Genomic DNA, 144,179 nt, shown 5'->3' on the forward strand with positions numbered 1-144,179 from the left:
CCTCGGAAACTGAAAAACTTGCCGGCTGCCCGAGGAGCGCTAGGGCAGTGTCTTCAACAAGAGGCAAAACCATGGTGAAACCACGTCAAGACTTCGTCGTCGGTTTGGGCAGCCACGCCCCATTACAGATGTCGGTCGTCGGAAGCTGGGCAGACTTGTGAAACATGACTAGTGGCGAACCGTGTCAGAACTAAATTAGACTTTAATACGGGGCAGTATACAATAGTGCCTGAAGCCACAGTGCCACGAACTCTCCTAACGATGGACCTCCGCAACCGACGACGCATGCATGTGCCAATGGTAACACCACGACATCGGTAACTGGACGTTGGTGCAGTAGCAGAGCGTTGCATGATCTGATAAATCCCGATACCTTCTTCATCGTGCCGATGGGGAGGGGCTAATCCATCGTCTTCCCGGGAACAACTGTTTGACACCTGCACTGCGGAACGGAGACACGCTGGCGGAGGCACTATTATGCTCTAGGGGGTAGTGACGTGGACATCCATTGGTCCAGAGCTCGTGCAAGGCTCCTTGATCGCCAAGGATCATCGTACACTGGTTGCAGAGCAAGTAAACTCCTTCATGACGATCATGTTTCCTGACGATAGTGGCATTTTTCAGCAAGATAGTGCGCCATGTCACAAGGCCAGGAGTGTAATGGAGTTCTTCGAGGAACACAGTGGCGAGTTCCCATTGATGTGCTGGCTCCTCAGCTCACCAGATCTGAACCCGATCACGCACATCTGGGATGTGATAGACCGTAGCGAGCTTATCGCCTTACTCCCCGTACTTTACAGGAATCAGGTGACTTGTGTGTGCAGACGTTGTGCAAACTCTGACGACCTTCCAAGTGCTCACTGCTTCCATGCCACTACGAGTCGCCGCTGTTATCTGTGTCAAAGGTGGACATACTGGCTATTAGATAGGTGGTTATAATGTTCTGGCTGATCTGTGTATGTCTGCGAAGAAGTTTATTATCAAACGTACTTCATGTGAAAACTTTAATCAATGGATTACGTATATTGGAGAAGATCTACAAATTGTGATAACTGCTTAAAATATGAACCAATATTCCAGTTTTCAATATATTTCGCCTACATATACTTCGACAAACAGAATCAACAACTGTATTAGGACAGAATCAGATAAATATTATCAAGAAAGAATTTTTCCTCTCCCACCGAATTCTTCCTCAGATGAGGCGAAGCTGCAATAGAATAAACGATGTAGAGTCAAAAGGAATTACTTACCAGGAGTTGTGGACAAGTCTGGACAGCACACGATCAATTCATAATCTAAATACGTTTCACATGAACCCGTTTCACCACAATGTGGTGGGGCAATGACGAAAGTAAAAGAACGATTCACCAGTCGGGTTAAAGTTCAATGTGAAAAGCTATCCCTGTTTATATTCGCTTATAACATTATCATACTTAGTGGAAATGGGGAAGTTATTGTTGTACCTTTTAAATGGAATGAACAGTTTAATGAGAATATAATATGGACTGATAGTAAACCGATGAAAGACGAAACTAATGAGGAGTAGTAAGAGTGACATTAGCGATTTACTTAACATCATAACTGAGGACCATGAAGTAGTCGATGAGCGGCTTATGTGAAAGACACTAACCAGGAGACAACTTATGTTTTAAGGCATCAAGGAATCACTTGTGTGGTACTAGAAGGAACTGTAGAAGCTAATGACTGCAGGTGAATCAGGACTGGAACATATGCAACAAATGAGGACGCAGTGTGTAGCTCTTACTGTGAGTTAAAACGGTTTACGCAGAAGAGGAAGTCGTGGAGCGCTACATTAAATCGTCCAAAAGACTAATTAGCTACACAACACATGTAACAAGACTAATAATTCATTATTTTATTTCATCTGTCACCCATCTATTTTGATCAGTTTTTATCTTTCCTCGGATTTCACTGGGTCAGTGCATTTCTGAACGACTGGACCATTGTTCCAATATTAGTAGTACATGAAATAAACTTGTGTTGTAGGTGCGTAGGCTGCCGCATCCAGAATTAGTAAAAGGTTTTCTGGGTATGGTGTCGCGTCATGCGGTAAAACAAGTACTTCTCTGTGACACTTACGTTTCGGTCAAGGTTTCAGTGCCCTTCCACTGTGTTTGCTGGTATACTGTGTTGTCCCGGCTGCATTATATTTCCTCATGCTCCTGTACTAAGTATGACATCACATCATAATTATAGTTACCCGTCAATTTTATTCTCTTCTGAGAGGTAAGAAATGAAAACTTATCCTTATTCGCAGTTCAAATTGTTTATGCCCATTGTGTACGCCGCGTCTACCTTACCTTGGGGAAGCCTAACATGGATCTTCCGATCTCTCTAGAAGACGCACTGAACAACGAGGGCAGATCTCCTCTCTCAGCCAATGGAAACCAATCTAATCAAATTTTGCCAACCATTCCACTACTGGAGATCAGTGAAATCAACGGTTATGCATCACTGCGAAGAATGTAGAGAACTGCTACGAAATATCCTGGACACTGGACAAAAACGTGTACCAGTGGAACCAGAGAACACTGCGACTATTGCCGAAATGTCGGTTTCATTAACTCACAGCTGACAAGTGTTTAGCATTATGGAAATGACAGCTGCCTTACGGGAAGCCATCGATTTAAAGAAAAGGTTGAATTCCATTAAATTGTAACTGCTACTACGAGCCAAACATACTACGCACATTTCACAAGATATACATGATTGGTTCCGCTACTGCAAATTAATACAAATTTTGCATTAGTTCAACCAATACACGTATAAGATTCCTCTTGTCACACAAAATCAAATATGCAAATTAATTAACAAGGACTTTCTGATTTTATGTTGCAATCACATCCCTAACTGAGTTCTAAGTAGCTTCAACAGGCTTCTAAGCTTCAGGTTCGTTTTGTAAAGTTGAATGAAATTACGTTAATTTAATCTTCCATTTGTATAATTAGTTTAAACATTCTGAGGTCAAAATTAGAATCTGTTCAGAAGGATTTACACCCTAGATTTCGAGGTTTGGTGCCTTCAAAATGGTTCAAATGGCTCTGAGCACTATGGGACTCAACTGCTGAGGTCATTAGTCCCCTAGAACTTAGAACTAGTTAAACCTAACTAACCTAAAGACATCACAAACATCCATGCCCGAGGCAGGATTCGAACCTGCGACCGTAGCGGTCTTGCGGTTCCAACTGCAGCGCCTTTAACCGCACGGCCACTTCGGCCGGCTTTTGGTGCCTTCCCACGTATTGGTCACTTACTTCAGTAAGTTCCACAAAGTCACTGCTTGTTGTAGAGCGACACACGATGCACTTCGGTCAAGAAAATTCCGCTAAAGTTGACCGTGTGATGTGCACTTGGACTGCATTGTATTTACTACACTACTGGCCATTAAAATTGCTACACCAAGAAGAAATGCAGATGATAAACGGGTATTCATTGGACAAGTATATTATACTAGAACTGACATGTGGTTACATTTTCATACAATTTGGCTGCATAGATCTTGAGAAATCAGTACCCAGAACAACGGCCTTGATACGCCTGGGCATTGAATCAAATAGAGCTTGGATGGCGTGTACAGGTACAGCTGCCCATGCAATTTCAACACGATACAACAGTTCATCAAGAGTAGTGACTGGCGTATTGTGACGAGACAGTTGCTCGGCCACCATTGACCAGACGTTTTCAATGTGTTGGCCAGGGCAGCAGCCGAAAATTTTCTGTATCCAGAAAGGCCCGTACAGGAATTGCAACATGCGGTTGTGCATTACCCTGCTGAAATGTAGGGTTTCGCAGGGATCGAATGAAGGTTAGAGCCACGGGTCGTAACACATCTGAAATGTAACGTCCACTGTTCAAAGTGCCGTCAATGAGAACAAGAGGTGACTGAGACGTGTAACCAATGGCACCCCATACCATCACGCCGGGTGATACACCAGTGTGGCGATGACGAATACACGCTTCCAATGTGCGTTCACTGCGATATCACCAAACACCGATGCGACCATCATGATGCTGTAAACAGAACCTGGATTCATCCTAAAAAAATTACGTTTTACCTTTCGTGCACCCAGGTTCGTCGTTGAGTACACCATCGCAGGCGCTCCTGTCTGTGATGCAACGTCAAGGGTAACCGCAGCCATGGTCTCTGAGCTGATAGTCCATGCTGCTGCAAACGTCGTCGAACTGTTCGTGCAGATGGTTGTTGTCTTGCAAACGTCCCCATCTGTTGACTCAGGGATCGAGACGTGGCTGCACGATGCGTCACAGCCATGCTAATTAGATGTCTGTCCTCTCGACTGCTAGTGATACGAGGCCGTTGGGATCCAGCATGGCATTCCGTATTATCCTCCTGAATCCACCGATTCCATATTCTGATAACAGCCATTGGATCTCGACCAACGCGAACACCAATGTCGCGATACGATAAACCGCAATCGCTATAGGCTACAATCTGACCTTCATCAAAGTCAGAAACGTGATGGTAGGCATTTCTCCTCCTTACACGAGACAGCCCAACAACGTTTCACCAGGCAACGCCTGTCAACTGCTGTTTGTGTGTGAGAAATCGGTTGGAAACTTTCGTCATGTCAGCAGGTTGTAGGTGTTGCCACTGGTCCAAACTTGCGTGAATGCTCTGAAAAGCTTATCATTTGCATATCACAGTATCTTCTTCCTGTCGGTTAAGTTTCGCGTCTATAGCACGCCATCATCGCGGTGTAGCAATTTCAATGGCCAGTAGTGTATTAATCCGCTAAAAGTCCATTCCATACATCACGGTCTAATGGGTCAAATTACATTAATGTGACCATCTGTCAACAGCCCGAATAACCACCATTTGCAGCACTGACATGCAGGGACATGGTCAGGAAGGTTTTGTAAGGTGCTCAAAGGAATGTGGGCTCATACTGACTCCTGTGCCGTGGCCAGCTGCACAGGTTTCGTGGTTGAGGATCCATGGCGCAAACAGCCCCTTCGAGGTCGTCCTCATTTTTTCTATTTGGCTTGAATCCGTTGATCTTGGTGGCCAAGGCGGCACGTTAAACACACATGGTATTTTGAATAACACACTCTGTGACACTTGGCGTTCTCATACTCACAGATGCCGTCGCGCCGTGGAAAGAACGAACTTAATGTAGGGGTGGACATGGTCATCAAGGACAGATGCATGCATACATAAATCCATTGTTGTTTCCAGAATGAGGAGATCAACACGGAATGCCACGATAACGTTCCACAGACTATAACGCTCCCTCCTCCGGCCTGAACCCCTTTGACGATTGTTGCTCGGCTGTACACACTAACAGCCATCTGTCCTATGGTGATTCATCTGAAAAGGTCACCTTTCGCCACACAGTGGACGTCCAGTTGCGGTATTTGCCTGCAAATTCAAGCCTTCTTCACTGATGAACAGCAATCAGCAATGGGTTCATCAAAAAGGCGCCTGCTGCGGAGATTCATACGCAGCAACGTTCACAGAGCGGTCGTTGAGGAGACATAGTGGTAGCCCTTTGGTTCATCTGGGCTGTCAACTGCTCAACAATTGCACTTCCGTTCACTCATACACATCTCCGCAGCCGCCGTTCACCACTGATATCTGTGGCAGGTGGTGCGCCACAGTGGCCTCAGCGAAGGTTCTGGATAGCGCCATTTTGCCATGCAATGTATACTTTAAGCACGGCGGCAGTCGAACAGTATAGAACTTTAGCCATTTCGGAATAGCTTCCACCCTTGCCCGGAACGTCAATGAGCATGCTTTCTGGACTTAAGATAAATTGCTCCGTTTTCACATTGTGATAACTACTACAGCGTTTTCCAGTTCCCCCTGACAAACATATAAATCCTCCACAGCTAGTGCTGATACCCGCCTTCTGCGAGAATTTGACATCGAACATAGGCAGTCGTCACATAAGCGTGACTGAACCGAGTAGATTCACTAGTTTAATGAGGTAACTCCTTGTGAAATAAATGTACTGTAATCTAATAGATATGTCACGAAGTCCTGCCAACACGTCCATACAAAATGACAAATGTTCCCAACGCACACTTCCTGGCGCAAAAGTTAATGTTCATTTATTACTTCACTATTCATTTCACTTGTTCTAAAAATTTTGATTAACTGTCAGTATCCATACCGAACCACAGACCGTCCAATCAGTAATCAATGCAAAGTCGGTCAAATGGTCACACAATGTTTAATGGCAAGTTTTTTCCGCCAACATATTGAACTGTTCCTTACTTTCCTTCGACACATTGTCTCTAAAATAAAGTCTGCATGATATGCCACACGGTGCTTCGACTTGTAACGAAAAAAGACATCTTTCACTTTGGCTAAAACCTCATAGAAAAATAACCCGACTGGAAAATTAAAAATATTGTTCGCTTTACACTGTCCAAGTATAAGTGCTTTATTAAACATGTCACTGAAATTTTCAGAACCACTAAAGAGACACTCGATGAGATGTCCCTGCTCCTCGATTCTTTAGGTCGAGCAGCTCGTCTCCTGACAACACAACACGGTACCACGCCTCTTCTCTGATTGCCTGAAACATACTGTGGCTACTGAGTATTGTATCTGTTCTTGTATAACTAGGTACTTCATCTATCTGGAAAATCATAAATCTTTAATGAATTCGCATGATCAGCTAAACTACATTCTCAAAAAGTGCCAGATAAATTTTAAATAACAATATCCTTACGCGTCGCAAGGACTGAAGTAAAGATACTACTTTCTCGACATAAATATCCGTAGTTCTTACATTCTACCTTTCACACCGAAAACATGATCCACTAAATGTCTACATATTAGATACACGCCCATTCATACTTAATCTCTTCGTTCACTCTATGAAATGCCTATATTATTAATCGAAATCCACTTAAAACGAACAGAATGTTCCGAGAATATGTGTAATAGCCTAAATATTACTTTTGTTGTTAATGGCTGTGATTTGACAAACCGTTATTTAACAACATATCACTGTATGATACGTATACAATGTCATACCAGTATACTAAAACTATTCCTTATGCAATGTGAAAAGTTGAAGTTTTAAGTAAATTTCAATATCTCAGGGACTATTGGTTTTAAAACGGAATGCTAAGCTAATACTGCTGATTGATGGGAGCCTGTGCAGCATTATGGCGGTCTATGCACTGAACCAGATGGAAGTTGGATTAAGGAATGGTGTAAGATTCGGCCAGTAGACAGACACATGCACTGTTTTGCGTCATCTGACGCACGTATAACGTGCGAACAGGTTCTCAGGACAACATAGGCATTCAAAAATGCCCATTAAAGAGTGATTACATTTTGCTCCGCCACAACATCAGTGTGCAATGATGCCTTCATCCTCACTATGGTATGTCAATCTAGACTGTACAGCAGGTACTGATTATGTCAAGTAGTACAGAGGTAGTTGATTGTGCGAAGTGGAACACTATTAATATAGGAGGGTTGATCAGTTTTTGTTTCAGAAAATGAAAGAGCGAAATTGGATTTTTGGTTTACCTAAGCATTTTTTTTCCTCGTTCCAGTTCACACTCCGCTTCATTCCTAATTGTTGCAACTGAGATCTCTGTACTTGTCATTACTTTTTTATGCTGTCTGCGTAAAGGCAAATGAAAATCAGCACCATTATCCTTTATTGTAGTACATTATAAAGGTGCATAAATTTTCCTCAGTATTGTAGATGAAAAGTAAGAGTTGATTGCCTACAATGGAGCAACCGTTATAAAGGTTTGAGGGGGGAATTAAAGTTATTTGTCACTATAAATTAGTTACCATTAGTTCATGATAAAGAAACTATAATATCTGTCAGTGAAACTGATCTTCATGTTCTACGGTAATGATGTCAGTCAAGTTTATACTGAAGTTAATAGTTTCAATATGTACATTCTTGTTACTCTCATGCTGCAAATGTACTGGGTACAATACCTTTCTCAAAAAATTCTGGTGAACTTCAGATACTTCCAGACATGTCCAAATACATTCTACGCCATGATTCTATGTCTCCAGTCTACATAGAAATAAATGTATTTACAATATTCAGTTCATATACTAACTGATTCAATAACTGTCTCATAATAATGTTGCTGCTGCTTATTGATTTCATCAACATTAAAAGAAATCTTAGTGATATCGAACAAATGAAACTTCTCTAAGTTCATCTCTGGTAATATCATTCAATCTTTTCTGCTGTATCTTCCCAGTCATTTAAAACACAATTGTCAATTACTAAGTAATAAATTTTTTACGTAGACTGTGTGTCACGGGCCGGCCGGTGTGGCCGAGCGGTTCTAGGTGCTACAGTCTGGAACCGAGCGACCGCTACGTTCGCAGGTTCGAATCCTGCCTCGGGCATGGATGTGTGTGGTGTCCTTGGGTTAGTAAGGTTTAAGTAGTTCTAAGTTCTGGGGGACTGATGACCTCAGATATTAAGTCCCATAGTGCTCAGAGTCATTTTTTTGTGTGTCACGGAATAGACAAAAGAGAAGAATGCGAATGTTCCTCATGAATTATCTTCTTTTGTAAGATGCGCAATCGCTAGGAATAGAAAAGCAACTGGAATCACTCAATAGAGGAAAGGCCACTGGACCTGACGGGATACCAATTCGTTTCTACACAGAGTACGCGAAAGAACTTGCCCCCCTTCTAACAGCCGTGTACCGCAAGTCTCTAGAGGAACGGAGAGTTCCAAATGATTGGAAAAGAGCACAGATAGTCCCAGTCTTCAAGAAGGGTCGTCGAGCAGATGCGCAAAACTATAGACCTATATCTCTTACGTCGATCTCTTGTAGAATTTTAGAACATGTTTTTTGCTCGCGTATCATGTCATTTCTGGAAATCCAGAATCTACTATGTAGGAATCAACATGGATTCCGGAAACAGCGATCGTGTGAGACCCAACTCGCCTTATTTGTTCATGAGACCCAGAAAATATTAGATACAGGCTCCCAGGTAGATGCTATTTTTCTTGACTTCCGGAAGGCGTTCGATACAGTTCCGCACTGTCGCCTGATAAACAAAGTAAGAGCCTACGGAATATCAGACCAGCTGTGTGGCTGGATTGAAGAGTTTTTAGCAAACAGAACACAGCATGTTGTTATCAATGGAGAGACGTCTACAGACGTTAAAGTAACCTCTGGCGTGCCACAGGGGAGTGTTATGGGACCATTGCTTTTCACAATATATATAAATGACTTAGTAGATAGTGTCGGAAGTTCCATGCGGCTTTTCGCGGATGATGCTGTAGTATACAGAGAAGTTGCAGCATTAGAAAATTGTAGCGAAATGCAGGAAGATCTGCAGCGGATAGGCACTTGGTGCAGGGAGTGGCAACTGACCCTTAACACAGACAAATGTAATGTATTGCGAATACATAGAAAGAAGGATCCTTTATTGTATGATTATATGATAGCGGAACAAACACTGGTAGCAGTTACTTCTGTAAAATATCTGGGAGTATGCGTGCGGAACGATTTGAAGTGGAATGATCATATAAAATTAATTGTTGGTAAGGCGGGTACCAGGTTGAGATTCATTGGGAGAGTCCTTAGAAAATGTAGTCCATCAACAAAGGAGGTGGCTTACAAAACACTCGTTCGACCTATACTTGAGTATTGCTCATCAGTGTGGGATCCGTACCAGATCGGTCTGACGGAGGAGATAGAGAAGATCCAAAGAAGAGCGGCGCGTTTCGTCACAGGGTTATTTGGTAACCGTGAAAGCGTTACGGAGATGTTTAATAAACTCAAGTGGCAGACTCTGCAAGAGAGGCGCTCTGCATCGCGGTGTAGATTGCTCGCCAGGTTTCGAGAGGGTGCGTTTCTGGATGAGGTATCGAATATATTGCTTCCCCCTACTTATACCTCCCGAGGAGATCACGAATGTAAAATTAGAGAGATTAGAGCGCGCACGGAGGCTTTCAGACAGTCGTTCTTCCCGCGAACCATACGCGACTGGAACAGGAAAGGGAGGTAATGACAGTGGCACGTAAAGTGCCCTCCGCCACACACCGTTGGGTGGCTTGCGGAGTATCAATGTAGATGTAGATGTAGATGTAGAAACCTTTGGAGAAACCTTACTTGTTCAATGACAATAACAGTACAGTTCCAGGTTTATTATACTTGGATAAAATTAAATATATTGCAAAGCTCAGGGGCGTCAAAGTATGAAGCGGTGTAACGATACTGAATGTAAGGAAAATGGCAGTTAACCATTATAGGAAATGGTAATGATATTTTTGATGTCGACCAGTTCTTAATTGATTTGTTGGTTCTATTAAATGATTTAATTTGAAGAATCCTGTAGTAATAAATTAGCTGAGCATCATTTAATGTAGGTGTAATTTTAGCTAGACCCACATTGTGAAGTTATTTGACGTTAATATACTTAAGTTCAAAAATTTTTCTGTAAATATAAAAATTTACGTGTAGTAAATTTACAAAAATAAAGGGAAAACGCGTGTCATCTGCGGGAATGTGAGCACAGTAAACTTTATTTTCGCAAAGCATTTGATATGGGCAATGGAAAGACTGGTTTTAATAATTTTTTACTTAACTTGTTCTGACAAAGTCCATATTTTACCATGACATACATACCTGAAAGTTGTTACATTAGTATTTTCATTGTGTTAATAATTATGTCAGTGTCTGTTTCCTAGATCATTATTTATTACCTTGAGCAGAACAGAACACTGCCTGCTGAACATCAACTGGATTGGTTTAATGCATGTCATTACCAGGCAGTAACCAGTCTGACTTGAAGGTCAAGCAAATCATGCTGCTCGCATGAGTTGGCTGGCTGCACGGCCGGGCATGATACATTGCATGAAGATGCTGGTTGGACAAGGCACTGAGTTTATTGTTTTCCCACTCTGATGGTCAGCACTTACGTGAACTCTCACAAGACATTCATGTGCTACACATCAGGATCGGAAACTGTGTTGGCATCAGAGATCCCTCCATCTTCTTTCTAGCCTGTTTCTCTGTTCAAATGTCTTATGAACATGTCCTTACATTTGACTGGCGAACACTGGTGACTCGCAAATGGAATTATTTGACAGCAACTTTCACAGATGTTGTGTAAAGCTCTCTTACACTAAAGGAAACACACTCACTAACTAAAATCTGTACCCCAATAGTTTGCAAAAATTGTCAGGTCCCTTCAGAAATCTCCGTTGTGCCAATATCTCGGCACACAAATGCAGACCAAAGTTTAGTGTCCATCTGGCCTTTCCCGGAGAATGGGGAGGGGGAGTGGCTTCTCGGAACTCCACTGGGCAATGATTTTCCCAGTCTCTGTAGATAGATAGTTAGTAACAGGCTCTGCAGGTAATTAACGACCTTTCCTAAGTAATGTGATAAAGTAGGTTTACCGACTACATACACATAATTTTTATTAGTGTGGCTACATTATACCCATTTGCCGATTACTAAATAGCACGCTGGCTTAAATGTAATAAGAATGAACACATTTGTCTGTAATACCACTCATGTAAACCGTGATCGAAGTAATTTTTTCTTCTTCTTTCTTAGCTGTACTTGGTATCAGTTAGTAATGGAATGTCGTCCACACTGCAGAAGAAACTGTGCAGCGGAAATTATTTTAGGCTGACTGTATATTTTGCCTAGTTAACTTATCACACAAATTATGGAGCTGGAGTCCAAAGATTTTCTGAGTCAGCAACAACCTTACTTATGATCGCAAATGTTATTTATAATGAAATTCACTGTCGAATGCATATATGGTGAAAGAATACAAGACGTTTACCAGTGAACACCAGATATTATACTCACCGCTCTCCTTCGGTCAACGGTTCCTTTGTTTGTTAGTGATGAGCTACACAAGAAAATCATGACACGTAACATTGACTATTAATATGATAAATTCGTTATGGTGTTGGTTTCTTTGTTTACAAAACTAGCAATATGACGAATAGTGTAAGGGGACTGCACGCTGCTTGACGTCCTCTTCGTCCGATGTAGTACAGATTGCGAAGAGTTAAACTTTTTAAGTAGACAGTTTTTCCAGCTCGCATTTATACGTAGATCTTAGAGTATGTAATTGCGTTTCAATCAGACACAGATACAGATAAAAGTTAGCAACTAGTTCATAGATCACATACAGTTTCTTTACAGAAGGGCGTACTGTTGTATTTACAAATACTTCCCCGATTGTTTGTGGTATCTACAGCAAAGGTGAATTTTGGAATTATTTATTAGCAAAAATGACTCATAATGCGCACTATGGTAGTTATACTACATTAGTAGTAGTCTAAGTAACTGTTTTATTCACCATTGGATTACCTTCACAAGGATACTACGCATTCAGTGTATTACGGCTTTAAGGTTTTAAGGAAAAAACATGATTCATATATACGAGCACTTACATACTCTAGGTCAAGTTTTGCCTTATAGTGGTAGCCATCCCACCATTCACCCGACGTAATTCAATCAATCGCGGAAAAGCGAAATCAGCATGGCTGGTTGAAGACTGAAGCCTCCACCCTCCCGAATATAAGCCGAATATAAGGCCAGTTAGATTAAAACAGTGCAACCACTGTCGGTTTATCGATACTGTACAATAAAATTTTATAAAGAAGTTATTTCATAAAGTAAAAAAACTAGCGCTAAACAGTTCCTTCATTTCTCAGTACCGATTACTGTTGTTTTTGTTGTGGTCTTCAGTCCAAAGATTGGTGTGATGCAGCTCTCCATGCTACTCTATCCTATGAAAGCTTCTTCATCTACGAGTAACTACTGCAAAATACATACTTCTGAATCTGTTTAGTGTATTCATGCCTTGGTCTCCCTCTACAATTTTTACCCTCCGCGCTTCCCTCCGATATTAAACAAACGTTCCATTGATGCCTCAGAACGTGTCCTACCAACTGGTCGCTTCTTCTAGTCAAGTTGTGCCACAAATTCCTCTTCTCCCCAATTCTATTCAGTACCTCCTCATTACTTACATGATCTACCCATCTAATCTTCGGCATTCTTCTGTAGCACCACATTTCGAAAGCTTCTATTCTCTTCTTGTCTAAACTATTTATCCTCCACGTTTCACTTCCATACGTGGCTACACTCCATACAAATACTCTTCCTGACACTTAAATCTATACTCGATGTTAACAAATTTCTCTCCTTCAGAATCGCTTTCCTTGCCAAGCCAGTATACATTTTATATCCTCGCTACTTAGGCCATCATCAGTTATTTTGCTCCTCAAAGAGCAAAACACATATACTACTTTGTCTCATTTACTAATCTAATTCCCTCAGCATCACCTGATTTCATTGTCCTCGTTTTGCATTTGTTGGTGTTCATCTTATATCCTCCTTTTAAGACTATACCCTTTCACTTCCACCGCTCTTCCAGGTCCTCTGCCGTCTCTGACAGAATTACAGTGTCGCCAGCAAACCTCAAAGTTTTTATTACTTCTCCATGGAATACCGCGCACACTAAAAGCGGGACCAGAACCATGGCGACGTTGTTTGGTTTCCATATTTGTATTTCAGTTTTCTGTTTCCCTGTTTCTATAACTGCGTCAGCATACCTTCACTATGGATGAGATGTGCTCACATGTGACGAGCCAGTTGCTCGGCCACCATTGCTAATTATCTATTGAAGAGTTTCAGAGCACAGTTTTCAGGAATGACATGCAAAAACATTTAAGTGCGGAAATGTGACGTGAGATGAGAATTTTATTGTTATTAATATTATTGTTATTATGTAGCTGTATTATGTTTCTTACCGATGGTCTAATCTATTTCCCCTAAGCAATCTGTTGCTAAGTGGGTATTTTTTAGTTTCATTTTTAAAGAACTTAGTGGTACTAATCTCTCTCCCTGGGCAGTTCCTTCCTCAATTTTAATACTTTTTAAATATGAGATCAGTCAGAACATCTTGTTCTGTGGTCACAGGCAGAGGTTTGTACGGGTGCTGAAAGTTTATTTACTGATGTGCGCTACTTCTCGGTAAATGAACTTACTCGGTGAAATTGAAGTAGCTACACTACTGGCCATTAAAATTGCTACACCAAGAAGAAATGTAAATGATAAACGGGTATTCATTGGACAAATATATTATACTAGAACTGACATGTGATTACATTTTCACGCAATTTGGGTGCATAGATCCTAAGAACTCAGTACCCAGAACAACCACAAAAAATGGTTCAAATGGCTCTGAGCACTATGGGACTCAACTGCTGAGGTCATTAGTCCCCTAGAACTTAGAACTAGTTAAACCTAACTAACCTAAGGACATCACAAACATCCATGCCCGAGGCAGGATTCGAACCTGCGACCGTAGCGGTCTTGCGGTTCCAGACTGCAGCGCCTTTAACCGCACGGCCACTTCGGCCGGCCAGAACAACCACCTCTGGCCGTAATAACAGCCTTAATACGCCTGCTCATTGAGTCAAACAGAGCTTGGATGGCGTGTACAGGTACAGATGCCCATGTACCTTCAACACAGTACCACAGTTCATCAAGAGTAGTGACTGCCGTATTGTGACGAGCCAGTTGCTCGGCCACCATTGACCAGACGTTTTCAATTGGTGAAACATCTGGAGAATGTGCTGGCCAGGGCAACAGTCGATCATCTTCTGTATCCAGAAAGGCCCGTACAGGACCTGCAACTTGTGGTCGTGCATTATCCTGCTGAAATGTAGAGCTTCGCACGGATCGAATGAAGGGTAGAGCCACGGGTCATAACACAAATGTAACGTCCACTGTTCAAAGTGCCGTCAATGCGAACAAGAAGTGACTGAGACGTGTAACCAGTGGCACCCCATACCATCACGCCGGGTGATACGCCAGTATGGCGATGACGAATACACGCTTCCAATGTGCGTTCACCGCGATGTCGCCAGACGCGGATGCGACCATCACGATGCTGTAAACACAACCTGGATTCATCCGAAAATATGCCATTCGTGCACCCAGGTTCGTCTTTGAGTACACCATCTCCGGCGCTCCTGTCTGTGATGCAGCGTCAGGGGTAACCGTAGCCATGGTCTCCGAGCTGATAGTTCATGCTGCTGCAAACGTCGTAGAACTGTTTGTGCAGATGGTTGTTGTATTGCAAACGTCCCCATATGTTGACTCAGGGATCGAGACGTGGCTGCACGATCCATTACAGCCATGCGGATAACATGCCTGTCATCCAGACTGCTAGTGATTCGAGGCCGTTGGGATCCAGTACGGCGTTCCATATTACCCTCCTGTACCCAACGACTCCCCGTTGGGATCCAGTACGGCGTTCCATATTACCCTCCTGTACCCAACGACTCCATCCATATTCTGGTAACAGTCATTGGATCTCGACCAACGCGAGCAGAAATGTCGCGATACGATAAACCTCAATCGCGATAGGCTACAATCCGGCCTTTATCAAAGTCGGGACGTGATGGTACGAATTTCTCCTCCTTACACGAGGCATCACTACAACGTTTCAGCAGGCAACGCTGGTCAACTGCTGTTTGTGATGAGAAATGGGTTGGAAACTTTCCTCATGTCAGCACGTTGTAGGTGTTGCCACCAGCGCCAACCTTGTGTGAACGCTTTGAAAAGTTAATCATTTGCATATCACCTGTCGGTTAAATTTCGCGTCTGTAGCGCGCCATCTTCGTGGTGTAGCAATTTTAATGGCCAGTGGTGTAAAATACCCAAGTTTTCATCGATGTGTTCAGTCAGTCTGATTGCTAATTTTGCTACCTTTCGTCACCCCTTTCATGTAGTTTGAAAACTGTGTTCATATATTATAGAACTTTTCCTCAGAAATGATTTCCAGAGCTTACAGTTGCATGTAACCATTAATAATGTGTAACTAAAAGACACCGTCTATTACACACTCATGACAAGACTCTAAGAGCTCAACACGGAGATGATGTTCGGTTTGCCAGTGTCTCTGAGTGATGGCGCAACTTAATCCTAGAATCAACATTCATTCTTCATGTTAAGCAACTTTCAGAAGTAATAAGTATTTTTAATTTAACACGACCATTTTTTCCTTTTCAAACTGAAATATTTGGCATCTATTTTCTTTATGTTCAATGTAGGTTGACTGCCTAACGACCATTTCTAAATTTCCTCGATGGTTTCATTTACTTTCACTTCTAGAAATTCTCTTGTTCTCCCAGTGACAGTAATACCGCTACCATCAGTAAGTAAAATCTTTTTCTATGACTGAAACTACTGACAATATCAGTGATGTGTATCAGAAACCGTACTGGTCCTAACATAGCACACTGACGAGTTCCTGAACAAAGCTACTTTGTTTGTTAAAGTGTTTCACTAAATGTTTTCGTTATTTGAAATTTGTGTTGTGTCTACTCTTTGCATGTACGCTAGATATGCTAGGACCCAGTTATTAGCTGCACCTCTTATTCCTCATGATGCTACCAAATCTAGTGGAATTTCGTCAGCTTTCGATATCAGAGTAGAACTTGCAAACTTCGTCTTCAGTAGTTTGCGGGATTTATTGTAATCTCTGACTTTCTCTACAGTTTTTGCCTTCTACAGCTCCCTCTAATAGCATCGAGGTTACTCTTTGATGTCTTAACATATACTCTATGATCCTGTCTCTTCTTCTTGGAAGTCTTTTCCATATACTGCTTTACTCGCCAAAGAACCTTCTCATTCCTTATCGGTCTATCTAATATTCAACATTCTTTTGTAGTAGCACATCTCAGATACTTATGTTATCTTCTGTCCCGGTTTTCACACAGTCCATGTCTTACTACCATATAGTCCTGTGCTCAAAACGCACATTTTCAGGAATTTTCTCCTCAGAGCTTAGGTTTTATACCAGTAGATTCCTCCTGGTTATGAATCCAGTGTTTGCCAGTGTTTTTTGCTTGTTATATCCTCCTCGCTCCATCCGTCATGGGTCGTTTTGCTGCATAGGTAGCAAAATTTCTTAACTTCATCTACTTCTTGGTGACCAATTCAGATGTTATGTTTCTCCCCGCCCTCAGTTCTGCTACTTCTCATTACTTTCGTCTTTTTTTATTTATTCTCAGTCCATATTCTGTACTCATTAGACTGTTCATTCCATTCAAGTTTTACTGAGGATGGGAACGTCATCAGAGAATCTTATCACTGATATACTTTCACCTTCACGTTTAATTCCACTCCTGAAACTTTCTTTGGTTCCGCCAATGCTTCATCGATCTATAGACTGAACAGTCTATCTTACATCCTTTCCCTATAGCTCACCTTTATTTTTCTCGGAATTTCGAACATATTGTAGAATGATTTTTTCAGAGTCGACAAATAGTATGAATGTGTCTTAATTTTTCGTCGGCGTTCCATCCATTATCAACCGCTACATCAAAACTGCCTCTGTTGCGTTTACTTTCCCTAAAGCCAAACTGGTCGTCATGTAGCAGATCCTCAATTTTATTTTCCATTCTTCTTAAGATTCTTGTCAGCAACTTGTGTGCACGAACTGTTAAGCTGAATATTCGGTAATTCTCGCACTTGTTGCCTCTTGCAGTCTTCGGAATAGTGTGTACGATGTTTTCCCGAAGTTCTAACGATATATCCCCAGGCTCATTCATTCTACACACTAATGTGAATAAGTCGTTTTATTGTCAGTTCTCCCAATGCTTTTAGAAAATACGATGGATTGTTTCTATCCCTTCTGCCTTATTTGATCTTAGATCTTCCAAAACCTTTTTAAATTCTGGTTCTAATACTGGATTCCCTTTCTCTTCCCTATCGACTCCTGTTTCTACTTCCATCAAATCATCAGACAAGTTCTCCGCCTCATAGGCACTTTCAGTGTACTCTTTCCACCTACGCGCTCTCTCCTCTGCATTTAACAATGGAATTCCCATTGCTCTTTAAACGTTACCGCCGTTGCTTTTATTTTCATGGAAGTTTGTTTGGGACTTTTCTGTATGCTGAGTCAATCCTTCAATCTCTTCTTTTTCGATTTCTTCGCATCTTGCATGCAGTCACTTCGCTTTAGCTTCATCGTACATGTACTTCTTTCCAATGTGACTTGTTTTCTGTGTTCTTTAATTTCCCTCAACAATATTGTATATCCTTCTTTCTTTGATTAGCTGAAGTATTTCATATATATCCAATGGCTTCTTTGCAGTTACCTCCCCTGTACCTACGTTTTGCTTTCCGTTTTCTTTTTTTGTCTTTTGATTACCCTTTTCAGTAATGTCCATTTCTCTTCAACTGAACTGCCTTCTGAGCTATTCCTTACAGCAGCGTCCATAGCCTAAATGAACTTCAAGCATAACTCTTCATTCCTTAACATTTCCGTATCCAACTTCTTTCGGCATAAATTCTTCTTGTCTAGTCTCTTAAGCTATGGCCTACACTTCATCATTACTCTGTTGTGGTTTGAGTCTATACATGCTCCCAGTTACGCCGTACAATAAACTATCTGATTTCGGAATCTTCCCGACATCTTCGCGCGCTTTCCCAAGTACGCCCCTTTCCCTCTTGTAACTCTTGAAAGAATATTCTCTATTACTAACTGAACTTTATTCCAGAACACAAATAGCCTTTCTTCTCTCTCATTTCTTCAACCGGGTCCATATTCTCCGGAACTATTTCTGTGCAGTCTTAAAGGATCGACTGCTCGCCGACCAGAGTACCGCAAGGAAACGGCATCAACAAGGCCCTTATCCGCTGGCCAACGGGAAGAGCAGACATCGCCACACCTCCAGGAAGACATTGTCTTGCCCCCTACAACGCTGATTTAACCAGCCGCTCATCACCGCTCGGGGCCAGTTCGGTCACAGACTTCAAGAGCATCAGTACTAAGTAATAGGAAGAGTAGTAATAGAACGTAAAAGTAATTGCGTGTGGAAGGCATAGGAAGTACATCAAGCCACCTCATAATAAGACGTCATGTTTCTTTCCTTTTTAGAAATAAAAAGGTTCTCTTAATCAGAAAGTGCTACGTACAGATCATACCTGCCACCGGCCATCGTAACTTCTTCCTTGTTTGTGTCGGTACTGACTCCCACAGTAGCTAACACAACACTTCGTTTATCGCTTCCCCTACAACAGTATTACAATCCCCCATGACTATTAGAACTCCATCTCCCTTTACATACCGAACTACCCGTTCAATATCCTCACGTATTTTCCCTACCTCTTCATCTTCTGCATGCAATGTCGGCATGTATACCTGAATTATTGTTGTGTGTGTTTCTTTGCTGTCGATCCTGATGAGAACATTGTATTTTTGTAAGTAATCCTTTATCGGGTTCGATTTTCTATAAAGTTAATAAACGCAACATATAAACATAACAGAGACCTTAGTCATCAATAAAATATTCTCCTTCACTGTTTACAACAGTCTGCCAACGCTGGGGTAACTTTTCGATTCCGCGACTGTAGAAATAGTGTTTTTGAGGCGAAGAACTCGTCGAACCATGTTGGGAGCGCATTTTCATCCGGAATTGAAGTTCCCTGAAGATTGTTCGACAGAAGGCGGAAGAGGGGAAAATCAAAGGGTGCAAGGTTAGATGAGTAAGGTGGAAGCGTAATGACTTTCCAAGCGAACTCCTGTACAATCTGCCAAAATGTGTGCCGGCGTTATCTTGGGATAGTATCACTTAACGCAGTCTTACTGGTCGTCGTTTTGCAATTGTGTCTGCAAGACCGCTCAGTTCTTGGCAGTAAATGTTACAAGTGATGGCTGCACCTTGGGGAAACAATTCATAGTAGACCTGGCCTTTCCCGTTCCACCAGATGCGTAACATGTCTTTTGTGGATGAGCGCAGGTCTTTGTACAGCAAGTTGACGCTTTGTTTGGGCTCAACCACTCCTTTCTTTTCCCTGTTATCATAAAGACACTATTTCTACTCACCAGTAACGGTACAGGCAGGGAATGCTCGGTGTCGTTGCGAGCGAATTGATAAGGAGTAAGCAGAAATGCATATATGGCCACCTGCAGATTTTTTTGATTTTGGCTTAGAAAATGCGATACCCACACACCCAGTTTCTTAATCTCCCCCATTGCATGTAAATGTCGCATGACGGTGGAATGATCACAGTTCATCACATTTGTCAGTTCTCTAGTACACTGATGTGGATCATTGTAGATTAATGTGTTTAAACGATCTTCATCAAGCCCTGAAGGTCTTCCTAAACGCATAGTCACAAATGTCCTTAAAACGCGAGAATCATTTTCTTGTCGTGCTGTGTCCAATGGAATTATCCTCATACACTGCACAAATGTGTTTGTTTGTCTCCCTATCTCCGCTGCTGTCACCCCTCTATTAAATCAAACAGAAGAATATTTTGGAAATGTTCCAATTTCTCCACCTGACACTCCATTTTGTAGCGTCCACAGCTTCATTCAGTATCTCAAAATGAAAAAATTGACAATATATAAACTCAGCAACAGCGAATTTCTAGTTAAAAAATTACAACGATAAAGAAACCAATAGCAACCGGAATACCGAAATAGAAAACAAAAACGCTATGTACGTATGCAACAATCCAATAATTTTTCGTTCGTAACTGGTTTCAAAACAGAGGATGGAATTGGGGCCTGTGCTTTTCTATGTATCCTACCTTTGTTTATCTAGCAAAGGTACGTATAGATTATAATAAATACGCTGAGAAGCTTCTATTGTTACGAAAAGATGTCATATTCCAGCGGCCAGCGAATTTCTAGTTAAAAAATTACAACGATAAAGAAACCAATAGCAACCGGAATACCGAAATAGAAAACAAAAACGCTATGTACGTATGCAACAATCCAATAATTTTTCGTTCGTAACTGGTTTCAAAACAGAGGATGGAATTGGGGCCTGTGCTTTTCAATGTATCCTACCTTTGTTTATCTAGCAAAGGTACGTATAGATTATAATAAATACGCTGAGAAGCCTCTATTGTTACGAAAAGATGTCACATTCCAGCGGCCAAATTTCTTGACATCAACATGTAAGCAAAACACTTAACTTAGTTTCCACTTCTTTTAATAGAATAAGCCAAATATAGAAACTGGAAATTTCATACTGAGCCTGAAGTGAGGTAATACAAACTGAGCTATAATTATTAGATAAACCACTGTATTTGAGATGATTTCCGTATCCAGATTTCCAGTACCTACAACACCAAAGTGAAATGCCATCTCCATGTGATGTAGAGTATCTCGTCTTTTCCCACTCCAAGCACTCAAATGGGAACTAAGAAACATTCTGCATATACAATGTGCTAGACAGTATCGTTAGAAGCCTAACAATACGACGAGAACCTTAAATAAGTCAATGTATTACACACGAATTTTATGCTTTCGAGAGGTGAGCTTTATAGAGCTTCCTATCGCACGTTCATCATTCAGTAATACTTCCCTTAAACATTCCGTGAAGTATCAAAGATGAAAAACTGTTTTCTGACTTTTCACTGTGTCGTCAGAATACACGATAATTTGATAAGAATCAATTTCATTTTGGAACCGATGGCACGTTTTGTGCAGCAGTAATTTCGTCACCTTAGAAAACGGTAATACACAGTTAATAACTTCGTAGCGACCAGAACGAGATCACGGGTTAATACAACATACCAGGTGATCAAAAAGTCAGTATAAATTTGGAAACTTAATAAACCACGGAATAATGTAGATAGAGAGGTAAAAATTGACACACATGCTTGGAACGACATGGGGTTTTATTAGAACCAAAAAAAAGTTCACAAAAGATCCGATAGATGGCGCTGAACAGCAAAACCTCAGTGACTGTGCATGACAATAGTGTATAATAGGAGCTGTAATGAGAGAGAGAATCAGATGCGCCAGCAGTCGCAGCATGTTGACATTATCTGAAAGGCGCTTTTAGTGAAGCTGTATTATCAGAATGGGGAATGTGCTAGTTCAGCGTTACGATCCTATCGCCATAGGAAGGGTATTCGAACGGGTAAAGATCCGTTGACATATGCATCTGTGGCGAGAATGATTTCGAAGTTCGAAGCCACGGGTTGTTTAAACGATAGACCCCGTAGTGGCCGACCGAGCCCAAGGCGTAATACTGCTGAGACAGTTCAGGAAGAAATGGAAACTGTAGCGGGTTCGTCTATGCACGGGGAACTCAGCGCTCGTGCAGTCGCACGTCGCACCGGCATTCCATACACTACTGTTTGGTTGGCACATAGGCGTACCCTCCTATGCTATCCGTGCAAAATCCATCGGCATCACGAACTGTTACCTGGCGATTTAGTGAAGCGGAGGGCAATTGCGATGTGGGCGTTTCAAAAGATGGCGAAAGATGACGATTGGTTGAGTAACGTGTTGTGGACCGACGAAGCTCATTTCACGCTCCGAGGATCTGTCAACGCCAACACTGCTGAATTTGGGCTACCGAAAATCCTACAACTGTCGTGGAAACTCCATTGCACGACGAGAAAGTTCCGGTATGAGTTGGATTTACCACATCTACCGTTATCGGGCGTTTTTTCTTCGAGGAAATGCATGATTCTGGTTTTGTATCTGCTGCCGTGACGGGTGAGAGGTACGCCGATATGTTACAGAATCGCATCATCCCCAGCCTGGCTGACAAACACCTGCTGGAACGTACGATGTTTATGCAGGATGGCGCTCCACCCCATTTTGCTAGACGCGTGAAAGATCTCTTGCGCGTGTCGTTTGGTGATGATCGTGTGCTCAGCCGCCACTTTCGTCATGCTTGGCCTCCCAGGTCCCCAGACCTCAGTCCGTGCGATTATTGGCTTTGGGGTTGCCTGAAGTCGCAAGTGTATCGTGATCGACTGACATCTCTAGGGATGCTGAAAGACAACATCCGACGCCAATACCTCACCATAACTCCGAACATGCATTACAGTGCTGTTCACAACATTATTTCTCGGCTACAGGTATTGTTGAGGAATGATGGTGGACATATTGAGCATTTCCTCTAAAGAACATATTCTTTGCTTTGTCTTACGTTGTTATGCTAATTATTTCTATTCTGATCAGATGAAGCGCCATCTATCGGACATTTTTTTAACTTTTGTATTTCATTGGTTCTAATAAAACCCCATGTTATTCCAAGCATGTGTGTCAATTTGTACCCCTCTACCTACATTATTCCCTGATTTACTCAGTTTTCAAATTTATACTGACTTTTTGACCACCCGGCATATTAACCTTCGTAGTTGAATAATATTTCACCCATACAAGCAAGTTAAGCTTTTCTTATGAGACATCTAACTGACAAAGTGAAATACATGCGCTGCTGTCTGGGGGAGACACAGAACAAGTGCATCGTGTCTCGCCAGTGCCTGTTGCTGCTCGTGTAGGATGAACAGCGCGGCTGCCGCCGGCCGCAACGGCTCGGAACGCGCAATCCGGGGAGACAGACGCGCCTCCCGCAGGCGCCTGCGGGCTGTACCACATTTCGCTGCCAGCCGCCAGGAACGTAAAACTTCGCAGCACAGGGTACCGCAGCAGTCGCACGAGCCGCACTCGCCGTGCCTGCGGCTTTACGACGCCCAGAGGCGCCACCGCACTCCACTGTGCCTCCCTGCCGCGATGCGCACACCTGGTGTGGTGTCGCAGCAGTTAACTGAGCAAAAGCCATTCATCTAAAAACAAGATGTACAAAATCTAAATGAAATGCTAAAGAAAATATTATAAAAGCCGTTAATCAGTGACCATAACACCACAGAGTATGAAAATATGAAATTTCTGTACGAATGGGAAAAATTTCACATATCAAACCAGTCCACATTATATTAAAAGTAAAACACAAACGCACCAGCAAGAATGGCGGAACACCTGTTACTCTACTGTCAAAATTTTAGCTAAAAAATTTCAAAACTCAAAACGAAAACTCACAACATGGAAAACTTCCAAAAACGTAATGAAAGAATTTCAAATAGATCACGTAGCCGTCAGAAGCAAAAATAAAAGAGAAAGTCTGAGTGTGAGAATACGCAAAGGATTCTTCGAGTCCGACCATCACTTGCTACAAGTAAAAATTACGCTGTTGTTGTTGTTGTGGTCTTCAGTCCTGAGACTGGTTTGATGCAGCTCTCCATGCATACAGTAAAGCCGCATGCCCTCGGGAAAAATTACGGCTGTAGTTTCCCCTTGCTTTCAGCCGTTCGCAGTACCAGCACAGCAAGGCCATTTTGGTTAGTGTTACAAGGCCAGATCAGTCAATCATCCAGACTGTTGCCCCTGCAACTACTGAAAAGGCTGCTGCCCCTCTTCAGGAACCACACGTTTGTCTGGCCTCTCTACAGATACCCCTCCGTTGTGGTTGCACCTACGGTACGGCCATCTGTATCGCTGAGGCATGCAAGCCTCCCCACCAACGGCAAGGTCCACGGTTCATGGGGGGGGGCGGATTACGCTAGTGTCATGAAAAAGAAAGATAACACAGAAAAAATTACAAGAACAGACCCAGAATGCTTGAAGATAAACAATTACAAAATTATTGAATAAGTTAATTAATGTTCAACAAGAAACTAGACAGATATCGCAAAGATAATTCAGAGCGCAATGCGTTGGTGTCAGCCTCCCAGGGGACGAAAAGGTACACTGACGAACGCAACGGGTGATGAGGCCACTGAAGGTGGAATACAGTTTTGGAAGAGGTTTAGCAGCAACAGAACAAAAGAGACATGGCAAGATACCCACAAAGTCGAGAACCGATCGTCGAAAGATGTCAGAAGAGTAAAAAGGACGTATGACAAAATATGGTTCAAATGGCTCTGAGCACTATGGGACTTAACATCTGAGGTCATCAGTCCCCTAGAACGTAGAACTACGTAAACATAACTAACCTAAGGACATCACACATATCCATGCTCGTGGCAGGATTCGAACCTGCGACCGCAGCGGTCACGCGGTTCCAGACTGAAGCGCCTAGAACCACTCGGCCTCGCCAGCCGGTTACGTACGACAAAAATAAACTAAATGAAATCCAGGAGACTGGAAGAGAAGTAACACGAGAAATTTTTATAGAATATTCAGGTAGCAAATAAATAGTTACCAGCGTCCAAATATTTGCTTCAAACAACCAGATGGATCTATGGAAACGATTACTAAAGGTAACTGCAAAATTTTTAAAAATTATTTTGATAAATACCACAATTGCCAGAAGCCTAAAGAAAAATTACTCTTCTCGAAAACAGTACCAAACACAGATTCAAAGCCGCCTTCAGTAACAGATGTAGAAGAAATTACAAAACAATTAAAAAACAACAGGGCCGCAGGAGAAGACGGCATTATTTGTGAGACCTCTGAAGTCAAAGACCAAACCATCACAAAGAAAATCCATGAAATTCTTAAAGAAATGTGAAATACAGAGAAAATTGCACAGGAAGGGAAATGGGCGTTGATTCACCCACTCCAAAGAAAGGGCGACAAGAAAGACCCTAATAACTACAAAGATATCTTATTATTAACGGTCACCCACAAAATTCTCTCCTAGGTATTACTCCAGAGACTTGAACCACAAGCCGATACAATGAAGGTGAATGCCAAGCAGGTTTCAGAAAAAGAAGGTCCTTCGTTGAAAAAATTTGGAACCTGTGAACGCTCCTGAAAGACAAACGAACAACACTGTAGTCGCATGCGAGAACATTATGAAGGCCTACAGTCCCATAGATGAGCAGATTCTCTTTGACACATTAGAAGAATACGGAAAACTAGAGCCCTCAAACAACAGACACTTACAGGCACCACTTACAAAATAAAATTTATCGGATAAATATCACATCCATTACAGACACTTACAGGAAGCATACAAACCGACATGGAAGCGCTACAATAGAAGAAATACTTCAAGACATGATAACTCCGGCAGTACAGTACAGTTGTACTACCAGAAGCACACTACGCATCAGAATCGACAAAAAAAATTGTGTGTAAAATCCTCAGACAAAATTTTTGGAGCAGTACACAGCGGAAGAGACCAACCATAGAATTATAAGAACCTACAGACAGGCTCATTGACATGATCACGAAACGCCGACTCACATTCCATGGACACATACATAGAATGACCAACAACAGACTCACAAAGAGGATTTTCGATCTTGTAAAAAATTCAACGAAGAAACGAAGGCCTAGAAATGTAGGCATCAGTTTTGAAATGAGAAACGAAAGAGACAAATTCAGAAACAAAATTATAAACACAAAATTTGAACTGAAAGAAAGGAGAAAACAGACAAAACACAGAGCAATGGAAAGAGGAACACAGCCAAGGAATAAAGAGGTTTTGGGAAGAGAGAAAGAAAAAGGAATCAAGAAAAATATAATAACCATGTAACGTTTAAGATAATCACTGTCCTGCAGGCATAAAAAAATGTTTCAAATGGCTCTGAGCACTATGGGACTTAACATCTGAGGTCATCAGTCCCCTAGAACTTAGAACTACTTAAACCTAAACAAGCTAAGAACATCACACACATCCATGACTGAGGCAGGAATCGAACCTGCAGGCAAAAATTTGAAATAGTAAATAACAGTAAAAGTAAAACTTACAACAAAATAGGAGGCTGAACAGCCACTATTCTCCCTTGATGACCATGATTGTGATAGTTACCGCCTTGCATGCCTCGTTTATTTCTTTTCACACTGAGGTGACAAGTATGGTCGAATAGCTACCAATGTCGTGTCGGACATCCTGCTGCCCGGGGTAGTGCCCAAAGACGAAGTAGCATTGACTCAACGAGTCACTGGACGTCCCTTGCAAAAATGTTGAGTCATGCTGCCTCTGTAGCCGTCCATAATTGCGAAAGCGTTGTCGGTGCATGATTTTGTACACGTTTTGACCTCTCGATTATGTCCCATAAATGTTCTATGGGATTCATGTCGGGCGATCTGAGTGGCCAATCATCTCTCGAATTGCCCAGAATATTCTTCAGACCAATCGCAAACAGTTGTGGCCCGGTGATATGGCGCATTGTCATTCATAAAAATGAAGTCCATGAAAGGCTGTAACTGGTCTCCAAGTAGCCCAACATAACTACTTCAGGTCAATGATCGGTTCAGTTGGACCAGAGGATCCAGTCCATTGCATGTAAACACTTCCCGCACCGTTCTGGAGCCACCACCACTTGCGTTCTTGGGTTTGTGGAGGGTCTACTCGGACCCTACCATCAGCTCCTACCAACTGAAATCGAGATGCATCTAACAAGGACACAGTTTTCCAGTCATATAGGATCCGACCGATAACGTCAAGAAGCCAGGAGAGGCGCTGCAGGCCATGCTGTGCTATTTGCAAAGGCGTCGGTTGTCTACTGCCATAGACAAATAACACCAAATTTCGCCTCACTGTCCTACCAGTTACGTTCATCGTAAGGCCCACTTTGTTTTTTGCATTTATGTCGCACAGTGTTGCTTTTCTGTTAGCAGCGACAACTCTGCGCAAACGCCGCTGGTTTCTGTCGTTAAATGAAGACTGTCAGCCACTGCATTGTCCGTGGTGAGAGATAACGCCTGAAATTTAGTATTCTCAGCGCAGTCGCTTGCAAGTGCTACTCTGAGATGAAGAGGTTGCCACAGGAGAGGAATTCATGGCGCATTGCATGAAACCACTCACAAGACTGAAAACCCCCAAGAGGTTGATCTGCGGCTGATTCATTGTGTATTGATAAAAGTAGTGCGTGCTGGTTTACAGGAAACAAATACCATAGATTTGCAAAAGACAGCAAGGTATCCAGATTTTTCTTTCAGTCATTCTCAAGTGCTTCCCTGGTACATTTTACCTTCCTGAATGAAATCTGTTTTCCTTCCATACTATGTCCTCTTCTTTTTTCTTCTCTTTTTGTATTATTATGGCGAAATGTGACTTATCAAAATAACCATCTCATAGTTTTCATCCGTATCTTCAAGTGCTTAGTTAGGTGATGATAATGCTTTTCTAGAGAGCTGATGGCAAGCTTACACATTACGTAATTTTGACACCAACTCAAGTATCCTTTTAGTTCCCACATCTCCCATAGACTTAACTCCGAAGGTTTGAGATCTGATCATTTAGTGATCTGTCAAACTCTAATATGCTGTCCACAGTGCCGAATCGAGTAGTCAACCAGAATTAAATCATAGAGGTGATTGAGATAAGGAATTTTTGTCTGTGATTTACAAGATAATGAGTGAAAGGAATATTTACTTCGATAGGTAAACGTAAGAAATGTTCCGTTTCTGTGGCGTTATGACCATAGTTTACGTACTCAGAATGAATTTGTCACTATGCAGCAGAGTGTGCGCTGGAATAAACTTTCGTGGCATATTAAAACTCTACCGGACCGAGACTCTAACTCGGGACCTTTGCGTTTAGCGGGAAAGTATTCTACCAATGGGGCAATACGGGCATGACTCGAAACTCGTCTTCATAGCTTTACTTCCGGTAGAACCTCACCTGCTACCTTTCAAACTTCATGGCATAACCTCAGCTTGGAGGATTGTTTCCAGAATGAGTTTTTCACTATGCAATGGAGTATGCGCTAATGTGAAACATTCTGACAGACTAAAACCATGTGCTGGAAACATCCCGCAGACTTTGGCTACGCCACATCTCCGCAATATCCTTTCTTCCACTACTGCGTGTCCCTCAAGTTCCGTGGGACAGCTTCTGTGAGCTTTGGAAGGTAAGAAACGAGGTGGTGGGGAGGTAAATCTGTGAGGACTGTTCGTTAGTCGTGCTTGGGTATCTCATATGATCACTTGCCTGCGAAAGGTTCCTTGTTCGAGTCCCAAGCTGCCACATTTTAACCTGTCAGGAAATTTCATAGTTTATGGAGTTATTTAGCAGAGAGTTAGAGCAGCGAGCTAAAACTGTTGACTAGAAGACTTCTTTTTTATATAATGTAGCGGATATATTTAAACCAACTGTGTATATATAAATTTATATCAAATTTTTATCAATTTGAGCTAGCGAGCTAGAAAAGTAGAAAGTTCTAGGGCAAGATGCAACATGCTGTACATAAGTGGTTGTGTTCATGGATGTAATTGGGGCGAATTGTTAATCTAAGTGAGATGTTCAACGAGTACCCTTTTTCCTGAACGCACAACTCGGTGCCCTCCTAAATGACCTACGGATGATGTGTACAGCTGTTGCTGTCATGTAACGAGAAGCTTCCTCCATGGGGCTTTATAAGTTGGTTTCTGTTATATTACAGACTGTATCCTTATATTACCGTCTACAAAACAAGTCGGAATGAATGAACAATCTTAGAGATACCGAAGGTATTTCACTGAGGCAGCAAAAGTCATGAGATAGCGATGTACAGATATACAGATGGGGGTAGCATCGCGAACGCATCGTCAAAAGCGGCAACGAATTGGTGGAACTGTCTTTTGCCCTAAGGTGATTCATCTCGAAAGATTTCCGACGTGATTATCTGGCCACGACGGGAATTATCAGACTCTGAACGCGGAATACTACACTACTGGCCATTAAAATTGCTACACCAAGAACAAAATGTACTACTCTAGAACTGACATGTGATTACATTTTCACGCAGTTCGGATGCATATATACTGAGAAATCAGTACCCAGAATAACCACCTCTGGCCGTAATAACGGCCTTGATACGCCTGGGCATTGAGTCAAACAGAGCTTCGATGGCGTGTACAGCTGCCCATGCACATTCAACACGATACCACAGTTCATCAAGAGTAGTGACTGGCTTTTTGTGACGAGACAGTTGCTCGGCCACCATTGACCAGACGTTTTCAATTGGTGAGACATCTGGAGAATGTGCTGGTCAGTGCAGCACTCGAACATTTTCTGTATCCAGAAAGGCCCGTACAGGACCTGCAACATGCGCTCGTGCATTATCCTGCTGATATGTAGGGATCGAATGAAGGGTAGAGCCACGGGTCGTAACACATCTGAAATGTAACGTCCACTGTTCAAAGTGCCGTCAATGCGAACAAGAGGTTACCGAGGCGTGTAACCAATGGCACCCCATATCATCACGCCGCTTGATACGCCAGTATGGCGATGACGAATACACGCTTCCAATGTGCGTTCATCGTGATGTCGCCAAACACGGATGCGACCATCCTGATGCTGTAAACAGAACCTGAATTCATCCGAAACAGTGACGTTTTGCCATTCGTACACCCAGGTTCGTCGTTGAGCACACCGACGCAGGCGCCCCTGTCTGTGATGCAGCATCAATGCTAACCCCAGACTTGCTCTCCGAGCTCATAGTCCGTGCTGCTGCAAACGTCGTCGAACTGTTCATGCAGATGGTTGTTGTCTTGCAATCGTTCCCATCTGTTGACTGAGGGATCGAGACGTGGATGCACGATCCATCAATGTCGCGATACTTTAAACCGCAATCGCGATAGGCTACAATCCGACCTTCATCAAAGTCGTAAACGTGATGGTACGCGTTTCTCCTCCTTACACGAGGCATCACAATAACGTTGCACTGGGCAACGCCGGTCAACTGCTGTTTGTGTATGAGAAATCGGTTGGAAACTTTCCTCATGTCAGCGCGTTGTAGGTGTCTCCACCGGCGCCAACCTTGTGTGAATGCTCTGAAAAGCTAATAATTTGCGTATCACAGCATATTTTTCCTGTCGGTTAAATTTCGCGTCTGTAGCACGTCATCTTCGTGGTGTAGCAATTACAATGGCCAGTAGTGTAGTTGGAGCTAGGCGCATAGGATATTCCATTTCGGAAACCATTTGGGTATTGAGTATTCCGAGACCCAGCACGTGGAAGCGAAAGACTACATCCCTGTCTTACAAACTTATTAAGGAGGGAGTTAATGGAAAATGAAAACATTTATTTAAACGATCATTACAGCCATATTTATTAATGTACAAATCTAAAATTTTGCATGTGTAAAGCAAAAGAGCTGCGATTTAACGGAAAAATATAATAAAAGTGCAGGATTAATATTTTGTAATAATTTTAATTTTTAATTTTTTATTGTCTTTTTTATAAAAAGCCATAGCTCAAATTCTAATCTAGTAATTCATCTGAAAATATTATTGTGGTGTCCTAAGGGGGTTATAAGACTACTGAACTACAGTTATTAATTAATGGTAGAAACTGTATCATTAACAGAGTTTTCAATTTTGCACATGCAAAATTAACTTTTTTCTACATACAGTCATCTAAAAATCAGAATGTAATTGCAGGGTCAGGTGTTTTTCAGTTTCAGGGAGACAGAAGCACATTGCAAACAGTACCTGAAAATTTCATAGCATTAGAGCATATACATTTTGAGAAAAGGTTTCTAATAACGAAAAAAATGTAAAACAGAGAAAATGAGGTTCAAAGATTTTTTCTCATACTTCTTGATTAATAAGCTTACCTCAATTTTTTAAATCCTCCATACTGGTACCACTCATCTTCTAGGTTTCTCTTCTCTCCTCTTCGAATCTGCCTGGACTGCCTGGACTGTATCTGTTAGCTTTCTTGACAATGCTCTCGTCGATGGAGTAAAATGCTTCTGTTGTAAACACATCGGAATCTATACCAACTCTATTCCGCACTTCAATTCTGCGATTATTTCCGTTATTGTAACATGAAACTCCACCATAGACACCTATTTTGAGTACATCAATTCCACAGAATGTCCTTTTTGAGCATCTGATCCAAATTAAGTCTTGAGACTTTCACTTGCATTTTGTGTCTTTCCGTGAAGACACTTCCTCAATAAATCAGGGTTTGCAAGAAACTTGAATGAGCTTAATTGCATTCATAGCAGGTTCTGGTAATGAGTGTTGATGTGAATACGTCTCATTTCTGTTGGTGAACTTACACCAATCGCCTTTCTGACACAGATTGTGCATTGGTGTTTGGTCAGTGGATAGTTTGTGGGAAAAAATTGTCCACACAACATGCCTCATTGCCCCTAAACCTTGCATGTTTTTCTTGATAGCTCTCCCATAAAATAACTGAAGAGAATCAATTTCTTTCAGAGTAAGTCTGCCTTTTCCTCCTAGTGGTTTTGCATCCTCAAGTACTTTACCTTTTTTCTCTTTCAGCAAGTGACGAAGCCTACCACCAAGCCTCTTTTGGATGAAATCAACACATTCTAGCTTTTCTGTTGTTGTATTGAACGGATTTTTATCTGTTACAGTTTTGAACGAAGGGGATTCCCTGCCGCCAAGGTATTTATTATGTCTAACACCATACTGGTCCTCAGATCTGGAGAGCAGCCCCACAGTTGCAGCAGCCTCCATGCCCCTACTTGAGCCACTATAATTTTTACAGCATGCTAATGCATGCTTTTCTTCCCACAGTTTGTCCCTGTCTCATTGTCTTCATTGTCAGATATTTTCCTTGTAGCACACTGGTGGCAGAATGTAGACATAATTTCTACATCTAAAACGTTACCTGAGTCAATACCAATAACTCCATACAGAGATGTGTGAACTCTTCTCATCCAGGTCCCTTCTACAGACACACAAAGGTCAGTAAAATTTGTAGGAGATTCACTGTCATGAACATCTACCCCACGATCTATTTCTTTTTGGTTTATTTCTACCAATTCCTCCACTGATTTCTTCATAGAAACTTTAGCAGTATCGCATACAGCATCAGATATTTGTTTATTTACTTTTTCAACTTTGCACAAGGTGGAGGCATGTTCAGAAAACCACACAACAAATAACCTCCTTCCCTGCCCTATCCAAGGCATCTCAGAGCTCTTGCTAACCTAAAATTGCATTCATAGGTACGATTGTCAGTTTTTTTGGAGGAGGAGAATGAAAATTCAAAGCCACACAAAATAATTTAAAATCACATGCTATTCCACTCTCCTTTCTTCAACAACAATCATGCAGTCCGTATTTTTACAGCTAACACATAAACATGAAAACAGAGAAACTCTAAATCAATAACACTGAATCCATTGGATTCCATATCATCATCATTCGCGCACCTGTAAAATTCTCCTGTCACAAGTTTTGATGCTGAAGCAGAGAGACTATATTCTTCGAATTGCTTCATCTTTTTTGTTAGTAAACCGATTTCCATGAAACGTTCGTTTGCTAAACACAGTTTTTCCACCAACCATTATTCATAAATCTTGACTTCCAAGTAAGGAATTGCGAATTCAGCCTTACACCTACTAATATGTGTTAGTATTGTCAAAACGTAAATAAATCATATGCAAAAAAGTTTTCAGGCAAAGATATAGATGTCAGCCAGACATATAGATATCAACCAAAGATATTGAAAGAAAATATCCTTCACACTGACAAAAATTCAACTGAAGCAAGCAGTTTCCCAAATGTCGGAAAAGGTTGAGTGGCCGCCAGTGCAGAGTTAATCAGTTTTACAAATTAAAGGCGTTTTTAAAGCTGCTGTCACGATAAAATTCACACCCAACATGGATTAAACTGTGTAGATCAAGAAAGTAATATTTCTGGAAACTCCATTTTTTGGACCAAAATCCGTTACATCCCCCCTTACTCCGAGCACTTCTTTCTTGGTCGTCAACTCTTATTGTTCCCTCTTTGTTCTTGTACATGATGTTTAGTACCCGTCTCTCCCTATAGTTTACCCCTGTTTTTCTCAGAATTTCCAATATCTTGCATCATTTTAGATTATCGAACACTTTTTCCAGGTCGACAAATCCCATGAACGTGCCTTCATTTTTCCTTAGTCTTGCTTGCATTGTCAACCGCAACGTCAGAATTGCCTCTCTGGCACTTTTACCTCTCCTTAAACCAAACTGATCATTATCTACAACATCACCAATTTTCTTTCCCATTCTTCTGCATATTATTCTTGTCAGCAACTTGGATGCATGAGCTGTTGAGCTGACTGTGCGATAATTCTCGCATTTGTCAGCTCGTGCAGAATTCGGAATTACATACGTGGATGATATTTTTCCAAAAGTCAGATGGTATGTCGCCGGACTCATACATTCTACATAGCAAGGTGAATAGTAGATTTGTTGCCACTTCTTCCAATGGTTTTAGATATTCTGATGGAATGTTATCTATCACTCCTGCCTTATTTGATCTTAAGTCCTCCAAAGCTTTCTTAAATGCTGATTCTAGTACTGCATCCTCTACCTCATAAAATCAAATCTTGTTTCTTCTTCTACCACATCAGACAACTCTTCCTCCTCATGTAGACTTTCAATGTACTCTTTCCACCTATCCACTCTCTCCTCTGCTTTAACAGTGGAATTACCTTTCCCCTTTTAATATTACCACCCCTGCTGTTAATGTCACCGAAGGTTGTTTTGATTTTCCTGATGCATGAGTCAGTCGATGCGACAATCATTTCTTTTCCGATTTCTTCACATTTTTCGTGCAGCCATTTCGTCTTAGTTTTCTACACTTCATATTTGTTTCATTCCTAGCGATTTGTATTTCTGTATTCCTAAATTTCCCTGAACGCTTATGTACTTCCTTGTTTCATCGATCAACTGCAGTATTTCTTCTGTTACACCTGCGTTTTTCTTGCCAACTTCTGTGATTTTCATCTTCACCTGTACCGCCTACTGAGCTATTCCTTATAGGCGTATTTAGAGCCTTAGCGTATCTCGTCGTCCTCTAGTACTTCCATATCCCACTACTACATTGTGATCTGAGTTTGTATCTGCTCATGGGTATACCTTGCAATCCAGTATCTGATTTACTTATCTCTGTCTGACCATAATGTAATGTAACTGAAATCTTCCTGTATCCCATGGCCTCCTCATCTTGCGATTCTTGAACGGAGTATTCGCTATTACTCGTACTAGCTGCAATTTACTGCAGAACTCAATTCGTCTTTCTCCTCTCTCATTCCTTGTCCCAAGCCCATATTCTCTTGTAACCTTTCTTCTATTCCTTCCCCTACAATTTTATTCCAGTTCCCCATGACTATTAGATTTTCATCTCCCTTTATATACTGTACTGCCCTTCCAATATCCTCAAATGCCTTCTCTCTCTCTTCATCTTCAGCTTGCGACGCCGGCACGCATACCCGAACTATCGTTGTCGGTGTTGTTTTGCTATCGATTCTCATAAGAAAAACGCTATCACTAAACTGTTCACAATAACATCCTCTTTGCCCTACCTTCCTATTCACAACGAACCCTACTCCCGTTATACCATTTTCTCCTGCTGTTAACATTACCCTATACTCTTTTGACCAGAAATCCTTGTCTTCTTTCCATTTCACTTCCATGACCCTTACTATACCTAGATTGGCCCTATGCATTTCACTTTTCAGGTTTTCCAGCTTCCCTACCACTTTCAAGCTTCTAACATTCCACGCCCCTACTTCTAGAACGGTCCCCTTTCGTTGATTATTCAGTCTTTTTCTCGTGGTCACCTGCCGCTGGGCAGTCCTCTCCCGGAGGTAATCAATCTACAGATCAGAAAAATCTGTACTACTTGGGTCTGTATGAACGAGCAAACTTGGTCGTGGAAGAGTGATTGCAGAGAATCCGTAAATCCTCGCCAAGTCCGTATCAGCCCAGCAATAATCCTTATTGCAGTCTGTTGTCTATTCCAGGAGTAGTCAGCTTCCAACAGCGCATCACGAGGATGATGTGTACAGTTTTCACTCGGCAGGTTATCAAAACGCGATGTTTTCGGTTGATGGTTGTAAAGGCGAATGCCTTAAGGTGGTGGGACCAAGAGCGCCACACATCCAGAGATGCCACTGCCTTGAATATATTTGATTTTATAACTTCGATGTTGTGGATGCCTGAAATGATGTCGTTAATTAGCCATGATAATCTCTCCTCTCTCCCTCCGCCACAAAGTCACCAGGTATGACCGAAAATGTCTCTAGGACTGTGAAGAAGAACACTAGTCAGACACGAGGTAATAGGTCGGTATCCCGGCGGTTTTGATTAAGAAGGCCGTTTCTCCATGTCCAGATGGGATGGCGCATCGTCCATCGTCATGTCCAATCGTGGTAGAATGTCCATGGCGCTGAAGGACGGTGTGTTGTAAGCAGTGAGCGATCAAGAGAATGCTGTGCCGTCTGTACCTTTAGGTGATGCCAAGGGAACGCGCCAGATGTGGGACCACGCTGGGTCCAAAGTTGGAAGAGCTGATGCTCCTCCCTACTCAGTGTACGGCACGCAGGACTGAGGTGATTTGCCACACAATGCACGACCCATTCCCTTCTGTCGCACATAATGCAGCCCAACTGACTGAGAATGTGAGAACATCCCGGACACATACTAAGACATGGCTTTATGTGCTGTTGCAGGCAGTGGTGCTCATTGCGTATATTACTGTATGTAGTGAGGGCGGTTGTTGGACGTCGGATGTTGCGATGACGGATTCTGACCTGTGGTGTGCCTATAGGCTGATCAAAAAGAATGATGCTCATCTTCCTCGTTGGCAGTAAAGATGGTCATCTGTTGTTTAAGGAAGCGCACTATTGTCTCCAAAGTGGCGTGTGTGAGAAGCTGTGAGACGGGATCCTCACTACCATAGCGAGTGCAGAGTCAAAAGGTGTTACTCAAGAAAAACGTTATTATTATAATTATACGAATACCGTCAGCTGCGGACGGGCGTTGATATAGATCAACGGGGACAGGTGAAAATGTGTGCCCCGACCGGGACTCGAACCCGGGGTGGCCGAGCGGTTCTAGGCGCTTCAGTCTGGAACCGCGCGTCCGCTACGGTCGCAGGTTCGATGTCCTTAGGTTAGTTAGGTTTAATTAGTTCTAAGTTCTAGGCGACTGATGACCTCAGATGTTAAGTCCCATAGTGCTCAGAGCCATTTGAACCATTTTGAACCGGGATCTCCTGCTTACATGGCAGACGCTCTATCCATCTGAGCCACCGAGGGCACAGATGATAGTGCGACTGCAGGGACTATCTCGCGCACGCCTCGCGCGAAGCTCACATTCTCACCTTGTATGTCCTCACACTACATTCGTAGTGTCCCACCTCACTACATTCGTAGTGTCCCACCTCAACAAACTCATTACTCGTGGAAGACATTCTTCCAAGTCCCGTAAGAATTTGGGTAATATGTGTGCATCCGCACAGAAGAAAGTCATGGCCGGTATCGTCAGAACTATGTAATTATATGGATATGGTGTCTGTTCTTTCGGACGTTATTATTCGACACTTGCATAAAGGAGGTAGAAGGCTGCAGCCCAGGTTCTGACCGTAGTGGCTTGTCGTAATGGATGACGTCACCCCTCGCTTCGACCCGTAGCGCGTTATTGCAAGAAAATGAACACCTGCAGCCGTCCTTATGATGTCATTTATTGTGTAGCTACCAGTATCGGCCCTTCAGTGCACCATCTACAGGCTTTAGTTGATGCGGAAGGGGTTAACGCCATCCGTATACTCGGTGCATCAGTGGCGATCATAAATGGTTTACGCAGACTACCTATAATTGTGCAACTATCCGTGGTTTATAGAAGAGATTCTTTACAGAGGGCGCTCCTCACAACTTGGTCGCGGACAACAGGCGATAACTTCTCAGAGTGAGTGACTAATTAAATCGATGTAATACCCACAAGTATACCACTAAGGGTTCGCATAGATAGGTGACCTTTGGAGAAACAACAGCATACAACGCATTTTTATATTATTCTTGATGAATCAAGTTCGTCCAGATCATTAGTAACTCTTTTTATTACTATTAACGATTTGGATAGATCTACCCAGTCATTATCGGATCTTGTAACATTATTAGTTGTATATGCATTAAAAAAACCTGTAAGTCGCTTTGTAACGTTGCTTCAAATTGTAATATTGTGTGATATTTTATTTGTGAGATGCTGGTGTTACCTGACAGTTTTGTTACAATTTGACACAACATCACTATGTATCTTCCAATATTGTAAAAAGCATGTACAACTAATAATGTTAAAGGATCCGATGATGTGTCGAAACCGGCAGTAGTGATAAAAAGAATAACTAGTTATCTTGGTAAATTTGATACTTAGAGAATAATGTACCTTCAGATCAATGTCAAACACATTCACCAAATATTTTGAGCCACTTTTCATCCCAGGTGTAACAGCGAAGCATACCAGTTCATGAGCACTGTTGCTGCATAAGATTCGTGTAGGTTACTGGACTCAGGTAACGGGACTGAAGACCAGCTACCGACGTACTTCTGCATCTGGGAGGTGTAGTAATATTAGTGTAGCATTGTGAAATGCGGCTTACTAATGATAGCGGTGGATGGCACTGCTACGTGCTGTTGTACCAAGCAGCAGTTTATGTGACAGGGGTATAGTTTCTGTAATAACACTTCTGCCGCAGCCACCTTAGATGCTCCAAGCTCTGCGTAGGGGTATTCCATTGGCGTTGTGCATTCGGCCAGGCCAGTCTCCGCGCCAGGCATCTGTTGAATGTTCAGCTAAGCTAATACAGGGTTATCATCTGAGCAATTCACTGATCTATGAACCGTAATCTGGTCCCAGTGGTTCCAGGCTTCGAGCTGGATCTCTCACCACGAGCCGCCTAGAGTGTGCCATCAGTATCCAAAGGACCTGGATTCAACTCGGGGAATCTGTACATTCCTGTCAGTGGCCTTGGGCTGCGTGCAGAATATTCCAGCGCAGTGGCAAAACCCACTGTGTTGCAGAGCTGACGCCAGACTCCACCAGCAAGGGCATCATCGCCACCACCCGCTGCCATATGGTTCTACAGCAGTCCACTGCCTCAGCAGATGTCACAAACTTGAATGTGACTTGCAAACTGCAACTTCCAGAAAGAAAAAATGTAATAGTTCATTCTAAATACTGTAAGAGTAAATGAAGTGAAGTGCAAATAAAGTAAGAATTTCCGTTCAGACGAATTTATGAAAGTAGGGTAGAGAGTGAACTACTGCGAACAGTTCAGTGACAGGATTGTCTTTATCAGATTCGGCAGCGAATTGATGCTATCAGTTCTTCGGGGATGGAGAAAGTATATGACGACACAGAATGCATATTTCAGTGCGTAAAATGTTTTGACCATGAGGGATTGAAACGCAACAGAAGGGGGTGGGGGTGCGTGTAGGGGGACGAGAAAATAGAAGCTTGACAGTAGGAACGAAAGAGAAGAAAATTAATTGAGTCCTGAAATTTAAGCCATTAACAGCGAATATACTGTTCAAAAATTGCAAGAGGAGGAGGAATGCTTGGAACTAGCCCAGAGATACGGCTAAATTCCAGCTGGGTAACATCACGATGAGACAGAGATTCCTAAATCAGATATTGAATTGTACCCAGGAACAGATATAGACTCGGAAGGGAAGTTAAAGAGCACGTTCAAATTTAAGAGAATCACCAAGAGCAATCAATGTCGAAAGCAATGGAATACTGAAGAACTGACGAATGAACAAATGTGTCTCAATTTCTCTATGATTGTAAATACTCTGATAATGAATAGCACTGTAAGTATTTCAGTTGAAGAGGAAAGACCATCTGTAAATAGAGTAATCACAGATGTTGGAGAGACACTCATAGGTACAATGAAGTTATCACCGAAGACACTTTGGGTAACAAAAGAAATCAGTTGTTCGACAAGAGAAGAAAATTCAAAAATATACAGGGAGACACAGGAATAAAGCAATATAAGTCACTTACGAATAGAACAATGAGGAAATGCAGCAGAAAGTGAAGAAATCGAAAACACAGAATCGTTGGACGGAATGACTTACCATTCATTGAAATTAAATGCAAGGGCGTCATCTTGAATGCACGGGGAATTACTCTGTTAAGCGCAGAGGAGGGATTGGGTAGGTGAAAGGGTACACTTAGGCCTCCACAAGAGTGAGTAGCTGTCTGATGATGTGGTAGAAGAAGAAATGGAAGTTGATATGAAAGTATTAGAATTTCACATAGGTTTGAAAGACTTATGATGAAAGGAAGCAGAAGTGGTAGATAACATTCTTTTGAAATCTCTAAAATCACTGGAGGAAGTGGTAACCACACGGCTACTCAAGTTAGTTTCTAGAATCTGTGAGACTGGAGACAAACCATCATACTTTAGGAAAAATATCACCCACACAATTCCGAAGACAGCAAGGGTAGATAACAGAGAGAACTATCGCTCAATTACCTCATTAGCTCACGCATCGAAGCTGCTGACGAAAATAGTCCACAAAAATGGAAGACAGAACTGGAGGTCCGTCAGATGACGATCACTTTAATTCAGGAGCGGTCAAGGCACCAGAGAGGTAGTTCTGAGGTTTCAGTTAATAATGGAAACAAGAGATAAGAAAAATGAAGACAAGGTCTGGTCGTCCTATAAAAACAGTCTGACAATATAAAATGGTACAAAATATTCGAAATTCTGAGGAAAATACGGGTGACCTATAAAGGGGATAAGAACAAAGAAAAAATTATAATGAAAGATATATAAAACTGTGCTGCAGTTAAAAACGAAGAAGATAACAATGCAGCCTTTCACCCCTATTTTTCAGTCTGCTTTCCTTAATGAAAACGAAGAATAATTACGGGACCTGTTGAATGGAATGAACAAGTTCAATGGGTATAGAATACGGATTGAGAGTAAGCCGAAGAAGAAAATAATGAAGAGAATCAGAAATGAGATGACCAATACACTAGAACACCATAACTGGTGACTGTAAAGTAGATGAACTGAAGGAATTCTGCTAGTTTGGAAACAAGATTACATATGACGGATAGAAAAAGATTAGCTCATGCAATGAGGGTATTTACGCCAAAAACAAGTCCAGCAGTATCACACATCGGCCTTAATTTAAGGGTGAAATTATTGAGAACTATTGCGTATGTTCTCTCTTTTGCTAACAATCTGTAGTGCGGCGCTGTAGCAAACGCTTTCCGGAAATCTACGAATGTGGAATCTACTTCTTTGCGTTTATCTTTGGTTTCCCGGATACTGTGAGAGGAGAAAAGAACAAGCAAAGTTTCTCACGACGGACGATATCAAAATACGTGCTAATTTGTGAATAGAAGCTCATGTATCTGAAGAACATACACTGAACTTAAAATATGCTTGGGAACGACGCATCAAACCATGATAGATATCTGTCTGTAATTTCGTGAGTGCCTTCTTTTAACCTTTTTATAACCGGGTGTCAGCTGGGCTTTTCTCCAGTTGCTTAGTACTTTACCCTAGGTGAAAGATCCGCGATAAATGCAAGTTAAGTAATGAGCCAGTACCAAAGACTACTGTAAAACTAAATTGTTATTCCATCGAAAGCTGACTAATTATTGGTGACAAACTCAGTTGCTTTTCAGTGTCAGTGATGCCTATTTCTGTGTCACCCGTAGTAGCATTTATGCGGTCAAATGGTGTTATGTGTTTTCGATCCTCCTGCTGCAATGGCTTTTAAAGCTAAATTTGAAACTTCATCTTTCCATTTGCTGTCTTCTATTGCCACACACAAGTTGCTGAATAGAAACCGCTGGTCCAATTAGAAATTTTAAGTAAGACCAGAATTTTCTAGGACTCTCGTCACTTTGTTGTACTTACTGGTGGGCGCTACAATCCTTGTAGAACTTTAGCAACCTTCCTCACCTGCATCTATTTGTACCTGTTGCTTTCCTTCTCCAGTTCCTGATTCCCATTGCTTTGAGAACCTCTTCAGCATCTTCAAGGAACATTCTCCCCCGTCTTCCTCTGCCCCTTCATCCCTATGGCTTTCCCACAAACACTTTATAAACAATCCGAGTATCCGACATTCTCTGTACATTCCCAATAACCAGCCTTCTTACTCATCACACAGCCTTACTTTACTATGTGACTTAAATTAGTCCAATACATATATATATATATATATATATATATATATATATATATATATATATATATATAAAACATTTCTGAATCTGAATATGTTCTGCAAAAAATAATAGCGTCTGTTTTCAGTTGCTGTCCTTTCTTGAATTTCTTCTGCTGTCCTATTATCTTCTCTTATTATCGAACACAGGTATTTAAACGCTTGCACTCTTTTGTATTCACCATTTATTTTTCTTGCAGTTCTCCATTCGTACCCGGATTCTTGTCGTGATCTTTCAACGATATATGACGCACGAATTTATGTTAAACAATCCCCTTCCAATTTCTGTCTTCTTGTGAATCGAGGTTGCAGTAGTCTCTATTTCCTCAACATTTTTCTAATTTTGTTGTTAAATTACTGTGAGTCTTGCCATCCTAAATACATTTACTCGGTATATTCTTCTACACGACACGATTTAAAATCAGTACATGCATTCTTTCAGACCATCGTCAGGCACCTGATCATTAATGCATACGAAATTCACTTAGCAGTTGATGGAGTATCTATTCATTATGAATTTCGCATAATACTCTATTCACATTCTTGCAGCTGGGAAACCAATATCTTTTAACTGTAAATGTCACAGTTCAAATTGTTTTATAACTAATAAATATAATCAATATTAATTAAGTTACAAGTTGGGACCCAACTACCTGTATCCTACAAATCGTATGATTAGTTATTACTTATGCAATGAGATGTTACTGCCAATGCACTACTTGGTATTAACACTTTTCAGTATTACGCAAATAATCAATTAAAAACTGGAGTTACCATTTGGAAACCATTCATAAAATTTCAGAAATGTGAACTGCGGTTGTGGTGCATCATTTTAGTTTCGTAAATTGGTTCTTAAATTTAACACTAACGATATGTAACTGACCTTTATTATATCTGTAACAACTAAACGGCTTTTGACATCAAATGTATAAGTTGTGTTACTAAATGTGACACTTCTGTCACTCAATGTAACTGGGTTTCTCTTTGGATGCTGTCAATTGTCAGGATGAGCATTCTAAAGCATTCTGTCAGGGTGAAAATATTAAATAAACTAACTTTTCTCTCTTACAGCATGTGGGCAGGGTGGGTTCTCCCTTGGCTCGGGTATGAGGTCGAATGAAACATCATTTTTACATAAGATAACTTTTATTGAAAGTTTCGTACAACTGTATCTTACTGGATGTTCTGGTTCGGAGAGCGGCAGCCGTGTCGTTTGCGTAGCCTTGTGCTGCGACAGCGGCGGCGGCGGCGGCGGCGGCGGCGTCTGATTACGCGTAGCGGTGTGTATCTCGTGTGCCGTCTCGCCCAGCTGACCGGAGACGCGCAGCGCGAGGTGGCCCGTTTAATTATTGCGAGCGACGTCGTGCATCGGATGGTGATACCTTGAATGTGACGTCCCAGTGTTTCTCTTCTCTAAGCGGCCACGTGTGTTGTGCGTCGACCAGCGGAGCGGCGCGGCGGGGGAAGGCCAGTGTCCCGAACTCGAACCACGGACTCCCGCTTGCCAGTCTTCGGCTGTCAGGTCTTCATCCCAGCTCACAGGTAACTACTGATGTGAGGCCGTCTCCTTCCCGTCCTCACGAGTCACCCGGGTATGTAAAAACCAGACTTCCAATACCTTTTAACTTCTGTCTTCTGGCGCCGCGGCTGCTGCTTGCTATTCCATTACAGCGGCGGACTTGGTGCGTCTGTGCATGATGCAGTCTCTTCTTGCATGACGGTCTTCAGCACCGAAACTGACTGAAAACTACTGCTACTCTTCTTTTCTTCCTTCGTCTCTCGTCTTCGTCTCCGTCTGTCTTCATCTGTCTTCATCTGTCGGGCCCACCGCGTCTCGCGTATTTATTCACTTCAGTTCACTGGGGGTGAACGACTTCACGGCCATTGCCTCTTCTGTCACGTTGAAAAGCTTCTCGAAGAATCTTCTTGACCTCGGTCATTGGCTCTTGGAATGTAGGCGAGGGCCTCTGATCGCATGTGACGTCTGAGAAACACGTGAGCCGGTCATTGCCTCTTCCGTCAAGTTGAAAAGCTTCTCGAAGAATCTTCTTAACGTCGGTCATTGGCTCTTGGAATGTAGGCGAGGGCCTTTGCTCACATGCGACAACTGAGAAACACGTGAGCCGGTCGGGCGATGCCCTGACGGCTGAATCGACAGCGCCCGCTTATGTGGAACTCGCTGACTCCACGGTCATTGTTTCTTCTGTTCTGCCCGCTGAATGCCAGTATGTAACTCTCTAAACTAAACCAAGTTTTCCATTTATATTCTAATTTCTAGTTCACTTTGATTTCACTAATTTATTTACTTAAGTAACACTCAACATTCCTCCACCCTTCGGAGAAATTCGCCCTCGAATTTACCACTCAACATTCCTCCACTCTTCACACGGAAAAAGCACAAACACTGAAAACTCTCGAGTTAGAAGATTACACACGCTTCACATTAAGTATGTGGAAAATACTTTATCACTTTACAAAAACACTGTACGGTCATGAATCACATAGTTCTTACATAAATGGTTGTAATAAGTGTAACAAATCTTGATGACAATGAATAAACAAAAAATAGGTTTTGCACTTAGAAAATTACAGGGCAACAGCTGTTTAATGTACCCTATACTAATGCAAGAATATATATTCTACAGTATTGTTTATGTTAACAAGAGACCGTTTAATAAAGAATGAAGTACAATAAACAAAATTAATACACTAATGCTCAAAAGTAACTACTGAAGTACATCAGTTAAGAATGTGGTATCCAGTTAACAGGGATTTGATGAAGTGGTATATTATTATTTGGCTTATTTTTTCGTCTTAAATAAAAGAAAACGGTACAAAGCAGAAACACCAACACAAAGGTTCCAGATATACCCGTTCCCAGCATTATAATTTTAATTTTGTGTTCACCTTTTAATTTTAAGACATGTTGCATCATAACATTGGCATCAATTTTGCCTTGCTGTGAGTTTATGAACATATCTAATGACTTCAGAAGGGAACTGTCAAGGGAGTCATTGAGGTAGGACAGGTTTTGTGTAGGAAATGCTTGCATGGCGTTTTCTGGCCAATAAATTAGAGGGAAGGATGAATTAACATTAGTTGTACCAGTGAATGTTGCGGGTAAATGAAAATTCGCTCCTGAGATGGAACATAACGTGCCGTTAATTATTAGCCCGCTTCCATGAAGTTCAAAATGTTGTAATGGTGTAGCTACACCGTTCCCGTAACATTGTGCAAAAATATCAGTTGGATTACTGACCGCATGTAACCAGTGATTGTCTACTTGCTCGAAAAAACCTGATGTGGAAGTTAATATATCGCGTGGGCAATTGATGGCGTCAGATTGTTCGAAAAATAATTGAGATTCACAACTAGTGGCATGTAATTGGATTGCGCGAGATGGACATATAATAACTTGTTCGGATGTGCAACTATTTAATTCAGAAGTTGTCATTACCGTGCTCGTATTTTATCTGTAACCGGGAAAGATATACGAACTCGTATTCTTGCATTATCTGTGTCAACTAGTACTGTAGCTAAGTGGTAATACTGTGGTAAATGTTTCTTATCTGCAGGAAATATTAACTTAAGTGAATCTGGCAATTGTTTTTCAATTTTAACTAATAATGAGATGAATTTAACCGGCGATGGTAACGTGGGTGACAAATGTCCCTGTACTGCATAGTGGATGGCTTCCTTTAATTCCTCCGCTGCTAGCCGTGCATCTATCACTTGATCAGTGAGTAGCCTAAGCGATCTTCCTACTGCAAGTTTCTTATCCACCATATCGAGCCTTGTTTGTATGACCTTTAGGTCTTTATTCAGCGTAGCAGTAGTAGCTAGGAGATAATCGTTTAATTCTTGGGTAAGGTTCCTGATGACCTTGGTATTAGTAAAAACCGTTTGCTCCAATCCGTTTAATCTTGTCGTGTGCCATTCTATAGTGTCTTTATTTAATTCCGCGGTTCTGTAATGAATTATTTAACTGATTAATATCTTCGTTATCCGCTGTACCGAAATGGTCTTTAGTAGTTTACCTCCTGCGTCCACCCATCCACGTTTAGCTCGTTTAACGGTCTGCGGAAGTATATCTTGTAACTGACGCAACTGTCTTCTCAACTGTTCGTATGAGTAGTGTAATGTTTTAAACTCACTGGATATTTCTTCAAAAATCTCTGGTGAACTTGCCCTTTCATGTAGTGTATCAAATTCTAATTCAAGGTTCTTAAGTTCATTACGTAAGGCCCATAAATTATACTCTAATGAAATAGTCCACTTGTGATTGGTCAGAATGACAGTATCCTGTTTTACAAAAATTACACCACTCATCAACTGATTGATCTGTAGTCCGTTATTCGTATTAGTCAATAATGCAATTATGATGAGCGGTACAGTCACAATGTAGTTGTCCATTATGCTAGAGGCGTTACCTGAAAAAGCAAGCAACATGGTTATGAACCTACAAACCTAGTAAAAACAAAAACAAAGAACAGAAGTAATACATTGTTAACTACAAGATCTACATGTTTCTACGTTCAACTTTTCTTTCTTAAAAAATAAACCATTATAATTTATTATTTACATTTGTATACTGTCCACAGTCTACTAAGATTCAACTAGGACATTCGCACCCTTGAACGAAGATTGTATGGTGCCATGTCTGTATGTTGTGCTGGCGTGGCCACTCTTTTTCCTTTACGGGAACTTCCTCCACCCTTCGGAAAAGCAGATACTATTGTTGAAGGAATTACATCTGGAGCGCCCTTAAAAGGTTTTAAACGATTTGCATGAACAATGGTAGTTCGGGTGGGCAGTTGCAATTTAACGTTGACTGGTGACGTGATCTCAATAATTTGATAAGGACCTCTGTAGTTTGTTACCAATTTCTTCGTTTTTCCTTTAGCTATGTAAGGAGTTGAAAGCATAACCCACTGACCGATTTTGTAATTTGGATATTTAGCTTGGGTATTACCTAATCTTTCCTGTCGTTCCAAAGCCTTTGTATTAGATTTTTGAACCTTTTTCCATACATCATTCGACTGAAATCTCTTACTGTTTCTCCGACTTTTCCGTTTTTCTGCCTGATTACATCAAAAGAGGACGGCATTTTTTTCCCATAGACCACTTCATAAGGTGACATGCCAGTTGCTTCACGCGTTTTGGCGTTGTATACCGACACGATTATTGGTAAATACATATCCCAATTAGAATGTTGTTCGTTAATATAATAACTAAGCATCTTGCCAATTGTCCGATGAACTCTTTCTGTGCGCCCGTTGCACTGAGGGTGTAACGGAGTTGTGCGTAATTTGCGTATTTTTAATAAGTGGCATAGCTGTTTCATTAATTCAGACATAAAATTAGATCCCTGATCTGTGATAATAGCTTCAGGTACTCCAAATTTAAGTATCCAGTTGTTAACTAAAGCTTGGGCAACTGTATTTGCTTGCTGATCTGGGAGACTCACCATAGCTAGATAGCGTGAAAAGTGATCGATAATTGTAAGAACATACTTATTACCAGCAGGTGTTTTATGATATGGCCCGTAGAGATCCAGTCCGCAGATTTGAAATGGACATGAAGCCTCGGGGAGCCTCTGTAAGGGTATTTTTGAACGAGAAAGTTCAGCTCGTTGTGCGCACGCAATGCAATTACGAACGTACTGCGCAACATCCTGCTTTCTGGTTTGCCACCAAAATCGCTCTGCTACTCGTCTTTCGGTTGTCCGCTGTCCACCGTGTCCTGCAAGGATATGATCATGGGCCTCTGCCATTATTTCTTGTCTAAGGTGTTGGGGGACAACAATTCGCGGTCCAAGTTTTGTTTTATGGCATAATACACCATCTTCAAAGCAAAATTGTTTTTGAGTTGCGTATTTTTTACATTCTGTATCCTCATCTTGTGCCTTTCTCCAGTCCTCAGTATCTCGGCCTGTTGCTTCCAAAAGTGCTATTTTCCGACTTAGGCAATCTGCATTCGTGTGTTTTTTGCCTGGTTTATGGATAACTTCGAAATCCATTTCGGAAAGACATAGGGCCCAACGCGTGAGACGACTAGATGGATCCTTTAATCCAAGCAACCATTTTAAAGCTGCGTGGTCTGTAATAACCTTGAATTTCCTACCATACAAGTAGCATTTAAAGTATTTGATACCATAAATAACACTTAACAATTCTTTCTCCGTTGTGGAATAATTTCTTTCTGCCGTTGTTAGTTGTCTCGAAGCATAGGCTATGGGGTGTTCCGCGCCATTAATATTCTGACTCAAAACAACTCCTACTGAATGACCACTTGCGTCACAGGATAAAATAAATTCTTTGTTATAATCTGGGTAGGCTAATATTGGACTGTGTGTTAACTTATCTTTAAGGGTTTGAAATGCTGATTCACAATCTTCAGACCAATGAAATTTTGCACCCTTTTTCAATAATTGGGTTAAGGGTCGGGCAATTTCAGCAAAATTTTAAACATATTTTCGGTAATACGATGCGAGACCAATGAAACTTTGTACCTCCTTAACGCGTTGTGGTGTTGGGAAGTCCTTAACTGCCGAAATTAATCGAGGATCTGTTTTAATTCCTTTTTCACTAATGACATGCCCTAGGTATGTAACCTCTGTCAATGCAAAACTACATTTTTCCATGTTTAATGTTAATTTAGCTTTTCTAAGTCTCTGAAAAACATTACGCAGACGCACAGCATGTTCATTAATGTCTCTGGAGAATACAATAATATCGTCTAGATATACACAACATTGCTGAGTTTTGAGTCCTCGCAATACTCCATCGAGTAGTCTTTGAAAAGTTGCTGGTGCATTTTTCAAACCGAAAGGCATTCTTTTAAATTGCCAGTGGCCTCCAGGGGTAGAAAATGCTGTTTTATGCCTGTCTTCAGGTGCAACTTCCAACTGATGATATCCGCTACGTAGATCAATTGTTGAAAAGTATTTACTGTCACCCAAACTATCAATGATATCTGTAATGTTTGGAAGAGGATAAACATCTGAGATTGTTTGTTAAGGTGTCTGTAGTCACAACAAAATCTATATCGTTTCGTACCGTCGGGAGACTTCTTTGGAATAATTACAATATTTGAATTATAAGGAGAATCAGAATATTCTATAATTCCATCTTTTAGATGCTGTTCCAAAAATTCATCCAGTACTGGCTGTAAGTGATGCGGAACTCTATAAGGCTTCCTATAAACTGGGGGGCTATTTCCTGTTGGGATCCTATGCTGTGTGATATCTGTTGCCGGCAATGGACCTTCTGCATTAAATAAATCTTGGAACTCAACTAAAACTGCTTCTATCGTGTCTCTATCCTTTCCTTTCAAATGCTCAATCTTCTGGCGCAATGCGGTTTTATAGGCGTCTGGTTTCTGACCATCATTAATATCTGACCAAATGAAATCTTCTTCTTCAAAAGTACTGACTGTAGCCACTAATATTCCCTTATGCAACTCTTTGTCCTCCACTCCGAAATTGTCAATATGTACCGGTACTTTTCTTTCTCCCTCAACGTCTTGAACCCGTACAACACTCCTACGTACAAAACAATGTGATACATCTAATTCCTCATTTTCCTCTAATGGCTCTATTAGACACACTGTATCTGTAGGTACTTCGTGGTCAACGGTCATCCAGAGAAGTTTTCCTGAGCCAGATGGTATCTGATCCCGCGAATCAACCTTCAAGGACGTTGCACGCAGTATAGTTGATTTCGCCTTCCGGTTAGGGAAATCTTGCGGCAGAGGGCCCTTTGCAGCGGTGTCACCTAGCTGAAACACTATTCCGCTAAGTTCTACAGTTTGCTGTCTGAGGTCGATTTTAGCGTGATGTTTATTCAGGAAATCCAACCCTAGGATCGCGTCGTACCCGTCAGTTACCTTTGTTACCACTTCTACATCTTCCTGAAATTGTACACCGTGAATATAGAAAATCAATGATGTACATCCTAATGACTTAACTCTACCTCCTCCTACTCCACTCAATCTATACCTTGGAGGGTCATATTTCTTTTCTCCAATACATTCATTACTTACTATTGATACGTTTGCGCCTGTATCCACCAGTATCCTTGCCTCTTTATCCTGTATGGTAGCAGATAACCAGCATTCCGCCTTCACATTCGCCTTAATGGCATGACATTTTATTGGGAACGCCTGGCGGCGGTTCCGACATTCCCGTTTGAGTTTAACTGATTTCTATTTCCAAAAACTTTCTTAGACCTGCATTCCTTGAATGTGTGACCTATTCTTTGACAATTAGTGCATTGAGGTTGTCTGCAGTTTTTTGCTATATGTCCGTGTCGATCGCACCTAAAACATCGTACTCCTGCTGAAAATATATTTCGCTTCTCCTTGTATCTGGTGGCAATGTCTTCAAAAGCTGTCGCCACAGATACAGCTTCTGCTAAATTTTTAGGAAACTCTGCCCTGACACGACGGGACGTTTCAGGAGGTAACCCACGTAAAAATGTATCCAGAGCTCTATCTTCTGCCTCTTGTAAAATAACTTTATTTGCTTCATCACTAGTTGTCAACTGATAGGTGTTAATATTAACTTTTCTAATCCTGTCTTCAAAGCTTTCTAACGACTCGTTTTGCCTCTGAGTGATAGTGTTTAACTGTTCCCTATAAAATCTACAGCTGTTCTGCTTTTGAAAACGTTTAAGTAATCCTTTCTTCAATTCCTCAAATGTTGGAGCATTCCGTAATTCTTCATGGTATAAAACGTGTGCTTTAGCCTCTCCTGTCAATCTTAACTTTGTCATTTGTAAGAGCTGTTCATCTGACCATGATCCTAACTTTGCAGCTGCTACTAAATCATCAAAAAAGGCTGTTATGTCCTCGCCAGGTTTACCTGAAAAAGGAGTTACTAAGGCTGCTGCTGAGGAATCTAGGGTGGGAGGGATTGAACTGGTTTGCCTAACCTCACTCAACTGTTTAAATAATGCATTATTATCACTTTTAAGCTGTGCTATTTGATTAACTAAGCTCTGAATAGCTTCATCAGTAGAAACCGCTTGTGGTGCTGACTCTGACTTTGTACGATTTCGTGTCATCATTTTACAAACTATTAGTTACACAATCTTACTACACTGAATTTAAAAGATGTTTAAATATTTCCGACACACTCTTAAAATCATGAGAGAAAATACACTTCTAAATAAAGAAAATATTACGACTGCTATGCAAACCTCTATCCCTTCACACATTAAAAAATACTAACTGTGGACCTTTAGTGACTGTCATTCACACCTCATATTGAGCCAAGGGTTTTTTCTCTGACACCAAATGTAACAACTGAAACGGCTTTTGACATCAAATGTATAAGTTGTGTTACTAAATGTGACACTTCTGTCACTCAATGTAACTGGGTTTCTCTTTGGATGCTGTCAATTGTCAGGATGAGCATTCTAAAGCATTCTGTCAGGGTGAAAATATTAAATAAACTAACTTTTCTCTCTTACAGCATGTGGGCAGGGTGGGTTCTCCCTTGGCTCGGGTATGAGGTCGAATGAAACATCATTTTTACATAAGATAACTTTTATTGAAAGTTTCGTACAACTGTATCTTACTGGATGTTCTGGTTCGGAGAGCGGCAGCCGTGTCGTTTGCGTAGCCTTGTGCTGCGACAGCGGCGGCGGCGGCGGCGGCGGCGGCGTCTGATTACGCGTAGCGGTGTGTATCTCGTGTCGCCGTCTCGCCCAGCTGACCGGAGACGCGCAGCGCGAGGTGGCCCGTTTAATTATTGCGAGCGACGTCGTGCATCGGATGGTGACACCTTGAATGTGACGTCCCAGTGTTTCTCTTCTCTAAGCGGCCGCGTGTGTTGTGCGTCGACCAGCGGAGCGGCGCGGCGGGGGAAGGCTGACCTCGGTCATTGGCTCTTGGAATGTAGGCGAGGGCCTCTGATCGCATGTGACGACTGAGAAACACGTAAGCCGGTCATTGCCTCTTCCGTCACGTTGAAAAGCTTCTCGAAGAATCTTCTTAACGTCGGTCATTGGCTCTTGGAATGTAGGCGAGGGCCTTTGCTCACATGCGACAACTGAGAAACACGTGAGCCGGTCGGGCGATGCCCTGACGGCTGAATCGACAGCGCCCGCTTATGTGGAACTCGCTGGCTCCACGGTCATTGTTTCTTCTGTTCTGCCCGCTGAATGCCAGTATGTAACTCTCTAAACTAAACCAAGTTTTCCATTTATATTCTAATTTCTAGTTCACTTTGATTTCACTAATTTATTTACTTAAGTAACACTCAACATATCAAAAATTTATGCGTCATCAACATCTGTAAAGTCATGCGAAACCTTAATTTACTTAGCAATGAACAGTAGTATCAATGTGCAATAGTCAAGACTGCATTAGTCAACTTTCTCATTTTGTAGCGTTTGTGGAGATGCTGCGAGCCACATAATGGAAAAGTGTGACGATACAGTAGACAGAGGTGGACGCACATCACAGAGGAAAGCAACGCGGAACTTGTGGCGGGGACGGACGTAAGGTACACAGAGAGAAGGAGCGCACTGAATGTGTCACTGTTATACAATGGTGAAGACGAGATTACAGAGTATCAGAGGCTGCATCCAGCTGAACGTGGTGCACATAATGCCACAATGCTGTGCATGATTAACTTGTAGAGAAAAATAATTACCTAATCTATAATCATGTTTGTTTCTGAGGCTATTTGTTTTGGCCCCAAAGTGTTGTCATAATCGTGATATTTCAAACAAAGCCCAAGTATGATGGAAGAGAAATTAACCCTCAATGAGGAAATGTTTAACGTGAACAGTGAAGCTCTCTAAATCTCAAAATATCGGACGACGATAACTTCACACCAAACCAACACTACCTCCCTTGTACAGTTTCGTTGATAGCACACTAAACGTGTATTAGTTTTTGTTCAGTGATGTAATAGTAACAGTTACACGGAGACTTCCAGTTAACGAAACATTCTATTTTAAAAGGTACACGTAAAGGTTTTTCACTCGCCGCTACCATTCAGAGGCTGGTTAACTAAAGCCGTTCGTTGAACGTGATTTTACATAACTCAAAAGTTAATTCATACAGTGAAATAAATCTTGTAACCACTCATAATCAGTTTAAATGAATTTCTGTGCTATTAACACCGCTATTACATGTTTTGCAGCTGAATATAACGTCTCTGTGATACAAGGTTGGATGAGGCGTTGTTTCCACAAAATTTACTAAAGTAAAAGTATTCGTTCAGAAGGAATTATGTGAATTCTGAACAGTCGGAGCTAAAGGTCAATATTTAAGAGTATGTCGAGAAGCAGTTTTTCTGAGGTCATCAGTTCCCTAGAACTTAGAACTACTTAAACCTAACTAACCTAAGGACATCACACACATCCATGCCCGAGGCAGGATTCGAACCTGCGACTGTCGGAGTCGCGTGGTTCCAGACTGAAGCGCCTAGAACCCCTCGGCCGCTCCGGCCGGCTAGCAGTTTCCAAATTAGCGGCCGTTTGAACCGAAAGTTACGGTGCTGTGCTCACAGTGGAAATCTTTATCACCGAGCCAGGTTCTGAAGCCTTAGACCATTCAGAGACGGATACGTCCATCCTGAAACTGTGCGCTTAACCAGAACTCATCTGAAGAGCTGATTCCACTGTTGTAGCCAGTCTTGCTGCTGATGGACTAACCGTGACGCGCGGCTCCCTGCTGCCGCTTCTGGGGAGTCCCGGCCAATGCTCATAGTGCTAAACCGCCTCCATGCTCCTGGCGTCGACGCAGTGTGGATACTTGTCTTGCTGCAAGCCTCCAAATTTCCTGACTCGAACTATGTGCTGTGGCTGGACGATCCTGCCCGGCCGAGTGACCAATATGACAGTCTTCTCAAGTTCTAGGCGTGAGAAGCCGCTGGGAACCTGTAATGTGTTGCATATAGCTCTGTTGACCCCTTAGGTTCTATATTAGTATAACAGTCTTTGCAGACCGAACGACAGAAGAACTATTAACACGGAACTACAAACCTGAACCCAGGCAGACCAGGATCTTCGGCTGTTGAATTCCGACGCGTGATGATTGTCGTTTTGACACGACAATGAGTACGATCAGCTCACAAAGAAACAACATCCAAATTCTATCTGCGTATGAAAAGCTTGCAGCGAAAGTTTTCATTATATAGAAAATGTAAATGGTGTTACTCCTTTGTGTGGGAGCGCCGAAAGACCAATCAGCATTTGGCAAACTTCATGCCCAAATTTGACGTTTAATCTATACCACACGATCTTGCACGTTTAATGACCAGTAGCTACAGTTTTCTGTATAGATATGTTCCATAGAATGGAGAGAAAAATGTTTTGCATAATGCTACATCAAAATTAATGTCAGTTACAATTTTCGGTGGGTCATTGTACAGCGGATATGATTTAGACATTTCCAAGTTAAAAATACTACGAAAACTAATTTCATAAGACAAAAATATTCGTAGCTCGTAGAATATCGTGGGTTGTTCGCTAAGAATCCTCAAATATTCCTGGAAAATTTATGGATACATTTCATTTCCAGTATTTAATATTTAACCTTAGTTAAAAACTATTTAGGACGCGATTTTGCAATTCTCTGTAAAACCTTAGGATGAGAAATATAGAATAAAATAATATGGAAGAAACTCGGTGCCAATGAATGAAAGTGCGGGAGCATTTTCCTAGACGTCTCCCTGTAGGCCAAAGATAGCTGAACGTCCCATGGCGTGATGTCAACGTGACTATAGCGCCAAATACGTGCGGCAACATAACATGAGGCAGCTGAAGGAACGGGAAAAGATAGTGCGTGTCAGTCAGCGAGCAGTTACGTTGCACACAGACGCTGAACTTTATTACAACATGGCCGGGAGATAAAATTTGGCTGATTTAACTCGGAGAAGAACCATCGGGGAAGTCAACGGAAGACGAAAAGTGACGAGTGTAGCTCATGTGCTTGGTGTTGTTCACAGTATAGTTTCACTTTCATGGGGAGCATTCCGAACCAATGGCACTGCTTCTCTCTGAAGAGATGAGAGATGGTCAATCACTGTCAACTACAGCAGCAGATCATCGCTATGTTCTGAAACAGACAAGAAGCGACCAACGTCAAAAAACGGGTGCACTTCAAACGACATTTAACAGGACTACTGGTTGCGCAATCTCACGCTCCACAGTTGCACGGGACTGCTTGGGGGTGGGGGGTCACTGTCACCCCACTGTCCGTACATAGCGATCCGTTGACACCCGCACATCGTCGGCATCGTTACCGACGGTGCCAAGACCATAGGGATGCCAAGGCTATACGACTGGATCAACGAGGGGTGGGTTCGCATGCTCTTTTCGCATGAGAACAGATTCGGGTTTAGTAGTGATTCTGGACGTATCCTCACATGCTGTGAGACGTGAATATGTAATGCACCCAGGTTACACTCGAACATGTTCGTTTTGGTGGTTCAGGTGTTAAGATATGGGGAGACATAATGTTTCATGGGCGTACTGACCTCCAAATCTTTGAGCACAGTACACTCACTGGCCAACGCACCTTCCTCATGTGCGTGTTTGCGATGGTGAATTCGACCCTAACTTCATTTTTGTGGATGACAATGCGCGACTGCACCGAACGGTGACTGTGGAGGAGCATTAGAAACGCAAGCGTATTCAATGAATGTACTGGCTTGCCCGTTGCCCAGACTTAAATTCCATCGGGCAGGTGTGGAATGCATTGGGGAGACGTATTGTTGCTACACGTCGACATGCACCAACTACTACCCAGCTGACGACGTCGCTGGTGGAGGAAAGAAACGCCGTGCCGCACGAATTCTCTGCCCACATTGTGGTCATCATGGTAGCACGCTGCTGAGCGTATATTGCCGTCTGTGGCGATTACACTATTTTATGTCCAGTACACCTTCATGAATCACTGTGGTTTGAGTATAATGATTGACTTTGAATAAAAGTGTCATTTCTGTTCGTCTTATTGGGTATTTATTTCGGTTGTCTTCTGTACTACGCTGAAGAAATTCTTCCTACGTATGGTCCAATTTTATCGAGCTACGTTTCCTCCAAGTGAAACATTATGCGAAAGTTGATTTTGTTCTTAAGTTTTGAACTACAATGAATTGCACAACTGCTATTCCATAGCCATGCTACGCAACTGGTATAAATATGTAACTACCTTCAACGCCAGGCGTGGATTTAAGAGAAAATTCTCTCTTATACACTTCAAAACTTGCCCGGTGTGCATTGCCCATCTCAGAGTACCGGTTTCACTTCCCAATGAAATTTTTAGTCCATAATTCCGCGTTACGCATCGCTGCTGCAGAGCGACGAATGGGAATTAATCCCGCTCCATCAGCCCCCGTAATAATACATGTCTTCATATCCAGTTTCCAACGAGCTTCGAGGTAAATAAGTAATTTTAATTTTCGAAGAGCCAAATCCTCGTTCAGACGTGTCTATACGTAGCTAATTGAATTCGTATTATCGTCCCATGAAGCTACAAAAAGGCAGTGAAATTTTCGATGTATATTGGACACCTAGCCGCACTGAAGAACTGCAGTGTACCCTACACATCGGTTATCGTCATTGGCGGCACACCAGACGTCCGTCCATCGCTGTTTTTATTATTTGAAACTGATAGTGTACGGTCAGTGTTACCCATCTTCAGATCGCTTCGCTTAGTTATAGAGACTTAACTGAACCGTTTATTTCACTGTCATGTCATACGGTCAAAGTATCAACTTATACTTCTGTTAGGACTGGTTACTCTGTATCTGTACGAAATGCTCTGAACATGGGCTATGATGCCCGAAACCAGTCAATTTGAAATAATCAAAACAGTGATCGGTAGACCCGAAACCAGTCAATTTGAAATAATCAAAACAGTGATCGGTAGACAGAAAATGAATCCATAAACTAATCCTCTTCGTAGTCTATCCGAATATACGTAGCGAGACACTTGTATGTTAAACACTAAATGACGCAAATAATTGATCTGTATTAGGAACAAGGCATTTTCAGTGAATTATGCTTTAATATATTGTAAACTCCTCTGTCATAAAGAAGACGTTGATTGTGCGGCAGTTCAAAAGGAATATTCCACAGCGATAATTGTTATCGTTACGATGCATATGTAACGATATATTGTTACGGAACAGATGCGCTGAGTTAAAAATAACTAAAAGGATACCAAAACACATTCTGCATATTATCTCTGAAGACTGTTGTAGAAAATCAGCTGTGGATGTAGCAAAATTTAAAGTTGCTTGGAAACGATTCACAGTAGAAAGCTATCAGGCACAAATATAATGCGAACAAAAATGCAGAGGAAGTGAAACGGAAGTACAAAGGTAGCGTAACTTTAGTTTATCACATGTTACACAGATCACATTCGAAACAAACTTTATATCTCGAGATGTGACACTAAAACAACTATTGTGCATATTTGTTAATTAATTAAAGACACGTGCTGCACTTTGTAGAAATTTAAGTTCGCTACTTACCTCGAAACATGTCGCTAAATAAATAAGTAATACAGTAGTTAACAAACTTTGTGACTGGAAGCGGTAATTTAAAAAACCTTTACAAACCTATCTTTCTATTCTTGGCAAATCATAAACAACTTTAATCTGCACTTAAAACACGACTACTGTCCGACACACAATTCTTTACGTGGACTCGCTGTCGAGGAATTTTGTAGATTTCTATTTAATTCGTTACTGTAGAGAATACTTTGTAGAGAAGGAGCAGATCATTTTCCTTCGATTATTTTTATATGAAAATCATTAATGAAATAATACTTATATTCTTCTAAATAATGTACTGTATGCTGATGATGCAGTGATCCTAGCAGATAAGGAAGATGACCTGCAGAAAGGAATCTACTTGCTAAAACAAGTAAGTGGAAAACTTAAGATGGAAATTTCAAAAGAAAAAATTAAGGCAATGGCCATAATGGGGAAAGAACAAATAAAGAACAAAATAGGGATAGATCAGAAGAGTTTAGAGCAAGTAAACCATTTCAGTTACCTCTGAACATATGGCTACAACAGAGATATTTAAATTAAGCTTAGTAAATTCAGTCGGGTATTTGGAACAATTTATAGAAACCTAAAAAACTAAACCAGGAAAGACGCTCAAATTAAATTTTACGAAACTGTTGTAGTTCCCACACTGCTCTATGGAAGTGAGACCTGGGTGATTACCAAGAAGCAAGAAATCCGGATTCAGGCACAAGAAATGAAACTCCTTAGAGCTGTTAAAGGTTGCACAAGAGAAAACAAGCTAACAAATTAAAATATTAGGGAAGAACTGCAAATCTTTAGTCTCAGTGATAAAATTCGAGACTACAAAATAAAATGGAACGAACATTTACAAATAATGGAAAGTGAGAGACTTCCATTAAAGGCAAGAAATTATAAGTGCCTTGGGAGAAGAGACAGACGCCGACAGAGATGGGTAGCGTAACAGGCAATTCCTGTCAAATACCTGAGGAGAATAAGAGGATGATGATGATGGCATTGTTATATGCATATCACTATTTCTATCTATTTATCAATTTCACTATCACTGTTGAATTCAAATGCATTGCTGACAGTCGATTCCATTAGAGAGTAGCTACAGCTGCCAGTACACATACCTGCAGAATTTGTAAACAATGACCTGCGCCTTAATGTGAACAGGAAGCACACACTAGCATATCTTCTTGCAGAATGTATAATCAATGTTTTACCGTCGTCTCTATGGGAACAGGATCATTTCCCACATCACCTACATGGGATCGGAAAAAATATGGAGACACCACAAGCCCAACACATTATTGTGCCTTATACAGTGTGTAAGAAGAAAGTTGCCATTCAGAACAGCTTCCAGTGGTCTCGGAATGGATAATTCCAGGTCCCGTAAGACTTTGAAGGAGATCTTATACTCCAAACCTGTGGGAAGTTCAGGTAATGATGATGGAGGTGGATAGGGATCAGGCACCATTCTTTCGAAAGTAGGCGATAAAGTTCTGGTGAGTGTCGTGGCCAGAGGAGATACGACTTCGTCCTCGCGTTCGCACAACTAGTCCTGTGTGAACAGGGGCCCTGTCGTGTAGGAACACAGCATCACCATTAGAGGAACAAAAATTATACCACGAGTTGGACCAGATAAGCCATAATAGTCACATACTCCTTGACTGTAATGTCACCTTGAAGACTACCCATGGAGTCCATGGAATTTCACAATATGACTGTTCAAATCACCACTGATCCACCTCTACCCTCCTCCTCTCCTACATGTTTCATTCCTGGAAAATGAACTCAGCCGTAACTTGGAAACACTGTGCAATAATATTCTCCCGGACAAACGATTTTCTTTCATTGGTCCATAGTACAGGTTTTATGGCTTCAGCATCACGTTTTCCTGCTACGAGCACTTGCATCGCTGAAGTGTGGCTTTGTAAATCCACCTTGTCCTGAAATTCCCTGAGTCTGGAGCTTCCTTCGTATTGATTTGATACTGATGGTATTTGTGAGTGCGACGTTCAGTGCTCTAGTGTCTTTTTCAGCTAACGTCCTCTTGTTTTTCATCACAGTTTCTTCAGTGACCTTCAGTGACGTTCATTCAACACACTCTCGCCCTCTCTGTGACGTAACGGACGATGTTTCCCACTTTCCCCGTATGTGGTATACATTTTACATACGGTTCGTCTTACAACACCAAACCCATCGGCGGACTTGGTTACGGTAGGACCCATCATACGAACACCGACAATTTGCCCACCTTTCTAATTCACTTAGCTCTGACGTCAAACACTGACAAGTGCACAAAATACTGTTCTGACCACGAATGACACACATTAAGTATTGAGGACACTGCACAGGTGCAGTTCGTAGTCAAGTACAACAGCGCAACCTGCAAGTGGCTTGCATCTTCATTTATCTTCAGAGACGCATTAGTCGTAGTGTTTCCATATTTTTGTCCAATCGCTGTATGGAAAAGCTGACCACAGTGCTAAATGTATTAGAGTAAGTAGCTATTATATAGATCTGAAACTAGAAAACTTCCAATTATTTACGGGAAATCTGCATTCGCTGTCAATCTACCGGTCAGTTAATAAGAAAGAATAGATAGTTTGCGACAAGTCAACGTAGATTTCTTAACAGTTGCTCATATAAAATTAGCTACAAAAATTATTTTAGAATTACGGTAAGATTTCAGAAATGAATTTTTCTAGGACTGTGCCAAAAGATACTATGTATGCAAACAAAAATATCTTTGATCATTTGATCAAAAACATAAAATGCGTGAAGGGCGTTGAAGCACTCTTTTAATCTGATCCAAAATCATATCTTCTATAAACCTCCTGCTTTCCGACGGATGAATATTTAAATAAATACTGCTAGCTTGTGTAGTACAGTAGCAAAAGATGTTAGTGTGGCGCTGAGGGAAACGCAATAATTTTGCCACGTTACGGCACACGTTTTAAAAAATTGAGATGCTTTCAAATAACTTTAGCACTCAATCTTCACATGGAGGGTAAAGGCATAAAACAAGAAACAGAAAGAAAAAAAAGTACGAAAATTATGCTATGCTTATAAGATTAACAGCAGCGTAGGAGACTAGTTTTAAATTTGACAAAATAGTAGGACTTTTAAAGTTCTTTATGTGTGTCTTTCTTTTTATTTAATTAATGAGATTTTTTGTGTTTTTCTGTAATTCATTCCCACAAATATTTTTAAAGAATTTTTGTTGCCAATAAATAGTAGCGTTTTGTACACAGGACACGTCTTTCCTAGCGTGCTCCTATTTTCCCTCCAAGATTCCCCGCTGTTTTTCCACGCTAGCACATAAACTCTGAAAGATACTGAACGGTGTACTGCAAGACTGCTTCATACCGTTATTATAAATTTTTGCATATACTTACGTAACGAGGAAAGAAAAGACCCGTCTGTATGCGTCGGTACGGGACCTAATTTCTCTTACTTTTTTCCTATGAGCCCTACGATGAATATCAACTGGAGATAGCATAAATGTCACACAATCTTCCTGAAATACTAGTTCTGCACCTTTACTCAGAATAACTTAGCCCTTCCTAAAATAACTACATTTAAGTTAACTTAAGACGAACTGCATACTCCCAGAGCACTTCCAACAAATTAATTTTCCATTCACCTTCCCTACTACTCATTAACCATGCTCGCTCCATTTCATGAGGGTTACAATTTTAACTATGTGTCTGGCTACAGAAGTTTATCTCTACTCTTGTTATCATTTATTATCGAATACTTTATCTTTGTTTCAGAGGTTACCTTGCATTCAGAGATATTTAAAAAGAGCAGCCACTCATTATAGCAAGTGGAAATTGAGTCCAAGTAGTTCCTCACTTCTTTACGATTATCCAAAATCGATACCTTTCTATAGACAACAGTGTCGTCAACAGATGGATAATAGTTCTGATGACCATGGCCGGTAAATCTTTTATGTATTATTAGTACATTGGTAGTCTTATTAAGCTTCCTTGAGACGCATCCGATTTTACTATCACTTATGCTGACCAATCGCCTTGCAGTATACCGTACTCCAACTCGAACATTCTTCACAGCAACTACATACCTACAATTCTTGACGTTTTTCCGACGTAATGAGTATTACTGCTGGCTCGATAAGCAGCCTGAATAACATCGAGAATAGAAATTAAAGTTCAGGGAGGGGTACCGATGACATTGTAATTCTGTCAGAGAGAACAAAACACTTGGAAGAGCAGTTCAACGCAATACACTGTGTCTTGAAAGGAGGATGTAAGATGAATATCAACAAAAGCACAACAAGGATAATGGCTTGTGGTAGAATCAAGTCAGGTGATACTGAGAGAATTAGATGAGGAAACGAGAGCCTTAAAGTAGTAGACGAGTGTTACTACTGGCCAACGGAATAAGTGATGCTGGACGGAGTAAATAAGACATGATATATAGACTCTCAATATCAAGAAAAGTGTTTCTGAAGAAGAAAACGTAAATTCAAGTGTTAGCAATTATTTTATGAAGGTATTTGTACGGAATGCAGCCATACATTGAAGTGAAACATGGACGATAAACGTTTCAGATAAGAAGAGAATAGAAGCTATTGAAATGTGCTGCTAGAGAATAATTCTGAAGATTAGATGCGTTGATCGAGTTACTAGTGAGGAGTTACTGAATAAAATTGGGGACGAAAGACATTTGTGGCCCAACATGTCTTAAAGAAGCGCTCGGTTGATAGGAAACACTCTCAGACACCAAGACATCACCAGTGTAGTATTGGAGGGAAGTGTGGGGGGTAAAAATTGTAGAGGGAAACCAGGAGATAATACAGTACGCAGATTTAGAAAGATGTAAGTTGCAGTACTTATTCGGACATGAACAGCCTTGCACAGGATAGAATAGCATTGAGAGCTGCATAAAGCAAGTCTTCGGACTGAAGACCACGGCAACAAGAACAACAAGGAGTATTGCATTGTGTTTCGGGATTTCAGCCGAATAACAGCGCCATCTTGCAGTCCCGAAGCCTTACAGTAAAGCCACATTCTTCTGTAGATACTCCACATTATTGTTTCTTGATTACCAGTCGACAATGTGATACAGTGAGAACGCTATATATACAGGTTCCATTTCTTCAGTTTGGTTATTGTTTCACATTCCCAAGCCCCATTACAGGTGGTCAAATTTAAAACTCATTACCTCAGATTCCGTTATTATTTCTATAGGTTGTATACTTATGAACAGGTCAGTAACACTCCTACTAGGATAAAAAAAATGTAAGATCGGCCGTTCTGGACCGAAACCACCGTGTCATCCTCAGCCATACATGCCGGTATGAAGAAGGGTCATGAGGTCAGCACACCGCACTCCTGGCCGTTGTTTGCGTAGCACATCTGGAAGCATTACTGCTCGGTCAAGCAGATCCTCAACTGCCATCATGAGATTGAGTGCCCCCGAACCTGTCTTCCTACCAAGTAAAACTCTCTTGCAGTACCACAAACCAAAAACCGGGTCCATTACGTGGCAGTCAGCTGCTCTGTGAACTCAACTACGGAGACGGACTAACTAGGATAAGAAAATACCTTTTGTAACCAATAAATTAAGGCAGTTTTGTATACTTGTACAATTTACCCTTGCAATACCAAGGGCAGGGAGGGGCGCTTTATGCCTACCCTTTGAAAATGCTTTACTTTAGTCAGTTAATTTTCATTTTGAAATTTTGAAAAATGTATACTGTTTTTAAAGAATTCTACTACCACGTTCCATAAATTTTTAAATTTTTCAATAAAACTTAGCCCAAAAATTTAAGTTTTAGTTGTGGCTGTCACTTTTCTCAATGAATGTCACATTCAATAATTTCAGGTTTAGGGCCTTACTTACACATCAGTGTCTCCTCAAAAATTATGTTATTAGTGAGAGTGAACGACAAGTAACGAAACTTGCATTTTTTAAATTCTTTTCTTAAGGTGGGCCTTAAGTGCTCCCCCCCCCCCCCCCCCCCCCCATTAACCCCTTCAGTCATCTCGTTATTGAAGGCGTGTTGATATTGCTTAGAGTGTACTAAAAGATATATTCAGTTTTTGTCCCCTAGTGACTTTTAAAGAAAATAGGTTGTTAATGAAAGTTACAGTTAACCAGTTTTTTTTTGTTTTTTTTTTATGGGCGTGGCGTACCCCCTTCTTCTCACTTGGTAATGTGGGTTATGGAAAATGCTTTGGTACTGCTAGGGTTAAATCCATTCTTTTCCCCTTTGTTAAATGGGTCAGAAGGTAGATTATAAGTGAATCTGATACGGATCAGTTTGTGATATTAGGTCGTTTTAATAACATTGTTATTAAGATAATATGAAGCTTAAAGAACAGTTATTCTGGTCTTAATAGCAATAAAAACTCTCCGCCTTTACACTTGCACACTTTCCGCACAATGGATGAATCTCTCTCCAAGAGATCAAACATTTGCTACAGCCATTTTATGCTTCCGCAGCGGAAAACAGAGACAGCAGTGGGGGGTTAAGCTGCGTCATAGTGTCAACCTTACCCAGACTACCGGGCGCTAACGAAGAGAAAGATTTACCTCTCGATGATTAATTACCAGCCGGCCGATGTGGCCGTGCGGTTCTAGGCGCGTCAGTCTGGAACCGCGTGACCGCTACGGTCGCAGGTTCGAATCCTGCCTCGGGCATGGATGTGTGTGGTGTCCTTAGGTTAGTTAGGGTTAATTAGTTCTATGTTCTAGGCGACTGATGACCTCAGAAGTTAAGTCGCATAGTGCTCAGAGCCATTTGAACCATTTTTGATTAATTACCCTGTTATTTTACCTGCGCTCTTTTCACTAATTGGTTTTCTGACGTCTTCTCTGTGCGAGTGCTATTTCTAGCTATGGAAATGTGTCGACAGAAATAAACACGGATAGTGCTCTACGAGACCCAGTAGCTGTTAGTTTTTCAGTTTTTCCCATAACTTAGTAGAATTGTAGCGTCTCAGGAGCCTGACGAAAGTAATCAGTATTGTTTATTTCCACCATTTCACCTTGCACGGGAAAATTTTTAATGAAATTTAAGGCAATCAGATTTTCAGTGTGACCTTGCTCTCCTTTTTTCTCATGTGAAGGAGAGACAGGAGATAATTCCAGGAAGGGGCGAATAGAAACCGGTTGTTTGATTTCAGACAAGTAGAGGTGTTTTAAAAATACTCAAGAGCAACTTCAGATTCCTTAAAAGCAGCACCAGCCGCACAGAACAGGTTAGGTACAAAGCAATCACCTGTATCTGTAGCTGAAATATTAGTCACACCCACTCCAAATCCTGATTGTAATACAAATCACCTTAACCTTAGAAACGAAAAGACCAGACAAATTTTGGTTGGCAAATGGTGCTTTAGAATCTAGTACTAAATCCCGTATCATACTGTTGATGGTGATCTGAAGCATAGGGATCTCAACAGTGGTTGTTTCTTCGACCCTCTTCAGGAAATACAACCTCTATACCACATCAGGTCACATTCTACGTGTGCTGAAAAGTGTCATTATTACAGAACCATCAATTAATGAGCCACGGTTTGCAAAATTATTTACAAAGAAATGGAGAAACTGGTAGAAGCCAAAGACAAAGTAGTTTTGGGTTTTAGAGAAACGTAGGAACACTGCTAATAATGGCCGTGCGACTTAAATTAGGAGATACACTGAAAAAGACAAACGCTCGTTTACAGGCACTTGTAGGATTAGAGAAAGGTTTTGACTATGTTGCCTGGATCACACTCTTTTAAAATAAGAAGATAGTAGGGATAAAACTAAGGGTGGTAAAGATCATCTACAGCTTGTACAGAATTCAGACTGTAGTTGTAAGAGATGCCAAAGAGAAGCATTAGTTGAGGAACAAGTGAGATTCGGTTGTAGACTGTGCCCGACGTTATTCAGTCTGTACATTGAGCAACATAACCTATACATTGAGCAAGCAAATACGGAAACGGAGGAGAAATCTGCGAGGGTAACGCTGATGTTCAGGATGAAGAAAAAATAACAGAAGTACTTTAAGATTTTGTCAGTGACATTGTGACTCTGTCAGAGACGGCAAAGAATGTGAACGATTCGTTGAACGGAGAGTATTGTGTCATGGAAAGAGATTTTCAGAGGAAACTCAACTAAAACAAACGAGGTAATGGATTAAAGTCACGCGATGCAAAGTGAATTAGATTATCAAATAAGACACTAAAAGCAAAAACTGAATTTTTCTATTTCGGTAGCAAAATCACTAGCGATTGCCATAGTAGATATGATACATAACGCAGACTTGCAAAAGCAGGAAAACCATTTTTGATGAAGAAAAAATTCTTAACATCGAACATAATTTGAAATGTTGGAAAGTCTTTTCTGGAGGTATTTGTCTGCATTGTAACATTGTACTGAGGTGTAAAATGTAAATTTATCAAACAAGGATAGAACGGAATCTTTGAAATGTGATGCTACAGACGTATGCCGAAGACTGGAAAGGTAGATCGAATTACTAATAAAACAGTACTGAATGTAATTTAGGAGAAAAGCACCCTAAGACATGACTAAGAAGGGAATTAATTGTAGGGTCACATCCTGAGGTATCAAGGAATCGACAGTTTGCTATAGAAGTAACTAGGTTGTGTTGTATGCAGGATGAAATAATCATACAGAGATTCTGGTGCAGAACAGACGAACGTACAAAGCTGCTTCGGATGGATGACGACTAAAAAAGCTTTTCCTTTACCAAATTATTCAATACTAAAACACAGCACAACGTATCACCGGGAAGTATTTGTCGCCATTACACATTATGCTAAACAATGCCTGAAGAGCTAAGAGCGTTTAAGTTCAGGATTTAGTGGAGGAAGCGAGGTTTAACGCAGATAGTTATGTACACTCCTGGAAATGGAAAAAAGAACACATTGACACCGGTGTGTCAGACCCACCATACTTGCTCCGGGACACTGCGAGAGGGCTGTACAAGCAATGATCACACGCACGGCACAGCGGACACACCAGGAACCGCGGTGTTGGCCGTCGAATGGCGCTAGCTGCGCAGCATTTGTGCACCGCCGCCGTCAGTGTCAGCCAGTTTGCCGTGGCATACGGAGCTCCATCGCAGTCTTTAACACTGGTAGCATGCCGCGACAGCGTGGACGTGAACCGTATGTGCAGTTGACGGACTTTGAGCGAAGGCGTATAGTGGGCATGCGGGGAGGCCGGGTGGACGTACCGCCGAATTGCTCAACACGTGGGGCGTGAGGTCTCCACAGTACATCGATGTTGTCGCCAGTGGTCGGCGGAAGGTGCACGTGCCCGTCGACCTGGGACCGGACCGCAGCGACGCACGGATGGCATGCCAAGACCGTAGGATCCTACGCAGTGCCGTAGGGGACCGCACCGCCACTTCCCCGGCAAATTAGGGACACTGTTGCTCCTGGGGTATCGGCGAGGACCATTCGCAACCGTCTCCATGAAGCTGGGCTACGGTCCCGCACACCGTTAGGCCGTCTTCCGCTCACGCCCCAACATCGTGCAGCCGCCTCCAGTGGTGTCGCGACAGGCGTGAATGGAGGGACGAATGGAGAAGTGTCGTCTTCAGCGATGAGAGTCGCTTCTGCCTTGGTGCCAATGATGGTCCGTATGCGTGTTTGGCGCCGTGCAGGTGAGCGCCACAATCAGGACTGCATACGACCGAGGCACACAGGGCCAACACCCGGCATCATGGTGTGGGGAGCGATCTCCTACACTGGCCGTACACCACTGGTGATCGTCGAGGGGGACACTGAATAGTGCACAGTACATCCAAACCGTCATCGAACCCATCGTTCTACCATTCCTAGACCGGCAAGGGAACTTGCTGTTCCAACAGGACAATGCACGTCCGCATGTATCCCGTGCCACCCAACGTGCTCTAGAAGGTGTAAGTCAACTACCCTGGCCAGCAAGATCTCCGGATCTGTCCCCCATTGAGCATGTTTGGGACTGGATGAAGCGTCGTCTCACGCGGTCTGCACGTCCAGCACGAACGCTGGTCCAACTGAGGCGCCAGGTGGAAATGGCATGGCAAGCCGTTCCACAGGACTACATCCAGCATCTCTACGATCGTCTCCATGGGAGAATAGCAGCCTGCATTGCTGCGAAAGGTGGATATACACTGTACTAGTGCCGACATTGTGCATGCTCTGTTGCCTGTGTCTATGTGCCTGTGGTTCTGTCAGTGTGATCATGTGATGTATCTGACCCCAGGAATGTGTCAATAAAGTTTCCCCTTCCTGAGACAATGAATTCACGGTGTTCTTATTTCAATTTCCAGGAGTGTATGTTATCTACGTTACAGTCCTCAAGGTGACTACAACTAGCCGAAATATAATATATTGTAAAGCTATCTAGATGATTCATAAACCTACTGGGATAATCTCAACAATTATTTCGGTCACCTACATGAAATCAGTCTTATTTATCATCTAGTCCGACACGTCGCTGGTTCCTAGCGTTTAGCTCACAGCCGTTGGCGTCAGAAGTGTTATGACTTCTGACGAAATCGGTTGTGGTGTGTCCTTGTCCTTGCTGAACTGCTGATAACTGCTGTTATATTCAGAAAGACAGATCATAAATTGTAACTGGTGTATTGATTATACTTACGCGGTTCTGTCCTAAATTTTCATACATAACACTGTTAGGGATTACACGGTCCTAGGACCCATTGAATCAGACATAATATCCGTTCGCAGTGCCACGCTAATTGTCTCTTTGAAGACAGTCAGCCCAGCCCCAGATCGGACTGTTTGGAATTGTCTCAGATACGTTAGCTTCATTGATTTTAAGGGACCTCCATTCAGTCTACAGTCGCTCAACAACGGCATACACCTGTCTCTCTCTAGAAAATATTCACAGACAAAATGTCATTCGTGTTTCACTTTAAAGTACGGTATAAAACTAATGATGTAGTCTCTTTGTGCCCGAAGTGAGTTATTTATTGTATTACCAATCACGTAAAAACAAACGGCTGCAAGATACTTCAAATTAATGTTTGTAATTTAGGCTCATTGGTTTCAAATTCACCAAGTAATTTCACGGAACTAGAAGAGTTAGCTAGCAGCACTGCTGCTTTCTTTTTTTATTGAAAAAATAAGTGAATAATTGAAAAATAAATAATAATATCTTATTATGTAAAGTGGTTGGGGGGGGGGGGGGGGTGGAAAGTAAAGGGAGTACTGATGTCAGCTGCATCTGCACACTACGTGGAACCAGCGGCAACGAATGACAGTGTGTGCCGGACCAGCACTCGAACCCCAGCGTGTGCCGGAGCAGGACTCGAACCCGGTACCTCCTGCTTACTATGCAGTTGTGAGAACCATTGCTCCACCCGGACTATCTCGGCACACTCCTTCATCGATCTACATTCCCACCCACCGCCACCTAACCGAAGTCCCCGTACAGATCATCAATGCTCGCTACATCGAGATAGCCGCAGGCGGTCGGACGTATTTGTGCATCCACAATGATAGCGGAAGATTCATTGCCCATCGAGCTGACACAGTTATATGAATGCGTGGTCCGTTCTTTCGGGCATGTCCGACGACACACATTCAGATAAATAAAGTCTTACGCTTTTTGTAATACTAAGAAAACGATCGAGTTTAACAAACAAAATTTATTATCCTGCTGTCTAACAATGTTATCAGTTACTTACCAGTTTCTATGCCCATCTAAGCCACGAACTTCCTGACTTAAAAGACTATTAATTATTGATAACGGTGTTGATACTCAATGCTGGTTTAATTGACTATTTAAACCTACTGAGCTAGCTATCTTGCCCTATTCGGTCGCGTTTTGCGATTAGCATTTTCAACGTATTAATTTCCTCTCTTATTCTGCAAAGAATATTGATATGTCCGTCTTTTCCTATAGGTCTCGCGTATTTTTCTGAGAATTTCAGACTTTTTACTTCGCCTTATGTAGCCGAATGATTTTCTACGTCGACAGATCCTGAAGATCACTTGACTGCAGGTTATGGAGATGGTCAAGATTAAATGTAGTTAAAAAAATTGTTCAAATTGCTCTGAGCACTATGGGACTTAACTTCTGAGGTCATCAGTCCCGTAGAACTTAGAACTAATTAAACCTAACTAACCTAAAGACATCACACACATCCATGCCCGAGGCAGGATTCGAACCTGCGACCGTAGCGGTCGCGTGGTTCCAGACTGTAGCACCTAGAACCGCTCGGCAACTCCAACCGGCAAATGTAGTTCCTGTGTGTTTCTGATAGCGGCCTCAGTCAGAGGGTAGCGAATTTCGGAGACTTGAGTTTAACTAAGGTCGTCTAACAACATTAACAACATGTTTGAGGCCGGTAAACTATTTCGTAATTTTATTTGTGAAGCGATAACTCACTAGCACAAAAGATCAAATATACTTACAAGGGGAGGGCCGCCAATTGTGAAATTCAGATTCGATTCATACTGCGCATAATAAAAGCTCATAGCCAGAGGTGTAATGTGGCAAAGCACCAAGATGCACTACTCGGCCGTTATCGAGAAAATCGACAGTTAAAAGAAACCCTTGCGGTGAAATACTCTCTACGATTAGTAATTTTCTACAGCGTGGTGGTGCAGCGGTAAGCGCTCGGGTTCGTAATCCGAAGGTCGCCGGATCGAATCTCGCTCCATGCAACTTTTTCTTTTAGTACTTGTTTTTTGTAATTCATATATATATATATATATATATATATATATATATATATATATATATATATAATTCCCGGTAATCAGTTGCAACAATTATGCATATAATAAGTTGTTGAAAGTTGTTTGTCGTGGAAAACTGGCGACTTCGAACATCATTATGTTTTCCGCAAACAAAGTTGTATTTCACAAATGTTATTAATTGTCTTCATAATGTTAACCACGTATAGTTAACGGAAGACGTAGAAACGAATACGTATAGCGTAAGTCAAACGTTCGAATTAGAATAGAGACCCCAAGAACACAAACTTGCTGTGGCAGGTATGAGATATAAACTCCGTTACTCGCTCGTTACACTTGAAGGACAGATGTTGAATGGGCCGAAACGAGCCGCCCCATAACAGCGTAGTTGCCTGCTAACTTCGAATGAAGGTAGATGCGGTCCCTAGCGCAACTTATAACATCGTCGAAAATCAGTGCGGACGGGACAGCTTTGGTATACCCTGTTAAACAAACGGAAAAATGGAGGCGGTACAATTGGAGAGCGATCCGCCTTCACCAACATGCATAAGCAATTCGTTAATATTTTATATATATATATATATATTTGAATTGCAAAAAAACTAATAATAAAAAAAATATTGCATAGAGCGAGATTCGATCCGGGACCTTCGGATTACGAACCCCAGCGCTTACCGCTGCGCTATGACGCTGTAGAAAACCATTAATCGTAGAGAGTATTTCACCGCAACGGTTTCTTTTAACTGTCGATTTTCTCGACAACGGCTGAGAAGTGCATCTTGATGCTTTGCCACATTACACCTCTGGCCATGAGCTTTTATTATGCGCAGTCTGAATCGAATCTGAATTTCACAATTGGCGGCCTCCCCTTGTTAGAGGAACATCTGATTTTCAAAGAAACTAGGACAAAGTGCTGCCCCTTTTGCTATTTTTAGGCCTATTAGATCATATTATAATTTACATAAAAGTTCATTGATTTTAGTTTTTAAATATTCTAGGAATTACTACTTCTATGTCTATTTCTGGCGTTTGAAAACATTTGAAAAGCCATTAATCTTTCAGACCGTCGAAATGTATTTCATAGCGACTACTGAAGATTCTTAACCAGAAATGAAGGGAAAAACATTACATCCGCAGCAGATTAAGAAGACATGTTCGTTACATGCATAAATTGCTGAGTGTGGAAAATTTAATCTACACAACACGTTGTCACAACATTCGGGCCACTTAGCTGCGAGGAAGTTTATTAATTTACTTTTAGAGTTACCGATATACTGAAGGATAAACCAAACAGTCCGCGATATTTCTATTGCAATATTGTTTCCGGAAAGTTCAATCACTTCGGGAGCCGATTCAATTTCGCTTCGCCCTGGGAAGAAATAAAGCAGCACAGAGCCATAAGATCACGGATATCAATTTCCCTGCTCGCCAAAGAAATGGAATTGGAGTTGTTGAAGGCAGACGCTGTGAAGCCACATAATGTGGAGTGACTACAAGAATAACCGGAGGTTGAGGCGGGTGGTATTTGTATAGAGTTTGTTGCCTACCGAGCATTTAACAAGCGTTGAAGTAAAACCTAAGATTACCTGGGAATTTGTATGAAAAATATATACCGCTTTCTGATGCGGGGACACCACATACGAAAGTACTGTTGATACAAGTAAGCGGACATGAAATGGTTAATTGTAGTTCACATATAGTAGAATTAGGGGACATAAAGAAGAACAAAAAGTTAAATAATTTGTTACTGAAGCGACGTAGAGGAAGGATTAAAAACGAGACTGTAGCCTTCTACCACAATTGTATTTTACAAAGTGCTTCTTATTTTAGACACAGTAACCTTCAAATTCGTCGTAGGTGCTATTACGAATAGAAGTTGAAGATGGCCAAGTAGGTCGAAACCAGTTATGGTTGTAACCTTGTGGCTGCGTCTAAAACATAAAGAAATATCTAATACGGCAATCACTCTTCTCCATACGCAGGGATGTATTTCTTTAGTGTTCCAGTAATTACTATCTTTCTATAATGTGAAAGAGCTTCATCTTTGATGGTTTGATTTGTCGTAATTGATCTGCTGTTAAAATGCAAAATTCACTACCATACAGCAGAAAAGTGTTTGTGAAATTTAATTAATGTTTCTTTCAGTGCATTATGTTTTAATGAAAGTCGAATGGTTCCACAGAAATGTCTCAATCTGACCAAGTTTACCTTTCCATCATGTGGCTCCGGATATTTAAAACTGTGAGCTAGATGATTAAATTCTCTAACTTGTTAATTTTACATCTCTATCCACGACAAACCTGACGAGAAGCAGCTGAAACAAAGAAGAAGCGACATCATCAGCATTCATCTACTGGGAATCCCGTCTGGAGAGACTGGCAACGTGCTTATCACGTGTCCCATGATGATCGTAGACCGTTCCTCGCCCTGTCTTACGGGCAGCAATCGGCCAGTCGGCACAGGCCTAATCCTTAATCGATGTTTAGTTTAGTTCATTTTCCTCGTTCCTAATGCTTCACCGCAAGCTGGTCTAGGGGTTGCGTCTTTGTTTCATAATCAAAACGTCTTCGGTCTCGGGTTCCAATCACGCCGCTGCTTAAATTTCGATTAATAATCAGCACTGGCGGTCTAAGACTTCCGGTATAAGAAGTCACCCTCATTCTGCCGACGGCCTTGTCAAAGATGGCGAAGGAAAGGACAGAGCTTCAGGGCACTCTCTTGTCCTAGGGGTAGGAAACTTATCCTAAGGCAGAAGAATCAGCAGTGATAAACGGCATTAGGATGCAGGAGGCAATGGAAACCACTGCAGTAGAGACACGTAACGTATATCCACAGAACATGTGGCCTGTAATTGGAGAAGTGTCATGATGATCCCTCCATTGACAAAAGATTCCCCCATTCGGATCTCCGGGAGAGGACAATAAGAAAAAGATTGAATAATCAACGGTAGGATAACGTTCTACGAGTCGGGTCGTGGAATGTCAGAAGCGTGGTAGGGAAACTAGAGAATTTGCAAATGAAAATGCTAAGGCTCAATCTAGATATAGTAGGGGTCAGTGAAGTGAAATGGAAAGAAGGCAACGATTTCTGGTCAGATGAGTATAGGATAACATTAACAGCAGGAGAAAATGGTATAACAGGAGTAGGATTCGTTACGAATAGAAAGGTAGGGCAGAAAGTGTATTACTGTGAACAGTTCAGCGTCAGGGTTGTTCTTATCAGAATTGACAGCAATCCAATACCGACAACGATAGTTCAGGTATACATGCCGCCCTTCACAAGCTCAAGATGAAGAGATAGAGAAGGTGTATGAGGATATTGAAAGGGTAATTCAGTATGTAAAGGGGGATGAAAATATAATAGTAATGGGGGACTGGAATGCAGTTGTATAGGACGGAGCACAAGGAAACGTTACACGAGATATGGACTTCGGACAAGGAATGAGAGAGGAGAAAGACTAATTAAGTTCTGTAACAAGTTTCAGCTAGTAATAGCGAATAACCTGTCCAAGAATCACAAGAGGAGGAGGTAAACTTGGGAAAGGCCTGGTGATGCGCGAAGATTTCAATTAGATTACATCATGGTCAGACAGAGATTGCGAAATCGGACACTGGATTGTAAGTCGTATCCAGGAGCAGATGTAGACTCACATCACAATATAGTAGTGATGAAGAGCAGGCTGAAGTTTAAGACATTGGTCAGGAAGAATCGATGCGCAAAGAAGTGGAATACGGAAGTACTAAGGAATGACGAGATACTCTTGAAGTTCTCTAATATATCTCAGCAGGCACTACAACTGAAGAGGAATGGACATCTCTAAAAAGGGCCATCAAAGAAATGGGGAAGGAAAGCATAGGTACAAAGAAGGTAACTGCGAAGAAACCATGGGTAACAGAATAAATATTTCAGTTGATTGATGAAAGGAAGAAGTACAAAAATGCCGTGGAAAACTCAGGAATACAGAAATACAAGTTGCTAGGAATGAAATAAATAGGAAATGCAGGGAAGCTAAGAAGAAATGGCTGCAGGAAAAATGTGAAGGCATCTAAAAAGAAATGATTCTCTGAAGGACAGACTCAGCATACAGGAAATTCTAAACAACCTTCGGTGACATTAAAAGCAAGGGTGGTAACATTAAGAGTGCAATGGGAATTCCACTGTTAAACGCAGAGAAGGGAGCAGGTAGGTGGAAAGATTACATTGAAGGCCTCTATGAGGGGGAAGATTTGTCTGATGTGATTGGAGAAGACACAGGAGTCGATTCAGAAGAGATAGGGGATCCAGTACTAGAATCAGAATTCAACAGAGCTCTGGAGGACTTAAGACCAAATAAGGTAGAAGGGATAGATAAGTTTCCATCAGAATTTCTCAAATCATTGGGGAAAGTAGCAACTAAACGACTATTCACGTTGGTGTGTGGAATGTATGAGTCTGGCGACATACCATCAGACTTCCGGAAAAGCATCATCCACACAATTGCGAAGGTGGCAAGAACTGACAAGTGCGAGAATTATCACACAATCAGCTTGACAGCTCATGCATCCAACTTGCTGACAAGAATAATATGCAGAAGAATGGAAAATAAAACTGAGGATGCGCTATATGACGATCAGTTTGGCTTTAGGAAAAGCAAAGGCACGAGAGAGGCAATTCTGACGTTGCGGTTAATAACTGAAGCAAGACTAAATAAAAATCAAAACACTTTCATAGGATTTGTCGACCTGGAAAAAGCGTTCGGCAATGTAAAATGGTGCAAGATGTTCGATATTCTGAAAACATTAGATGTAAGCAACAGGGACAGACGGGTCATGTACAATATACATAACAGCCAAGAGGATATATTAAGAGTGGACGACTAAGAACGAAGTGCTCGTGTTATAAAGGGTGCAAGACAAGGATGTAACCTTTTGTTCCTATTATTTAATCTGTACATCGAGGAAGCAATGATGGAAATAAAAGAAGGATTCAGGACAGGAATTAAAATTCAAGGTAAAAGCATACGAATGATACGATTTGCTGATGACATTCCTATCTTGCGTGAAAGTAAAGAAGAATTACATGATCTGCTCAACGGAATGAACAGTCTAATGTGTACACAGTAAGGATTGAGAGTTAACCTAAGAAAGACGAAGGTAATGAGAAGTGGTAGAGATTAGAACAGCGAGAAACTTAACATCAGGATTGATGGTCACGAAGTAGATGAAGCTAAGTAATTTTGCTACCTAGACAGTAAAATAACCAATGACGGACAAAAGCAGACTACCTGTGGCAAAAAATGTATTTCTGGCCAAGAGAGGTCTACTAATATCAAATACCGGCCTTAATTTGAGGAAGAAATTTCTGAGAATGTACGTCTGGAGTATAGTGAAACCTGGACTGTAAGAAAACCGGAAGAGAAGAGAATCGAAGCATTTGAAATGTTGTGCTACGGACGAATGTTGAGAATTAGATGGACTGATAATGTAAGAAATGAGGAGGAACTACGCAGAATCGGAGAGGAAAGGAATATGTGGAAAACACTGATAAGGAGAAGGGACAGGATGATAGGACATCTATTAAGACATCAGGAAATGACTTCCATGGTACTAGAGAGAACTGTAGAAGGTAAAAACTGTAGAGGAAAACAGAGATTGGAATACTTCCAGCAAATAATTGAGGACGTAGGTTGCAAGGTTGCAAGTGCTACTTTGAGATGAAGAGGTTAGCACAGGAGAGGAATTCGTGGCGGGCCGCATCAAACCAGTGAGACGACTGATGACAAAAAAAAGAAAAAAATTAGAATACAGCTCTCCACTTATGTTTTCATTTATTGTTTGTGTCTGACACTTCTCATTTAGTGCTTTTTGTTATAACGATATGATACCATACTTTATATCATTTATTACTGATAATGCGATCTGGTGAAACATCCAAACTTCTATAGACTCTTGCGTCTTTTAGTGTTATCCACTCTTTTTTATGTGCAAGAAGGTAGTTTGTTATTGAAGTTGTACCTTGAGCTGGTCTCGTAAATTTATGGACGTTGTGGTGTTCAAGAAATGAATATGTTGTTCTTAATTCGATATGTGGGGCAAATTATTATTCGGTGTATTTTCTCCCTCTGCATCTACTACATCTCTAATAGATCTATAGCCCTCTCGGACATTTAGGTCTCCATAAGACGTATATAATAATTTTTATTTAGTTTACCTATAGTGTTTTTTACAGATCATTAAATTAATTACTATTTGGATTTCTTCGATCTTCCGGCGCTTAACAAGATAATATGGAGCAATATCATTCTTTTATAAAAGTATCAGAATATATCCCGTTCCTTTAATGCTTTCCACACTCAGATGGAAACACAACAGAAGCTTCTCTGTTTTGTGCTACTTCATGACAGTTGATCTCATAATTCTCAAAATTGAACGTTTCTTGTAATTTCCGTATCATTTCAATGATAGCAGCTATATCGATGTTAGCTTTGCCTAATACTTGCCGCAGTTCTGTTCCTTTATGTCTCATATCTTTGACATTCCCGGGTTCTATTTCAGATGTTTCTGGTATATGTGATTTGTCTTTACTCTTTACCTTATGTGTCTTATGGGCCTGCATAAATAATAATAAATGCGGTGTGAAATTCTCCTTGGATTGTTTTAGCAGTTTGAGTATCTCGTGCCCGTGTCGCAACCGCTGCTCAGGACGATCTGTCCTAGACAGCTGCCTTCCCTATGGCTTCGAGATCTGTCCTCTCACTGTGCTAGTTTTGGTTCACGCAGGCTATTTTATTTCCTGGGTACCCGCCATATCTCGGAAGCAAATAGCTGACTGTCTGCCAACTCGGAAGGCTCCTGATTGAAGGTTAGCCAACTCCACATGGAAATACACGTTTTCAAAGAAATTAAATGTAGTTGTCTGACATGACGACACACAACAAACTAATTAACAGTAAGGAAATACATTCAATAATTTCCTTGTCACATTTGGTGTGGCTGCTATTTGACGCTCGGTTGTTTACTTCAAACAGAGCCTCTAAAACTTGTCTTCTTTACGTGATCGCCTCTGTTCACCCGAATAGCTAATTCTTGATTCCATGCTAACCGAATTTCATCACTCACCATCTCATTGCATCCCGGCGTCAGAACCTACTAGATAGAAAGTTCTGTAAGTTAGTCAAGTAATTTATTCCTTTTGTTATACTAGTTACTTAAATTGATTATTTACGTTTTCTGCAGTTTTGTATACTTCTGTATTAATTTTATTCCTTATACGTAATTTTTTGCCCAAACTATCTGAATTAGACGTATACTGTAAGACGTATCTTTATTACAAGATATTTAAAATTAATTTTCTTCGATGCACTGTCCGATCAAACGTATGCCTACACCAATTAATATGGGATGCGCACATCCCTCACCTTAAGTACGGCTTGAAACCTGCTGGGGGCACGTTCAGTGAGGTCTAAGTATGTATGGTAGCCCATTATTTCTCAAGATCCGAAACCAGAGAAGGTAGTGATGAAGGCGCTGCGACCTGAAGCAAAGTGATGTCCTAACTCGCCCCAAATGTATCACGTTGTATTTAGGTCAGTACTTGTGAGGCCTCTCCATTACAAGGGCGTTACTGATCTCAGAGGATTGCGTCACTAATGCTGCTTTGAGATTGGATGTATTGCGAGACGGATAAAATCATTGCCTCCGAGATACTCCTCTACAGCACGCAGACAACAATGCTGCAAAATGAGTTCCTATCCTTCCGCAATTAGCGTTTTCCTAAGCGCAATGAGCGATCACACTCTGAGAATGAAAAATATCCTCATGCCGAAACACCACCTCCTCCGTACGTCACTGTTGGCCCGACACATGATGCCAGGTATGGGGTAACGTTCTCCAGGCATTCACCTCGCCCAGACCGGACTACCACAGGGTGCAGAGTGGTTCGTCACTCCAGCTCACTTGTTTCCGGTCATCCAGTGACAAGTGACGTCGCTCTGTACTTGACTTAGCATTCACTACGGAAATGTGATGCTTATGAGGAGCTGCTCGATGTTTGTGCGGCTCAACGCACAGTCATTGTACTGGCTGGACTGCTGGTACCGGTTTAGAACTCACGAGTAATACTTTCCGCTTATTTCTTGTGATTTCTTTACAACCGACCTCCGTAATACTTGACGGTTCCTGTTCGTCTGCACATAAGCTCTGCCTGGACACGGTTTAGCTGTGGCTGTCCCTGTGCGTTTCCATTTCGTAACCAGACCGCCGACACTCGACTTGTCTAGTATTAGAAGAGCTGGAATGTCCTTGATGGATTTGTTGCTCATATCCGCTGGCTACTCCACCTTGAAACCACTTGTTCGAAGTCACTGAGCTCTGCTGATGAGCTTCTCTACGGATGACACGGTGCTCCCCGTCTCCTTTATAATGGCTGGTCCACCTCTCGCGACATCTACTTGTCAATTCCATTTTAAAAAGGAGTGCCCGGAAACTTTTGATCAGATAGTTTGTGATAGTTGTTGGTTCTTAACTACCAAGATATACTGTTTTATTTTTAGGTACTTTCCATGTTGAAAGAAATAGATCTTCAGAAAAGTTAATTTTCAGCACATGATAAAAGTGGGTGATCCAGTAACTATTCTGGAAGTTGGGAATATTCACACAGATGTTAAGAAAGGCCACTGCAGTGACAACATTTCTACTAAGTTTTTCAGTACATACACTACTGGCCATTAAAATTGCTACACCAAGAAGAAAGGCAGATGATAAACGGGTATTCATTGGACAAATATATTATGTTAGAACTGACATGTGATTACATTTTCACGCAATTTGGGTGCATAGATCATGAGAAATCAGTACCCAGAACAACCACTTCTGGCCTTAATAACGGCCTTGATACGCCTGGGCACTGAGTCAAACAAAGCTTGGATGGCGTGTACAGGTACAGCTGTCCATGCAGCTTCAACACGATACCACAGTTCATCAATAGTAGTGACTGGCGTATTGTGACGAGCCAGTTGCTCGGCCACTATTGACCAGGCGTTTTCAATTGGTGAGAGACCTGGAGAATGTGCTGGCCAGGGCAGCAGTCGAACATTTCCTGTATCCAGAAAGGCCCGTACAGGACCTGCAACATTTGATCGTGCATTATCCTGCTGAAATTTAGAGTTTCGCAGGGATCGAATGAAGGGTAGAGCCTCGGGCGAATACACGCTTCCAATGTGCGTTCACAGCGATGTCGCCAAACACGGATGCGACCATCATGATGCTAAAAACAGAACCTGTATTCATCCGAAAAAATGGCGTTTTGCCATTCGTGCACCCAGGTTCGTCGTTGAGTACACCATCGCAGGCGCTCCTGTCTGTGATGCAGCGTCAAGAGTAACCGCAGCCATGGTCTCGGAGCTCATGGTCCATGCTCTTGCAAACGTCGTGGAACTTTTCGTGCAGATGCTTGTTGTCTTGCAAACGTCCCCGTCTGTTGACTCAGGGATCGAGACGTGGCTGCACGATCCGTTACTGCCATGCGGATAAGATGCCTGTCATCTCTACTGCTAGTGATACGAGGCCGTTGGGATCCAGCACGGCATTCCGTATTACCCTCCTGAGCCCACCGATTCCATATTCTGCTAACAGTCGTTGGATCTCGACCAACGTGATCAGCAATGTCGCGATACGATAAACCGCAATCGCGATAGGCTACAATCCGATCTTCATCAAAGTCGGAAAAGTGATGCTATGCATTTCTCCTCCTTACACGAGGCAAGACAACAACGTTTCACCAGGCAACGCCGGTCAACTGCTGTTTGTGTATTAGAAATCGGTTGGAAATTTCCTCATGTGAACACGTTGTAGGGGTCGCCACCGGCGCCAACCTTGTGTGAATGCTCTGAAAAGCTAATCATTTGCACATGACAGCATCTTCTTCCTGTCGGTTAAATTTCGCATCTGTAGCACGTCATCTTCCTGATGTAGCAATTTTAATGGCCTGTAGTGTATGAATCATTATTTCGGAGCTATTTTCATACATTAAATTAAGTGTCTTCCAGGACGCGTCTGTAGAGGAAGTTTACCAATTTTATTCGTATGTTATAACGTTCCTCTATGATTTTGCGGTATCTATTACCTATCCTGGATTTATCTTTGTATTATATCCAGAGATAGATGGAAATAGTCGCATCATAACACCAATCAAATATGGCGAGGAAAAACGTGTGCTATCTAAAATAAAATTGAGTAAACATTGTTCTGTGTGTTTTGTTTACGTGTTGGGTTTGCGAAGTTAAGATGAGGAACCAGCCCAGATTTCACGTAGCTTCAACAAAACTTCTCTGTATAGATGACTCCATTGTGAAGGTAGCTTACCTATGTTTTGGCCCATGCTGTCGCTTGGCTGCTGTATTTGAGAATCAGTTTTTGCGGAGTTTGAAGAAGATCAAATACATCAAGCCGAAACGCCCAGGAATGTCGACGGTCGACAAATTTTATTTGCAGGATAATGTTCTCCCACGTGTTGCCAAGTATTTTTCAATCACTCTGGAGAAGCTTCGCTGGGAAGCCCTTATATGTTCTTCATACAGTCCCGCTTCCTTCCCATCCGCAGTCCATGTTTTTTGGAGCCCTGAAGAAAGACATTTGTGTTCGTCGATTTGCTTCGAACAAAGCTATGCACGCTTGGATATAATTCTGGCTCCATAGTCAACCGCAAACTTGTTTCCGTGAAGGCATTGACCGTCTTGTCTCACAGTAGGATAAATGTATTAACAGCAACAGTTTGGTGATTACTTTTTAAATAGTATACAGTCTTCTTACTTTGCTTCTGACTCGTTTCCATTCGACTGCTTCTTATATGTAGCGGCATCTCCTTAAGCTTATAACTATTTCGTAAAATTTTATGCCCAGTAATTTGATTACACTAATGCAAACATCTTTTTTATCGTATGAATCACCGAATTAACGTTTCTTTTGTGATTGATTGATGATGCTACATTCTAAAATGGTTAAAATGGCTCTAAGCGCTGTGGGACTTAACATCTGGGGTCATCAGTCCCCTAGACTTAGATCTACTTAAACCTTACTAACCTAAGGACGTCACGCACATTCATGCCCGAGGAAGGATTCGACCCTGCGACCGTAAAAGCAGCGCGGTTCCGGACTGAAGCGCCTAGAACCGCTCGGCCACAATTCCCGGCTGCTACATTCTAAATATGCTAGTCTGTCATACACGAAAACTGTTTCTATCCTAAAAAGGGATTGCGGTACTGTGATGCCCCACCCTGGATGTAGTGATTTAGACCTCTGAGAGGATTTACATTTCATTGGAAATGGATTAGCGTGAGGAGCAGCCTTTACAGCATTAGCTTCAGCTTCCAGAGAGAGTTTAATACGATTTGTGAAGCCTTATTATTTTTACACAATAGGCTGCTCACTGATTACGCAGAAATCGAGCGAGCTCTTAAATGAGGTTGAATTAATGAAGTAGGGCATGTTTTGTTGGCCGTGACTGCCTGCGGGCAAAGAAGGGTGAGATGTGGCTACATTGAATCGTTATTCAAATGCGACTTTCGCTGTCACCAAAGACTATTGTGTAAACTTACGTGGAATGAGTACTATCTTATTTAATCATCTTACCAGACCTGTAAAAAGAGTGGGACGAAGTTTGGGCGGTGATCACTGATTGATACTGAAATTTCTGGAATTGGAAGTAGGACATCCCATGTCCCTGTTCGACACTGTTTTAATGTGTCAGTGATTTTCAAAAAATAAACTATTTCGAACACTTAAGATTGTCATTATTGTTATTTTATGTGTTTGCATTGTCACTAATTTCAAACATTAAAGCAAGTGATGGATCAAACGCATTCTGACACAAATCATAGTCGCAACGAAATTACGAGGAAGGTTTGAAAAGTTCTCGGAATCACCACGAGAGGTTAGCGCTAGCGCAACGAATTGTTCACATGACTGTAAACACATGCCACGTCGGTGCTGTTGGAAGAGAGCTGTGGCGGTGACGTGTCTTAAGTACTTCGTAAAGAAAGGTATGGAAGCAAAGGACATTCATACCAATTTCCAGAAAACACTGGGCGACTGCTCCTTCGTATTAAACTGTTTCCAAGTAGACAAATGAATTTAAATTTGGTCGGGAAAGCTTAGATGATGATCTGCGCAGTGGAAGCCAAGATGTGTCACTACTCCAGAAATCATTGCAAAAGTGCACAACATGGTCGTGGAGAATCGCCGACTGAAAGGACGTGAAATTGCTCACGCTTGCTAGATGTCATCTGAAAGGATATATCAAATTTTAACTGAAGAATTAGAAATGAAAAAATTATCTGCAAGATGGGTGCCGCGACTCTTGACGTTGGATCAAGAACGCATGAGAATGGACAGATCGGAACAATGTTTGGCCCGTTTTAGGAGAAACGAACAAGATTTTTAGCTCCGGTTTGTGAGCACAGATGAAATTTTGGTGCGCTACCATACCCCAGACACGAAACAACAGTCAAAGCAGTGGAAACATGTTGATTCTCAGGCACCATGGAAAACAAAGACAATTTCTTCGGCGGGAAAGGTCATTGCATCAGTGTTCTAGGATGCGAAGGGGTTTCTGTTTGTCGACAATCTCCCCACTGGGCAAACAATTACTGGAGAATACTATGCTAACCTCCTGGAATAATTGCAACAAAAGATATGCGAAAAAAGGATAGGTTTAGGAAAAAAGAAAGTCATCTCCCATCAAGACAATGCGCGCCCGCACACATGTGAAGCCACCATGGCAAAATTACACGAGCTAAGTTATGAATTGCTGCCACACCCACGTTATTCACCTGATATTGCTCCATCGGTCTTCTATCTCTTCCCAAAACTGAAATTTTTTCTTGGTGGACGAAGATTCACTTCGAACGAAGAATTGATAGCCGGAGTTGACAACTATTTTGCAGGCTTGGAGGAAACTCATTTTCGAGATGGAATCAAGGCACTGGAACATCGTTAGACGAAGTGCATTAATCTACAAGGAGACTATATTGAAAAATAAAAAAAGGTTCCGGGATGTAAGTACTTTTTTTCTATTCCGTTCCGAGGACGTTTCAATTCACCCTCGTATTCAGAAGGTGGGTGGCCGCTGTCAGCAAATTTCAAATAGTTCTTTTTACAAGCTAAACGAGGTGAAATGAAGTTCCTGTGAGCTTGTCAAGTTTATACAAGACAATAGGATTATGAAACTCATCAGAATCAGTAATTCAACATCTCCACTTTCATTTGTAAGCTTTTAATGTATTTTTGAATTTCGAAGAACATTAAGACGATTGTTTGTCATAAAATATCATACTACTTTCCGCACTATCTTTTTGGAGCCCCCTGCTTTATCGGCTAGGTTACAAGAGGGCCAAGAAATTCCATTACTAAATCAATACGTGGTACATCACCTTCGTGGTTATTTTTAGAGATTTTTCCCTGTCGATAGGAAGGTTATTTCAGAAGGAGCATCACCTATCAAATAATAAATTAGAATCACGGATAATTCAGAAACACAGCGTTCAGACAATGTTTACAGATGCTTAAATATCAAGCACAAAAGGAACCTTGAAACAATGAGTTACAAACAACTTAATAATTGTAAAAGAGTCATAATAACCACTGACAATTTAAACTCAAACAAAAATTCTTCATCATCCTTCTACAACCTACTAGTCTTATTTCAAAACGTAGTTGAAAACATTAGGGATAACTTTTCACATAATTTAACTGCACTGCCCGTCATACCTGTGACCAAGCTCGAGACGAATACGTACTGTATCTATAAAAATAATTAAAAATGGTAGAGGTCCCCAACGGTACACATACAATACCAGGAATACTTCTTAACTCATATCACAGAAAGTTTTTTGAAAAACTTATGAAATTGTGTTCATATCTCTGCTGTAGTATTCAGTCCGACAACTGGTTTTATGCCGTTCTCTACGTTAGTTGACGCTGTGAGAACCTGTTCTTCGTTAAAAAAATTGTGTAAGCTACATCCATTTGAACTCCGTTGCTGTATCCGCGCCTAAGTCTTCCTTCTGGATTTTTACATCCCGCACTACCCTGCATTATCAAATGGATGCTTGATGGCTCTGGATATGTCGTGTTAATTGATAACTTTAGTCGTGTACTGCCACCAATTTCTTGTCTATCAGCTCGATTCAGTACTTCCTCAATAGTTGTTCGGTCTACCCATGTAATCTTCAGCACGTTTTGTATAGGTCCACGTTTCTCTTATTGTATGAACTACTTGTCATCCACGTTCCACTTCCGCACAAGATTACACTCCAGACAAATATATTTATTTATATTAAATGTTTATAAATACCCCTTTTTCATAAATACTTTCCTTGCATGGTGCAACAATTAATGCCTGTGCACTTGTTGATGATTAGAAAACCAAAACAGAAAAAGGAACAGGAACCTTGAATATTCTGAAAATAGCAAAATATCAGGCTGTCCTGTTAATATTAAACATCTTTATCACTGTAGCGCATTCATGAACGCAAATAATAGAGAGAACGACTTACTGTTAGCTAACAATTTTTGTTGACGTCAGTTCCGACGTCGTCAAGCGGTTCTTCGCTGAGTCTGTCGGATGGATGGAAGACAGCTAGCCTCACTTATAAGGTCTCCGTAGAGCTGTCAATTTGCAGTGTCATTCAGAGGATTGATCAGCGTCCCCTGGAGTTGAATGAAGCATCTAATCCAAAGACTTCATCTATTTTGTGCCACGTTCGGCTGTGGGTCTTACGAATTGTACTACGTGTTCAGTAATTGTGAAATAGGCCTGACTAGGTGAGGTGTGCACTATACACCAGGAACGGCCACTGTAGTGACAGACCACGTGCGGAATGCGAGTGAAGGCGTTTCAGATTAGACGAAACGCCGAGGTGCCCGAAAAGGTATCACCCACAAGAAAAACAAATCATTAAAATTGATATGATAGCAACTATGAAGAGTGAAAAACTTGAAATAATACTTATTAATTGCCAAAGCATTGAGGGCAAAGTCCTCCGAAACAGTAGCCAACATCATACTGTTGGTAACAGGCAAAGGATATATTTTGGTAGCAAACACTTTGGATATATACATCGGGAAGGATACCGTGTTGGTCAGTGCACAATTCTGCCGGTGCCCACTGAGCAAGTCTGAATTTCGCGGCAGCCGAGTAGAGTGCCTGCCTGCACAGAGAGCTTCGCTAGCGTGCGGTGTTAACCAACAGGACGGTCGCGGCTGCAATCAGAGGTGTATAAATTCTCCTGCCAGCATGCCTGCTCCTATCTCTGCCGCAACCATTAGAGTATCTTACCTGCCGCAACGGAGACACAAGAGTATATGTGTACTGAATCGCAGCGGTTAAAGCAGACCAACGTGGTTTCCCGAAAACCTGGCAAGTTTCACGGGACCCGTTCAGCCTTCTCTATGTGTCCAACGTCACTACGGAACAGCCAGGTACATGTTTACATACATATTTTCACTGCAACTCATTTATCAGAACGTTGGGAGCAGCAAAATGAACAAACCAAACATAAGGCGGTTGAGGAGGAACTAAGAATTGGGGAATGCATACCAGCCACGAAACAGAGCGCAAGTCCAGTTGGGGAAAATTTTTCGTGTGTTTATGAGGCAGCTTGAAAAAATTGGTAGGTGTCCCCAGTGTAAACTGTGCAAAATACTAAAACCCCATTCGGGAACTCAAGTGTGTTACGACTTGTAAATCTTACCAGCAGTTTCCTCACTCCATAAATATTATAAAAGAGGACAAAGACTTAGTGGTTGACTAGTGTGTGCTAAGAACTTGGGACCATTTAGCAGTATGTAGGCTTCCTAAATTCAGGGCAAACATTGAATAAAATAGGAAACATGGCTCGGTGAATATTAGAAACCACATTCTGGTGATATGCAACGTAGTGCGAAGAAAACTTAAAATGAAAGAAAAGCTTCTCCTTTCAGACCTGTACGTTTTACTTTAACGTTATAGGAAAAATGAGCTTCGTGTTTGCTAAAATGCATTTGTGGAATTCGGAATGAACTATTTTTTCCTCATACATTAGAATGATCCAGCGAAATCGTAATACACATCTTAGAAAAACTAATTAAGTTTAGTATAACTGGGGTAATATTTGGCTGAAACACACTAAAGTTACAGGCGATTGACTTTCAAAACCTTAATAAAATTCTTCAGGGTATCAGACAGCATCGTCATAATTTTAAAATGCGCCAACGTTTCGGCCAGCGTTGCAGCTAGCCTTTATCAGGGCCTTACGTTAACTGCTAAATGAACACACTTGGATTCCTTAAATAGCTGCACGAGAAAACCGTGTCGTTACTTGATTGGCTGTACTAGGAGGAGGAGGAGGGGTGAAAGGTATGCTTTATTGGTGTTTCCTTTATTATCTGTTATTGGCTGAAATAGCTGTTTTCTATTGGTCTTTATATTAATCCACCCCATTGGAGGAGACGGACGAATAGCGAACAGGTGATGGTTGTGACGTCACACTGTTTCCATGCTGTCCAGAAGCCGGCTGCGGCGTGCCATTGCTTTGTGTGCTCGCGACCACTACTGTGGCTCTCCGCGTGTCCGCATGGGCCGCCTCGGCTCTGCCGCCGCTCCGTAGCCCTGCTATTGCAGGCAGCCAAGACCTCGGAAGCTTGTACCCGTTCTCTCTATTCATGTTGGCGGGTCTTTTGGCTATTTCTATCGCCTCTCTAATCTTTCTTTTGAAAGTGAGAGGCTGTTTCGCCAGGACGCGGGCTTCTTGAAAAAATATTGGTTTCCCGCACTCGTCTCGGTGTTCCGCCACTGCTGACTTAGTGTGTTGTTTCAGGCTGATATATCTTTCATGTTCCGAGAGCCTAGTGCTGATCGGACGTCCCGTCTCACCTATGTAAACTAATCCACACGCACAACCAATTTCATACACGCCAGCTGTGTGTAGTTTGTCAACTGCATCCTTGGTAGAACCGAGCATGTCTGATATTTTGTTTCTGCTTCGGAAAATTGGTCTGATGTCGGCTTTTCGTAGTATTTTGCCAATACGTTCGGTGACCCCTTGTACATATGGTAACACAGCAATGCTCTGTGCCTCCTTCTCCTCTTCCCTATTAGTCTTCTCCCTTGTCGACATGGTGCTGTCTATCATCTGCTTCCCATAGCCATTAGTTCCGAAGATGGACCTGAGGTGTTCAAGTTCTGTCTTCAGATGTTCTTCGTCGCTTATCCTGTACGCTCTCTTCGTTAGCGTGTGTAGGGCGGACTTCTTCTGCGTGGGGTGATGGTGGGAGGAGGCGTGAAGGTACCTGTCCGTATTGGTTGGTTTCCTGTACACTATGGGCTCACCCCTATCGCCTATTGCAGCAGAAATTTTCATGGAGGCATTTGAGGAAACAGCCCTCCAGTCCGCACCATTACGTCCAAATTGTTGGCTTCGCTATGTCGATGATACTTTCGTCATCTGGCCCCACGGAGAAGAGGAGTTACAGAACTTCCACAAGCACCTTAACCAACAGCATAGAAAAATCCAGTTTACAATGGAAACAGAGAAGAATGGGGTGCTGCCTTTTCTCGACGTGGAAGTTTATCGAAAACCTGATGGTAAACTTGGCCACAAAGTGTACAGGAAATTTTATTGAAGAAGACAACGGCCGCGGAAGCCTACGCTTACTTTCAAAACCTTACTTTAATTGGCACTGCAGTGTAACAGACATCCTCAGATTCTTAGCTGCAAAGGATACTTTCAGAGGTAGTTTTGTTTACTACAGTAAACATGTAGTAGAGGTGACCCGGTGATGTTTCGAATTATGAATAGCCAGAACTAGTCGAAACAGCGTGAATTTCCAGAAAACCGTTCATATCGAGACAAATAATCCCGAAATACACCGAAAACAAGAACAAATAAAATCCACCATGTTTGGTCTACCTATTATATGTAGCCCAATGGGACGACGGGCAGGCAGGTAAGCAATATTCCTTTAGCTTGCTTGGGTTGAGCACAGATTGGCTTGGGTGAGGGTGAAGCAGCTTGCCTGTTGTGGTGATACCGTGCGGCAGCTTTCCTACCTGGCTAACAGGCAGGTTAAAAGCGGAATACGTACACCTCTGGCTGGGACGATTTGAGACCGTAAACATCGAACGGGCGGCCGGGCCTGTGGCTGCTGCTCGATGCAACAACGACCTTACACCGGGCAACAAATTTATCAATCTTACCGAGTATGTGGAGGTCCTTCTACACGACTATGTCAAGAATGCTGATGCTATAGCTAGATGCTTACGAGGACCATTAAGGAAAGTTTTCTTAATCAGGTAGTGAAGGCAGCCTCTGAGTTCTGTAACCGTAAAATTGCCATTTGTCCTTTCTTTGCTTTAGAATAGGTGCCAATAGCTGCTTTACTGTGGCTTCTCAATTATGGCTGTATTGACTGTTAAACTGTAATTTTTACCACAACGCCTGCTTTCGTTGCCCTTTTCTTTTTAATTGGTCACTGAGCCATCAACCTTGCATGTATTCTTAAGCTTCTCCCCATGGTACATTGTTTGTTCCCCAGCAATGAAGCTGCGTTACAAGACGGCAGGGCCCATTTAACACGGCTCCCATCGTCCAGGACTAGTTTCGAGAGTACGAGGCCGAGGAGACGTAGCAGTGTTAAGTATGGCCGACCTAAGATCGGCCATAACGGGAAACATGTAGGAAAACTATTTAACTTTGTAGTAATGCAGGGAATGAAGCCACAGTAATTTTAATCTACCATCCTTCATAAATTTTCATGGTGATCCCAATTAAACCTGAATATTGATCATATCTGTAATAGTTTAGGATTTACTGTTAAAGTGAAATTAACAAGTTTTGTAACAAAGACTAGAATGGTAACATCTGAACGGTTAGGTCGATCTTAACGATCGACATTTCATATAGAGGCGCATCTTTAAAGTGACAAATGTTGTAAATATCAAATCTGTAACTTTATTTGTTTAAAAGATATAGTAAATTTAAATCATCAGTATTTTCAGTTAAGCACCAAATCATCATATCCTCCGCACAAAACACACTGAACGATGACAGCATCACAGCTTACTGATTCATTGGGTAATAGAATATTTGTTGTAAAGTTTAGTGCATTATACTTAATTTTGTTCTTTATTTATTTAACGGAAAGCACATTGGTGCAAGGCTATTGCCGGTGACATTCAAAGTTAAGAAGGAAATTGAATTGGTTTCATGTAAAAGAATTTAACGTTTATTCTGTAATGGATATTATTGTTACTTTATGTAGAACGTGAAAGTGGTCAAGCTCTGATTATTTTAATATGTTAAAATGTAAAATAATGTAGAATAAGCTGTGGCCAAGCAGATGGACGGCTTCAGGAAAGGAAACTGCCCTGGTCAGTTGAGTGACGATGTTCTGCGCACGGGAAACGCGGCCGGGGACGGGCAGAGACAGTGTTGGTGTAGACGCAAAAGTGGACTGTTTTGATCGAGACACCAAAGGGGACAGTTCGGACGGAGATGCGAAATCGGACAGTTGCGGTCTAGACACCAAAGAGTACAGTTCCGCTGGAGACATCAAAGTAAACAGTGCTGGTGGAGACGCGGAAGCGGACGGTCGGTCTTTAGGGAGCCAGGAAGTGAAACGACTTCAAAAATTTCGCGTTGTGTAGCATCGCGGGACTTTGTCTCTGAGCGGTGAGCAGCCGCGCGCCTGGTGTGAACTCTAGCTTTCGCGTAGTTAACGAGCTGGAGTATTGGATTTGTAATTCACGATGAGATTGTGAATGATCGAACTGTGGCAATTGGATATGAGCTCGAGTGTAACAGTAACTCTATATACGACCTTTTTCGCTATTAGTTTGCTTTATGAACAAACACTAATCTAACCAAATCGCACCAGTGTGGCATACATCATTCATGGGTCGTTAATTTAGTTCCCGATATTATTATTACTGTTATTATATGTTATGTCTACTCTGAATTTCGCAAACTTGCCATCAGCCAGATAATTTAACGAAAGGGTCTCAAGTGTCTACTTTTGGGTGTGTAATGCGACACGTGCGGTTCAATCCCTAGACGAGTTTGAGCTAAGACATTTCGACGAAGAGGAACCGCATATGAGCCCGAACATCTTTGGGATGTTAGCTCGCGAAGGTCCCAAAACATGGTCGCCGAAACTTTCGGAACAAAATTGTTAAGAGGTTTCAGATTGGCGAAATTAGGCACACAGTCCCAGATTGGTCAAAATGGCACACCGAGAAGGAGCAGGAGAGTAAATTATCAGCCACTTCCTCGCTAAGAAGTACAGTACGCACTTCTTCGCCAGGAACCTCAGTAGACGGACGTGGTCGTCGGGAGGCGCAGAGTACCGTCTTCTTCACCGCGAGAGAAGAAGGCAGTTCACGAAGAGAGAGGCCGCTCCACGCTGACGTCAGAACTGCCTCTCATCTCACCGCGTCCCGTCTCGCGCAAATGATGTGTCGCAGCCACTGCGTACGGAATTCGTACAGGATGAGAAGCGCGTTGGCTCAGATTGATGAGACAGTCACTGTGTGGCGACTTTTAGGCCATTATTTTACTGTTTGGGGTTCTATTTCTCTTCACTCACTAATCTTCCGACACAATCATCACCAACATTTTGCGGCGCGGGGTAGCCTTACGGTCTGAGGGGCCTTGTCACAGTTCGCGCGGCTCCCCCTGTCGGAGGTTCGAGTCCTCCCTCGGGCATGGATGTGTGTGTCGTCCTTAGCGTAAATTAGTTTATGTTAGATTAAATAGTATGTAAGCTTAGGGACTGATGACATCAGCAGTTAGGTCCCATAAGAACTTACCACAAATTTACAATTTTGCCAACATTTCACTTCCACGATTAGCAGTCCGCCAACACGATTTGTTCTTTGTTCGGTCTATTTTATGAAAACTTTCCGAGTCATTTCCCCCAGAAGGTCCACAACAATCACATGCTAATATGTGTACACGCAACTTATTCTCCCATGATAAGTACCTGATACTTGTATATTCTGAGAAAACGTTAATGTATACAGTACGTCTGTATGGTGGTCAGGGGTGTACCCTGTTTATCACTCTATGCCTATTCCAGTGTACAACAGATACGCGGAATCTTTGCGAGCGTGCGGTGTTGCAGTAAAAGCATTGAGGCTGGCGATCGTCGCTTTAAACAATATTGATATGAGCTACGTTGTTGTTATGCGGTACGCACTGTGTATGTCCATCACACAAGAAATATGTATTTCCGACTATTGGTTCCCCGTCTCAATATAACCGGTTGAGGACCTATTTTAGTTTGCCCCTAAAGATTTGAGACACCCTCTATATGTACGTGAATTTATAGTGGTGCTGGTTACTGCTGTAGTCGTTGAGGAGGAGGCAACGACCTTTAGGAATTTCGGAAGGCGCTCTGAACCACGTGGGGGCAGAAATACTCCCCGTGTTAGTAAGCTTAAGTAGCTAGAGGAGTTTTATCAAAATGTGAGTGCAGAATAACAACCGATAAAGCTTTCAGTGCACTCTTCGCAAGAGACTGAAGATTATCCCCTACTGCGACTAGCATGTCGGGTGTTTCATGAAACGACAGAACCTTTTCCGCTCCTTATTTTGCAAAGTTCTGGAAGGAGTTCATTCTGCCAGATGGCAGTACTGGTTAGAGGATACGTGTTATCTGTAGAGAAGAGTGAACAAATAGCATGCCTCGAGGCAAGGAACACACCGGTCTATCTGCAGTAGCAGCATCTATTTGCTAAAAGGGCTGTATTGTTAATCTATTATCTTGCGGAATCTTAGAACCGATAGTGATTTCTCTATGAAGGAGAAACGTAGGTTCACCGAGACCAGAAATCGGAGTGTCGTCGCCAATTTGTAATTTCTTAGACCAATTTCAGCAGTAATGCATCAGTAGCGGCTTCGCTGTAGTGATAGTTTATCGATAGTCGTGACTTGCAAAGTCGAGTTTTCCGCGATTGAGCCCTGCCGATTGTAATTATTCTGTGGCAACTTTCATCAAATCGGGGAGCTTGCAGCTTGAGGAGCTATGTTAAGAAATGGGCTCCTAGAGGGTTGTCTAGATGGGGAAAAACCGTAATGTGACCTTAGAAACTAAAATGCCAGATACTATAACGTTAAGGAGTCACGACGCTGCTACTACAGTGTCCTTAACAACTTTTCATGGAATTATGATAGTTCATTCTCACGTTAATTAACCAAACAAAGTTTTACTTCCGTTGTCCAGCTTTTACCTCTGAGATCTCTTTAAAAATGGATACGTGCAAGATATTGGACATAACAGGTCAGTAACGAGCTTCTAAAAACCATCGAGTTCTTTAGAGTCTTAGAGGTAATACTAAGAAATGAAATTGCATGTGACGAGCACGTAAAATCAATACCCTACTATAAAAGGGAATTATATATTTGCATTTGTTGGGAGGATTCTGGGAGAGTTAGTGTGTCAATGGACTTACGCAACACAGTAGAGCAATATTTAAAGAACAATATCTATAGGCGTAACACCTAACATCATATGGAGAACTACAGAGAAATCTTTGAAGGTTCCTTTTGACCTAATCCAAATTCCTTCTTCGGCATACTCCGTAACATTCTCATGTGAATAAAGACCATGGCTAATCAATCTTGTCTAAGAAATCATCCCGCACAAGTGGCAGTTGAAATTGCGGGAAAAACTGGATTACTTACCCTGGCATTAATTACGGTGCCACTATGTTGCATCTAGGTTGCATCTAGGAGTCTAGGGGCCAAAGGTTTATCTATTTCAGTATCTGCCAATGCCTTGGTCGATTAAATTAATGCAAAAAAGCTCTACTAGATCAGCACCATCAAGTACACGAAAAAATTCCTTTGCTGGCGCAGTTCATTTCATTTAAAAAAATACAAATACACTGTATGTTACCTACCTAGTGAACTGAGCAAGTCATTGTTCGTGATGTCTCTGCACTTTGATTAAATACTGTACAGACATCAGGCTTGACTCTGCTATGTCATTTCGCGTGCGCGGTATTCTTCAGAGAGAAATAGTGCAGTACAAATAACACTAAATTTCGTTTAATTCACTCATCTTTAGATGAAAAATGAAGTCTTTCAACCGAAACAAAAGAACTAAACCGTTCAATAATATTTCACCAATGATTAAAGGCAAATACCCCAAAACACCAATTAACAACCACTTAAAGTTTCTCGGTATGATCTGTGTCTATACAGTACGATTTATATTAAAGGAAAAATGTATGCGTAATAAGTTTTATTTCTTTTACTCTCGGTTATACAGATAGGCCTTCACAGAAACTATGAGGGTAATACTGGCGCTTCTTTAGAGAAGAATATACCTCTGATTTCTCTAGAAAGACAATAGCGCTCTTAATATATGCCAGCAACCTTCATTTATCTTAATTACGGTGATGAAATGCAGCAGTAGCGATAGTTTGTAAACTGTTACTCAAGGTTACGGCAAACTGCTTCTGATGTTGACGAGAGAACGGAGTCGACGTACTGTCGCAGACAATAAGCCTGATTGCAGCTGACGCACCGCACTTTCGTTCGTTAAGAGGCTTCTAGATATTTAGTCAGTTAGAAGTTTGTTGGCAGCGAGAAGAGGAATCTCTCATAAGTTCATTTGGAGTGACTTTTCGTTCACCGCAGTCGGGGAATGCACTTTTCCCTCAAATCTCAGGGTCTCTCTGTTTCAGTATGTGACAAGATAAAATGTATTACATTATCGGGGAAAGCCACAGTGTTGTCTCCATGTTTGCTGCCATGCAGCGCTTGAAAACCGCTGGAGCAGGAAGAATCACTCGTCATACCGTTTTAATCCCAGTGTTTTTAATACTGACTTATTTTTCAAGACGTGTCAGACTTTGCAGAGAACACGCTCGCGCCTCAGGAAATATCTTCACATTACACTAGCTACAGTGATAAAATCCATTAAATTTATATACTCGTAGGTTACACGTGTTTTTGTGTTGGTAGGAATCTTTTGATACAATAGGAAGATATTTCTTATGAAGCCAAGATCTCTAAATAATATTTATTTCACGATGGTCGGTTTCGACAGAAGCTTGAGACATCTTCTGAAATTCGGAATTTTAAAGTGATGACATACATTGATGGGTCAGAACATTATGATCACCTACCTAATAGTAGGTATGTCCACCTTTGGCACGGATAACAGCAGCGGAGAAGAAACTTGAGGCAATTCTGACGTTGTGGCTGATAATAAAAGCAAGACTAAAGAAAAATCTAAATTCGTTCATAGGATTTGTCGACCTGGAAAAACCGTTCGGCAATGTAAAATGGCGCAAGATGTTCGAAATTCTGAGAAAAATACGGGTCAGCTATAGGAAGAAACAGGTAATATGCATGCACAAGAGCCAAGAATTAATAATAAGAGTGGACGACCAAGAACGAAGTGCTAAGATTAAAAAGGGCGTAAGACACGGATGTAGTCTTTCACCCCTACTGTTCAATCTGTACATCAAAAAAGCAATGATGGAAATAAAAGAAAGGTTCAGGAGCGGAATTAAAATTCAAGGTGAAAGGATATGAACGATACGATTCGCTGATGACATTGCTATCCTCAGTGAAAGCGAAGAAGAATTAAATGATCTTCTGAATGGAATCAACAGTCTAGTGAGTACACGGTATGGACTGAGAGTAAATCGAAGAAAGACGAAGGCAATGAGAAGTAGTATAAATGAGAACAGCGAGAAACTTAACATCAGAATGGATGGTCACGAAGTAGATGAAGCTAAGCAATTCTGCTACCCAGGCAGTAAAATAATCAATGACGGTCGGAGCAAAGATGACCTCAAGAGCAGACTAGCTATGGCAAAATAGGCATTCCTGGCCAAGAGAGGTCTACTAATATCAAATATCGACTTTAATTTGAGGAAGAAATTTCTGAGAATGTACGTCTTCAGTATAGCATTGTGTGGTAGTGAAACATGGGCTGTAGGAAAACCGAAACAGAAGACCATCGAGGCATTTCAGATGTGGTGCTACAGACGAATGTTGAAAATATGGTGGTCTGATAAGGTAAAGAATGAGGAGGTTCTTTGCAGAATCGGTGAGGAAAGGGATATGTGGGAAACGCTGAAAAGAAGGACAGGATGATAGGACATCATTTAAGACATGAGGGAATGACTACCATGGTACTAGAGGGAGCTGTAGAGGTCAAAAACTGTAGAGGAAGACAGAGATTGGAAAACATCCAACAGATGACTGAGCACCTAGGTTGCAAGTGCTACTCTGGGAAGGAGAGGTTAGACCAGGAGATAAGTTCGAGGTGGGCCGCATCAAACAAGTCAGAAAACTGGTGACCGAAAAAAACAAAATAAAATTTAAAAAGAACAGTGGCGACGCATCGTAGCAGGGAAGCAATGAGGCCTTGGTAAGTCGTTGGAGGGAAGTGGCAGCACTTCTGCACACTTGTTTCCCGTAAATTCCGGGGAGCGTGGTGATGAGCTCTGACGCCACGTTCGTTTGCATCCCAGATGTGTTCCATCGCGTTCAGACCTGTCGAGTCAGAAGTAGGAGGGGGCAGCACATCAATTGGAACTCGCTACTGTGTTTTTCGAGACACTCTATCACACTCCTAGCATTGTGACAGAGTACATCATCTTGCTGAAAAATGCCACTGGAAACATGATTGTCATGAGGAGCTGTACGTGATCTGCGACCAGCGTACGATACTCCTTGGCCGTCTTTGTGGCTTGTACGAGCTCCACTGGACCCATGGATGCCTACGTGAATGATTCCGAAGCGTAATAAAGCCCCTGCCAGCTTGTCTCCGTCAGGCAGTACAGCTGTCAAAGACTTATTTTCACTGAAAGACGACGGATTCGCGCCCTCCCAGCGGCTTCATGGAGAAGGTATGCGGATTCATCGGACCGTGCAGCACTCTGCCACTGTGCCAACAACCAGTGCCGATGGTCACTTGCCCATTCCAGTAGCAGTTGACGATGTCGCGGTGTTAACATTGGCGCATGAATTAGTCGTCGGCTGTGTAGGCTCATCATTAGGAGCGTTTGGTGCCCTGGTGTTCAGGCAAACTTTTACACTGCCCAGCTTTAAAGTCTGATGTTAGTTTCGCTACGGTTCGCCGCCGGTCCTGTTTTACCTGTTTGCCCAACCTACGATATCTGACATCGGTCATGAGAGGTGGCCGCCCAATTCCACTACGTCTGGATATGGTTTCACCTCGATTTCGCCACAGCATTCCTCGAACACCCGACGAGTCTTGCAGTTTCCAAAATGTTCGTGCAGAGCCTCCAGGCCATCAAAATCTACCTTCGGCTGAAGTAAGACTGCGCCTTCTCTATTCTAAGCACGACCTCACGCTCACGTATACTATATGCACCTTGCGTGTGACTGCTGCTCAGCCATGTCTGAGTAGCAATCATTCCTCAAGGTGTGTATAATATATAACCAGCGTGTGTTAAAATAATTCGCTTATTTCACTCGTCCAGCGGTGTATACTCTTATTTATTCCCTGTTGTAAGAAAACGATCCAAGTTCTTCAGCAGCACTCAGTCATTAGTTAACGTCCTAGAAATACGTAACTGTCTTCTCCTGCCCCATACGTCGCATTTTTGTTAACAAGATCTGTTGCAGGTCACAGAGATGCATTTGTTAGAGAGTCTATATTTAGGAGATGCGAGATCGAGACCGTTACATTTAGGTATATCGTATCTCATCTAGTCAACCGTTGATCTTACTTTTCATTCTTATGTAGTTGAAGTATGGGTCAAAATTTGATATTTAAGAGATATTATTCTAACCTTCTTGATTCAGGAATGGTTGTCTATTCCAGAAGTTTAAGGTGCAAAGTCCTACAATGATGAACTTCAGAGAATGTCGACAGAGCTCTAAAATTAATTTTTCAGCCATTTCTGAAGCATCAGCTAGTCTTATTTCGATTAGATAAACATACGAACGCAGTTCACTTTATGCGATTTTGTTTGCTTCGTCGTATAAGTTTGGGTCCCCGCAATGGTTGCACGACAGCAATAAATTATTTGAAACGCATTGCTCAAAATTCAACAAGTTTCTTAGTGTCGGTATCGTTCAGTTTTATCACCCCGAAGTGGAAGTCCAATTAAACTTCGACACTGTATAATTCATTGCAGCTCTCCATCTGCCACGGCACTCGTTAGTTATTCAAAGTACTGACGGTATACCAATTAACAGACCCCCAATAAATCATGAAGTCGTAAAGTTGAAAGTGGGCAGTGCTGGTAGTTGAACTACTATCCCGAAGACATTTGTGCGGCGCTTACATTAGATATATGGCTCAAATAACGCAGTCTGTATCAAGTAGAACTTGATGCGACAGTTATTTCGCTAAAGAGGAGTTCTGTATAGTGTGGAAAACACGTATTTAAGTACATAATATCTCAACAATGAAATGTTTGACACGAAAATACCGTCAATTAAAGTAGAATCTATTCGACGGACGTACTTTTCACAGTTAATATGTTCTGCCTCTGTCACCGAGCGACCGAATTTATGCCACATATATGGAGCTGTCCTTCACATTATTATTGTGTAGTGCTATAAGAACAGATATTCCTTACGCGAATATTCAACATTCCACGTACATTACTATAATATTTAGGTTTAACCGTGAGTCGAAGACAGCGAAAAAAAAAACAATGCCTTCCCGAAAAGTTTATACCTAATGGCCTTGTCGTCGTCGGGACGTTAAATCATAATCTTTGTTACTTTTTGACCAGTGAACCAATTATTTTCGTAAAATATGAGTATGTATGGGTTTAAGCAACGCCGGCAGGAGTGGCCGAGCGGTTCTAGGCGCTACAGTCTGGAACCGCGCGACCGCTGCGTTCGCAGGTTCGAATCCTGCCTCGGGCATGGATGTGTGTGATGTCCTTAGGTTAGTTAGGTTTATGTAGTTCTAAGTTCTAGGGGACTGATGACCTCAGAAGTTAAGTCCCATAGTGCTCAGAGCCAATTTTTAAGCAACGACCAAAACTTAAATCCATCCCTATCATGGATTTAAGTAGTTTGTACTCAAGGAAATGTGTTACTGACTGTAGACCAAGCTTTTCAGATCCGCGTGTTCGTTTGTGGTTTTTCAGTTTCAGTGAGCCACAATTGCCTCTTCTATCTTTTATATGTTTTATTTATTTATTTAATTTTCATTCAGTTAGCTACGTGTGCCGCAAATAATTGAGGATGTAGGTTGCACTTCCCGCGGCCGGGTTCCTGGGTTCGATTCCCGGCGGGGTGAGGGATTTTCTCTGCCTCGTGATGACTGGGTGTTGTGTCATGTCCTTAGGTTAGTTAAGTTTAAGTAGTTCTAAGTTCTAGGGGACTGATGACCATAGCTGTTTAGTCCCATAGTGCTCAGAGCCATTTGATCCATTTTTTTTTTTTTTTTTTTTGTAGGTTGCAAGTGCTACTCTGAGAAAAAAAAGTCTACGTCGGTACAGTGTTGTAGAACGCGTTATGACATACATAAAAACTGATGAAAGAAAACAAAACAACATAAAAATTCGGCCTTTGTAATTCCAGATCTAAATTACCACAGAACACAACAGTCTACATATACATCTACATATGTACTCTCCAAATCACACTTAAGTGTCTGCCACAGGCTTCATCGAACCCCTTCACAATAATTCTCTATTATTCCAATCTTAAAAAGCGCGGAATAAACGAACGCCTTTATCTTTCCGTGGGAACTCTGATTCCCCTTATTTTAATATGATGATCGTTTGTTCCTTTGTAGGTCGCCGTCAACAAAATGTTTTCGCATTCGGAGGAGAAAGTTGGTGATTGAAACATCGCGGGAAGATTCCGCCGCATCGAAAAATGCCTTTGTTTTAATGACCTCCACCCCAAATCCCGTATCATGTCCGTGACACTCTCTCGCCTATTTCGGAATAATACAAAATATGTTGCTCTTCTTTGAACTTTCTCGATGCACTCCGTTAATCTTATCTGGTAAGGATCCCTGACCGCGCAGCAGTAGCCCAAACGAGAACGGACAAGCGTAGTGTAGGCAGTCTCTTTAGGAGATCTGTTATATTTTCTCAGTGTTTTGCTAATAAAACACAGTCTTTTGTTGGCCTTCCTCACAACATTTCCTATGTGTTCTTCCATTTTAAGTTGTTCGTAATTGCAATTCCTCGGTATTTAATTGAATTTACGGCCTTCAGCTTTCAATACTTTTAAAAAAAAATTAATAAAAATAGTAGGATTAACAACAGTAATAAATAGTGTTTGTTGAAAGGGAAACATGTAGACTGTGACAAAAGAATACCCGGCTGTGGTTAAGAGGGATATTCGGAAAGTGAGGAACAATCTTTTGTGAAATGGAAACCACTGTGAAAATCTGGCAAGGCTTTTCGCAGACGATTTGGGCAGTGTCCCTAGTATGTCCGTCGATCGCATCAAGACGCTCTTTTCAGTTGTGAGCGTACTGTGAGCGAGTAAAGGTGCCTACAACAACGACGTCTCCCACCAAGTTGGAGGGCCCGCTGAGAGGCTTCGCCTTAATGAATGCAGCCCACCTAACACAACTGCCACGCACTTCCTTCATCATGGCAATTCTCAGCCGCACTCTGCAGGGGCAGTGAAGACGCTCCTGCAGCCATTTCGATGGGAACTGTTCGATTATCCACAACACAGCCGTAATTGGCTCGTCCTGAGTATCATCTCTGTTCACATGAAACGCTGGATACGAAGACAATACTTGGGCGCAGGCTACAGGCCTTGAACATGTGTCTCTCACAGAAGCTTAACTCTGTTCACAGTACCAGGAATTTGGTGTCATTTGCTTTCATAGCTGCACCACAATCGCCAGAAAGTTGAATTTAGTGCAAGCAAAGATATGTTTAGGAAATGCAATGTTACGTTATTTATATCGATAAAGTGTTCTCTCCAACTTATATAGCCGTAATAATCGAGATGTTCAAATCAAAAATTTCTTGAAGCTCCAAGAGCTAACCTTTCTTCGCACATATCATCCACAGTTAGAAGAAGTAAGAGGGAGAATGGGGAGGTATACTTGAGAAACACCAGAGAACACGAGAAGATTCCAAATAAATTACATCATGGTCAGATACAGATTCCGAAATCAGATATTGAATTGTAAGTCGTAATCAGGAGCAGACACAGACGCAGCTCATAATTTAGTAGTGATGAAGAGAATCGTGCGGAAGAATCATTCTGTAAGCGTCATACTTCAGTGAGCCGTTGCGGGGTTGCTGGCGTCGCCTTTAGAATTTCTGGCGCCACTAGCTCGACCTGTTGAGTGCTGTGCCTCTGTTTTGAGGCCACTAGGACCTTTGTTTGAGGTTATTGGTTGGGGACGGGACCTGTTGTGGCGTGGCAAGTTGCGAAGTGGTAACGGAGCGTTAAGGACGGTGTGAGAGGTCCGCCCGGCGACTAAGACGAGCGCTTGTTCAAGCGTCTTGGGCACGGGGGTCCGGCGACTGGTTGCTGGGCATATTTGTGGACCGATTTAAATCCGTGTCTGACTTCGAGTGCCGTCTTCGTGCGCAGCCTGGCCAGCCAGCTCTAGGACGTGACAGACCGATACGAGAGCTGAATTCTGGGTCCAATTTGGAACCGGCGAGCTTCAGCTTCCATTCATGAACTTAAGTTTTTGATCTTGAGTATTGACTGTAAATTTTTTATTGATACTTATAGGTTTGTTGCGATCAGTGCGATTTCTTAGCTGATCTATTCCACCATCAGTTGGTTCCTTGAATTGTGGCTGCTGTTTGCTTTTACTGAGTCGATACGGGCGTTGGTTATTTGTTAACACGATATCTTAAACAGTGTGAGCCGGTGTTTCTCCTTTGCTGTGTGGCTGGACCACCCCATTACCCCACCCCAACCCCCACCTCCCATTCCGTCGTCACGCAGTACTTAGATGGTTTGGTTTTAGCCGACCTCCCTGCCACCATTTCAAACACCATGTAAGTACATTTCTCTTGCAACACGGCCGTGTGCCGGTTTCGAAATATCTTCGGGCATTGCATGCATCACCACTCTGTTAGTTATACTGGGTTAGGAGGTGACTGCGTCTCAAAATTTGCACACGCTGAGGCTATGTAACTAGGTCTCACAGCCTATTTTTCTTTCGGGCGTTCCGCCGACATTGTAGAGGCGGTATATTTCGGTGACGCGTGTACACCGTTTGGCTAGTTATTGTTGTTTTCACGTAATTAAACTTCCTGTGTTAATATTTCTTTTGCCGGTCTGTACCCAACAAAAAGGGCCTTTGAGGGACTGTCCTCTCGTTGTAATCTTTCTTGGCCTTCCAATTTGGTTTAGTCTTGTGCTCCTTGCGTATAAGCCTTCTGGTGCACCCCTTGTGAGGAAGCAATTCAAACTCTTGGTTACTTAACTGAAGCAGTTATTCACGAAGGCCTGCCTGTTTTCTATTCAGCAATCTTACTTAACTGAAGCTGTTATTGTTAAAGGCCTTGCAGTTTTCTATTTGGTAATTTTACTTAACTGAAGCTATTATTAAAGAAGCCCTATGTGCTTTCTATTTGGTAATTTTACTTAAGTGAAGGTCTGCCTGTCCCTTTTAATTAAATTAAGAGCAATTTCATAACTTGTGTCAGTTTTAACTCTTATTAATCAAGGCCTACCTGTTTTTATTGTCCTGTGATTGAGATCTGATGTCTTACTCAGTCTGTGTCGTAGTTAACTGAAATTGTGATTACCAAAGGGCTACCTGTTACAGAGGTATTTATGTCAACAAGGTAATAACAGGAAATGATACACGATGGTACATGGGCCCTAACCTTTCGCCTTACATCCCTTTATTCGTAATTGTAGGCTTCACTTAAGTGCTAAAGTACGTAAGTACTGAGAAATGATAAGACAAGTTAAGGATGTGGCTGCTGCGAACAGGAATATCACAGTAGGTGGTTCACTTGAAGAAGAGTCGACATCTCTAGAAAAGGGACAATCACAGATGTTGGACAATCAGATATGGGTACAAAGATGATAATTCCGGAAAAAAGTACACTAATACAAGAAATACTTCAACTGATGGATGAAAGGAGGAAATACGAAATGTTCATGGGAAGCCAGGACTAAAGAAATATAAATCATACGGAAATGAAATGAATAGGAAGTACAGCGAGGGCAAATGACTGCAGGAAAAATCTAAATTAATGAAAAAGAAATGATCGTCGGAATGACTGACTCAGGGTCTAGAAAAGTCAAAACGAACTTAGCTGAAATTAAAAACGAGCAACGTTAAGAGCATAATGGGAGTTACACCGTTGAACGTAGAGAAAAGAGTTGATAGGTGGAAAGAGTACACTGAAGGCCACCGCGAGAAGGAAGATTTGTCTTACGACTTCATAGTAGAAGAAACTGGAGCAAAAAAGAAAGACATAGGGATCCAGCAAAAAATATAGCACAATCAGCTTAACATCCCATGCCTCCAGGTTGCAGACTAGAATAATATACGGGTTAACGAAAAAAATGGAGGATATCCTAATACAGGTCAGTTTCGTAAAGGCACTGGATAGGCAGTTCACACGTTGCGCTTCGTAGTGGAAGCAAGACGGAAGACCAATCAGGATACGTTCATTGGATCTGTCGCTCCAGAAGAAGCGTTCGGGAATGTGAAATCGTGCAATATATTCGAAATTTTGAGGGAAATAGGAAGCTACAGGGAAAGACGGGTAATACGCAATTTCTACAAGAACCAAGATGGAACAATAAGACTGGAAGACCAAGAAAGAAGTCATCGGATTAAAAGTGGTGTAAGATAGGGATTCCCATACTGTTCAACCCATATTTCGAGATAGCAATGACAGAATTATAAGATATGTTTAAGAGTGGGATTAAAATTTAGGGTGAAAGGATATCAACGCTAAGATTCGCTGATGATATGTCTATCCACAGTGAAAGCGAACAAGTATTGCAGGATCTGTTGAATGGAATGACATAGGAACGACTACAGAATATGGACTGAGAGTGAACAGGAAAAAAAAATGAAAGAATGATAAGTATTAGAAATGAGAATAGCGAGAAACATAACATAAAAATTGGTCCTTAGGAAGTAGACGTAGTAAGGTAAGTTTGCTAGCTTGGAAGCAAAATAACCAAATAACCCGATGATGGACAAAGCAAGGGGGACGTATAAAGCTGATTAGCACAGGCCAAGAGGGCATTCCTGGCCAAGAGAAGTGGCCGAGACAGGTGTACTGGTATCAAACATTAATTTGAGCACAGCATTGTACGGTAGTTCGGAACACTCCATTGTACAACAATTAATCATGGACAGTGGAAAACCGGAAAACAAGAGAATCGAAGTGCTTGAGATGTAGAGCTACAGAAGAGTGTTGAAAATCAGGTGGACTAATATGTAAGAAATGAGGAGGTTCTTCGTAAAACTGCGAAGAAAGAAACATATAGAAATCACTGGCAAGAAGAAAAGACAGGATGACAGGACATGTGATAAGGCATCAGGGAACATCCATCTTGGTACTAAAGGGAGCCTTAGGGAGTAGAAACTATAAGGAAAAACAGAGATCGGAATACATACAACAAGCATTTGAGGGCGTAAGGTGGGAATGCTACTCTGTGACGGAGAGGTTGGCGCAGGAGGGGAATTCATTGGCCTAATCAAAATACTGATGACTATTTTGTTCCATTTCCTGTATATGGTCTTAGTTTACAGGAGTTATATTCGTTTCGTCCATAGTCAGACCACCTTTCTCTTATCAGTAAAACCAAAGCCAAGTCATAAAAATAAATCGGGAACACAAGTAGCTCAGTTTCATATACTGAAGAACTCCCAACGCAGCAGTACTCCAACTAAAACCCTGAGTCTGCATCTTGGGATTATAGGTGGTATTCTCAAATCTGTTGAGCACACCAACAGCTATAAACTACACGATCAAGCCGTAAAGACCACGCTCTGTCGGCCGGCCACTGTTTCTTCCTCTTCCATGTGGCGTCATGTGGAATGGAGAGGCATGGGGTCTGCATAACTCTCTCGCTATACCAGCAATCTTGTATGATAGATTTAACTGATTTTTCCAGTTCGCCCAGCATTTTCATCATCCTCGATGGTCCATTTAAAAATGGTTCAAATGGCTCTGAGCACTACGGGACTTCACATCTGAGGTCGTCAGTCCCCTATAACCTAGAACTACTTACATCTAACCAACCTAAGGACATCACACACATCAATGCCCGAGGCAGGATTCGAACCTGCGACCGTAGCGGTCGCGTGGTTCCAGACTGAAACGCCTAGAACTGCTCGGTCACAGAGGCCGTCGATGGTCCATTTAGCGTAAGGATATCTTATGAAGTTATTCTCCACTTCATCTGTCCTTTTAATTTTGTAAAATTAATCTAATAGAATACTCTTATTATCTAACTTTCGTAATTACTGCAGCTGATAGGAATAATTTTCTACGTCATAAATGCCAATACTGCATATTCTCTCTCGCTCGCGCGTGCTTCTGAAGCATTCTCTTTCTCTCTCAGCTGTCTCTCGTTAACTGCTCTTCTGATCCACAATTTCTGATTACATTCTCCTTTATTTTTCTCGTTTATTTCCATTTCAAGTGATTTGTTAGGCTCACCTTTTCTTCTCTCCCTCCATCCACTTTCATTAATTATTCGTTATTTTCTCAATTTGTTTAATTTTGTGTGTTGCGCCTGTTTCCCTCTAGTGTTTACTACTTCCGTAATTATTTCCATATTTTCTCTTCAATAGGCATAGTTGTGAAAATGACGTGAGTGGTACTGAAGCTTGGTTCCGCATTTCCAAATAAAAAGTGCCCGGCAGCCGTCAGTTGACTTACGCTGCTTCTGAATTTGTACAGAGCTCTGAGGCCTATTTCTCTAAAAGTAGCGGCAGTTTCTCACAACTCTCCTTTGTAGCTGTAAGGTGTCATGGCCGCTAAAAAGACGAATCTGGTTCCTTCTTTCTGTCTCCATGTGCGTGAACAACGATGATTCGTGTGTATTATGATCTGCAATTCAGCTAAGAACTTCAAGTCATTTGAACTAGTTCCTTTCGAATGCAAGTGTATGTGTAAGTAGGACTGTACCCCTCCGAATTTGCGTCATCAACCATTGGGCACTTGGCGAACGAGGGTGCATGGCAATTGTACAGGTGATGCGACCTGCCGCCCGGGATTGGCATGCACCTCCAGATAGGGATGCGCCTTGAGCTCCGCCAACACCTCCTCCTCCGTGATCGTCAGACTAAGCTGAGTGGTGACCAATGGCAACTCCACCATGCGCGATCGGGAAGGGATTATCGGAGCGGTGAAGGAGGTAGGGCGAAGTGTGGATGGTGTGGTGGGCTTGGAGGAAGGTTTTATTTAGGAGGAAGGCATCCACGCGGTGGGTGGCAAGGGTGTGCAGGGTGGCAAGGGTGAACAGGATATGGTGCTGTTGCACCAGGACAATGATTTAAACGAGGGTGTCGAGACGGGAGAAGGTGAAATGGGGCTGGTTGTGGGAGTAGGTGGCATACATTTGAAGGTGGAAGACGGAACGGGCAGTGAGGGATATCTGTTGGAGGGTGTGGGGGCGCTGGAAAGGGTGAACATTTTGGAGTACGATGGTAAGGAATCTGATGATGTCCTCAGCGGTAGGGAGGGCGAAGGGAATTGGCAGGAGGGGTGGGGGCGTCCAGAGGGCGGACAGGGACGGTTAGTTCAGGAGTGGTAGGAGGGGGTCGGGCCTTACATTTTTGGGAGTACATAGGGTGAGGGAGGTTATAGGTGTTACAGGAGGGAAGGGACTGGAGGTTGGGCAGTGCTGTAGGAAGTGTGCTTGCTTACAGTGTGAGCAGGTGGGGGCCTCGCGGCACTCAGATGTTGGGTGTGCGTTGTACCACAAACACCTCTGGCAGCTGAGGGATTGAGGAGGGGAGCAGGAGCGGTCAACCTTGTAACGTTGGTTAAAGAGGAGGGCAACCTATTTCAAGAGACGGTCTATGGAAGGGGCGTGTTTGGAAAAAACCTGCATAAAGCGGGTGGGGCTGGCGAACTTGTGAATGCAGTGAACTGCACGCACTTCCAGATAGGGATGTGCCTTGAGCTCCGCCAACACCTCCTCCTCCGTGATCGTCAGACTGAGTGATCACAGCGGTGAGGGTTGGCGGGTGATGCGGGGGTTGGGGTTGGCAGGAGGGAGGTGGGGAAGGGGCAGGGGTGAGGGAGGCATTACGGCAAAGCAGGTGACGGGGATGCGGGAAAGGATATCAGTGTGAAGGGTAGGGCTGGTGGAGGAGACAAGGACTGAATCATGGCGAGGAGTGAGGATGGAGATCGGGGCACTGGGAAAATGCTGGCGAATTAAGAGGGTGAGGTTCCGGGCTGCAAGAAGGGAGGGATCAGGACGGGAGAGGAGGTAGCGGTAGGAGGAGGGGGAGGAGGAGGAGGAGGGGGCAAGGACAGACGGGGATACATCCATGGCATCCTGGGCAGGGGAAGGGGGCCATGGCAGAGCCTTTTTAGGTGCAGAGGGGGCAGGGGTGCCACTGGGGCGTTTGTCGGCGGCGGAGGAGGTATGGGGGACAGGAGCAACTGGAAGGTGGTGTGGAGTGGCACGTTCCGGTGCTGGAGTCGGCGCCGGAGATGGTGAGGGCGAAGGCGATTGCGATGGCGATGATGTAGACGACGAAGAGGGTGAATGTGAAAGTGGAGCGTGGGCTGTGGCCCTCCAGGCCACCACCCTACCAGGGGCCATGGAAAGGGAAGGAGAAGAGGGAGGGAGTGGAGGGACGGGATCAGAGGAGGTGCGGGAGGGAGGAGCCAGGGATGGGAGATGGGAGAGTGAGGAGTGGGGGGGGGGGTGTGATTGGGCACACCACGTGATAGTGGTGGCGGCGGCGGAGGGAGATGTGTAGACGATGGCAGTGGTGGTGGCTGTAGTAGTGGTGGTGGGGGTTGACATTGTGACAAGGAGAAAGACACAGGACAGGACAAAAGGACAGAAGCAAACGAGGGACGGGCAGGCGGACGAAAAACAGAAGAAAAAGGACGTAGAGCGACGAAGAAGTCTGGGGCCGAAGCCCCACTCTGCTGCTGCTGGCAGGCAGGAACGCTGGCTGGCTGGCTGGCAGGCAGGAACGCTGGCTGGCAGGAACGCTGGCTGACAGGAATGCTGTTGCTACTGCTGCTGGCTGGGACCGCTGCTGGCTGGACCGCTGCTGGCTGGCTGGCTGGCTGGCTGGCTGGCTGGCTGGCACCTGCAAAAACCTATCGCTTCGATTAGTGACCAAATGTCAAAATCGAAGGGCGTTATTCTTGCGAATTACCACCGGAGATGTCACACACATTTTTTTAAGGTGAGCTAACTGCATTCAGAGTCTTAAGAACTAGTACTAAGTGAGGAATCTAGGAATATACAACAACTTCTCACGTAAGGTTCCTGCAAGGACGGTGAAAACTAAATACAGGGTGTAAATAACTTACTAAAATATTTGATACATCACTGTATGCAGTATAACTTCAAGTTCTATTCTCGGCTAAGACTGTTATTTTCCGCCTTTCCCGCTAGGTGGCATGCGCAAACGAGTTATTCCAACAGTCATCATGGAGTCATATAACGGTGAGGAGTGTGCACAGTGTTGTTTATGGTTCCTTGAATCCAAAAGCGCTGCTGCAGTTCAGAGCCAATTCAGGACTAGATATCGCAACATGCCACCTCAATGAGAGACTGTTATCGGCTGGTAGAATCGTTATGTCGAAACCGGCGGTATATGACGTAGGACACAGGGTCAGGTTCCGACAGCCGTCTCTGGCGCTCCAATTGAGCAAATCCGTCAGTCTTACATTCGTAGTCCTGGTAAACCAACGAGACTTGCCAGCTTAGAATTGAATATGTCAAATGTTACAGTGCGGCAGCTATTACGGAATTCAAACCATACAAGTTGGAACTAATGCAAGCTTTTAGAAAAAACGACAAGGAAACACGAGGTATGTAGAAATGTTTAAAAAAGGGCAGAGAGAAAATTATTTTCTCAATAAAGCTGTTTTAAGTGACGAAGCCACTTTCCTGCCTGTGGAAAATTGAATCCGCATAATGTTTGGATATGAGATGAGTAGAAAACACATCACCTAATTGGACATGTATGGGACTCATCTAAGGTAAATATTTTTGCCCTGTGAGCTGTAACAAGATTTACGGTGCTTTCTTTTCATCCGAGGCAGCTGAAAAACTGGCATATCGTACCTCGACATGCTTGAACATTATCTAATGCCTATAGTACAACCGAATATAGGTACATTCCGTAGGAATGTGACGACTAGGACTGGAAGTGGTGGTAAAATATCCTAGCCACCACGATCACCTGATTTAACCTTTATAGACCTCTGCGTATGGGGTTACATTAAAGAGAAAGTGTTTGTTACTACGCTTCCGGGAAACGATGGCGAGCAGCGACAATGGCTAACGCAGTTTCTACCTCATATCAAGACTTGTTTCGAAGGATTTGGCATGATACTGATTACAGATAGAGCATCTACCGTATTCCGAAAGGTAGCCACATGGAAAACTTGTAAATAAAACTTGAAGGTATACTGCATTCAGTGCTATATCAAACCTGCCGTATCAGACCTTCATCATACAACGTAAGCTTTCACGGCCGGTATTGTTTTCACTTAAACTTCCGGGCTGATAGGCCGTGGTCGAAATATAAAACTCTCTCCTGACGTTTCGTCTCCGACTGCGGGAGACATCCTCAGAGGTACAGCGGCGAACTGCGAAGAGAACTCGAGGGAGCGCTGATCATATAGGCAGTACAGAGGGCGCCAATCGCATAGCCGACGCCACGTGATCGACAGTGGCGTCCTCTGTACTGCCTATATAATCAGCGCTTCGTCGAGTTCTCTTCGCAGTTCGCCGCTGTACCTCCGAGGATGTCTCCCGCAGTCGGAGACGAAACGTCAGGAGAGAGTTTTATAATTCGACCGCGGCCTGTCAGCCTGGAACTTTTAAGTGAAAAAAAATATCAGACCTTGTTTTGTAAGTTATTTGCTTCTTTCCCACAGCCAAAAGTTACTTTCGTATAACTAATTTATAAACACCCTGTATTTCAAGCACAAAGCCATTTAATCAATCGTCTTTCCTCCGCTCTACACGGAAATGGCCGGGGAGAACCCATAATCAAAGGTTCACTGGAAATTAGCCACTGCAATGCTCTTCACAGTGGTTTTCGATGGATGTAGACTTCTATCGAAATAATAGACGACGAGCACGATGGTTGAATTTTCAGTATCACTACCTATAAAGGTGTTGACTTGTGTTACTTTGCTAACGGCAGTGTTCAAGAGCGCGAAGCAGCAGGCTCGGTCGCATCCTGTTATTCACAGACCAGCTACGCCACCTACGCTAAGGCGTCATGGGAAATCTGCTAGCGAGGCGGCTGCACTGTGCGCCAGTCCTGTGAGCCCAATAATTAGTTCCATGGTCGCAGCGCTCTAATTACCAGACGGTTCAACTTGCACCACACTGTCCACAGTTCTAACAGATTACCATCTCGTAGGCAACAGCATCGGTGAAAAAAAAGGGAAAAAATGCTATCTATAACAGACTTAGGTACCACTTCTCTGTAATACAGGTTTGTTTTTGAAAACAGTTTATTTTCCGCACAGTTACATTATTTCAACAAGAAATTATTAGTTTCGGCCAATTTCGGATTATAAGAAGAAAGGAGTAATCCAAAGAAAAAGTTCTTTTTCTATGACAGTTTATTATGTTCTCCACGATTCATCTGTCAGCGCTATTTCGTTTCCTAGGTAGCAGATCTGAATCTCTTCGTCTATTATCTGAGGTTAAGTTTTTCATAGGTTTGCTCTCAGTTCATATTCAGTTAATCGGATTCATCGGTTCCTATATGCCTTTGTCTAAGGATAGCAGCGTCATCAACGAATCTATCACTGAGAACCTTTCATTCTGAATTTTTGCCACACTTCTGGAACCATAATTATTTCCGTCTTTGTTTCTTTGATGTACAAGTTGAACAGTAGCGAAGAACTCTACACTCTTGTCTGACTCTCTATTGAAACACAGCATTTCTCTTTTGGGCTTAAATGATTAGTTTTCCTACTCATTCCTGTAAATATTATATATTACCTGTCTTCCACTATAGTGTGAACCAATTATTTCAGCTTTCATAAATCTAGCATCACTTTACGCATTCCGACACTTTTTGTAGATTAACTATCCTAAGAGAGTGTCTTGATTTGTCTTAAGTCTCGATTCGATTATTAAGCAACTATAATATTTCTATTCCTCACTTATATTTCTTCCCTCAATATATTTATCTCACACGAATCAATGCGATGTGAGCATCATTAAAAAAAGGTAAGTTGACTCGTTTTATTTCTATATGGAATAAAGTTTTTAGGTAAACGAGTCACTCACAAATGAGCATCTCAATTACACGGCTTTAACTTTCTGAGTATAAGATGAGTCTCTGGTAATGATAATGAATGGCATTTATTTCCAGCAAACACCCAAGTAAAAGTGAGGAGTTGATAAGCAGTGACATCTATAGATTGAAGAGTCTAACTCAGAATGGAGCAGTGACACTTACGATGAATATACACGTATTTATTCCGAGAATGAGCCATGATTTTAAACTAAACGTCTAGTTCTGTCTCGTTTTCACTAGGAAGCTGCTAATCGTAGTGTTTTATTTGATTTGTTTAAAACGGAGATCCCAAATTATTTGTTTTTTCTGATGTGCACAGAATATAGAGAATAATAAGTAACTTCCTCTCTCTTATTTATTTGCACTCTATTTTTACATATAATTGTCCGGTGGTTGAATCTTTTCTATCTGTTCTTGCTTACAAATAAATTTGTTTCTGGAAGGAGTTCACCTGGGACAAAACACACTTTTTTTTCTTTTCTGCTATTGGCTCAGTCATATTTTGCTCAAGTTTCAACATAATCATGTGTTTTTATTTTCAACAGGAGCACTCTCACTCTCAACAACAAAGTAGCCCAGGGGATAGATAACTCACTGAAAAAACAAAAACTGGAAATGATATACAGAACAGATAAATCAATGCAGAAATAGCTAAGGGCAACCAATACAAACACAGAAGAACACAACACATCTTGTAGTTACTAACTGACATGCCAGGCCTGGAAATTAATTTATACTAGAGGAACAAGCAGAAACTTTAATACCACATACACATAACAGACGAGAGCATTAAAAACTAACACCTGTGATACTACATTTGCTTTGACATGAAACATAGCTCAACAGACATCGGCACCGACTTGAAAATTCTAAAGTGCAGCAACAGCTCCCAAAGAAACTAATAATTGAAAAAAAACCTGCCCGTTACAAAAGACCGTAGTTGAAGGAAGCAAATAATGAACGAATACACAGTTCTCTTGAATGGAAGTCTGTTCTCTGCGTCAAAGACCAACCCATAAACACACATACTCACACACAAACACACACACACACACACACACGCAATGGCAGACACACCTCACAAAGATTCAAAACTCATATGCACAACACACTCAACTATTCAGTTGTTTTTCGTAGTTTGTAAACAGGTACAGTGAAGGTTAAACGGCGCAATTTTCCACAGCGAAGATGAAAGGCAAACCATAAAATGTGAGTGGAAATTGTTGCATACATATACATATACACATGCACACCAAACCACCCATCCACCCACATATATAACTAATGTAATGTGGAAATAATCTTCCACATTACATTAATTAACGTTGAGTTTGACCACAAAATTCCCAGTCGTAAAATTTCGAGGTAAGTAACTTTTCCTTTCTTAAGAATTCGAATTCTTATGTGTACGAGTGGTAGAGATCCTTTTCTCCTGCTGATTAATAGAAATAACATAAAACCCACTGATGATGCGGAAACCTTAGCGAAACACGACTGCGCAATAGAAGAAAAGAAAGAAAAAACTGTTCATTGGTCAAGGCGTACCTCTTGCAAACATAAATTAAGTTCCAGGTATATTGAGATATACAGAATAATGAGAAAGTTCATCCAGCTTATTTATTGGCAAGCTAATTTCAGAGATGTTGAGGCGTAGGGCTCATTCTTTCGTGTGTAACGTTACACTGAGCAGAAATCCTTAATGATTGTAAGCTACAGTTTTCCTGAAAATATCGTTCTCGTACTTCTACTATTCGCAGGTATTATCTGCTACAGACATTTTCTTCCATTATGAAGCGAATCGTTGTCTGATGGAGAGAGTATATGCACAGCACTGCTTCATGTAGGCAAAAACCCAGCCACGTAAGATGCGATGCACTGGTACAGACAGGAGACATACGCAGTAATCGGGCGCCATACGGGCAAACGGTCGGCAGTGCACACAGCCGTTCGTAAATCATTAAGCGGCGACGCAATCACGACTAGCAATCGCTGCGATAAATTTACACCATGGCGCTAAATTTTAGCACTGGCGTGAATCGATATGTGTTAACGCAGTAAATTCAGCCCTCGCCGACTAAATGCAATCAGCTATTCATCCTAGACCTACTGCATTCACATAACGTAATTACCGTTGACAAATACAGGACGTTGCTAACCTAAAAGATATTCTACTACTGTAGTTAAGGCTGCAGTTGGAAATGGCAAACACAGTAATCAAAAGAACAATGACTCCATAAACAAAATTCATACGGAAACATCTTTCGAAAAAGAGAATAATCTACTCTTCGAATAATGTACTCTTCATTTCTGCTACCTTATTGTCCGTAGTTGCTTTACAATTCCTGAGTATATTTGGTCCGTCGTTACAACTACAAGAAAATTCGTGGTTTTTTTTTTCTTCTCATCAGACGTATTTTGCAATACTGAAGTAAAGCATCATCAATGGTCTGTAATGAAGATATCTGCCACGTGGTTGGTTTTTTAGATCGAAAAATAGTTCGTTAACAGTTTCTTTGTTTTTAATTACCATAAAATCTGCTTGGTTTTTCGCCTACATCGGGAAATTCCGTCTGCTAGCACGCATTTGATTTCTTTCTTCATTAGACACTGATAGTTTTCACTGCTTTGACCACAGGTATCGTTGTCTCACGGAGACTGAAACCAGAGACCTGCTATAAGACGGCATTTCCTGATGTAGGCGAAAAACCAAGTGCAGATTACACACCATCAAGAAGAGAACAGTGATGTCTATGGCCCTCAAGATTGTGTTTCATGAAGTCATCTGATGACAGGAAACTCTGCTATGAAGAATGGAGAAGGAACACAGCTACAACTATTTATTGACATTTTATACTTTGTAGCACATAACAAATAAAATAAAACAACTCTAAACCGAAATTTATTACATTTTGTTTAGATGGAAACTTGTTCCTTATATCAACTGAAAAAAAAAGGAATTTACGCGAAACGCTCGTATAATTTCCAAAGCTCTTGCACACAAACAGCAGAGCAATCTTTGGTGATCTAATGTTACATTGGCCTGAGATGTCATTTTCTTGTCAACTAGCAGTAGTGTGTATGCAAGCTGCCAATGTGTTTCATGACATTGCTAAATTATAGTTATTTTACATGCCACAGTATCTCCTCCCTATATCTCGTATGCTAATGTGTCTTCAATAAGAAACATGTATGTTTGATCCAACAGATGTATAATGTTGTAAGTATTATGTATGATGTCGATGTGTTCAGGTGCAATTCTCATATTTTCCATCTTTCCGTCTGTGTATAGTAAACATATTTTGTCTGTTTTCTCAGCCTTCTGGTAATGATGGCTGGAATAACGGAACTGGTCACAACTTATGGCGAAGAAATGCTTTCGTTTAACCTGTACCTACTTAACTATACAAAGTATTAATTTCATCTGTATGCATATGTGATCGATGTGCTCTTCAATCTGTGATACATGCTTTGTTGTGTTATTTAGTCTTTAGCCAGGCAGTCTTAAATAACGAAAAATACCTAGAGAAGAAAGCCACAAATTTAGTATTCATCATCGCTTTTTCCCCGATATCTGCCCATCCCCTATTACTTCATGATGCAATTATAGTCTACAGCATTCCTTGTCCCTTTCTAACTGCTTTGGTGCGAGCAGAAATCAGGACGCAATACGCGCTGGGGTGCAGTCCAGAACGCTGGAAACGATGTTAGACGCTGCTTATGATCCCAGTACAAGAAGATAGGTGGCACATACGAATCGATGAAAACAACAACCCACAGTCGAGCTTTTTTTCGGGGGGGCGGAGGGAGGGGGGGGGGGGGGAGGCCACCCAATAAAAGCTAACGAACTGTAACTTCGTAAGAGCGTCATCCGTCAACTGGGAGGACGTGATATATATATATATATATATATATATATATATATATATATATATATATATATATATATATACTGGGTGAGTCACCTAACGTTACCGCTGGATATATTTCGTAAACCACATTAAATACTGACGAACGGATTCCACAGACCGAACGTGAGGAGAGGGGCTAGTGTAATTGTTTAATACAAACCATACAAAAATGCACGGAAGTATGTTTTTTAACACAAACCTACGTTTTTTAAATGGAAACCCGTTATTTTTGTTAGAACATCTGAACATATAAACAAATACGTAATCAGTGCCGTTTGTTGCATTGTAAAATGTTAATTACATCCGGAGATATTGTAACCTAAAGTTGACGCTTGAGTACCACTCCTCCGCTGTTCGATCATGTGTATCGGAGAGCACCGAATTACGTAGGGATCCAAAGGGAATGGTGATGGACCTTAGGTACTGAAGAGACTGAAATAGCACATTACGTCCACATGCTAACACGTTTTTATTGGTCTTTTTCACTGACGCACATGTACATTAGCATGAGGGGTGAGGTACACGTACACACGTGGTTTCTGTTTTCAATTACGGAGTGGAATAGAGTGTGTCCCGACATGTCAGGCCAATAGATGTTCAATGTGGTGGCCATCATTTGCTGCACACAATTGCAATCTCTGGCGTAATGAATGTCGTACACGCCGCAGTACATCTGGTGTAATGTCGCCGCAGGCTGCCACAATACGTTGTTTCATATCCTCTGGGGTTGTAGGCACATCACGGTACACATTCTCCTTTAACGTACCCCACAGAAAGAAGTCCAGAGGTGTAAGATCAGGAGAACGGGCTGGCCAATTTATGCGTCCTCCACGTCCTGTGAAGCGCCCGTCGAACATCCTGTCAAGGGTAAGCCTAGGGTTAATTGCGGAATGTGCAGGTGCACCATCATGCTCATACCACATACGTCGACGCGTTTCCAGTGGGATATTTTCGAGCAACGTTGTCAGATCATTCTGTAGAAACGCGAGATATGTTGCAGTGCTCTGCGATACACACGATAGAACAGCGGAGGAGTGGTACTCAAGCGTGAACTTTAGGTTACAATATCCCCGGATGTAATTAACATTTTACAATGCAACAAACGGCACTGATTACGTATTTGTTTATATGTTCAAATGTGCTAACAAAACTAACGTGGTTCCACTTAAAAAAATGTAGGTTTGTGTTAAAAAACATACTTCCGTGCATTTTTGTATGGTTTGTATTAAACAATTACACTAGCCCCTCTACTCACGTTCTGCCTGTGGAATCGGTTCGTCAGTATTTGATGTGGTTTACAAAATATATCCAGCGGTAACGTTAGGTGACTCACCCTGTATATTTTTTGTATTTCATGCTCACCTTAGAATGTAAAATCAAAATACGTCGAGTGTATATACAGAACTGCACAAACATCATGCCATACATATGGCAATTACATAAAGAACAACATACAATAACATTCTTATTGTGCTTCAGGGTGTGTAAAATCTTTAAATAATGTCGACATATATCTATGTCATCATCAGTACCATGTATTGGGTATTTACCTTCAACGACACATGCACATTAATTGAACACGCGATTATGTACATAATAAAAATGACTTGAAGTATTCATACTGTTGTTATCATATTTTACATAAACCACATGAAACCACAACGCATTTACTTTGTATTAACTGCAACTAAAGCTGCTGGCGCGATGAAATGAAGGGGCGTGATGGCATATATATAAGTCAGTTTTAACCAGTGTTGAAGCACTATGTGAGAATAATTTTTTCTATTATATATCGAGAGACCAAAAAGTACCCGTTCAAAGAACGTATAGTCCAGAATCGAATGCCAATCAGGCAAAATCGCCGTTAGCATTGAGGCAATCATCCCGTCGACGCCCTAGATTGAAGACACCCGTTTGGTAATATATCAGGTCTAGCTGCGTGAAGAAGTCCGTAGATGACTGCTGCACATCCTAGTTAGACAGGAATCGTCGACCATTCGAGGCCTTTTTTAAGGGAGTAAAGGCGGAATAATCCAACTGGCAGAGATCAAGATTATAGGGCAGGTGCTTGAGAGTCTCCCACTTGAGTTGGCGCAACATCTGCGGTACGACGTATGGGATATGGAGCGTCTTGTGTCAAATCGCGACCAGCATTGGACTTGGCGAGCCATTTCACAACAGTGGTTTTCGTCTGACATGTTGCTCCATGCCATACACATTCTTGATTTTCGATTGATGTCTACCAGTGTTTGTCCTTCGGGCACAAAAAAGAAAAATAATAACAGCATTTTGATTTTGTTTGGACGCATTTGATAATAACGTCGCCATAGTTCATGTTTCCGCTTTTACCACACGCGCGCTGAAGACACGAATTTCATACTAATAGCCTTATACAGGGTGGTCCATTGATAGTGACCGGGCCAAATATCTCACGAAACGAGCATCAAACTAAAAAACTACAAAGAACGAAACTTGTCGTGCTTGTAGGTGGAAACCAGATGTCGCTATGGTTGGCCCGCTAGATGGCACTGCCATAGGTCAAACGGATATCAACTGTGTTTTTTTTAAATAGGGACCCCCATTTTTATTACATATTCGTTTAGTACGTAAAGAAATATGAATGTTTTAGTTGGAACACTTTTTTCGCTTTGTGATAGATGGCGCTGTAATAGTCACAAACGTGTAAGTACGTCGTATCACGTAACATTCCGCCAATGTGTACGGTATTTTCTTCGTGATACATTACTCGTGTTAAAATGGACCGTTTACCAATTGTGGAAAAGGTTGATATCGTGTTGATCTATGGCTATTGTGATCAAAATGACCAACGGGAGTGTGCTTTGTATGCTGGTCGGTATCCTGGACGACATCATCCAAGTGTCCGGACGGTTCACCGGATAGTTACGTTATTTAAGTAAACACGAAGTGTTCAGCCACATATGAAACGTCAACCACGATCTGCAACAAATGATGATGCCCAAGTGGGTGCTTTAGCTGCTATCGCGACTAATCCGCACATCAGTAGCAGACAAATTTTGCGAGGTTCCGGAATCTCAAAAACGTCGGTGTTGAGAATGCTACATAAACATCGATTGCACCAGTACCGTATTTCTATGCACCAGGAATTGCATGGCCACGACTTTGAACGACGTGTACAGTTCTGCCACTGGGCACAAAAGAAATTACGGGACGATGACTGATTTTTTGCACGCGTTCTATTTAGCGACGAAGCGTCATTCACCAACAGCGGTACCGTAAACCGGCATTATATGCACTATTGGGCAATGGAAAATCGACGATGGCTGCGACAAATGGAACATAAGGGACCTTGGCGGGTTAATGTAAGGTGCGGCGTTATGGGAGGAATGATAATTGTCCCCCATTTTAAAGATGGCAATCTAAATGATGCAATGTATGCTGATTTCCTATGTAATGTTCTACCGATGTTACTAGAAGATGTTTCACTGCATATCAGAATGGCGATGCACTTCCAACATGATGGATGTCCGGCACATAGTGTGGGGCGGCGGGTGGAATAATAGAATAAATGTTTTGTATTTATGCTGTTTGCCGTTCTCAACACTGGCTCTCTAACTACAATATTGGCAACCAGAAAGTGATTAGCAAAACTTGAAGCCTATAATTAGAATTCCTAGTGCCCACTTCATCTGAGACATACATTTATAGCTACAGCTTATAGCTCTGAGGAATTAGGAGAATGTCTGGGATTCATAATCAAAAACCATTCTCTCTAAAATGTTCACTATATTCTGAAAGTCACAGACCAAAAAGAATCCACACAATCCAACTACCAGAGCAGTTCAGAGTCTAATGCGCTGATGCCACTATAACTGTTCAAATTAAATGTTTAAGTGAATTCTCGCCATAATTTGATGATAATGTTCATCAAACGCCACGCTAAATAATGGTAGAATGTCTGTCCTGCAGCGGCACGTGAAAATACGACATACGCAAACTGAAGATAGATGATTAAAGTCATCCCAGAATTAACACTTCACTCGAAAACGATTTCATGGTTATCTGTATCCCGAGTAACTTATTATGGCATCCGAGGCTGTTTATAGCAATGATACCGACTCCACGCGACGCGACTCCCGGCACATGTGGTGCGCTAATCAGCGTCTGGAGAGAACTGTGACCTTCTTTTTCCTCGCACAGCGTTCTTACATATAACACCGCGGTGCGGACAGCTAAGGGAACGCCTGATCAAATCTGCTCTCCCGACTAGCCGCTGGGCTAGTAATGCACCACTTTAAGTTATCGAATAAATCATTGCTTCCTTTGCTCATGGCCAATGAAGCTTTCAATTTAATTGTGCTATCAGCACACAAGTAAGTAATCATAATAAAAGTCTGACGTAGCTAAATCAAATATTTTGGGCGAGAGAATTAATTTAAATACACTACACGCAGAAGAAGAGCTCTGAACTTGCTCTTTTGAGATACGCTATAGCTATAGTTTTATAGTTATTCTGTTGAAACATCTCACATTTTTATGATTATAGTGGATCTCCCTTCTACTTAAATTTAAACATCCTAGCTTTATTTATTCGCCTACTTAATCTATCTTGCTTCCTTAATTTCTAAGACAAAAACCAGAAAATCATGAATTTCAACTAAAATTTTAATTTGTGAGATTCAGAATACTTTTTCTACTAAATTATTATGCAAAAGGAATCTAAATACAAATTTTTAAGTTTCTAGCTCTTTTCTGTTGCGCCAATGATTTTTATAGAAAAACATCCAAATTTCGAAAATGGTTAAAGTTATTGAACTGATATCCGACACATACTGATTTTGTATTACTCCTGATATGCTAGAAACATTTCAGGTTATTTACTTCATTTTAAAGTATTGCGCAATATTTATGACGACAGAGCTAGTTACTCCGGACTAGGCTGGCACACAATGGAAAGACTGATGTGAATTTTATAAGGTGTAGAGTATGCTGCTTCCCTACATCACCCTCTACTTAATTTTTTTTAATGTAAATGAAAAAAATTGATTACAAAAAGGGAAGCAAGAGTACAGCTTAACTCCCTATGGAAATTAAATTTGAAATGTAAACATATAGAAATATTAAAAGAAAACTTATTACCTACTCAATTATTTAAATTGCTGGCATGTTCACTGCCTCTTAAGCAACATTATCACTCAAAATTTAAGCAAAATCAATGAAACACTTTGGCATACATATTTCCTTAGACAGACAAACACATAAAAATATGTAAGATAATGAAAATCTTAAATCCATTAATTTGTCTGTAAATATTTTTACATACACAAATTCAAAGAAAATAACACAGTTATTCATGGTACATAAACAGATAATTATATGGTTCAAATGGCTCTGAGCACTATGGGACTCAACTGTTGTGGTCATAAGTCCCCTAGAACTTAGAACTACTTAAACCTAACTAACCTAAGGACAGCACACAACACCCAGCCATCACGAGGCAGAGAAAATCCCTGACCCCGCCGGGAATCGAACCCGGGAACCCGGGCGCGGGAAGCGAGAACGCTACCGCACGACCACGAGATGCGGGCAGATAATTATATCTTAGCAGTCTTTGCTAAACCTACACACATGGTTGTAGCCACTTTGGCTGGCGTTCTACACTTCCGTTCACAAGGGTAGAGGAGGGGAAGTTGCTATGGTGTGCGTCCTTCACGTTCACTCTAAATTACATGGCGAAAGGGGAGGGGTCACTGTGAGTTGTGTCGAAGTCACTCCACGCTTTCACGCAGCTACCGGGCTGCCATTATCTGGTTTGTCCTGTAGAACAAACAAACAGAGTGTCTCAGACTATGTTCATTTAAAATCTAAGGGTTGGTCACAATGAAATGGGGATATATATACATTTTATCTTTCAATATGTTGCTGGAACAACTTTTTCAATTTTACTCTTGCGGTTATTAAACTGTCATAAAATCGGTAAACAGATGGCTCAAAACGCCGTTAGTCACGTACTAGAGAAAATTTATGCTCAAGGCATACGATCATAAATCCTATTTAATCTCAATTTATTATTTCTGTTCCGGAACACTGAACCAATGCTCGGTACATTCCTGACAAATCTGTATTTTATTTACCTAACTGACTCATCTTCGATTACCTTATTCTTAGAGATAGTATGAGTATATTTCATTACCAGTTGTCTTCTCAGCCTCTTTGTACATGTGAGTAACTTGTGGTAATAGTACAGTTCTGAGTGTTGAAAACACACTACGTTTAGTTGACTACAAAATCCACTTATCGGTCCTCTGCTGCTGTGTCAGTTCCACATCTGCAATTATGTACTTACTTCATCGAAGTGTATTTATGCTGAGCTATAAATAATGTTTCACGTCTACCATTATGTTACTCAATTATGTTGTTAGTGTATCTACTTATTTAACACTCACTCTATTAACATTTAACGCATAGGATAGCACATTTATTTCATATCTATAGTGTATTGCAGCTGATCAGTTTGCTCACGTTGCAATCCATTTCCACTTGATTGGATGCTGAAACCACAGGTAGTCTCTCTCGACCTACCACTAAAGGGCATTAAGTAATTATGGCAGAGCGTAATGCTAAATTCCTTAAACCTATAGGATACCATGAGCTGCTCTGTCTCATCTAACATAAGGGTACCTATGGTCGCATTCACGCCTCCAACTCATAACCTCAAAACGTGTAGGTGTGTCCTGTCACACACTACACCAAATAACGGCCATCTCCAATCTTATAAATATTTCAAGGGCGTGTCCCTCACGTCTCAACCACAAACACTGTTCAGTTCGATTACACTGCCATTCCTTGCTACACAAGGTGAGTTCATTCTTACAACTTATCTGCATATTTTTCATAACACTATGCAATCTCTTTTATTTTTAATTAGTTATCTCTACAGCATACAATAGGTTTCACTGCCACTTCAGATCCTGCTTGTACACGAATTTGTATATCTTTTTAAATTTCTGTTGGTGGACCATTTCCAATAAAACAACAACTTTGTACTTTAATATTACCAGGGTCCTAAACATACTTGTTACTTAAATAAATTTGTATCTTAATTACATCATACTGCTCTGTTGTTTATGTCACTGTTAGGTTTGTCACATTAGGTATTTTCTTCACTAATCGGTGGATAGAATGGTTACAGAACTCATAGCTTGATAGCCATGATGGAAAATTTTTGTACTGCAAACAAGGAGTCGAAACTTTGGTGGATAGGAAAGATGAAGATAGAGTGAGACCTGAAAAGGAAAGAAGATCTCACACAGCTGGGACTGCACAGCTGCCACACTGTGTAGAGGCTACAAAACAACCTCCTCCCTACTGAATAACACCTTCGTCCCAATATCTCCTATTTTTCAGAACTCGTATAGGCAGCTCCCAAGTTTCATCATTAGTTACTACATGTTTATCAATAAAAGGTACCGTAATTACTCCAGTTATCAGCAAGACCAATTTTAACTGCCTTCTTTCAAAGTCAACAACACTCTCATATTTCTACAAGAAATCTATGCCAATTAAATCCTCAATACTGAGATTGTTTAGAATTAACCATGGATGATCAATTAAATTACCATTAACATCAAAGGCCAGTAAAGCTTCTTGCTTTACCGTTTTTGACACGTTGCCAGTAGCACCAATTATTCTTAGTCCTGAAACCCTTATTACTGTAAGCTTGTCTTTACCAGGTAATGCATCAAAGAAGGACTGAGATATCGCACTCACCTCACTTCCACTGTCTAAGAGACAACGTACATTGATACCCAACATATTCACTATTATTATAGGGTGGCTTATTCTAGGTTGTACAGGTGGTTCCTCAAACTCATCCAATAGTTCCTTTTGGATTTGTCTCCAACTAAAGTGATCGACATCTGTCTTCATTACATTTAGGTCAAAGTGTTTAGGGATATCCTGAACTACATTTTCAGCTGCCTATTCCAGTCGGTCTATTAATTTCAAATCGAAACACCGCACGACTTCATTACATTTGATTTGCTGAACATGACCCAAATTACTGTAGTCTGAGCGATTCTTCGCCTCTATACCGGGCATAACACTAGTTACAGTTCAACCACTTTCACTATTATCGTCGGGTTTCTTCTCCAGTGACAACTGGTCACAGCTACTGGGTTCATCGACCCCCAACAGGCTATCCTCTACATTCTCACTTACCACCTGTCCTAAATTTATTAGTACAGTATCAACATACTGCACAGGCACTTTAGATAAGAGCACATCATCCTCATCGTAAATATAATCATGAATTTCTTCTGCTTCTTCACCTGACAATTCAGTATTTTGTAGCTCTTCCCTACCATTACACTGCTGCGCCTTCTCTTTCTCTTCCCACTCAGAAAACGTCTCTAACACGGTATCTATCAAATACTGTGAGTGGTTTAATATTTCTGCAGTATCATTGGATGCTACCGACCCATCATCCGAATCCTCAGTTTGAGTATTCTGATCTGTCATACTAATTACTGTAATTACTGGCTTAGGAAAAGCAACCGCCTGGTGAGCACCAGTATCCTCATAGACGGGAACTAGTTTTCCAGCCTCTGCCTACTACTGTTACCTTTATTTGCATTACAGTTAACTGGCACAGCATTGCTTTCGACACTGTTGTTTACTTGCACATTTTTGTTGGGTACAAAATTACTATCATTTGGATGTCATTGTTGGTTCTGGTAATTATTTCTCCAATTCCTACCTTTCTTAGCATGGCGAACACCTACTGTTCTGATGTTTACATTGCCATTCTGCTCGTTCTTAAAATTACTACTAGTGTTATTAGCATTTCTGTTATTACGTGCTTGCTCCTCATTGGCAGCCACACGCTCTACACGTTCCAAATATTCAATGAAACGATCCAGATTGTCTCTAGGGGCAGATATAATTCTAGTTTGCCAATACCATGGCAGTTTGGCTTCAAGACCTAGTATTACCATTTCAGGTTTTAACTTTTCGGCCAAATGTGACAAATGTGAGATCCATGACCTGGCAAACTCTTTAATAGATTCCTTGCCTGCATTGAAGCGTTTTCAACTCCAAAATTCTCTCAACACTTCATTTTGCTTATTGCTAGACCAATACTCATTAATGAAAGCTGTTTTAAATTCCGCTAATGTTTTACACTTCAACATAACATCAGCTGACAAACGCATGGCGTCACCCACTAAATGGCTTCTCATAAATGAGATTTTCTCTCGTTCAGACCAAGTTGGTGGAATCACATCTTCAAAATCGTTCCAGAAATCTAGCGGGTGGATATTTTTATCTGGATCGAACCTCAAGAACTGCCGACACCCGATAAAAGCGGCGTTTGCAGCTACAACTTGTTGCATACTACCATTACCAGAAGTTACTGAAGCTACTTTACTCTGAATGTTAGCAATGTTAGTACTAATATTTTCTACTCTCATTTCAACATTATCTACTCTTTGCACAATATGAGTAGTATCAGTTTTGATTGAGTCTACTTCTGCTTGACATATGTTTACTTTTATATTAACATCTTTAAACCTGTCTGAGCACAGTTCAGATTCCGCCTCGATCTTTTCTGTTAACTTGTGCTCCAACTTCGCATCCTCCATTTGGAAGTCTTTGCGAACCTCAGCAACTTCGGATTTTAGTGTTTTATACATCTCAGATAATTGTTGAGCAACTTTTTCTTAATATCTTCATGGTTGTAATCAGTTTTATAATTTAAACTGTCCAAATCCTCTTTCAACTTATTGCAGCCAGTCTTGAAGGAAGTTTCTAATTCAGCTTTTTTTTTTGGTCATCAGTCTACTGAATGGTTTGATGCGGCCCGCCACGAATTCCTTTCCTGTGCTAACCTCTTCATCTCAGAGTAGCACTTGCAACCTATGTCCTCATTTATTTGCTTGACGTATTCCAATCTCTGTCTTCCTCTACAGTTTTTGCCCTCTACAGCTCCCTCTAGTACCATGGAAGTCATTCCTTCATGTCTTAGCAGATGTCCTACCATCCTGTCCCTTCTCCTTAACAGTAACAGTGTGTTCCACATATTCCTTTCCTCTCCGTTTCTGTACAGAACCTCCTCATTCCTTACCTTACCAGACCACTTAATTTTCAACATTCGTCCGTGGCACCACATCCCAAATGCTTTGGGTCTCATCTGTTCCGGTTTTCCCACAGTCCATGTTTCACTACCATACGATGCTGTACTCCAGACGTACATTCTCAGAAACTTCTTCCTGAAATTGAGGCCGATGTTTGATATTAGTAGACTTCTCCTGGCCAGGAATGCCCTTTTCGCCACTGCTAGTTTGCTTTTGATGTCCTCCTTGCTCCGTCCGTCACTCGTTATTTTACTGCCTAGGTAGCAGAATTCCTTAACTTCATTGAATTCTTGACCATCAATCCTGATGTTAAGTTTCTCGCTGTTCTCATTTCTACTACTTCTCATTACCTTCGTCTTTCTCCGATTTACTCTCAAACCATACTGTGTACTCATTAGACTGTTCATTCTGTTCAGCAGATCATTTAATTCTTCTTCACTTTCACTCAGGATAGCAATGTCATCAGCGAATCGTATCATTGATATCCTTTCACCTTGTATTTTAATTCCACTCCTGAACCTTTCTTTTATTTCCATCATTGCTTCCTCGATGTTCAGATTGAAGAGTAGGGGCGAAAGGTTACAGCCTTGTCTTACACCCTTCTTAATACGAGCACTTCGTTCTTGATCGTCCACTCTTATTATTCTCTCTTGGTTGTTGTACACATTGTATATGACCCGTCTCTCCCTATAGCTTACCCCTACTTTTTTCAGAATCTCGAACAGCTTGCGCGATTTTATATTGTCGAACGCTTTTTCCAGGTCGACAAATCCTACGAAAGTGTCTTGATTTTTCTTTAGCCTTGCTTCCATTATTAGCCGTAACGTCAGAATTGCGTCTCTCGTCCCTTTACTTTTCCTAAAGCCAAATTGATCGTCACCTAGCGCATTCTCAATTTTCTTTTCCATTCTTCTGTATATTATTCTTATAAGCAGCTTCGATGCATGAGCTGTTAAGCTGATTGTGCGATAATTCTCGCACTTGTCGGCTCTTGCCATCTTCGGAATTGTGTGGATGATGTTTTTCCGAAAGTCAGATGGTATATCGCCAGACTCATATATTCTACACACCAACGTGAATAGTCGTTTTGTTGCCACTTTCCCCAATGATTTTAGAAATTCTGATGGAATGTTATCTATCCCTTCTGCCTTATTTGACCGTAAGTCCTCCACAGCTCTTTTAAATTCCGATTATAATACTGGATCCCCTATCTCTTCTCAGTCGACTCCCGTTTCTTCTTCTATCACATCAGACAAATCTTCACCCTCATGGAGGCTTTCAATGTATTCTTTCCATCTATCTGCTCTCTCCTCTGAATTTAACAGTGCCATTCCCGTTGCAGTTTTAATGTTACCACCGTTGCTTTTAATGCCACCAAAGGTTGTTTTGACTTTCCTGTATGCTGAGTCTGTCCTTCCGACAATCATATCTTTTTCGATGTCTTCACATTTTTCCTGCAGCCATTTCGTCTTAGCTTCCTTGCACTTCCTATTTATTTCCTTCCTCAGCGACTTGTATTTCTGTATTCCTGATTTTCCCGGAACATGTTTCTACTTCCTCCTTTCATCAATCAACTGAAGTATTTCTTCTGTTACCCATGGTTTCTTCGCAGCTACCTTCTTTGTACCTATGTTTTCCTTCCCAACTTCTGTGATGGCCCTTTCTTTTTAGAGATGTCCATTCCTCTTCAACTGTACTGCCTACTGCGTTATTCCTTATTGCTGTATCTATAGCGTTAGAGAACTTCATACGTATCTCGTCATTCCTTAGTACTTCCGTATCCCACTTCTTTGCGTATTGATTCTTCCTGACTAATGTCTTGAACTTCAGCCTACTCTTCATCACTACTATATTGTGATCTGAGTCTATATCTGCTCCTGGGTACGCCTTACAATCCAGTATCTGATTTCGGAATCTCTGTCTGACCATGATGTAATCTAATTGAAATCTTCCCGAATCTCCCGGCCTTTTCCAAGTATACCTCCTCCCCTTGTGATTCTTGAACAGGGTATTCGCTATTACTAGCTGAAACTTGTTACAGAACTCAATTAGTCTTTCTCATCTTTCATTCCTTGTCCCAAGCCCATATTCTCCTGTAACCTTTTCTTCTACTCCTTCACCTACAATTGCATTCCAGTCGCCCATGACTATTAGATTTTCGTCCCCCTTTACATACTGCATTATCCTTTCAATATCCTCATACACTTTCTCTATCTGTTCATCTTCAGCTCGCGACGTCGGCATGTATACCTGAACTATCGTTGTCGGTGTTGGTCTTCTGTCGATTCTGATTAGAACAACCCGGTCACTGAACTGTTCACAGTAACACACCCTCTGCCTACCTTCCTATTCATAACGAATCCTACACCTGTTATACCATTTTCTGCTGCTGTTGATATTACCCGATACTCATCTGACCAGAAATCCTTGTCTTCCTTCCACTTCACTTCACTGACCCCTACTATATCTAGATTGAGCCTTTGCATTTCCTTTTTCAGATTTTCTAGTTTCCCTGCCACATTCAAGCTTCTGACATTCCACGTCCCGACTCGTAGAATGTTGTCCTTTCGTTGAATATTCAATCTTTTTCTCATGGTAACCTCCCCCTTGGCAGTCCCCTACCGGAGATCCGAATGGGGGACTATTCCGGAATCATTTGCCAAAGGAGAGATCATCATGACACTTCTTCAATTACAGGCCACATGTCCTGTGGATACATGTTACGTGTCTTTAATGCAGTGGTTTCCATTGCCTTCTGCATCCTCATGTCGTTGATCATTGCTGATTCTTCCGCCTTTAGGGGCAATTTCCCACCCCTAGGACAAGGGAGTGCCCTGAACCTCTATCCGCTCCTCCGCCCTCTTTGACAAGGCCGTTGGCAGAATGAGGCTGACATCTTATGCCGGAAGTCTTCGGCCGCCAATGCTGATTATTTATCAAAATTTAGGCAGTGGGGGGGATTGAACTCGGGACCAAAGACGTTTTGATTATGAATCAAAGACGCTACCCCTAGACCACAGGTACAATTCAGCTTTGTTGGATTCTAATTTATTGTCCATTGCCTCAAACTGTTTATTAAAATTGGTTTGGCTGGCCACAATCCTGTTATTTACCTCAATTATATCAGATTTTAACTCATCTGTCGTTTTAGCATTACTGGCTGACATTTTTGCATTATTGGCAGCTATTGCTTGTAATATTACATTTAAATCAATAGCCCCAGTATCTTTGCGTTGCTCACTAGCTGGCTTTTTATCACACTCAGGTGATGAAAAACTAGCTCCAACACCAGAATCATCAAAACTAAATGAAACTTCTGATTGATCAGTCATATCTAACTTCTCCTTTTTAAACTCTACCATCTCTGATGACTGTTTCATTTTTAATTCATCAGAGAAACTGTCATCCAATATCTTAACACTTTCTGATTTCTGCTTTACTACAGGGCTCTCTACTACTGAATCGTTGCCCTTTTTCACACTACTGTCAGGAGACACTAGTTCGGATTTCACTTTAACATTACTAATTTCATGCATATTTACACTTGAACCGTTGTCTGGATTTACAGTTCCTTCAACAGACATAGATCCTGATTTAGGTTTAACTTCTGTGTCTTTTTGCGGTTCCATCGCCGACAGTGTTTTAGTGCAGGTTAGTAAAGGTTTTAACAGCTTTTCACTTAACTTAGTTCCTTCTACACGACGCATGGCGTTGCCGGCGCGGCGTACCAGGATTACCGATGTGACGCGGCGCGTTGAACTTCAGACGGCACGTCGACAACTGCTGTGTTGTGGGCGTACCCCGCAACAGCAGACGCGGCTCCGGTCGCTCCGACGGATGTCTGCGGCGTGGCGAGACTGACTTCACGCGATGCCAGCACTGCAGCTAGACTCAGCGCCAGCTCCGTCAATCCAGGTGCGTTGTTAATCCAATTGCGTCGTCCACATGCACACGTAACACTGTCTATCACTGTTCCATTGCTCAGTTCCGTGTCACTTTTCACTTCCAAATCCAAATACTTAAAAATCACTTTCACATTTACTCAGTTTGTTTCCCCGCCGATTAGCAACATATGTGGGGCGGTAGGTGGAATAATTGTTAATGTTTTGTATTTATGCTGTTTGCCGTTCTCAACACTGGCTCTCTAACTACAATATTGGCAACCAGAAAGTGATTAGCAAAACGTGGAGCCTGTAATTAGAATTCCTAGTGCCGACTTTATCTGAGAAATACATTTATAGCTACAGCTTATAGCTCTGAGGAATTAGGAGATTGTCTGGGATTCATAATCAAAAACCATTCTCTCTAAAATGTTCACTATATTCTGAAAGTCACAGACCAAAAAGAATCCACACAATCCAACTACCAGAGCAGTTCAGAGTCTAATGCGCTGATGCCACTATAACTGTTCAAATTAAATGTTTAAGTGAATTCTCGCCATAATTTGATGATAATGTTCATCAAACGCCACGCTAAATAATGGTAGAATGTCTATCCTGCAGCGGCACGTGAAAATACGACATACGCAAACTGAAGATAGATGATTAAAGTCATCCCAGAATTAATACTTCACTCGAAAACGATTTCATGGTTATGCGTATCCGGAGTAACTTATTATGGCATCCGAGGCTGTTTATAGCAATGATACCGACGCGACGGGACGCGACTCCCGGCACATGTGGTGCGCTAATCAGCGTCTGGAGAGAACTGTGACCTTTTTCCTCGCGCAGCGTTCTTACATATAACACCGCGGTGCGGACACTAAGGGAACGCCTGATCAAATCTGCTCTCCCGACTAGCCGCTGGGCTAGTAATGCACCACTTTAAGTTATCGAATAAATCATTGCTTCCTTTGCTCATGGCCGATGAAGCTTTAAATTTAATTATGCAATCAGCACACTAGTAAGTAATCATAATAAAAGTCTGACGTGGCTAAGTCAAATATTTTGGGCGAGAGAATTAATTTAATTGCACTACACGCAGTAGACGAGCTCTGAACTTGCACTTTGGAGATACGCTATAGCTATAGTTTTATAGTTATTCTGTTGAAACTTCTCACATTTTTATGATTATAGCGGATCTCCCTTCTACTTAAATTTAAACATCCTAGCTTTATTTATTCGCCTACTTAATCTATCTTGCTTCCTTAATTTCTAAGACAAAAACCAGAAAATCATGAATTTCAACTAAAATTTTGATTTGTGAGATCCAGACTACTGTTTCTACTAAATTATTATGCAAAAGGAATCTAAATATAAATTTTTAAGTTTCTAGCTCTTTTCTGTTGCGCCAATGATTTTTACAGAAAAACATCCAAATTTCGAAAATGGTTAAAGTTATTGAACTGATATCCAACACATATTGATTTTGTATTACTCCTGACATGCTAGAAACGTTTCAGGTTATTTACTTCTTTTAAAGTATTGGGCAATTATTATGACGTCAGAGCTAGTTACAGTGGACTAGGCTGGCACACAATGGAAAGACTGATGTGAATTTTATAGGGTGTGAGTATGCTGCTTCCCTACAATAGCTCGCCTGCGGTTCAAGTGGTAATGAATAGCATATTTCATGATATGGTCATGGATTGGTCGTCGAAGCACCATACCATGGCCCGCACGTTCACCGGATCTGACGTCCCCGGATTTCTTTCTGTGGGGTAAGTTGAAGGATATTTGCTCTCGTGATCCACCGACAACGCCTGACAACATGCGTCAGCGCATTGTCAATGAATGTGCGAACATTACAAAAGACGAACTATTCGCTGATGAAAGGAATGTCGCTACACGTATTGCCAAATGCATTGAGGTTGACGGACATCATTTTGAGCATTTATTGCATTAATGTGATATTTACAGCTAATCACGCTGTAACAGTATGCGTTCTGAGAAATGATAAGTTCACAAAAGTACGTGTATCACATTTGAACAACCGAAATAAAATGTCCAAATGCACCTAAATTCTGTATTTTAATTTAAAAGAACCTACCTGTTACCAACTGTTCGTCTAAAATTGTGAGCCATATGTTTGTGACTATTACAGCGCCATCTATCACAAAGCGAAGAAAGTCTTCCAACTAAAACATTTCATATTTCCTTACGTACTACACGAATATGTAATAAAAATGGGGGATCCTATTTAAAAAAACGCAGTTGGTATACGTTTCACCTATGGCAGCACCATCTAGCGGGCCAACCATAGCGCCATGTGGTTTCCCCCTTCAAGCTAGACAAGTTTCATCTTTGTAGTTTTTTCGTTTGACGCTTATTTCGTGAGATATTTGGCCCGGTCACGATCAATGGACCAACCTCTATACTCTCATCGGAGTCACGTCGAGTTACATACACGCTGCTGCAACACCCTTAAACCGAAACTGTTCGATAGGCCCCTCTATAACTACCATATATGTTGGGAATGCAGGAGGACGTCGTGGGCTGTCTTCAATCAGAAAGATTCCCAACAATTAGTAATAAAATATTTATTTTATATGTAGACATGCTCAACTTAAATGATGCTTCTGCTAGTGAAATGTCCACTCAACAGACGTTTTAAATTATTACAAGTCCTCTAAAGTACTAAATTCTTTTCACTGTGCCTCTGAGTGATGAGTCCATAACTAGCCTACGATGCCTCAGCAGTCTAAGTCTCGGAGAAGAGGGGCGAATACTGGAGCTTGTAGACTCGGCGGTAACTGAAGTCTGTGAGTGACTCGGTGCACTGAAGAAAACTGTGCGCCGTAGCGCAGTGGTCCGGTATTTAACGAGGCGTCTCCCACTCACTATCCACACAATTGACGCACATACGTTGGCAGCTGCTGCCCCTGGCGTACCTCGGTATAGTTCATACTGCCAAGCCACACAGCTGCAGTGCTACGTGTGTTTCGGGCGCAGTTTATCGACTGTGGTGCGGTACCCTCTGGAGTCGTGAGTAGCTTCACCACAGTATGTACAACATTATAAGTTCAATTCTGCAGATACGCTCTGCGTTTCAAGTCTCACTCTACTCTACTTGATAAAAACCACACAGCAGATTTGACAATAATAGATTTTGTCATTACATTAGTAACGCGCTCTGACTTCGCAGCGGTAGCAGTGAGTATTTAGAGCTGGACGTGTTGTGCGGTGTAGCAGTAACAAATTATATGCGCAGACCTTTCATGTGAATCAGTCTATTAGTAAAAACTGTATGAGAATACCTACAGTACTTCATGAGATAGCATTCGTACACGCACGGAAACACGTGGTGGGGGACTTTAAACCAAAATATGTAGTGATAGGAGGTAAGTATAAATGTAAACATTTTGATATAGCTTCACTGCTCTTTGGAATTGTGGTGGCTGTTTACTGTTTTTCCTCCCATATACCACCTCCTCTATAGCTGATTAGATCATAGCTCCCATCATTGTCACGAGATGCCACACAAAACCCCAAACTCGTTACCGTTATAATAACAAATGATTTGGTTCGTTTCGTGTGGTACTCCCCTGTAACTCACGCAAAGAAGCAATTTAAAATGTGTGTCGACGTATGCGTAAAGATAGACTATAGCACTGTCTACCGCCACCAGGCGTTGCTGCTGCTTCGCATAGGTGGCGTACCGCAGTAGCACTTGTTCAAGCTTGCTGTAGTACATATATACAGGGTGGTCCAAAAGTCCGGAAACACCCTCATAAAGTTCAAATGGAGTAGCAAACTAGAAAACAGAGTCCCTACACACGAGGAACGGGAAGGGGGAAACTTTATAGGCTATGCCACCAACATGGAGGCCATCTTGAAAGCCGCCATCTTGGATTCAACTCCAAAATTTCAAAGGGGAATGTGGTCATGTGACATATCAGACAGATAGAGAATTTCACCAGAAAAACAATGCCGTTGTTATTTTAAACATAGCTTTATTCATTCTCGGGTTATAGCTAGTTACACGTGGCAGCGTTGGGACGCTCGGCAGAATGTGTGTTATGTGCTGAAGAGACATTACGCCGATGTTACACAGTCCTGAGAGACCACCAACAGTCATAGGAATGGCTCGATATGTTGTCCATTATGTTGGATTGTTAATTCTATCCTCTGACCCAGTCCTGATGAACATTGACCAACACATCTGGCTGAATTTGACCACACGAATCACCAATGCGCTGCTTTAGATGATGCAAATCCCGTATTTTCACAGAATAAACCAGTGCTTTGACATGACCCCAAAGATTAAAATCCAAAGGAGTCAAATCTGGTCAACGCGGTGGCCACTCCACAGCACCCCTACGACCAATCCACTTTTGAGGGAACTGAACATCCAGGTATGCTCGCACATTGTGCCCATAATGTGGTGGGGCTCCATCATGCTGGAAGAATTCCGGAAATGTCCCGTCCTCCGTTAACAACGAGGGAAACACTTCTTCATCCAATAACCTCAGATAACCGTTGGCTGTTACAGCACCATCAATAAAAAAAAAAGGTCCAACGACTTTGGTACCCCACACACCACACCAGACCATCACATTTTGTGAGTCGACTGTTTTGGAAGCATCAATCCAGTGCGGATTTGTGTCGGACCAGTATCTGTGATTCTGCTTGCTCACTTTACCGTTGATAAAGAAATTGGCTTCATCACTGAACAGCACCTGATAGGCGAAACGTGAGTTTATCTGCAGCTGCAGTGTCACCCATTCTGCGAACTGTACCCGACGGTCTGGGTCATCCTCGTTCAGGTGTTGGAGCAGCTGAATTTTGTACGGGCGCCATTTGTGCTGCGATAAAATTCGCAGTATGGAGGTACGGCTAACCCCACATTCTTGTGACAGGCGACGAGTACTCCATTGCGGACTCTTGTTAAATGATGCCAACACGCTCACTGTGGTTGCTTCATCGGTGGCAGATTTTGGTCTTCCAGCCTTAGGTTTATCTGCGACAGAACCTGTTGCTCGGAATTTGGCCTAAAGCTTGGCAACTGCGCTGTGAGTGATGGGCTGTCTGGTTGGGTAACGACTGTTGAAATCCTCAGCATTGACCCGTGTGCTTCTTTCTCCCGATATCAAGATGATTTCAATGCGTTCTTCATGTGTTAAGGATATTTTGTAGCCTGTAAATAAGGAAAAAATGATGAAAACGTTATCATGAGTAAATGATACCTAGCAGTTAAACACATGTAACATATCAGGCTTGGGATAGTCACTTTGCACCGTTTCAGAATCCATTTTATGACTTTTCAGTACGTAATACTCAAGCTGCCGAGCGTCCCACTGCTGCCGCAAGTAATTGGCTATAACCCGAGAATGAATAAAGCTATGTGTAAAATAACAACGGCATTGATTTTCTGGTGAAATTCTCTATCTGTTTGATATGTCACATGTGGCGTCTCCCCACCTTGCATGAAAATAGTGGTGTAGGCAAACTTGCGGTCTCGCAAAGTTGGAATCACGAATTGTACAAGGTGGTTCTTGGGATGTGCAGGTCTGCGAAGTGTCATCTCGCCGAAGAAAAAACAGACGAGAATGTAGGAGCTTTTGAAACCACACTACACAGTCCCGTAAGTTGAGTGCAGTGCGTATTCCTGCACAGTATGTGGCGGATTAGAACCCCATATGCGACAGTTACGTGCATTCATGGAATTCTCCAAAGTAAATGTGCTTCGTCCGTCCAAAGAGTATTGCCCGGCCACATATATCCATTTCCGTGAGTTCCAAAAAACGAAGGGCAAAGTCATTGCGTATTAGCCTATCTTGAGGTTTGATTTAGTTCACATCTCGAATCTTGTTTGGGATACAAGTGTAAAATGCACCACAAAATCTTTTGAACTGGTGATCAGGCTAGAGACAACTACTGTGACGTATCTTGAGCACTGGTTGCAGAATTTGAAGCTGCCTCCCTCTCCCTGCTGCACCATCTAACTCGCCTGTTTGTTGAATTTCTTGATTATATTCTCCAACGCATTTATTGTTGTGGCACCTCTCTGCAGATGTTTCTGTCGAGATATTCCTACAATGCAGCGTTGTTATTGTTGCTGCCCTGATAAATCAACTGTACCAGCAGTGCAAGGTCTTTCTTCTCAAAATCTGTTCATTTCGTACGGAAACATCAGTCTTCTAAACCATTCATATCAACAGTCACTTCACAAAAGAAATCAACAACGATTGCCAAACGACAAACAGCCTACTGACGTCAAAACTGGAAAAATTTATTACTGCAGTGGATGACCGCTACCTGCGGATTATTGCTTGGAGGAAACCTGACAGCAACGCCACAATGTTGAATAATGCTTTTCGTGCAGCCACAGGACGTCGTGTTCGGACTCAAACTGTGTGCAATAGGCTGCATGATGTGCAACTTCACTACCGACGTCCATGGCGAGGTCCACCTGTGTAACCACGACACCATGCAGCCCGCTACAGATGGGCTCGACAACATACCGAATGGATCGCTCAAAATTGGCATCATGTTCTCTTCACCTATGAGTGTCGCGTTTGCCTTTAACCAGAAAATCGTCTGAGATGTGTTTGGAGGCAACCTGGTCAGGCTGAATGCCTTAGACACACTGTCCAGCGAGTGCAGCAAAGTGGTGGTTCCCTGCTGTTTTGGGGTGGCATTATGTGGAGCCGACGTACGCCGCTGGTGGTCACGGAAGGTGCCGTAACGGCTGTACGATACGTGAATGCCATCCTCCGACCGTTAGTGCAGCCATCTCGACAGCATATTGGCGAGGCATTCGTCTTCATGGACGACAATTCAAGCCCCCATCGTCCACATCTTGTGAATGTTTTTCTTCAGGATAAAGTCATCGCTCGACTAGAGTAGCCAGCATGTTCTCCAGACATGGACCCTATTAAACATGCCTGGGATAGACTAAAAAGCGCTTTTTATGGACGACGTGACCCACCAATCACTCTGAGGAATCTACGCCGAATCACCGTTTAGGAGTGGGACAATCTGGACCTACAGTGCCTTAATGAACTTGTGGATAGTATACGACGCATATAGGCATGCATCAATGCAAAAGGACATGCTACTGGATATTAGAGATACAGGTGTGTACAGCAATCTGGACCACAGCTTCTGAAGTTCTCGCAGTATGGTGGTACAACATGTAATGTACGGTTTATTTTGATCTCTATTCCAATTTTCTGTACAGGTTCCTAAACTCTTGGAACCGAGGTGATGCAAAACTTTCTTTGATGTGTGTATTACTGCGAGTATGTGATTTTTTTCGTTGTGTCGCTAATCGTGTCTGAGAAGTATGTGTACAGTGACAGACAAATCGAATATTTAGTCTACTGCCAGGTGCCAAAACAGATTACTTATGTTTTGGCATAATCAATTACTTAACATAAAAATGCATCTCATAATTAATTCTAAATTGTAATATAACAACGAAATGAAGTGTAGAAATATTTGGTAAATGTTAGCTGTTGCTTAAGTGAAGCTGCTATGCGTCATACAAGGATTTACGAAAGTTAGAAGCACTTCAAAGAAGAGAGTAAAGTCGATGAAGTTGCTGTGCGCCCTGGACTCCCCAGCATGCCATTAGCCGACGAGGTCGTGGAAAAACTGAAAGAAATTAAACATCACTGGGTAACAAGGAGAGAAGTTATTGCTGATGTTAGCATATCAACTGGCTCATGCAATGCTAATTTTTCTAATTATTTTGTTATGAATCGTGTAGCAGCAAAATTTGTTCAAATGTTGTTGAGTTTCAAGCAAAATAAGGTGTGAATTAAAGTTACTGAGAAACTGCTTGATGAAGTGAACGACGATACAGAACTACTGAAACAGTTCACAACAGATCATGAAACATGAGTCCACACATATGACGTCGAAACCAGTGTTCACTCCATGAGTTCTTACCACAAGAACGACCAATAAGGAGTACTACATACAGGTACAACGCCGTTTGAGGGAAGCAATCCGAATAAACCGCCCATTTTTTTTTTGTTGAAAAAATTCATAGTTTTTGCAACAAGATACCAGTAATGCACCTTCCGACACTTCGTTGTTTGTTCGTAATTTTTTGGACATTAGCAATACTGTAATGATATTACGGCACCAACCTCCTGTGAAACATTGACCTTGCCGTTGGTGGGGACATTAGCAATACTGTAATGATATTACGGCACCAACCTCCTATGAACCATTGACCTTGCCGTTGGTGGGGAGGCTTGCATGCCTCAGCGATACAGACAGCCGTACCATAGGTGCAACCACAACGGAGGGGTATCTGCTGAGAGGCCAGACAAACGTATGGTTCCGAAGAAGGGCAGCAGCCTTTTCAATAGTTGCAGGGGCAACAGTCTACATGATTGATTGATCCGGCCTTGTAACATCAAAACTGTCTTGCTGTGCTCGTATTGGGAACGGCAGAAAGCAAGGGAACCTATAGCCGTAATTTTTCCAGAGGGCATGCAGCTCTACGGCGTGGAGAACTGCGTAAAATCAGTCTTTGGACTGAATACAACATTGATGTGTCAGCCTCATATTATCCAGACTTGGACCAGTCTTAGCTTTTTATATTTAAAAAATAAAGAAAACTTTAACGGGCTGTCGTTTTACAAACATTTGTGGATTTGAAAATCAATAGCTGAGAGAGCTAAAAGTTATTCCAAAGACCTAGTTCCAGGGGTGTTTCGGGGATTTAAAAAGGCGCTAGCATAAATGTATAACATCTAATAGGAACTTTTCTCAACGGGGTAACATTGGTGCAGGCGAATAAATAATATATTTTTCAAACTCAAAAATCCTTGTTGTTTTTTTGCGTACCCATCGAACCCTTACAGCCGCGTTAGATCTATAGGGTAATAGAAGCTCTTAACACGAAATCCTAGACTCCGAGGTAAACGAAGTTGTGCTAAGAACATACAGCTGAGGGGATGTTGTTCTGGCACGTCATCCCCACAAAAATTTAACAGCTATCTAAAAAAGAATACCCACTAATAGTTTTTGATCACTCAGGACGGTGAAATGTAGTCCTTTCTGGAGACTGGAGCCCAGAAACTACAGCTTATTCTACGTAAGGCAGTTTTGTTCGAGCATGGCATCCAAGCTAGTATAAATAACTTTAAAAATAGGACAAAGATTAACTCTTGTTTCTCAGATTCCTGCGAGAGAAGCATGATATGTTTACTCCACAAGCTGGAGACGGTTTCGTTGGCGCAGTGCGGAAAGAATTGAATTTGGCGTATACCGATGTAGCGGCAGGCAAAAAGCGCCATCCGTGGCCCCGGGGCGCACCTGCTGCCACTACAGATAGGCAACCCGCCACGCCCAACGAACTGTGTGCAGGCGGCGCCGCCAGCCACTTGCGAGGTCTGCCGTTCACTGTGCTGATTCTTCCAGAAAAGCGCCTGCCATGGGGTACGTCCGAACGGAAACTGCCAGCAGCAAACAAGATACAGAACAGAGGGCACTAGCTTAAACCTTAGATTTCTGAATAAATTTCATGGTGAGTAGGGCAAATTGGCTAAGCTAGCGTGAATTCTTATCATGTACACTCCTGGAAATGGAAAAAAGAACACATTGACACCGGTGTGTCAGACCCACCATACTTGCTCCGGACACTGCGAGAGGGCTGTACAAGCAATGATCACACGCACGGCACAGCGGACACACCAGGAACCGCGGTGTTGGCCGTCGAATGGCGCTAGCTGCGCAGCATTTGTGCACCGCCGCCGTCAGTGTCAGCCAGTTTGCCGTGGCATACGGAGCTCCATCGCAGTCTTTAACACTGGTAGCATGCCGCGACAGCGTGGACGTGAACCGTATGTGCAGTTGACGGACTTTGTGCGAGGGCGTATAGTGGGCATGCGGGAGGCCGGGTGGACGTACCGCCGAATTGCTCAACACGTGGGGCGTGAGGTCTCCACAGTACATCGATGTTGTCGCCAGTGGTCGGCGGAAGGTGCACGTGCCCGTCGACCTGGGACCGGACCGCAGCGACGCACGGATGCACGCCAAGACCGTAGGATCCTACGCAGTGCCGTAGGGGACCGCACCGCCACTTCCCAGCAAATTAGGGACACTGTTGCTCCTGGGGTATCGGCGAGGACCATTCGCAACCGTCTCCATGAAGCTGGGCTACGGTCCCGCACACCGTTAGGCCGTCTTCCGCTCACGCCCCAACATCGTGCAGCCCGCCTCCAGTGGTGTCGCGACAGGCGTGAATGGAGGGACGAATGGAGACGTGTCGTCTTCAGCGATGAGAGTCGCTTCTGCCTTGGTGCCAATGATGGTCGTATGCGTGTTTGGCGCCGTGCAGGTGAGCGCCACAATCAGGACTGCATACGACCGAGGCACACAGGGCCAACACCCGGCATCATGGTGTGGGGAGCGATCTCCTACACTGGCCGTACACCACTGGTGATCGTCGAGGGGACACTGAATAGTGCACGGTACATCCAAACCGTCATCGAACCCATCGTTCTACCATTCCTAGACCGGCAAGGGAACTTGCTGTTCCAACAGGACAATGCACGTCCGCATGTATCCCGTGCCACCCAACGTGCTCTAGAAGGTGTAAGTCAACTACCCTGGCCAGCAAGATCTCCGGATCTGTCCCCCATTGAGCATGTTTGGGACTGGATGAAGCGTCGTCTCACGCAGTCTGCACGTCCAGCACAAACGCTGGTCCAACTGAGGCGCCAGATGGAAATGGCATGGCAAGCCGTTCCACAGGACTACATCCAGCATCTCCACGATCGTCTCCATGGGAGAATACGAGGGTCAGTCAAAAAGTAATGCCTCCTATTTTTTTTTCTACGTTTAATTGTCAGGAAATTTAAATGCAATTACATAGGTTGAAAACCACAACATTGAGGATCATTTTGTCATTTTTCAATGTAATCTCCGCCCATCTCTACAGTTTTGGTCCATCTTTGAACAAGGGCATGTATCCCAGCACGGTAAAAATCACAGCTCTGCTTCCTAAGCCATTGACGCACGGATGTTTTGACGGCCTCCTCATCTTCAAAATGAATCCCACGATGAGCTTCTTTTAGTGGCCCGAACAGATGGAAGTCTGATGGTGCCAGGTCAGGGCTGTATGGGGGATGAGGCAAAACTTCCCATCCAATTTTGACAATCTCGTCAGAGGTGTGACGACTGGTGTGTGGTCTTGCATTGTCATGCAAAAGAAGAACATCTGCCATTGATTTTGTTGGGCGAACTCGCTGAAGACGTGCTTTAAGTTTGTTGAGGGTTGTGACGTATTGAACAGAATTTATTGTGCATCCCTGCTCCAAAAAATCAACCAGAATCACACCCTCTGTATCCCAGAAAACTGTTGCCATAACTTTCCCTGCCGATCGCACGGTTTTGAATTTTTTCTTCCTCGGCGAGCTTGTGTGACGCCACTCCATTGACTGCCTCTTTGATTCGGGTTCAAAAAAATGCACCCATGTTTCGTCCCCGGTCACAATTTTTTTCAGAAACTCATCTCCCTCCAAACGGAAGCGCTGCAAGTGTTGGGAGGCTATTGTTTTCCTTGCCTCTTTATTCTGATCGGTTAACATTCTTGGAACCCACCGTGCACAAACTTTTGAGTACCCAAATTGTTTAATAATCGTGATCACACTGCCTTTACTAAGAGAAATAATGCGACACACTTCATCTGCAGTCACCCGACGGTCACCACGAATGATGTCATCAACTTGCTGAATGTTGTGTGGAGTCACTGCACTCACCGGCCTGCCGCTCCGCTTTTCGTCAGTCAACGGTGTTTGCCCTTCAGCTTCCTTACAACGACGAACCCATCGTCTAACAGTGCTGACATCCACTGTCACAACACCATACACCTTCTTCAGTCTTTCATGAATGCGTATGGGCGTTTCACCTTCTGCATTCAAGAATTCAATCACACAACGCTGTCTCAAACGAACATCGATGTCGGCCATCTTACAAACTTCTGCTGTGCTGCCACCTGTTGACACAGAAAGTTACTACTGCAGTGGATTGCAGAAGAAGGTTTGAGGAATGGCGCCAAATTCAAATTTTTCACTTAACTTAATTTCTTTAAGTAGAAAAAAAATGGGAGGCATTACTTTTTGACCGACCCTCGTAGCAGCCTGCATTGCTGCGAATGGTGGATATACACTGTACTAGAGCCGACATTGTGCATGCTCTGTTGCCTGTGTCTATGTGCCTGTGGTTCTGTCAGTTTGATCATGTGATGTATCTGACCCCAGGAATGTGTCAAAAAAGTTTCCCCTTCCTGGGACAATGAATTCACGGTGTTCTTATTTCAATTTCCAGGAGTGTATATCGAGATCTGAACTCTTGGCTCACTTCCTATAATGATTCTTGATAACTATAGCTCGCTTCTCAATACCGCTACTTCACTTTTGTATGATTATGTGAACACGGGACGTTTCGAGTACAGATCGCTCGAAATATTAAATTATTCAGCAAATCTCACAAACAAATATGAATCAATGCAGCTGCAAAACTGACAGCGAGTTTTCTAATGCAATAATGTCTTCCATCCCAGTCCAGGAAGATAAGGAAGCCAGAAAAAATACCTCCCATGCCGTTACGCCTTATTCCGCTAATATTTAGCCTCAAAAGAAGTAATTCTTTATAGATTACATCAATATAATATGTGCGTTAATAATGATATTTATCTACAAAAATTAGTAATTTAAATGGAAATTATAGCTTTATGTCGTCTTATTGCATAGACGTTATTTAAATGAAACTAAGGAGGAAGGAGGAAAGCCAAATTAAACTGAAATTCATTAGAAAATGAAAATAGTATAGACATGAAGGTAACAGTCACATTTTTAACAAAGGTACTTGGAAAACAGAAAAGTTGCTGAAGGTAGAGCACAGATGTAAGAAAGGAAATTATTCGGTGGAATAAGACGCCAAGATTCAAGGAACCGAGACTAGTACACAATATTATGTGCCTTTGTCCTGCTTTCCGCGCGGAGTGGCCGCACGGTTAGAGGCGCCGTGTCACGGATATTGAGGCGGCTCCCGCCGGCGGTTCGAGTCCTCCCTCGGGCTTGGGTGTGCGTGTTGTTCTTAGCCTAAGTTAATTTCAGTAGTGTGCAAGTCTAGGGGCCGGTGACCTCAGCAGTTTGGTCCCTTAGGAATTCGCACGCATCTGAACATCTGCCCTGCTTGTAAAACAAATAGAATTTTCCAAAGTAGTTCTCGATACGTCATAAAGAGGAAGTTTAGAGTGTTTATTGCTAATATCAGCGTACAGTAGCTGATGATGGACTCCTAATGCGAAAAATAAGAAAATAAGTAAAAAATAGGAATAGAGAAAGAGAGAGAAGGAGTGAAAGAGAGAGAGAGAGAGGCTTACTTAGAGAGAAAAAGATATAATTGTTATTGTATTTAACAGAAATGGAAGACTAACTGTGAGTGTATGATGTGCTCATTGCCACACAACAGAAATGATTGCGTGGACAATTGCGCACGGTACTTATTTTTCTGTTTAAAGAACGGAAGAATGATTTGCAGTAAACAGGTGTTGTCGATCAAGAGAATTCAGCAAAACAATGCCAGATACTGGATTACATGCTCAAGCACCATGGACTGAAGAGGCAGACGTCGACAACTCATCTACAGGACGAAACTGTGGAAACTGTTTTAAAGGAACATTTATTAAGAGACATCGTGACCTATATTGTTCTAATCTGTGATGTAAAAGCTGTTATGCGTTAGCAAGAGTAACTTTTCATGGTGATTAATTTTACATAATAATAAATTGTCGTATTGCGATGTATTTTGATTTCTTTTCTGTAATAACGTTGAGAATAACACTTAAAACCTGGTTTCGCACATTAACTTACTTATTTCCATAATAATCTTAATTTTGCAAACTCATTGACTTACAACACATTCCGTATTTTTGCGAAAGGTCACTATCAGTACTAATGTGGTAAAAGTTAAACAGTTTTATTCCTATTCATTTGCTTTTAATTATCAGTGCTTCATTGCTTTTATATTTTGTAAGTGTTTGTTTGCATTTGCGTGTTTTATTGTTTGGCATTCGGAACCATGCGAATTATTGTGCTCTGCCGATGAATTTTGCGCACTATGCTTTATCCGACACGAGTTGTTCAGTTTGTTTAGTAGAGTATTTTAGCAGCGGTAATCTGTTTGATTTGGGCTAATGTGTGATCATTCGTAATGTTATAATTCTGAGTAATTAGTTGCGTGATTGAATGTAATGTTCAGTCAGACTGAAGAAAAGTATAGTAATCCTGCTTCCAAGTACTTAAAATTTCCTGGCGCTATACAGTTAGGGGAGACGGATCGGAGTAGTGTCAAGTTGAACAGAGTCAGTTCTAGCCCAGTTAGGTTCGACATGTGCTGTTTCAGATGGTGCAGTTACGTTTTGTGATACCCTCTGATTCGTTATCGCCACAACTCCAAGTGAACCAGAATATAGATGGAATAGTTTCAGTACAATGACATGTTTAAGGGATCGATATAATCGGTATAATCGTTGTCTGTGAGCAAAAAATAAGAAGTGAATAATATTTGATAAGAGCGAAAAGTAAACAGTTTTCTATTGATTTTGGCTTTTTGAACAATTATGGAAGACAATACATATGGTCACGTCACTAAATCTACACATTTTCAGCTTCATAAAAAAGCAACACCATGAAGTACTTTTGTAATGCAAATGTGAGTATGTTTTTCATGGAACAGGTAATTTTTATTTCAGCATATGCTTCACCACTCCAGATTCACTTAAAATTTTAGATAAAATACATTTTCTAATTTCAGTCTTTTTGGATCATGTTCTCTGATTCTCGAGGAAGAAAGATGTTTGCTGAACAGTTCCATTACAAATTCCACGGGGAACTGTGCCCCAGGTGTTTATTTTCAGAAATTTCTTCCTCAGACATAAAAGGGTATTTTTCGTACTTGTAGACTTCTTTTGTCTGCTAATGCTCTCTTTAACTGGCGTGCACTACTTATTATGTAAACATAAAAACTTACAAAAAAATTCGCATTTACTTTCTCTTTACCTCAGGTAACCAGTTTCGGCTATAATAACTGTCACCACGCCAAGGTTCCAATCAACATGAGGTGCTTGTATGTAATACCACAAGGTATGCGTCACAAAGTGCAGTTTGTACTGTTAACTTTTAAACTGTGTCAATTACAACTGCTGAAGTTTCAGCATGCCATTAATGCTTCTTATATGCTCCTTGCTTTATCTGCTACGGTGTATTTGGCTTCCAATTATGACGTCAAATCTATCGCTAATCTCATTTCATCTTTCGTTGGTGCGTTCCCAATACTAATTCTCTGTTCAGAACACTGTTCATTCCATGCAACAGTCCCTGTAAGAGTAGAGGAGACGGTACATGTTCTGTAATCTGAACACTTCTCTCTTGTTCTCTCAATGTTATCGTTCAGAGGGTTCCTGAATACTGCATGATCAAAAGTATCCAGGCACCGCTTACTATATGACGAACTCTACTGGGGACATAACGAGTGCGAATGTCTGCAGAGGAATAGAAAAACCATTCTTCCTCAAGAGCCGAAAGCTGAGAAGGGGATGTCGGATGCTGGGATCTAGAGCTAAGTCGACGTTTTAACTCAACCCAAAACTGTTCAGTTGGATTCAGGTCGGTATTCAGGGAAAACAAGTCAATTTCAGGAATGTTATTGTTCACAAACAATTGCCTCACAGATGCTTTATATTAACGTGCATTGTCATGCCGCCACAGTCATCGTCTTCGAAATGTTCCCCTGCTATACACGATACACAACGCTGTGAACTGTATTAGCTTACTCTTGTATTTAGTATTTTTTTCAAGAACAATGAGTGGTCCACATCCTAACCACGATAAATACCCCATAACACAACACCATTTACTCTCTACTTCATTGTTGGCATTATGCAGGTGACAGACAACGTTCTCGAGGCATA

This window comes from Schistocerca serialis, chromosome 6, assembly GCF_023864345.2.
Source record: "Schistocerca serialis cubense isolate TAMUIC-IGC-003099 chromosome 6, iqSchSeri2.2, whole genome shotgun sequence".
In the NCBI taxonomy this organism is placed as follows: domain Eukaryota; kingdom Metazoa; phylum Arthropoda; class Insecta; order Orthoptera; family Acrididae; genus Schistocerca; species Schistocerca serialis.